Here is a 139,723-nt window from a genome sequence, read left to right as displayed (position 1 = left end):
AATCAATTCCATAGGTGCTTAGTGAGAATAACTGTGCTGTAGTGCATTTCTAACTTTCTTTAATCTGCATTGAAGAGTTGCTTTGTTATTCTTTTTACCAAGACATAGCATAAAGCAAAGTTTTCCATATATGTTTGAGTTTCAACCAAAATATCAGTTGATTTTGTTTTTCTTCCATATCTGAGTTTCGTAATTTCACATTTGTAGGAGTTGAAGGTCTTCGGATGTTTGAATGTTGATTTTTGTACTTTTATTTTATTGCTTCTGCCAATTTGCATTAAAAGCGTTTTTCTTATCAAGTGGAGTTTGAGAGAGATTCCAATGGCTGGAATCTTGTTATAGAGGCGAATGTTTGTCCGTTCTTATATTTAGTCCTTGTGTGTGTGTGTGTGTGTGTATGTGTTTTTTTCCCTCCGGAAAGCATTACTTTGTCTTTGCAATGCAGGGTTTTATTTCGTTCCTGAAGCCTTGAGTATAGAAGAACAATGCCAATGGATAAGGGAGAGCTTAACCACTTTTCCTCAGCCTCCGAACAGAACGAATCACAATGCGTTTTATGGGCCAGTACATGACTTGTTTGTTGCTGCAAAAGAAAAGAAAGTATTGGTTGAAGAAGCGAGTGTTCTGACTAGTTTGGAGTCTGAATGTAATCCTTCCGCCAGCAATGGAGATGTCCACAAATGGAAGTTTTGCGAAGAACATGAAGTGTCTTCACGGGGGAACACGTGCAAATCAATTTCGTCCTCTGTTCTTTTGCGGAAGTTACGTTGGAGCACCCTTGGCTTGCAATTTGACTGGTCCAAGGTATGTGCTGATCCTTCTTTTTGTTTAGTTTTCTGTGTTTTACCCTCTGCTCATCTACATTGCTATGAATATGACCCAAGTACTAGAAACGGATTTGCCATCCAAGAATCTGTCAGGAACTAGCATTTTAACTATCTGAGAATGTGCAGATGAAATTCTGTTCATAAGTTCATCTCTGTCAGAATTAGTCTGGTCAAAACCTTGCTACTCTAAAGGGTCCTTATTCAGTTCTGATCCTGCTTAAGTGCGGTTCAGAAGCATAGGCTCCACGGGTCACCTTTTATGAAGCAGGTGTCCAATGCTTGATGATAACTGTGTAAAAGTATGGGTATCTTGTTTAGGCTGAGCAATCACCAATGTGAATTTGTTTTTACTCATTTGATGTATCTTGTTATCCAGTATGGAAAATTATAGACCTATATCTTCTATGCAGAATTAACATATCTGGTGCATAAAGGTTGTAGCTCAGTTTAGCAAGTTATGCTTAAAACCAAAGTTTAACTGTATAGTGTATTTAATGTTTGTCAATTTGTTAAATATAATATTTAACTTCGAAGAAGGTATGCACTAAGTTTTATACATGTTTCATGATATAACATGCAGATTTCACTATGAGATGCCAACTTGTTCAAGTGGTAAAGTTAGTAATTTTTCAATGAATTTCTAAACCTATTTATGGTCATGATGTAGCGGAACTACAATGTCTCTCTCCCACATAACAAGATCCCTGATGACCTCTATCAACTGGCTAAAAGAATGGCTGCACCTGCAATGCCTAAGGGGGAAGAGTTCCATCCAGAAGCCGCAATAGTCAACTACTTTGGGATGGGTACTCTCTAAGACGAACTTCTTTTCACTGATTTTTAAAATTGATTGTATAATGATTTAAATTGCAACTTTTTTCTTTCTTTGGTGTTAAAATTGAAAAAAAAAAATTAAATAAATTTTCATCCCTTTTTTGTGCTCAGCTGATACACTTGGGGGCCACCTTGATGACATGGAAGCTGATTGGAGTAAACCTATCGTAAGCTTGAGGTATCTTTCAATTCCTCCTTTTCTTTTATTCTTTTTTTGCCCCACTTTTGTGATTTGCTCTTACAAAAATACAGACAAATGGAGCCAAGAACATGTTAGGACCTGATTCCATTTCTCTTGTTTCCTTAGTTTGGGCTGCAAAGCTATTTTCCTTTTGGGAGGAAAGTCTAGAGAGGATCCTCCATTAGCAATGTTCCTTCGGAGTGGTGATATTGTTCTTATGGCTGGAGAGGCAAGAGAATGCTTTCATGGTAAGTGTTAAATTGTTTGGAGTATATACGGATGATGTTTTCTTTTTTCTTTTTCTTTTCCTTTATCTCTTTTGAAATTCTTAACATCTACCGGTTTCCTTCAATTTAATGCATATTTTCAGGGGGATTGTTAATCAGTTTAGGATGCAGACAATCAGAACTTGATAATTATAAAGACTCCTTGTATTCTTCTAGTATAATCTATGCTACCTTAATGCCTTAGTTAAAGATTTAATTACATTAGTCAATGAACAGCCTTGATAGAAGCTGTTCATTACTGACAGGAAGCGGAGAGATTTAAGTAAATCATATTTCGTATGCAAAGCTCATTGGTTCATAATCTTTGTTATCTCATCTGTTAAAACGCACTCCAAGGATTTTAAATTGACACCTCCATCCTGTCTTTGTAGGGGGAGGTGTTATTTGAGTAAAGCTTATTTGTGCATTGAAAGTCCTCTTTCAAAATGCAGATTAATTCAGCTGTTCTCTGATACTTAATTCCCATAAATTTCTTTTTAATTGCCTCTTAGGACATATTTTTTGGTTTCTTTTGTTACAGGCGTGCCCAGAATCTTCACAGACAAAGAACATGCTGAAATTGTCCCGATTGAGTCACAATTTTCAGTTGAAGATGATATTTGTTTCTTAGAATATATCAGAACTTCAAGAATCAACATAAATATCAGACAAGTCTTTTGAGTTGGTTATTGTTTCTCCACCAAATTTTGTTCTTAAAAATTTAGAAATTTTAGAGTGACAACTGACACTTGAGGCGAAAAGATGTAGACAGGTTGTGTGCATAAGATGATCTGTTCATGAACCCGATTTTTCCGATTTTGGATGAAATGTTTCAAACTGAAGGCACCACAAGGAAAAATAATTAAAGAACTGGAGTTGTTTGGAGTGAAATGTTTCGAACCTTGCGGCCATGGTGAGTGGGGCTTGTTAGTAGCAGCCCTCAAGTTTATAGGTTCGTTAATTCTTTGTTTGGATTAGTTCTTGTCTCCAATTTTCATGGTTGCTTTTCGAGCTCCAAGACGATTGGGAAATGAAAGATCTCTTCATAAATCTCTTTCGTACTTTCCCTTAATAAAATTGCTGTTGGGATTAGTTCTTTTATCGGTAGGAAGGTAGTAACTGGTAAGTAAAACAGTTGTGGAGAGTGGGATTTGAACCCACGCCCTTTCGGACCAGAACCTTAATCTGGCGCCTTAGACCAACTCGGCCATCTCCACCCTTCGATGCTCGGAATCCTACGTTTGCTTGAAATAGTAATAGTTTGATAGTTCTATCTTCTTGTGATGTTACTCGTGCTTCTCGTAACGAGTCTGATTTTCAGTTTAACTTGCCGATCTTCATGTCACGTGCCATATGACTTAGCTTAGGCGGCTAGGAGAAAGAAAACTATGGAGAGCTTTCTAGTGAAGTAGGTGGCTTTGGCCCCATCTAGAGAGGCAGAGATGAAGATTCATGGGCCATGGCTAATATATTTGTTATTCAGGGATCACCAAGTCAAGTAGCAATTTTGTCAAATTAAATGTGCTAATAATTGCGTTGATTGGATTGCTTCAAACCAGTCAATTTTGGATGGTGTGAGTGAGCAGCAGATCTTCCTGTGAAAAGTTGAGGGAAGAAATGTCGTCAAAAAGCCATGCAATTCCATGTATTCAACCACTAAAAGCGATATTCCATTTGGAAAGAAGCACTACTTCTGGAGACACAACAAGATGATGATTTTCCAAGACCTTGATGATGAGTTTCTTTTTTTTTTTTTTTTTTTTTCAATTATTCTTTTTTCCTTAAAGCATCCAAGTTGAATTGTTCCATTAGAATATCATAGGGGTGTTTCCTATTGTCGATCTAATGGGACTAAATTGTCATCCCGAGACATCAAAGGGTGTATTTCCTACTGTTTGATTGCGTAATAATATTGATCAAATTATTTGGTAAAAAAAATTCTTTTAGAATTATTCTTACATGTATTCATGTGTATATGTGAGAGTTTCATGCTTTAAAATTAAAAAAATAATCCTCCAATCTAATTTCTTTTAACTAATTGAGTATGTCGTAAGGATATTTGAAATATATTAAGCTGTTCCCCCTTACTATATCTTCCTCTACTTTAGTTAAATATTATTATTTTATTTTTATTATTATTATTGGTAGATGAAAGAGATAAGAAAAATTAATATATAATTAGAGCATCCATATTGAGTTTTTCAAATAAAAGTTAAATTTAAAGAAAAAAATTCACTTTTTAAAATTTGAAAAGTCATTTTTAAAATGACCCAAATATTAAACTCTCTATATCTTCTTCTACTTTAGTTAAATATTATTATTATTATTTTAAAATTCCTTTTTTGTTCTTTTTTTTTTTTAAAAAAAAATAAAAATTATTTTTGTTCTCGGTAGATGAGAGAGAGAAGGAAAATGAATATATAAGATTAAAAAACTAAATAACTTTCACTTTTTTACATTTGGTATTTGGAGAGTTTTGTTGGTTAAAGTTAAATTTGAAATAAAATAGAGAGTTTTTTTTTATAAATTTATTTTTAAAAAAATTAAATTTAAAGAGCTTAATAAAAATGCTTGGTACTCAAAAGCCTAAAACCTAGCCAACGCATGGCAAACACACAAAAGAAACCCAATCCCACAAGCAAAGAAGCCAAATCATCATTCATCGCCAGACGCCAGCCAAAGTTGAGCCTTAGAAGAGAAGGGAACATCGCAAGAAAACAAGTCCACCGACACGTGACCAAAAGAAAAACATCATCCTCGCGCCGCTAAACTCCAAACTCTCCAGCTCCGTAACACAACCAAACACACACTCGTCGACGTGGTCCATCCTGTTGCCACTTTATTTCCCTCTCTTTAAAATACCCAAATTAATCAAAACTATTAAAACGACCATACAATTACCACCCAAAATAATCTCTCTCCCCGATCCTCTCGTCTCTTCCAACACCTCTGACCTCTCTGTGGTCCGATCGATCGAACATGGGTCCGATCGTGTTGACTCAGCTGGCGACGGGTCTGAGCGTGCTGGCCGGGGCGGTCCTCGTCAAGTCCGTCATGGACCAGAAGCCCATGGCCGGGCCGTTCCCGAGGTGCCCCAGTTGCAACGGGACGGGACGGGTCACTTGCCTCTGCTCCCGCTGGTCCGACGGCGATGTCGGGTGCCGGGCATGCGCCGGGTCGGGTCGCATGGGGTGTAGAAGCTGTGGGGGAACCGGTACCGGCCGGCCCTTACCAGCCCAACTCATCGTACGGCCTCCGAACCGTCCTTCTTAATTAGCCCGGTTTGTGCTCAGATTTGATTTCGTCTCGGGTAATATATGTTAACTAGTATATTTGTATATTTTAATTTTCCTTCTTTTTTTTTTTTTCTCAAATTAAGTCATGTAATATAATTGCCCATGAATCCATCATACTTTGAGAAAGAAAGAGAGACATGGGAGGATTATGAGGTTGTAACAGTAGTGACATTACTGTATTCAAATTCTTATAAAGTTGGATAAGCTTATAGTTTAGTTTCTGTTTATGATTGACAAATTGCTTGCTTAATGTAAGCTTGGCTCTCTTAATTAGTTTTTAAAAAACAAAATTGATAAAATTAGGTTGATTATGGTGCTGTGATGAGGTGGTGCTTACTTAGCAAACGCTATGGTTGAAATCTTGTTTGTGCAAACCCAATTATATGGACTCCTAGCTTCTTCTTTCTTTTCTTTTTTCTTTTTATTTTTTTTATTTTTTTTTATTTACTGGTTAGGATTGAAGAAGAAAATTCTTTGGATTGAAAAGAGAAAAAAAAAAATAATAATAATTATAGCCTTAGATTTTTTAGGATAATTTCATGTTAGATTCCGAAAATTTTAATTAATTAAGAAAAATAGTTCAGATATTGTCATTACAGCATTTAGAGTTATTTATTCTTTTAATTTATTATATCCCACGATGTGTCTTAGTGTTAAGATATAAATTTTTTAATTAAAGAAGTTAATAGGATTAGAATTTTTTTATCTCGAATATCCTAAAAAATTTAGAGGATTTCTATTCCTTCGAGACACTTCTCTTTTGCAAAGTTTTTTTTTTTTTTTTTTTTTTGAAACTGCTATGTTTGGTAGCTGAATTAAAACATCCATAGCAGCGTGGCAATAATTTTATATGTGAGGGAAAGAACATGAATAACACAAGCAAGTTATGGTTTTTTTTTTGCTAGTAGGATCGACGGCTGTGCCATGCCTGTCTTGTATTTGGTGTTGAAATTTTCCTGATGGGTATTCTTCCATCTTGTTTTTCACCAAGTTTTTCTTCAAGTTGGATTTTTTTTGTAATCTAGTTTATTAAACTGACATTTGTCTTTAGAGTATGTAATTTTCGTATGCATGTTTAATAAGTGAAAACTAGCCACGACCCGCTCTTGAGTATAATGGAAGGTCCTTACCTTGACTTGGAAGACTCATAGTCTTCAGTGTCCCCAGCTGACTAGGAAAGTTACCAATGAGAAAATCAAAGATGCAATCTTCTCGATGAAAGATAGGGGCCGGAAGGGTTCAATGCTTTTTTCTTTAAAAGAGCTTGACCTCCGGCCAGCTTTATTTATGTTCTTTTTATGTCCAAATTTAGTGTTTAAGAAAACGATTTTCTATACTTGGATCTCAAGCTTATTTACTAGATTGAATTTTTTTAATGTGTGCAATCTACCTTTTTGTGGTTGTATCTAACGCATGCCAGCTGGCAATCATGGATGTAGATCAACACGTAAGAATCACTTTGAGGTCAAATCAAAACCGGAACTTAAAAAATGCTAAAGAAAAAAAATAGTGAAGAGAATATCTTTTAGACGTTGTTTTGAACGGAGGACTATTTTGCATCACCTTCTTTATTAAGGCATTTTCAGCAGGCTTCCTATAAAATGGAGTCTGTATTGTATGTGTAGAAAATATGTTTAAAAAATTACAAAAAACGTTTAATAGTAGACTCTTTAAATGAGTCTTAACCATGAGGATCGCTACAGTGAAACTCAAAGTATAGGATTTTACTATTGCAATTCTTATGATTATTAAATTTTTTTTTAAAAAAAAAACGTTGCTCTCTCTTCTCTAGTCTCTCCTCTCTCCTCTCATATATATAATATAATTTAAAAAAAAACAAATATTTTAATAATATAAGAAATTATTAAGGGAAGTTATTGATGTGTATTTTGACATAAGAAAGCAAAAGTAGTTTTGATCTTTAAATGTAGGGAAAATAACGAGGAAGCTGCTGGGAATACTCTTAGGGTTGCTTATTTTCTTTTCTAATTTTTACATGTATTTTTAATCAAGCATATAATTTTCATGTATACGTGATGATTACATTCTCTACAATTACAAATACCCATCGATGTAATAATCTGAGTTACAAGAAATTTTGTCCACCAGTTTGACACTCATTATTTTATACTCTTCTCGTGACTATTTCATTTCCATCTCCAAGCCAAGAAGGATTTTGATTAATTCATATTTTCTGAGGTGCGTTATACCCATGAAACAATACATGCAGTTAAAAGATTGCATGTTAATATCAATGGTGCTATGTGTTTATTACTGCAGATTGACCCTGAATCCCATATATATATGTTAAGGTGCTCTAAATTTCGTATCAGATGTATGGGCAAATTTAATTACCACCTGAACTTAATTATATTCACGGCATCTCTCTAAGTTAAAAGAGGCATTTGTACATTGCAATGAACATTCTCTGGAAGACATAAACAAAGACACACGCATGTTCCATTGGTACAAACATTCCTTTTCTGAAAACACAAATCCTTTAAGCTGCCTCCTTTTCTTACTCCCACACTTGTAATCATAGTACTACACATCGATCATACATTGCTCCTCACTTTGGGGTGAAAGCCTGCAACGTACAAATTAAACCACACAAACAATTAGCACAACCAACTAAAACTCATGATCAATTAATTTGTTGCTTTAAAAGCTTTAAGGCCTAGCTGCACTTACAGCAAATACGGTGGCATGGCCAGGGTCAGCAAGGTGGGCAAAAAGGTTGTCGATGGGTCCGGTGCCGGTGTATATGTGTTGGAACCACGCACCCATGACGGCCAACATTGCGAGCCGCCCATTTTTGATCTCTTTTGTCCTCAACTCCTTGATCTTCTCAGGAGAACCACTTCCCCAGCCAAGTGGGTCGAACCATAACCCTCCAGGGTAGCCGACGTCTGTGCCTGTGAGCTTGTTGTTGGGGAAGATGGGGTCGGTGTTTACGGACCCTGGCTTGAGGATGTCAGCCCACCGTCTTCCCTCTGCCCAGCCGATTAAAATGAGCTCAATAATGAAGAGGGTGGTGGTGTCAGTGAAATATTCCAGCTCTCCAGCAGTGTACCATGAAGGGGTGTTGAGGATGCCAATCTTTGTTAGGAACTCTGGAATGAAAATACCCGCAGCGCCTAACATTGCCCATCTGCAGTGCACAATCTCTGATTGTACGTTCCATCTCAGGGTCTCAGGATCAGATCCTGTTTAACAATTAACAATATTCCAACATTTTAACAAGGAAACGAATCTTTAAACATGATTCAAATTAAGAACTCTTGCCTTTTTTAGGCCTCATATCCTAAAAGAGATTAAATTAGTAATTTAATTTAATTTCTTAATTTTAGATGCGAGAAATAATATTAGAAATTTAAAATCTTTCAATTTGAATCCATAAACATTTAATTACAGTCAATTTGAATTACTTCATCAAATTTTAAAAGTTAAAAGTGAGATAATATCATTTATACCCTAACTTTTTTATAAATTTCAAATTAAAAATTATAAAAAAAATAAAATTATAAAAAAATCACAAGGTGACCGAAGGTTGGGTAACCTTGTGACCTTTTTTTTTTCAAAAATTTTTTTCTATTATTTTTCAATAAAAAGAAAATTGAAGGATTATTTTGTCTTTTTAAGAGTTTTAATAGTAAAAATTGACGGAGGGGTAAATTGACTGCAATTAAAAGTTTAAGAATTTAAATTAAGAGGTTTTGAAGTTCGAAGCTCGTTAAATTCCATAGTAATTCACATATCTAAAGTGAAGTTACTCATAAATTAAATGATTAAATTCATCGATCCTTATAAGTTTACACTTTTGAAATAAGTGGTAATTTAAGAAGAATAAGATTTGATTTGGGTTGAACTTACCGAGACCGAGAGGATCGAAACCAAAGTCTCCAGGGAGGCTGCCATCAAGCCATGGAGGAGGGGTGCTGCCTGGGAACCAGAGTGGCCTATCAGGCTCAGCCACTGCGGCACACACCGAAAGTGAACGCCTTCCGCTGGCTGCTGTGTAGCTTCTCACTCTCAGTTTCCTCCCACTAAGGAAAGAAGCTTTTGTTGCACCCACTAAACATCCAGTCTTTTGGGAACTGCAATATACATATAATTACTTGCATCATTAATTAACTATTTCCTGCAGTCTAAGTGAAACTAATTAAGTTATGCAATCATTAGAGAACTTGCCTGGGGGAAGAGATGGCCACGGCTGCAATGGCAGAGGAAGCGAAAGCAGAAGCCATTGTAGCTTTTCAGACTAGATTTTCTTGGGTGAGCGTGTGATGATTGGTGTATGGAAAGCAAATACGTGCAAATCTGTTAATGTAAGCAGGGGCTTATCTTTAAGGATAGGAGAGTGTAGGTGCAATTGGATGCTGGGTTGCCATGTGGCATACAGAATCTGATATCATCCCCCTCTACCTCCAGTTCTCAGGCTTACCTGGAATAATCAAAACTTGGTGGTTCACAATCGAAGCCATGTGTGAAACATTGTCACCCCATGGGCCCGGGGGATCGTCAATACTCGTCCACGCACGATTCTCCCTCGCACGTGTTGAAATGTGTCTTCGTTTCTTGGGCTGAAGTTATTCACAGCCCAATCAAGTAAGCTCATTACGCGATGAACTTTTGGCCCAATATGGCCATTCAAGCCATCTATTTCAGCCGGGCTCTACGAAAGGCTGAGCTTTGCCTGGGCTATCTCTCTATTTATTAATAATCCCAAGGGTAGTTTTTTTTCCCCCAAGCAATAGGCCCGAAGGATCTGGCTCAACGGATTGCAAGTTTGCAACCAATTCAGGTAGTGGCTTGTCGGTCTAGAACAACTTCAAGTGAGGTCTAAAGAAGCTTGAGCAGGTGCACCTCGCATATACCATCTCTTTTGTCAAAATTGTCTAAATTGACTGCAATTCAAGCCCCAATAGTTTCTTTTTGCAGCCAATTCGGGTAATCCTAACTGAGAGGTTGGGTGTGACTTGTGAGGCTAGTTTGACTTGAGCAAATTTAGATGAAGCCCTAAAAAGCTTGGGCAGGCGAACCTCGCATATACCACTTTTTTTGTTGGAGTTGTCTAAATTGACGACAAATTAGGCCCCAATAGTTCCTTTTTGTAGCCAATTCAAGCAATCCTAACTAAAAGAGGTTGGTTGTGAAGTTTGTTTGTCTGGAGCAACTTTAGATGAAGCCTAAAGAAGTTTGAGCATATGAACCTCGCATATACAACATCTTTTGTTGGAGTTTATTAGAAATGGGTCTTGGGCTTAACTCAACTCAAAAACTATCCCAAGAGTTGAGGTTTCTCCTCACCCTTATAAATGGACAATCTCCTTAATACCCAGGCAATGTGGGACTTCCAACAGAGTTGTCAAATTGACTGCAAATTGGATCCCAATAGTTCATTTTTGAAACCATTTAAGGTAATTCTGACTAAAAGAGGTTGGGTGTGAGACTTGTTTGTCTCGAGCAACTTCAGATGAGCCCTAAAGATGCTTAGGCAGGTGAACCTCGCATATACCGCCTCTTCTATCGGATTTGTCTAAATTAACTGCAATTCGGGCCCCAATAGTTCCTTTTTGCAATCTCACTTACAAACAGGGTCGTGACTCGTAAGGTTAAAACAAGGTACAAGAAAACATTTTTCTTTTGTTTCATCGGAAACCATTCGAGCTTAAGATAAGCTTGTTTTCATGATGAAAGTGGAATTCGTCCTAGGTATCTGGTAGGTGATGCACACCAAGCCCAAAAAAATTCCAACAACTTTCAACTTTAACAAAATTACTAAAACGAACAATAAAAAATATATATATCCCAAACCTTACGAAGCGTATTGTATTATATTGTATGTAAATTAATGAGAATGCAAAAAATATCTACCTAGATGGCAACCTCATTCTTATCTTCATTCCTGAAGCAAAATTATAGCCTCCTGTTTTTTGTGGCCCACAGCGGCACATTCTCTGTCTTCTTCCATCAACTTGCTACTCCAACCTTGGTCAAGGGGATAAGAAGTTAAAAATGGAACAAAGAGTAGTTAGTCCACATTGAAGGTGGTCATGACTAAACAAAGATATATTATTTTTTATTTTATTTTTATTTTTTGTGCATATTAAATCGTTGTTATCATAAAAACTTAAAACTAATTGAAAATGCGTGAAATTTTTAATTAAAAATAATTATTATTATAGAGTTAGGAGGATTTCGGGATTTGAAGTCACAACCTGATCTACTCTTATATAATTTTAAATAACCGATTATCAAAAAATGTAAAATAATAGGAGATGTTAAATTTAATTATTTTATTAATATTTTTTAACCATTGCCAGACCAATAAGTTGATTTATCCTTTGGGGGTTGCAACAACAATTTTTCTTTGTGACTGAATCGACTTTTCTAATCTTATTATAAAAGAAAGGTCTGACATGTTGTTTTGTTAATTAATTGGATAATATTAAGTTAACAGTGACACCTATTTAAAATTAGAGGAAGGCTTAAGGATATATTTGTCAAATTAAAAACCCAAGGATTAAATTGCAATCACATGAAAATTTATGGACTAAATTTGATTTTTTTTCCTAATAAAAAATTGATTCATCCCACAAAAAAAAAAAAAAAAAAAAAAAAATCTAATTATCTACCTCCACATTGCCCATGTACCGGTGGACAAAAATTAGGTCTGAAGAAATTCTTTAACCCAATATATTAAATTTGACATTTATCCTTAGAACACGATATTCTAACGTGCCCATTAATGGAGTTGGAAGAAAAGCTTGTCTTATACCAAATAATATTACTAGCTAGCCAGCCATGGAATTTACAAACAGTTGGAAGAGATGCGGACATGATTGATCAGGTGTGATTTGAGACAACAAATCTAGTTTTGGTTAGAGTTAGACAAAAATGATCAAGACAATTTAGGCAGTAAAGCACCGACCAAGAAATTAGGATGGTGCAAATTAGGCCCTTTTTAAGGAATCAAATGGTTGCCAGCCGGCAACAATATGTCTAACGTAATTAGTGAATGTTTGAGGTCTACCAACAAAATCAACGCATGTTTGATACCTTAGAAAGAGAGCAATTGTTTTCCATGTTCTCCCCTTTTTTCCCTTAATTTCTTTGGATTCTTTATTATTATACTTTTTTCTCATGCAACCATGTGCTTGCTATTAGTGCTGTAATTATTACTTTATAGAAATTATGGTATATATAAAACTGTCTTCGAATTATGTGGTCTGAAAATGATAACATATATATCTATATATCTATATAGATATCTCAAATGGGGTCAATAATTTACCAAACATTTCCACCGTTGTGTCATTTTCATTCTTCCTTAGTTGCGAAGTCAACATGCGATCGAAGATGCAGTCCGTGGCATCATTGACTTGTGTTGGAGAAAGAAAGGGCACTCCTAGTGAGCTTTTTGTGAAAGTAGTAAATAATGCCACATTTGATTGTTATGATGACCAGTACAGCTCTGCCAAACCCTTCTAAAAAGCTGGGATTATTGTGTCCCAACTCGTCTTTCCTCGGCCCCAAATACTATCATGCTGTTTCTTTTCAGTTTATCTTCACTCCATTCATTATATTTTCACATGCTGGTGGGGTTGTATTGCTCATGGATTAGGGTTTCCAAGTTTAATTGAGGGGGAAAATCTAATACCAATCATGATCAAGTCTGCGGTTGGTGTGTAATTGTATGTACGCGGGATTGCTGGAATATTAATCTTCACTTTATGGGTGCAGTTTCTGATGCCCCTAATGAGACATCACCATCATATAAAGAGGACATCTAAAATGGAGATCAATCCACATGACTTCTATTGCCGTATTAATTTGATCGATCCCACATTACCATTTTTTCTTGCCGTAGGGTTTCATGAAAACCATTGTGTGTGGAAAATGGGAATGCCCGATCCACTTTAATTATGTGGGCCATTGGTGGTCATGAAACAATTAAGCACCAATTCAACTGGATAAGCAATGAAGAAAGAAGCCTCGCAGCAACCAAGTAATTAAACCTGTCAATCTAATTCCGTGCACAAGAATAGAATCAAGATAATAGTTTTTTCAAAGGCTAAAGTATGAACGAGGGGTCAACCCTAATTTTAAACTTAGTTTTTAAGCTTGAAAATCTCTTGATCTGACTCCTTAAGTGATTTTTAAAGCTTTATTATGCTGACTTCACTTTTATCTATAATTTATGGACTAGTTAATTATATGCCTTCTTGAACTACAATGGCCTTTTTCTTAAAGTTTTTATATATGGATGAGTAACTTCTTTCTTTCTTTTCTTTGTGTATTTTGTGTAATCATTTTTTGGAGGACATTTCCAATTATAAGTTCAACCTAAATATACTGTAAATGGGCACCTATTGTTTCATGATGAAGACTATCAAAAGCATGGGTGGGAATGTGGATGTTTCTAGAGACTCTCAGGTTAAATAGAACAAATTGCTTTACATTTTGGGCAATCATCTCCTTTGCTTACGGGCTAAGTTGCCATGCTCCAGCTAATTGAAAGTCAATAAGTCGGAATGTTATATCATTGACTAAGGTCTACTTCCTTAATAATACTTCACGTACCCATGTACTAACATACCATATATTCTTTGGCATGCTAAACTTGTCTGTAAAATTCAAGGCAATACCAAGGGTATTTAATTTAATTTTTTTTTTTTTTGAATATATTTATGAATCTTAATTGTCATATGATCGATATAATTTGGACTGGGGTTAAAGGATTATACCTCCATATTAACGTTATCTTGTTATAATTCATATCCCCTATTATTAATTAGGTTGTTTGAATTTTACAGAAATTTGGACAATCTAAAAGAGGAGCGTTGCGGGACCTATCTACCATGGGCAAGTGGGCTCAGCTAGCTAGCTACTCGGGCCAAGTGAACCCACAACTTCCTTCTCTTAGACTGTTAGACTTTCAATAAAATTTTAGTAGACCAATAATAAAAAATTGTCGTCCTTCGACAAAATGTATCGAGAAAAAAATCCAAAGTTGACATTGCAGTAATGGAATCTCCAAGTATATCCTTCAAATCCGAAGGCCTTGAAAAACTTACAATTGACATTCCATACCTAAACTTCCTACTCTAATATATAATATTTGAAGTCCAAATATAAATCTCTAGATCTCGTTAATTACCAAGAATTAGAGGTTAATATGATTGGAGGTTCAAATACCTAAACTTATCTCTGGAGGCGAGTGAAGTTGAATATATCTACGTCATGCCTTTTTAGCTGCTAATTGGTATTATAGCAAGCGGTTAGGATAGCAGCTAATGAAGTCAAACTCTTAATTATAATCATGATGATCACAAGATTGGATACAGCATGATATTCCATAACCTCTGCGTGCACTGGAATTATGTACTCATCATGGAGCACAAAACAATATGATGAATTTTGAATTTTTCTTTACTACTAACCTTAAAAAGCAACTATAAAATTACTTGTTTTATTAGACTATAAACACAATCTTAATGTTGCTCGCATGCACATGTGGATCAACAGTGGATCACGATGATATTCCTAAACCAACCTTCAAAATGTTTGGAATTTTGTCTCATAATAATTACTATGATACTTTAAGCCATAGTTTAGCTTCCAACGAGGCCAAAATATTATTATTTCTCATGCCCCACTTAGCAACTATTCTATGAATTCATATTCCTTTAGTATCCAAACAGATCAGGCTAAGCTACTGTATGTACTCTTCCCGCACAAAATTCATGACCAACATTGAGAGACAGTACGTCAAGAAGTAATTTGGAAATAATAACAACAGATTTTCTTAAAGACAAATACATGAAAAAATCCGAACACTTTTTTTAAACAAAAAAACAAATGTTATTTAACAAACACGAAGATGTTTGATTTTAATAACACCCCCTAAAGCTTCCTAATTATAAACTCAAAGGGGCATGACCTTTCAGATCATGAAGTGTAAATATACAAGAAAAAATAAATAATTTCCCAGAAAATCGGGAATCATATATATATATATATATATATATATATACACGATCGAAAACTTTATTAAGATTAGATGCCGACCAAGCATCACGATTTTGATTTTAATACCCACAATGATGCAAAGAAGCTTGCTATACCAACTAATCCAGGTCTGCCAATCTCGTCACAGGTACATCAACAATGTTATTATGTACGTACTCGCCATCGCAGTCAACTTAATAAAATATTAAGAATAATTATCATTATTACCATCTGGGGATGTTCTTAAGCCAATATTACATGTTTGCTTATAATACTTGTTTTATTTGTAAGTCAAAGGAAAAATATATAAGAGATGGTTAGATGAAATGGAGCCCTCAACATGACGCTCATGCTGGTTATGGGTCAAGGTGCATGCATATATTATTGAAGGACCACAATATGTATATATAGCGACATGAGGCATGTTTCACTCTTTTATAAACTATCATTATATTATATATATGTTATTCTTTATTTTATATATTTTTTTTCAAGTTTTAGGTTGGAAAGTTCCAATTTTCTTTTGTGGAAATGACGTCGCTTTATCCCAAAAATTAAGGGGTTTAAACTTTAATTTATAATTGAATTTATGGGGGAATTATAAGTACTTCTAGAAGCGGTTACATCAGAAGAAAATCAAATATTTGGAATAAATTTCAGAATCAAAACATGCAAGGAAAGCACTGATCAACTAATTAAAAACAATATATTCATATCGTATTCAATCTCAATCGATTAATTAGGAACCGACTTGCCCACAGCATGAATTATAGATGCCTTCAATCAGCCGATCGAATGATGCATTTCAATTAAAAGGGACGACGACATTGATGACATTAATCCTTTTCCTACTTCCAAGTGAAAATTGGGAGAAATTAAGAGAGAGCTTATTACTATTATTTGTTATTTATTTTTTTTCTATTATTATTATTGAAGAGAACTGATGAATAATGAAGCGAGGGCCTAGGAAAATGAATGTAGGGTGGGCATGCAGTCCGCAGTCGTGAGTGTTTGATTGACAGAAAATTGATCCAACCTTAATTTGGTTATGAACAAAGAAAAACGAATATGTGATTGGTTGAGCCTCTTTCTTGACTTTAGCCTCACATAAAAGAGATTGCATTATCGGAATCGGGGTTTGTTTATATTTTCTTGTCATAATGATTGCATAATTGGGTGCGGAAGGTCTTAACATTGTTTGACCCGTAACTCAATTTGCGATAATTTTCTCTGTTGCCCTTATTTGTCTTTATTATAGGGTACGTTGTAAATTAAATTGAATCGTTATGATTGTGCATTTTGATATGTATGTCTACTATAAAAATACTTATATATATACTCGAACTTGAATTATTTCAACTTGTAGATAAGCCATAAGATATTATATAAATAGATCATTTCATGATAATAATAATTAAAAAAAAAATTATATATGGTTTACTACAAATACAAGGTTAGTGAAGTTAATTTTATAAATTTGTAAATACAATAATTAAGTAGGTAATAATTCGAATGGATATAGAAGATCAAGAAAAAGTATAAACGGTAATTATGTATATTGGGCTTATACTATTAACAAAATTAAGCAATCGATACTCGGCTCGATTACAATCCTAGTCCCTTGGAATAAAACGACAAAACGATTTAATCCGTCAGAGTATGTACTGATGAAGAAGAAGATAATTACCAGACTGCGACAACAAAAGAAAACATGAAATTGAAGACAAATCAATCAAGATTGTGTCTTTTTTTCTTTTTCTTTTTTCATTATTTCTATATGATTTGAAGAGTGTGATGTGATACGTAGTGGAGATATAGATGAAGCCATAATCGGAGGAAGAATTTAGTAATTAGATGATTTAAGAGGCGGCTTTCATTAAGGTTAACTTCACTTACCATGCAAGTTAAGATTGTCGTAGAGCCGGCCGGCAGTAAGCAATCTTTGCTACACCACGTTGCTCACTTACTTTGAAGCTTTGAATAAAGTAGCTATAGTTCTACTTAAGACAGCAACGCCCCTCAAGTTACGCCACATCATGCAATAATATCATAAATCCACGTGATTAATTCTTTCTTCAAATGCTTCTTTATTTAACACTGTTTTTTTCTTCACAAATAATAGAATGGGAATATATAAATATATATTCGTTTTTATACTAAAGATAGCGAGAATTATTGGTTTGGATTTGTTATACACAGTTGGTCTACTTTTTAACATATTAGGTTCTTAAATTTTAAAGGTTCCAAGAATATTACTTAGTTTAAGAGAGATGGTTATTGTTCCGATTAACTTAAGCTGTCGAATTCATCCGTCTCTAACAACCCCTCTCTTTTAAGTTGCCAAATTTTATTGAAAAACAAAATAAAAAATTGGACACCATAACTTTTGAGAACCCAATTCAAAAACAAGAATTGTGTTTTTTTTTTTTAAAAAAAAAAAAGTGAAAATTCAGTCAAAAGGTAGAAAAAAAGAAGAAGAAGAAGAAGAAGAAATGATAGGCTCGGTGGGCTTAGGTGGTGAGAGGCCCCAAATTAGCTCTTGTCTGTTTGACTTTGAAAAGGTTAGTCTAATATTGTACACAGAACGGAGGTTGAAGAAGGTACAAACTCCTAACTTTTTTTTCTTTTTCTTTTTCAGCTTTGGGGAAAATAATGGGGCACCTCTCTATCTACTTTCCTAAATTCTACAAATATAATTTTATTAAATGGTGAATGGGGTTTAATCTAACGAGGAATTATATCATTATATCCTTTTTTTTAAAAAATAAAATAAATAAAAAGTAGCAGAGAAGGTAATGTTTGGATCGCTTGAAAATCACTCAAGAATTGGGCCAGCACGTGTGCACGCTCACTGGGATTCTACACGACATACGAGGGTGGAAGGGCCCCAAAACAAATGCCGAATGCGTTAAGCAACATCCCTTAGTTCCCTCTCCCTAATCTCATTTATAGTTCGTTACGCTAAATTCTCACAAATCCCAATCAATTAATCTCCTATATATTATTTGGAATACTTAGGAATGAGAATGACGGATTTTTACGCTACCTTTAGCTGCCATCAACCTTTTATTTATTCCTTTTACCATGTAATCATAATGAATGTAACTTTTTTTCACGATGCCCATGGGTGCATTGCAACGGACAATATCATGTGAGAGGGTAATTAATTAGTGTTGAGTATATGTGTTAGTGTAAGAGAATAGAGTTTTACGTTAAAAATATGTAAGAAGTATAGATGGTTGATATAGCATTGTTGGTTCAAACTCACAAGAAACTTTTGAGTTGTGTGGTATCTTAACATGCCATATTATTAGCTCACTAAAAATGACTCCTCAAAGTATTAAGCTCCCTACACTTAGGTTTCATCCTTTTTGAACAAGTATTTGAACAGCCTAAACAGGTAAGGTCTCCATTGCACGGGATCAAATTATATAGTTTGGTGAGGTGTTATATATTTTTTGAAAGCCCCTTTATTAGAATGCGGTATAAAACTCCATTTTACTGTCTTTAATATAACTTTGATACATCAAATAAAAATACAAAATGCAATGGAGATGAAAACATTGTATATTTAATTAAAATTAATCCCATGAACTTCTACATTTGTTTTAACCCAACGCCTATTACCCACCACCGAATCTCCCAACCACCTTCGAGCTCTTAACACCGAAGTCTCCAAAACCAATCAAGGCAGTAGCTTGATCAAGTGGTTTTATTGACGAAGTATTTTGTTAAGAGAAAAATAATTATTTGGTATAAAGAGTTATATTATTTTTTTGGCATTTCAAGTTGAAGTGTATACTTCTTATTAAATGGTACAAATACTCAATTTACACCACGACCTAATTGAAGTGATTTGTATACATTTTAACAAGTACGACAATATTTGTGCTTACAACAACTGGAAACTTAAATTGCATCTCTAAAGAAATTTATTGATAAGTCAGACCCCAATAAAGAAACCCATTGAGAAGTTTTTTTTTTTTTTTTTCCTAAGGCAGCAAATTCTTGGTTCCTTTTGAAGCAAATATATATATATATTTTCGGATTACAACCACTTCAAAAAAAGTGTTGAATATTACAAGAGTAATTAGCTAGGCCTCTCACGAGAATAGAAACGTGAAGAATCAGACAACAGTGGTTAAAGGGTGGCATGTCATCTCGTGGTATCATTGACTTATTTGGGTTTTTTAAATTGAGAATCGAAATATATCCGGCGTACTTACACATCTCCCGTGATCTTTAGTTAGGGTTAGTCGCCGACCATCATTATAACTAATATTTCATTTTGAAGGTTTTTTTTAAGATGCATGCATTTACAAGTCTCTGATTTCTTAATTAATTCAATGCTACCATTTTCATCTTAATCCTTCGAGTAACAACCAATAATAGTATGCCCTTTGCTCCAGTTATTTCATCACCATGACCAACTTAATTGTTTTACCATTCTAAGATTAAAATCATTATCCCCAAATTAGTTTGATTAATATATATACTATCAAATCAGTTGTTCGATTGCTCACTCAATCAATACAACATTTTTGCATGCGACATCATGTATTTGAGGTTTACTCAACATAAGTAGGTTACAAAATGGCCTTGCCTTAAAAGGTTCCACATCATAAAAAGAAAATAAATAAATAAACTTTTAGGTATTCAAAGAAAGTGGCTGGAACGATGGATGAGTGTAATCAAATAATGGGTCAGTGCTTTTTTAAGGAAAATTTAGAATATTAGACACAACACTGGTGCTTGCATCTGCTGGCAGAAAGATGTATATTAATATCATAATATATATGGATAATGCATGGACTGCGGGGGCACTTTTTTGCATTCAAATTTTACCAGAAAATAAAACCCACGTATTCTATTTATCTAATCATATCCAGAGGCTTGAGGTGAGAAATGAAAAATGTGTACGTTCCACCCACTTCACATCCTAACCTTATCTCCTCCTCTACCGTTTTCCATCTTATTTGTAATTTTAAATTCCTCTCTAATTTAGCTTCTCCTTTTGCGAATTATTTTATCATTTTCAAATACCCACTTCGTGGCACTAAATCATTGATTCCAAGAGCAGTAGAAAAAAATTGACTTGGCAGGAAGTCAGGGGGGAACAGACGGACAGTGATGATCATTCCAAAAGCTGTAGAGAGAAGATATATATAAATATTAATGACTATAGTAGCCTTGGTGAGATTGAAGTTCACTTACCATGCACGTAAAGGCAATTACTTGTACTTGTCCCAGGACTAGGAGGCATAAAGCAACCTACTCCTTGCTTGCACGGCCAAACAGTGAGACCGACGAGAATTGATAAACCTTAGTTGTCAAGAAAACCCCTATATCTATCTATATATGCTCACTGACAGTACAGCATCGATCAAACTGATTTTATTTCAGGAGATGTTTCTGTCATTTGAAAACTCCGTCACCCGTGGCCTTCCACAAAGAGAGGGTGACAAGGACTTGAGAGATTTATAAAATAAAATTATCTATTATAAAAGGCAAGTATTGAATATATACAACCTTCCCTTAGATTTCTTCAACTTTCCTTACTTATCTTAGAGTGGATTTAAAAAAAGCAGTATATATAACTTCCATGCATAATTATATTTTTATTGAAACATGAGTTAAATTGCACGTTAGAAAAGGTGATAAATATGGACGATTATTATAATATAATTGTAAAAAAAAATGATAAAAGAATTGTTGGTGCATATTTCTACTAACCATATTTCGAAACAGTCGACTAGAAGGAAGTGTAATGCGTTGTCCCACAAGCAGACACGATGGACAAAACGTTAGATTAGAATGAGTGTGAGGTGGCGTGCCAATCCACTTGGCTTGTGAGCTTCAAAGGAAGGAAGCTGTGAGAAAAAAAAGCAATGTTCACATTATGTAAAGACCGGTCAAACGTCTGTCAATCTGACTTCTGGGATTTTACCAAATCACGTGCAACCCAAGTGAATCACGTTTAGTTACATCGACGGCTCAGATGAGACATGCATGGCAAATCTGAGCGCCTGCAGATTAGGTCAGCTTGACGAATGAGGATCGATCATGTACATTGTACAGTACAGATCTGCACAAAATTAAAATCCCAGGGGCAGGGGCGGGGGCAGGGGCAGGGGCAGGGGGGTATCAGTCATTTCGTATCCGGGTTTTATTTTTGGTGAGGTAGGCTTCCAACACCAAAAAAGGTTTACTAAGAAATGTGGCCCGACCAACACACCATCAAAGGTTGACCGTAATCTGATCGTTGTACAAATAAGTGGGTCGTCATTTTTCATCATTTATCCAGTTTCCACTGTACCTTGCTGATGCGATTTAGAACAAACTTTAATCAGCCATAAAAGTTGAAGGAGGATTCTTTTCTATACAGTACAAGTTAAAAAAATAAAAATAAAGAATGGCTTGGACTGTACTCAAGAGTGGCATAGCCATAAGGCATCACGTGGTCATAGACGTTGCAGAGCCAATTTTTATTCACACCCTTTACGAGGGTCCCGTGGCAAATGAATGGCCAGTGCGTTAAGCAACATCCTCTGCATTGTCTCCCTCGAATTCTCTTCCAAGTCAGTGGTGGTAGTTTATAGAGTAAAGAGATCTTTTTCAGTTGCTTAAGTTAACGCCTTTTGAATCCCAATGAGGAATGAGCTTCATATTTCTCTACGTTAACCACTGCCTATATTAATGTCCCAAGTTTGAGTAATTTGTACTTTTTGACCGTTGTAATAATTAACCTCATCTCTTTAAATAAACCTTCACCTCATTTCATTCTCATGATATTTTAAGACATTAGGAAAAAACCCAAAATCCAAAATACTCATTAAAATTAGAGCTGATAATTTTTGAAGTAACTCACAAATCCAATACAAAATTAACGAATTTAGGTTTATGGGTATAATTCTTTTAATTAAATAGATCGGATTAAAGTTGACATATAAACACTTGTACATATACCTTGACACTACTGAACCCAATATACAACATTTAGAGTTAACGCCTTTTTACATGTTTGTGAATTCAACACGAAATTAACAGGTTAGGTTAATGGGTATGACCTGTTTAATTAAATAGGCCGAATTATGGTTAATCTATATAATCGTATATCTATACCCTCTAACACGACATGAACATGAAAAGGAAATACAAATTGCCAGCTTTAATCAAAACACAAAAGTGTTTTTATTGTTATATTACAATAAAATACTGTTTCAAACCAAAAATTAAAATACTTCGCAAAATACATTAATAAATTAAACATACCATTTGCTCATCAATATATAATACCAACCTTACCTTGAGGTACAAAAACCGAGTAACTAAAGGAAGAAGAATAGGCACGTAGCGCAATCTTGATGGACGAAGAGCTAGCCACAGAAAATGGATAATAAACCACATCACCAGCTGCTCTTGTGTTTCTTGAAGGTAAAGATAGCCGAATACAAGGGTGTGGTGCAGATGCTACCAAGCGTTTTCATTTTCGTCAACTGGTTTTGCGTGGTCCAGATCGAGAAGGGAAAAAGATTGGCATGAAATTGCTTTATAATCATCAAACCGAATTACCTCCATAATAATGACTCTCAAAACGCATGCATGAGGAAGAAAAAGAGTCAACTTAATAATTTATTACGAAGTTGACACTAGTATCCATTATTGAAAATATATAATACAGAATCAGAACAATATTTAACTGATAACTACTCCTAACATTTAATTCATAAATCTTTTTCAAATTCTTAATTGCTTTTTCAAATAATGAGTTTCCCTAATTAAGATATATATGGTGTTGTCTATTCATGCATCCCACCACCTACAATTTTTGAAAATAATATAGGTTGCTAAAGATCGATATGCCAGCAGCCTCCACGATCATAATTATCATTTCGCAAAAACTCTCCGAAAAAAAATTCTATATATTGCTGTGGTCCCAGAAAGTTTAAATGTAAATATATCCCACAAGATACGTAATTGACAAAATCCGACATTTCCTTTTCCTCTAGACTTCTAGCGTTCTCTTTCTTTTTCCTCACTGTGCCCCAATGAGACAATTAAATCTTCAAAACCTGCTTTCTAGTAAGCAACAAATTAAACTAACTGAAAAAGCAGCCCCACGCCCTAATATATGGTCCATTGATCAGCCGAACGTCCTTCACAAGGACCACAACAAGCCAACAACTAAGCCAATTATTATTTAATGGGAAAAATATACTTTGGTCCCTCAAATTAATTACCGGATCCACCACTTTTAAGTTTATTAATTATATGTTTTTTATTTATTAATTTAAATGTATGGTAAATGTTTTGATATAATATTAAATTTCTATTATTTTTATTGACCTCATCTCCATGATACTATAGTTTTTATCAAACTTGATTCTTTTTCACCTTTTAGTTTTGTTCGACTAATATTAAAAATTAAAAAAAGAAAAGGTTGCTTTGCATTATGCATTAATCGTAGAGTTGTACATGCACCCTTAAAAAGGCACGAGACAGAGATGGAGTTGTGATGGTGCGACACTTCATGTAGACTGCCACGAAATTTATCTTGCGTGGCATGTGTCAGAAGTGCCACCAGCTAGGCGATGAGAGGGATATTGAGCCACGTGTCTTTCATAGAAAAGAGCCGTGCATGGCCGAGAGGGAACAACTCACCTGTCTCTGAACCTCCCAACAAAAGTGGGACCCCCACGTAACAGCTCCCTTCAACAGATTCTGTCCTTATTTAGCAGAAAGGTATACTCTCGGTTTGGAGTTAATGGGAGCCTACCTTTTTAATCGCAACAAACCTCTCAACCGTATCTGAGCGTTTAAGCAAGCACCACTATTGCATACATAGCTTATCAACATCATAATCCTTTTCTTTTTCCTTCATTTTTATCACTAAAACTAAATGCCCCTTTTATTTTTAGACCACACAAATTTGGTAATTCTATCAGTTCTGTCGGTGTTAGTAGAGGCATTTTTGCCTACCAAACCGAATAAGTTAGTTAAGTTGATTAATTAACCGACTTCATACTTACAATAAATAATTTTGACTGTTTCGGTTAGTCAGTTAATAAGTGGTCAGTTAAGTCAACTACAAATTTTTATGTTAAGATTTATCAACTCCTTTATAACTACAGCATATATAAAGTACATATTTTATAAATGAAAAGAAAAAGTATATCCGATAAACACAAAATAAAAGGACAATCACAAATCAATTGGACAAAACAATAAAAAAATCTAATAAATAAAATTCAAATCTCACTTGAAAATTGGTTAAGTGATAGGACCCATTGTTTTACACAACTTTAACATTGAGACCCAAATTTTCAATTTTATAAATTTAAGACAGCTTGATTTTTTTTTTTTTTTTTTTTTTTTTTTTTAAATGTAAGAACTCCATTAGCTATTATGTCAATTTTTAGAGAGAAGGTTGCATATAACCCTGTGGTCTCAGGTGTAATTTCTAATTATTGGTATAACTTTACATTTATTGGTAAATATTTTACTATTAAATATTTTTTTATATCATTTTAATATTGAAAATTGGGAGTGCTCAATCTTAAAAGTGGTCTAACCATCTATTTAAGCCTAAGGGTGGTCATAACACCCTCAAACCTATTATTAGGTGGTTAGATTAATCCCATTTTAAAGGTGACCAAATTATCTCAATGTTGCTTTAGGATGTGGCTCCAACCACCCTTCAAGGCGAGACCATAATTTGAATAATCTCCTTAACTTTAAAATGAAAAATGAAAGAATAGTTTGCCACCTCAAAATTGTTTTAGAGAATTGTTGAACCACCTACAAAACAATTCACCGCTCTTAAGGCTGTGCACCCCAAACACATTAATTTTTTATATTCAAATTTTTAATAATAAATATAAAATATTAACATAATTACATTAATATTAAATAAATTAAAAAAAAAATTAAAAAGGGACACGTCAGACTATGGGGCTGCGCCAACAACTTTTCTTCGAAAAAAAAATGAATTAAAATATTTAAAAATAAATAGTAATATTAGTATAATAATTTAATTAGTATTAAATAAAAACAAACACATCAGACATTGGGGCTGCGCCAGCAACTTTTCATCCAAAAAATGATGGAATGGCTGATGGAAGTCCTTGATAGCTCAAACTCTTGTCTTAGAATTATATAAAATTGAAAAATGTGATCTAATGTCAAAATCCAGTAAAGCATAAGGGTCCCATCAATATTTCCCAAAATTTAACGAGTTAGGTAATTTTATTTCCAATTTCCTATTTCTTTTTTTTTTTCTCCCTTCCTTTTTTTGAGAAAACTTAAAAAATGTAGAAAGTTTAATTTCAACAAAATAATAATACTTCAAAAATGAATAAAGAGAAATTACTTTATGAGGACATATAATTCATTTTTTCTCTCTCTCTCTCTCTAAGCAGGTTGATATAGTTCAATTAGTTTGAGAAATTTAAATCCCAAAGATTAATACGATGGCTACTAAGCATTATTTAATAGTCATTACACTATTATAACCAACAATAATATCTTACATATTTTAATCAACTTCTACTTTATGTTTTTATTATGTAAATGGTTCATCTATTGACTCTTGAGTTCATGACAGCCATTGTCCAATATTATTTTCAACTTCATCTTTTTAGTATATAACTTAAAATAATAAATAAATCCTCCATTAAAACTTAAATTATTAAAATAAATCGTTCTATGTCGTGTCTTCTAATAAAAAAACCAAGCATTTGGTTCCCAATAATCATATTTAAATAATATTTAAATAAAATAGTGTAAGTGATAAGTTAAAATGCAGAGTCGGACATGTGTGCTTTAAAAAAAGTAAATAGCTAAAATAGATAAATATGGTATTTTGGCTAAAATTTAGCTAAATATTTGGGAGATGTACTTGCGTTTGCATTTCACGTGTGCCGGATTACCTTGTGATTTAATTAATTTTAATTTTAGGGTGTTACTTAAGTCTCAAACCTCGTCAAGATTACGAATGATCACAAAGCGAAATTTGGGTAATTGAGTAAATGGCATATCAATAAAACATAAAAAGAAAGGTGGGTTAGCCTTTTTCCCGACAAAAAAGAAAAAGAAAAAGAAACATGGATTTCTTCTTTATCCGATTGTGGAGAAGGTATCACAGTAACACAGCTCTCCACCTTTGCTTTCAAATCCAAATTACGCTTGTGATATCTACGGTAAAGCTGGCATCTCGCGCTACCAGCCCACCACGTGTCACTTTTTAGAGAAACCTGATCCAAATCCGAACCTCTACCTTGGAAATATCTAATGCGTGAGGAAGAAGAGTCCATGTCAAGCAACTTGCATGAAATCTAGACGTCCAATACCAAATCTTATGATTCTAACCCGCTCGACCACTTGCTACCTTCTTGTAATTACGTGAATCCTTTTCCAACTAATAAGAAAACGTTTTTTTGCCCTTTTGTTTTTTTCCATTTAAAATAAAATTTATAGCAAAAAAAAAAAACACAAAACTACTTTAACTTTTATATCAATACTAGAACAATTTTATTTTTATTTTTTAAAAAAATAATTTTAAAAAGCATTGACAAACAAAGTCATATTAATTCGTTCAAATTAAACAAATATATCCCACAATGATTTTACATTTTTTCTAATAAGCTTGGAATATGACCTTGATGTAGAAGTTCATGTGTCACTTTTTCATATTACCCAATAAACAATGAAATCTAATTGTTATTAATGTGACAATGATACGTACATGGACTGCTACGTTAATTTATAAGAAAATTATAATAAAAACATATATGATCCTCACAAGTTATGGGCTCCCTCTTGTTTTGGAAAGTTCTATTAATTAAGTATACTTTAGCTTTAGGCCAAAACTTTTATTTTGGCCCCTAGACCCTTAAAAAACAATCCAAAAACGTATCAAATTAGGTGAACATGTCTCCAATAAATTCAGTAGCATAAGTAACACAAATGAAAATTAATGAACTTAGTTGGTCATCAAAATTGATGAAGAAAATTGTTCTCAATGGATAACTCAATCGACCGGAAACCACGCCTCATGATGCGAAAATAACTAGTTTTAATCTCTTTCTCATTTTCCTTCCCATACGCGGACATGTAAAAAAAAATAAAAAAATAAAATAAAACTCTGCTTAGTCTTATTCTATGCTATAAATTGTACGAAAAGTTCGTATCTTTATTTATATTGTTTGTTTATAAATTTTATTCTCCAAAATATACCATAGCCGACAAAATAATGTGTTCGCATGTGAATTAAATATTCATTACAATTTACAGGTGTAATAACTCATTGTTATTAGTTTAAAAGTTATTGTTTTTATCGCAATTACAAAACGAGCATTTTCAGTTATGAATATTATTATAAACAGGCTTCATAATAGAATTAGATGATGTGGCAATACAAATTAACCCTTCATTCAACACTTGTAAAATAATAATAATAATAATAATAATAATAATTAATGGTTAAGCATTTCACTCATATGACTATCATATGAAAATTTATTAAAAAACATTATTTATCTTAATATATTTTTCATTCATACTCCGATTAGTCCATAAGAATTCATAATTCGGTCCCTTTTAATGTGCCTCAAAATGCCTTGTAAGATGAAGCTAGTTCATTCTCTAAACTTCCCATTTAGTCAAGCTAGTTCATTCTCCAAACTTCCCATTTAGTCAAGCTAGTTCATTCTCTAAACTTCCCATTTAGTCAAGCTAGTTCATTCTCTAAACTTCCCATTTAGTCAAGCCATTTGTTGTTATTATTATTTTAACGATTTTACTCCAATTATACGAGAGAGAGAGAGAGAGATTGGTGATGGTGGGGGAGGAATGTAAAGAGGATGATAATTATTGCGAAATCATCGAACCAATACCAAAAGCCATCCCATCAAGAGACAAAAGAATTGAAACACAATCGGGAGATAGATCCTCTTTTGAGATTGAAAGTTCAAGAGAAAAATACCACTGTGGGTGCCTCTTGTACGTCTTTGACCCCCTTACACAAATCACATATCAAACTTCTCTCTTTTAGTCAATAAACCAACCAGAAACATTTAAATCTAATTTATCATATTTGTAATTTAGGGAATAATTTTATAGGAATTTTGCACAAAACTTTATTTATGTGACCTCTAATGAAATAATCACACATATTTGAATAATAATGTGAAAACACTATATCTTTACCTTTTTTCACTCAACGATGACCAAAAAAAAAAAAAAAAAGGGGTAAAAAGAAAAAAAAATTATTATTGTTAACCTATTATCCAGCACGTCTCTTGAGAACAAAACATGACGTCACCGCTCATGCGCCTCCGCCCACCCTAACACCACCCTCTACCTCCGTTGAACGCCATCTCCAAGTGATGTCGTTACAAAATATAAGACATACAACAAATGAAACTCAAAAGTATTTGCTGCATTCAAAAAAAAAAAAAAAAAAAAAGGCTTTAATAAAAGTTGAATGAACAAAATTTATTTTAAAATTTTACTACTCTAGTTTAATGATTGAATTGAATATTAGATTCTAAAGTGCATGGCGTAAGAGCCAGGAAGGAACCTCTGACTAGATTCCTCTAACCAGATTCTTTCAGCATGGAAGCCTCAACCGGTGTCGTTACTTTACCAATGCAATAGCTGATTTTGTTAGAAGTGAGGTTGTGCAATTATTGAGGCTTTTTTTTTTTTTGTAAAAAAAAAAAAAAATCGCTGTGAGATATAGATGGCAAGAATTGACATTCGGTTTTCCAATATTGTATCGTTGTTGCCAGTCTTTTCTAACGAATAGTTTTCACTTTTGTCAATCCCTTCACGGACTATCTTAACACGTCCCCTCCTTCTATCCAAAGGATCAAAATAGAAGAAAATAATACTATTTACAGCCATTGTGTCCGAACAGTTTGTTCACAGCGTGTATTTTTTTTTTTTTTTTAATAAATCGATTCAATAAAGGAAAGAAAACAAGTAAAATATAAATAGTAATTAAAATGATAGAATTATCTTTAAAAGAAAATTGAAGAATTATATAAAGGTGAATTTGCTGAGTAAAGATATTCACCAACTGCCTGTTAAAAATGGGTAGGCAGTGGAGGTGATTGCCATTACTATTTTCCCAAGTAAGCACGCAATTTTGGTTGCGCAAAGTCTCGAACCAAATTCGGCTACGGTGATTGCGGGGGCCATCCATTTGCTTTAGCAGGTTGGCAACAAGAACACGGTCCCTAGACTCCCTACATGATGTAAAACCTGGGTCCCACTTTTATGTTTCAGTCCAAAAATGTTTCTTCTCTTCGAGAAGGAACCCTCGATACTTAGCTCCCCCCAAAAACAAAATTAAAAATTAAAAAAAAAAATAGAAAGGACCCCTTAGGAGACACGTGGGGCCCTCGTGGTACGACATGAGTGGTCGACATCACTTCTTGATATCCACGTCATTCCTCGACTTATCCCACCTTTCACTAGCTGCTGCACACACTGTTTCTCAAATTAAAATATTGAAAAAGCACTGATATCCTCACCCGTGGTGACCAGCCATACACAATAGTAAGCCGAATAAGAAGTGAGATGCACGACTCCACTAAGTTTTTTTTTTTTTTTTTTTTTTTTTTTTTTTTTTCAATTTAATCTATTAAACTTACATCTCATTAAAATATCTAATTTTTACTTACAAAAAAAAAAAAACGCTTTTTGTATTATAAAAATATAAAATTTAGAAGCAAATTTAAAAATTTGCAAAGGCTATGGACTCAAGGATCTAAATAGTTTCTCCCCTCTTAATGATACCTAGCTTTAGAACAAATTGAGAATGAGATATCATAAGACTTAAAAGGGACATATATTAATTTAATAAATTCATAAAATTTATTTTATTTTAATTTTTTAAAAAATTATGATTGAATAAATATTTTCCATATTACACAAATAGGATAATAATTTCTTCGTTGTGACTAGAGTATTTGGATGCAAAGAAACATGATAGTTCCATCAATATTAACAGATATAAATTAATTGTGTCTTTTGTTCTTGTTTAAAGCTTAATTGTAAATTTGAGATACAAATATAAAAAAAATAATAATTATAAAACAACACCGATGTGATATGTTGCTAGAATTACTCATAAACCCAAAAAGAAATCCTCGGTGACGTTTTCATCTGCACAGGAGAGTGAGTTGAGCATTGATTCTTTAAAAAATGTTTAATTCTGTCGAATGTTTTTGTTTAATTGTAATAAAAAGAAATATAAAAAAAAAAACCGGGAGATTGTACCATCACCCACGTCACTATTTGACGTGACGGGAATTGTTAATTTTACGGCGACGTGACAGCGGGTCGATGTTTTCACGTTCCTTACGCGACCCACAATCTTGCGCCCTCTAGAAATTCTAAGAAAAAAATTTCCAACGAGGGATAATTGAGTTTAACAGTGTTAATTGAATGATTTGGTCAAAATAAAAATTCAAAGAAGAGGGGCGAAAAATTTGACCTCTAAAATTGCCAATTAATTTGTCTAATCAATGAAGCTCCAACTCTTGTCCAAGTGATTAACAGGTAGGCTCCATTGCGAGGAGGATTCCCACGACGCGAGTATGATAACCTGAAAGTGGAAACCCACCAACATAAAATTGGCTTAGTTTTCAATTTCCATCAACTTCATAAGTAGTCTTGAAAAGCCAGAGATAATTTGGCTATGTTTGCCTGAGCCGCAAGTGGACCGTCACTATTTATCTTAAAATTAATTTAATATTTTTATTTTTTAAATTACATCAATAATTTTTAGTATTATTTAAATAAAAAAATTATTACAAAATAATTTTTTTTTATTCTTTTCTCAGATCAATCAAATTTATTACGGTTTCAATCAACACACTCTTTCAAATCCTTTGCCAAACACACCCAAATAATTATGCAATTGTCCTTAATACCTCAATGCATAAATATGTCCCGTCAATACAGTAAGATGATATTTTGGTCACCAATGATCTATTTGTTACCTTCTAAATCATAAAAATACCGATTTTGAAACCGTTTGAAATTACCTTTTAGATTTTAAAGTTTTTTTTTTTTTCTTAAAACGGTATTTTAAAAAATTAGACCAAAAAAAAAAAAAAAACTACAGCTATACTACACAATTCTCGTATGGGACTCTAATTTAGACCCTCCAACACAATTTGCACCAAAAATTTATATTTTGGAATAAATTGAGGTCGATACAATACAATTATACAATGTGAAGAAGAATGAAAAAAAGAAAAAGCTTGGATCAGAGAAATGATCAGTTTGTTAAAACTCAATTAATCTTTACGCTTGGTATGTGGGCCTTCACCCACACAATGATAACTTTTTACTGTGTAGAAAACGGCTATTCCAGTGGGGTCTCTAAGATCTACACTTGACTTGGAAAAATTGGCTTTGAGGTCCGGCGTGACCCTACCTTAACTTGTACGGCTACGGAGGATCACGTTGCTGATTTTTGCCGTAACGATTTAGCTTACATACAAGTTAGGCGTCTCCACTTCTATAATCTTTTAAACACGATTTCTATTCTCTTGTACAATTGACTTCTAAGTTTCATGCTTACTCATCTAAAAACAATAATAATAATAAGAAGAATAATGTTTGAAAAATCATATTTATCTTACCTAATAGTTTGATATTGTATATCAGTATAGAACAATAAAAATATAATAAAATCGTAATTTCAAGTATTACTTTAAAATTAATTCTGCAAAAACTGCAATAATTGTCTTGGCTGTATTTGTTAATATGTTTTGATTAAAAAAAAGAAAAATTAAAATTTGTTAAGAGTCGGAGCCGCATAATTTGAAAGGAATGCCGAGGCCGAAAGATTCAAATTTAGTAAATAGTGTATCAGATACAATTTGTTGAAAAAAAAAAAAATGTTGTAAAAGGGAAGAAAGGGTATATAAGGAAAAAAGGGGCAAAATATAAATAGGCAAGTAAAACAAAGAAGAGTAACTGAACATCTGTTCTTATTCATACGTTTGACCTTTAAGTGGTTGGGTCGTCGACGAGTGCCCAGAATTCGCTACCTGAGTTTGTTAAGAAGACGAACATTTCCCCACTCTCCACGAGACGTGCCATGGTCACGCACAAAACCAGTTAACCGTCTAAGACGAAGAGTGGCTTTCACGCGCTAGAAGGTGCCGTGTACGTTGATTTACCCTGAGGTGAAATTGAATATCGAAAATAACCTGAGTTAGTTGTTTTGCTTGCAACAAAATTAACTGCTTTTAAAACAAACCCAAACATTTTTAGAGAGAGAAAAGACACCCACCTGTACCCAACAGGCAACAAACATAAATACCGAGATGAGGCTCGCTCCTGTCTCTCTCTCTCTCTCTCACTCTCGCTGTAGCCTCTCATCAATCTGTTTCGCAAAAGAAAAAAGAGAGAGAGTATATGTGTACGTTCAAAAGCGTGAAGACAAGGGTGAGGGATTTTGCAGTACACAGAAGAGAGAGAGCAAAACACAAACCGACGACGAACTGGCGGATCTGGGTCAACGACGTTTGACCGAAATAAAAGAGAATTAAAGGGGGTAGAAGTGTAAATGAAGTACACCCACTCCTTTCTATCTCTTCCCCCTGAGGCCTGACGGGGTTTGTTATTGTATTCATTTCCTAATTAATTTCTTTATAAGCATTCGGCTTTGTCGTTGCGCTTGTTGTGTTCTCCTTGTAGGCCTTCCCTTTAGGCCTTCCCTTTAGGCTTTATATAACCTCTCACTCTGCCTTTTCCTCTCTTTACTTCTGAGAGAGATAACCAAGGACTAGCTATGAGAACCAGGAGGGGGCTTTGTTACCCTAGAGTCGTTGGAGGGGGAGGAGACGTTTATATGTCGTCGGAGAAGACAGTAGTAGTGAAGAGGAGGAGAGATTCCGCCGGGGACCACATGCCTTGCCGCAAGAGGAACAGAAAATCGCCGGAGGTTGCCGGAAAGTGCGACTTGTTCGACGCCTTGCCGGACGATCTTGTCATTTCTATTCTCTGCAAACTCAGCTCCTCCGCCGGATGCCCCTCAGATTTCATCAACGTTCTGATAACGTACGTGGCTCTTCGTCTTCTTCTTTCTTCATGTTTGATTTTCATTCGCCGGCAAGTGATAGATTCCGGTCTTTCAACCGGAATTACGATCGGAACCGTGGTCGTCAGTTTTATTGCAAAACTGACATCTTTTAGATAAAGATTGTTTTTTTTTTTTTTTGAAGTTACAGATTCCGATTTCGACGGTGTCGTTTTTGAATCTGACGTAACTGATTTGTATTCTGAAACAGGTGCAAGAGATTAAACGGCTTAGGTCTCCATTCGCTAGTCTTATCCAGAGCTTCTCAGAGAACGCTCGCCATTAGAGCGAAGAACTGGTCCGAGTCCGCTCACCGCTTCTTGAAACTCTGCGCCGATGCCGGAAACGTCGAAGCCTGCTACACTCTCGGCATGGTCAGTCTCGCTATATACATACCCATATATGAGAAATATCAAAGGAATAATCAATAATAAATAGTGTAATAGTAATCAAGTCAAAATTCTTATCCCATTTCACAAGCTATGAACATTCCGCGGATGATTGTTAATTAGTATTGAATGCGCTGCAGATTCGATTCTACTGTTTGCAAAACCGAGGGAGCGGAGCGTCGCTGATGGCCAAGGCGGCGATTAGTTCTCACGCGCAGGCGCTCTACTCGCTCGCCGTCATACAGTTCAACGGAAGCGGCGGCTCCAAGAACGACAAGGACCTCCGAGCCGGCGTGGCTCTGTGCGCGCGAGCCGCCTTCCTAGGGCACATCGACGCGCTGCGCGAGCTCGGCCACTGCCTCCAGGACGGCTACGGCGTGCGCCAGAACATCACGGAGGGGCGCCGATTCCTAGTCCAAGCCAACACCCGCGAGCTTGCCGCTGTGGTCGCCAACGCGGCGGCCGTGGGCGCCCCGACGCGCTCCTTGTTCACGTGGAACCCACACCCGCTCCCCCACCCTCATCCACGGAACGTGAACTGCGGGGGCTGTCCATTGCTGAGCGACTTCGGATGCAACGTGCCAGCGCCGGAGGCTCATCCGGCGAGCCGGTTCCTGGCGGAGTGGTTCGGGTCCCGTGCCGGGTCTCCGGGCCTGGTTCTGAGACTGTGTTCGCACGTGGGGTGCGGACGGCCTGAGACTAGGAGGCACGAGTTCCGTCGATGCTCGGTGTGTGGGACCGTGAACTACTGCTCACGCGCTTGCCAGGCGCTTGATTGGAAGATGCGCCACAAGGCGGACTGCACGCCCACTGAGCGGTGGGTGGATGATGACGGTGACGGGAACGGCCACGCTAATGGTGACGATGGTGAGGGCGATGGCGGAGTTAATGGGAACAACGATGACGTCATGGCTGAGAGTTAAGTTTAACGTTGACGGTGACGGAACGGTTACGGCAGATAATGTGGGTTAATACTCTTAATAGGATAAAGAACAACGGGAAAAGAAAAGAGGCCATTTTTGGGGGGATAATTATAAATTTAAGTTGTATGGCCGTTGGTTGGCACGGAGTTCTGCTCCCCCGTTTTTTTTGATGTATAGAGAGGGGTTTTTGGAGAAATAGTGGGGGCCTTTCTATTTTCTCTTTGCTTATCTGTTTTGTACCTTTTGTACTGTAGAGAAGTTTCAGCCTTAACTTAGTAAAAAAAAAAAAAAAAAAAGAGAAGGTTTTTAATTTCGGGAAAAAAAACTAAGCCTCCAATTTTCAAATTTTTATGTTATTTTGTGAAAAAAACCTTTTGTGTGATCATCTGTAAAACAAATTTAGGTAGAGGGATAGGATGGTATAACCAAACTGACAATATGAACATCATTTATGGCTTAAAAACTGGCTTTCCTTTCCTTTAGGGTAAAGATATGGGTTTTTTTATTTTTTATTTTTTATTTTTCTCGTGTCTTAAATGCTAAAGAAAGTCAAATTAAGGCATGGAAAAACAGTAGTACATATTAGTAATTAAAGAGAAATGGTTGATTTCAGTGAAAGACCCGCTTGGTGAGAGACAGGTAATGGATGGGGGGAGACATAAGGCATCATAGTAGGTAATTATCTCATTATTTTGCCGTTTTACTTTTGAAGCTTTTTTCATGGCCTTTTGGTGGTCAAAAGGGGTTGGACACGGTATGTGATTGACCATGAAGCACACACACAGAGCAAAAGGAAAAAAGAATAGTAAATGGAATAGTGGGGGAGGCATGGATTCTGCAAGTGGAGGATATGGTTGCTTGTAAAGTTTCATGCTTGGTCATACAACCAATAGAATAACAAGAAAAAGAGAGAGAGAGAGAGAGAGAGAGAGCATATTTATAAACATAAGGGCATTTCATTGGAATCATGATTTCTCTATTTTAAGTGAGGTAGGAAGGTTTTGTTTTTTTTTCGTTTTTTTTTTTTAAAAAAATTAAAAATAATAATAATAATAAATTTTACGTATTTAATAGTATATATATTGTATGTCATTTAAACATATATACCATTAAATACAATAAAATTTGATCCGGACCATAAATAGATCCTCTCCTCTTAACTAGATTTCATTTCGTGGTGGGTAGGCACAATGTATTTATGCTTCTTCTTTTTTTAGCATCATAATTGCTATTCGGTTGCTTTCAGAACTTTATACCGATGGTGGTCCAAGCCCAGCCCATTTATAACCAGGAGTTGGAATTCTTGCAGTGGTTGAAAACCCATCTACTTCATCTAATTTTCATTATAACTTTCGGCTTTTATTTCTTTTGGATGAAAAACTCACCGTTTTTGTTATTGGTTTCTTTTGTGGCTAGCATGCATATTTCGAGGTTTACTTCTGTTTGTCGAATATATATATATATATATATATATTAGAATGACCAAAGCCGGTTTGTTGAAAACATATTATAGAAAATGCAGTTAAATGCCAATAAAACCTCCATTTTTTTAATTAAAAAAAAAAAATAGAAGTTCATAATTTTTTACACGGTTGTTCCATTGGAGTGATTTTTTTATTTTTTTATTTTTTCGTTTAAATTTTGGAGATATATGCAATGGAAAAAGGGTTTGTCAAAAAAATGTTTTTGTTGTTGAATAGGTTGATTTTTTTTAGGACAAGTTGCTCTTTCAAATTGTATGCAAAGTCATGTCATACAGGCAATTTCATATGGCTAGTTCTGGAACCGGGCATTTGAAGGAATCAAAGGTGAAGGGTATATCCTAACCAATTGCTAATTCGCTGTAAGCAACTTCAGAACACATATTGCATTTCTAATACTGACCTACCTTAACTCTAACCAAACCGGTTGTTGCTTCCTGACATGCCTTCACGAACGCTTCTATTTATTTATTATTATTTTTTTTATTTGGTCTCTCAAAGAGAAAAATTAAGACAAATATTATTAAATGGGAATCCTATCATGTACACACTGTGCCCTTGCTTAATGCTTCTCTCTCTCTCTCTCTCTCTCTCTTTTCCCTGTCCCCCCTTCTGCAAACTATTTAAAGAAAAACACCTAACCAACCGTCTACTCCTATTGAATGAAAGTTATATTTCTTATATTACACATGACTAGTGTTGGGATATTACTCAAAATCATGGCAATATATCTCTCTTAATTATTTCACCAATTATATGGTGGCAGATCATTTTGTTGAGGAAATTCATCAAACAACTTATGGGCATTCGTCATTCTCCCACAAACACAAGTTACTCAATCACAAAATAAATGCAGATGCGTATCTTTTACGTACGTTGATAAATAAACCATGGCCAGGCCTCACAATCACAATCTCGCCCATGAATCCCTTGCGTAGTCCCAATGGCCAAATACGTGAATAAAAATTAAAAAAAAAATAAAAATAATAAAAATAAAAATTCTAAGGTGGTTGAGATTAAAGAAGCTTACGTGGTGTGTCCAACGGGATTCACAAGCGTTGCAATAGGATTCTCTCCGTCTTAAGTGAGGAGCCATTTTGTTATCAAAATTTTATTTTATTTTATCATGATGCCATGTGATGAATACAAGAACATATATTGACGTGTCATTATGTACACCATTAGATAAAATCAAATAAAATCGAAATGATTCTTTTTTATTTTACTTAAAATAAAAAGAATCCTTGTCGGGAAGGGTGCTAGCTAGGTGCTAACTACAAATTTGATAGGAATCAGTTAGTTAAGAAAAATTAAAAAAAAAAAAAAATGGATAAGTTTTCCTCCATAGAAATTTTTTTCAATCAAATATATTAAATTAACATATGTTAAAAAATTAACGTGAGAATCATATAGTTTATTAAAAATACATGTAAAAATTATATGTTTTTATTAAAAAATGCATGTAGAATTACATTAATTTTGGACACATCTATTTAATTAATAGAATGAAATGGGATCACCCTAGTATAAGATATAATGAGTTTAGATTTTATAAAGGTAATAAATAATTAGATGGTAAAATTTAAACTAATTAATTAAAAATAGGGATTAAAATTTAAAAAACTCAATCATAGAATTACCTTAAAATTTTTAAAATCCTTCGTCTTTTGGGCCGAATGCTTGAATTGCCGCAGATCATGGGATTGTGCCCAGGCAGTTAACTATCCCACTATCCCAACCTGGCTCAACTGCTAGGCCCATTGGGCCGTGGTTTCAGGTACATTTTCAGACTTCGCAAAGCGATTTATTTTAGCTTTAGCTGACCCTGGAGAACACACTGTTCCGCTTCGCGATTCTTAAAGCTTCAACCAGGTAAATATCAATTTCCCATCGTATTTTCCGAAACAATGTTGTTCGATTTCGATTTTGTTTTTCACTTTTTGTAAATTTCAGTTGATGAGGTCCTTTTTTTTATATTGTTTACTCGGTTTTCCATTTGGAAACCACCTGATCTGTTTGGTTGCTGATAAAATATAGGAAAAGAAAAGAAAATTCATTTTCTTGGCTCAAGGAAGTCGGACTTTCGACTCATCTGAACCTAAAAACCCTATTGACTTTGTTGAGATAAAGTTCCTATATTTCTGGGAAATCAGATAAACATCAAGTTTTATGTTACTTGATTGCATGTCTTTATTTTTTCTTCAATTTTCTGATCAGACAAACTGAGTCTTTGTTTGTTGTACTGTTGAATCGGTTTTCTAATGTAACCTGAATGCATAAAATAGGGGTTGTCAATAATTAATTAAAGCTAGGGCAAATCTCATTAAAAAATCAATGATTACGTTAGGGTTTTGATTCAAGGTGTTCAGGAAGAGAGATCAAAGATGGGATTTATAATGGAGTTTGCGGAGAATTTGGTTCTGAGGTTGATGGAGGACCCTAAGGAGAGGGACAGGAAATTCAGGGAGCACTTGTATGCAGTGAAGGATCGGTGCAACAAGACCAAGGAGATGTGGAGCTACCCTCTACGTCCTTATGGGTTCTGGACCTTCGAGCGCCACAATTCTCAGCTGAGGTGGGATGCCCAGATCAGCCAGGTGCCCGGTCGGAGGGACCCCTATGATGACCTTCTTCAGCATGTCCATGACACCCCCAAATGAACGAATAAGGTCGTATTCTCAGCTTTTATTGAATTTGCAGAGATCGATGACATTTATTTTGAAGATTATGATGTTGTGGTGTGGGATGTTTCTGATACCTTTAGTTTTTGTTGGAATGATTTAGTGTTTGTTTCTGCCTTCTGGTGGGATATCTCCATGTGCGATTTGTCTGAGAATAAAAAGTATAAAGGATTTCTAATGATTGGAGAGGAAATTGAATAGAGCAAATGAGTGTGTTTCTCTTATTCACGTGGCATGTGAATGGTTCAGCTTGGAAAATTTTGGAGTTGGAAAAATTTGTGTCTTTTGTTGATGCACATATTCTAGAAGGCTTTGTATTGGCATGAATTGAGCGACCAAAAGTATCGTACCGATATTGATGATAATATATATTCATGGCTTCAGAGATGAAATTGTTGGAGTTTTTGCCAAGGGCAAAACTAGCAAGCTGCTTCTGATGATACATTTTACCTAAGTGATGTCTTTCTGTCAGTGATTTCATGCCGATTTAACCTCCACACCGTAATTTTTCTTTGATAATAAAAAAGTGCAAGGAATGTAGAACTAATAAGGAAAATTTTTATCTACTTTTTTTTTATGTTGTATTATCATTGCACTGAAGAGATGATTTTGCTTTGTTTTGTATTGATAGGATAACTCCATTGCATAAGGAATAGACTGTCTATATGATACTTTTCCGATTGTTTAGATCATGTAGATCCATTACCAGCAGAGTCATGACTTATATTGCGTATGTCTTCATAGCATATTATGGTGGCAGTGTATGTAATTGTGGACTACTTCAGGTGATATAATCACCTTTTGAAGTTCCCTTTTACTCCTTAGAACGAAATCAAATGAAATTATTTTCAAAAGCACCGATTTAACCCATTCTTTAGTATTTGCAAAACCCCTGCATCTAATTTTTCTTATCATGTTACACACTTTTTTAATATAGGAGGGATTGGGAAAATATAATCACATCTACTTGAACTTGAATTTGCTAACAACTATCTGCTAAAAGTAATTATATTGTTTCCATCGAGTTTGCTAAACATAATACTGTTTCAGTTTCTTAAAGGAACATCAAACTGTGACATTCTGATCCCTAAAAAAGGTTGCACATGAGTTTTCTGCTTTCATTAAGTTGTACTAACAATACCTAATTTTTTTCCCACGGGAACTAGAATCCACTTTCAATTTTCGTTCAATATGACTCTCTGGTATGCTAATCATTTCTAATAATTGTTGATGAATCTGACATGGGGTCTTGGTCCATTGCAAGGTCAATGAGGACATCGTATCTGAAATGAGCAGGAAAATCAATTTATTTCATTTAAAATTGTTCTGTGGTTTATTCATTAATTTTGTTTATTGATGCAGAAATCTCATATGCCATCTGCGGAGTGAATTAAAGCTTTTCCTAATGGAAAGGAGAAACTTAAGCTTGTTATTCTGTCGAATGTTAGTACAATGTACGGTGCAGGAGCATCAGTTGGTTTGTAATGAGTTTGAATAAGTATCCGTGTAACTCTGGTGGTATAAAAGACACTGTTTTGCAATGCTTATTATCATACTGATTTGAGTTAATGTCTTTTAGCAATCTCATGGCAAAAATGATTCAAGAAGTTTTTGGTTGAATCCTAGTTGACTAAGTATATGCCCTAGCCACCGTTTCAACTTTCATTTAACTCCTTGTAGCATGTGACCATTGTCCTGTCCGTTACCTTTAATTTGGAGAAGCCTTTATCTTAAAGAGGAGTAAATGCCAATTTGCCTTTTGGGGGATTATTGGAACAACCTTTTACAAGAAGGTAAAGAATATTTTTGACAGAAGCGAAGGGAATCATGGAAACTTGCATTTAGAGTTTTGCGTGCAATAGAGGCGGCCAGTAGTAGGAAGAACCTGATAGGTGAAAAGGTGGAACCAATTAACAAATAATAGAATCGAACAGATATGGAAGAATCAGATTATGCACTACGAACATTCATCTGAACCACAGCCAATTACGCTGAAAATCATTCACTTTCACTCATACTTGGACAGGAGTTGAGTCTAGGAGTCATTTACAGTCGAAACAGACTACAAAGAGAACGCAAACAGATTTGATTTAGACAAAACGGAAACTCCATTAATCGGAATCAGAAGAATCTGATTTATGTCCAGCAGATGCTGCTGCTACTCCTTCCTTTCCACTCTCTCCCTTCTTGACTGCCTTGGATATCTCCTCAACAGGAACTAAAGGCAAATAGCTAAAGATGGGATAACCCTTCTGGGTCATGTCCTTCACCACGCGATTGTACTTCTCTGAGCAGTTGGCAGCTGCCGGCACTGCCTTCTCTGTCACCGTGTGGAAGGGTGGACATTGGCTCAGCCCAACCCACATCCGGACGCTTTGGGACACAAGGAACTGCTTATACTCTGAAGCAGCATAATGCACAGCAGCACGAGGTCCCCCAGTTTGAGCCTCATTTACAAGCTTCTGAGCCTTTTGAGATGCCTTCTGAACCAAACTATGAGCTTTGCTCACAACATGCTTTGCGAAAGGTGGAGCATGCTCATCAAACTTGTGCGAAGCTTCATCTACCTGTAGTAATCAAACAATTTATAAGTTCCACGAAATACTTCCATCAATGTTCATCAGAAAAATGAAAAATAAAAAACTAGATGAATGAGCACCAACGCTCGCAATTGATCAGTTTAGACTAAGAAGATTTCAATCATTACTCATTAGCATGTCCGGATCACATGCATGTTGATTTCAGTGACTTTTTCAAGTATTACGCTTTCAGCCCTTATACGATTGTGGCGGGATTTATTAACTTCTAAACAAATATGCAGACCCATTCTAACTATCTAATTAAAAATATTGGTTAGGATTTTAAGGACTGCGGCGTAGACTAAGAAATCTAGAGGATAATAATGAGTAAACAACTCCTACGTTGTAACCAAAGCAACTATAAAATCAAACAGTAGTCTAAGACACTCCAACAGAGTGAGGAAGCAAAAGAGCAGAGGAAAAACAAACATGGAGCAACGATACCATTATGATCAGTGATAGCATGAATGATCCGTTTTACGATTCCAAACTAATTGCATATTGGAACATTAGGAAAAATAATAGGATTTGCATCCCAAAATCTGAGAAGGCAAATCAAATCAACGAAATAACAAATAAAGAATCCATGAATGAAAATCGTCGATCCCGACAGAAGGAAAAGATCAAAATTCGAAGTTTCGGGACCTTATTGTCGAAGAAAACAAGGAGATCATCGGGCACGCCCTTGAGCTTCTGGTACACTGGGCCCACGACGGCGGTCACGGCGCCCTCCACGGTCTCCACGGCTGATCGCAGAGGCCCCGAGTTCTGCTTCGCGTAATCGTACAGACTCGAGGCGCACACCAGCGCGTGGATCGCCGCCAACCTCACGAACCCTAGGTGCTTCAGTTCCTGGTTCTTTCTTTCAGTCTCCATCTCCTGTTTGCAAACATCACCAATAACAATAACCTCTGGTTAAGGCAAAGAAATACAAATCCTTCAAACGAGTAAGGAATAGATTTAAGATTAAGAAAAGTATATTTTTAAGGGAAATTTTACAACGAAGAAAGAGCTCACCGTGGCCATTGCGAATCAAAGAACTATATTTTGCGTTTGGTTAAAAGCAGATTCTCGTGCTCAAGTCGTAACTGAAAAATATCAGACTTCTGGGGGCAGACGGTCGTATTTATAGTAACGGCGACGCAACAGCCTTTTGCTATGTGCGCGAGATCTGACGGTTGGTATGGGTTCTGATTGGGTTTTGAGTATGGGCCCTTGAGTCGAGTGAACAAAATTTGTTGGTTTTTAAGGGGGGTGGGGCCCAGATGGAAGAGTGTTCTAGGGCCAACTAGAGCCTAGAGGTTCCGGGAAGGACACGTGGTGCTTGCTGACACGTTGGACGGAATTCTCTAGGAACCTTCCTTTATGGACTTGTGGGTGTCTGGGCCCCATTGGCTGAGGGAAGAAGGGCCTCATAGCATCGCTCACCTCGTCGCTTCGGAAGACAAGTGAATTTACTGAGAATTTATTCTAAGGTTTAAATTTTGTTTTGTTTTATTATATTTACATTTGTATATCGTATTATTTAATTATAAAGTGACACATTAATTTTGTAAATGACTTTGTAGTAAAGAGGTAGCTCAATCGACTAAATCGTATTATTTTGTAATATTTTATATTTACAAATTATATTGTAGTTTTCAAGAGATAACTCAATTGTATGGGATCACATTTAATAAAGTAGACGTTACTAGTTCGAATTTCTCTCCCCTTCTTGTACATACATGTAAAAAAAAAAAAACAAAAAATTGTATTATTCCTAACACTACTCATACACTCTCAAATAAAAAAATAGTTATGACAAGACATTAAAAATCAATTACGGGATTAAGCAGGGGATGAGGTCAAATACATTAAGTAATCATAGTCCAGTTTTTCTTTTTCTTAAATTATCCTTTCCTTTCAGATACATTGTACATCCGACAACCTATTCCATCCCACTGAAGTTCATTAGGAAAATCTAATCTAATCCCGGCAGGATTATTATTATAATAATCTGATTTTAAAGACTAATCTGTGGGCTGCAACCTATTGCTCAAAATAAAGTTCAATAGATAAGATATAATTAATCATCATTTGCTTTACCTGGGGCCACATGTTTTGGCAGGAAAAGGAATCTTTTTTCAGTGTTTCTGTTCTTAAACACGGCTGTTTTTACTATTTTACTACGAGGCTGTAAGCTTAGGGGGCTTTGTCATGCTACAGTAACGCTGATCTGTCTAAGAATAGTACATGCGGGTAGGCTATGGGACCTTCGAGGAGCATCTCTACCTAACTGGAAAGTTTACCCCATGCACAAAACAACAATGCAGCATAATGTAGTCGTCTAGGTGAGCTATTTCTCACCTTTCCTGCCCAAACATCACCATCAGTACTCCATCAGGCATCAGCTACCAAAAATGCTAACATTTCATTTCCTTCACATAAATTTTGACCTTCTCAAACGCTAGGCTGTGAATCGGCATTGCTTAAAGCATTAGACTGTACCTTCTTCACAGCTAATTCTACCAACAACATTTAAGGCCTTTCCAGCTCCATTTTTTAAGAAGCATATGCATACTTCCATTGATGTTTCTTAAACTTGTTAGATACGTTATCTTCCTAACTGAACTCTGGCATTTTCTCAAGAATTTTGGGCGAGTATATATTCCTATAGTTGGTTAAGAACAAATTTTCTCTAAAATACCATTGCCCTATTGGCTGCTTCAATATGATGAAAAGGATCCTTGAATACCAAAAGTCACAGTACAAGAGATTGCATAATTGTGTAGACATTCATACCGCTCACCCACCATCATGCCAAGACAAATAGAAAGAAACGCTAATTTTTTCCTTGGGCCACCGCCCTACCGAGGAGATGTGTGAGCTGTCAAGCTCTGTGATATCTTATCGAAGGTCATAGAAAAAGTTACTTCTATAAATTCCACATATATAAGTGGAAAACAGCAAACTCAAGAAACTATTTAGAAAGGCAATATAGTAAGTAGCACCACATTTCCAAAGCTTTTCAGGCAGCCTGGGATTGAGATTTCTGGCGCTTCACATATTGAAGAATAGGCTCCCTAACCTGCAAAGGAGAAAAGTTACAGGTCCAATATTTTAGAAACATGGCTTTTTAGTAGCTGGGCATGGCGACAATAAACTTTTAGGGTAAGGATTAATTAACAGTATACCGTGCTTGTTTTTCTGGATCGCCTATCTTGACTAGACCTACTGCCGATAAGTGCATCCACCTCATCACAGCAATTTGTGTTTCCGTTTGCTCTGCCGTTCTCGTATCCTGGCACAAAACTCTCTCTTGAAGCAACTGGCTGCACAATTTCCAGAGTAAATTACTTATCAGGTGGCAGTGGGGAGCATTCCAATTGCAAGACATAATAATTGTTAACAGAAAAGAGTAGGTGCTTCATGTCTATATTGGTAATATTACCTGGGCCCTACTAGTGGGAGTGTTTCCATGCTCCTTTGTCTTTGAAATTGTATTGTTACTCCTGATTGGGCCATTCTGATTCACGTCAGATCTCACTCTCATGCGTGTAAGATCTGATCCAATCGAGCGCAGGGCACCACAAGTGGACATGTCATTGTAGTTGTTCTCTGTTATCAATGGAGCATATATTGTAGGTTAAGTGCTAATGTAAAGATAGAGGAAAAGTTGTAAAGCTGAACTTGAAGCCAACCAAAAAAAAAAAAAAAAAACTATAGTCAGGTACCTATTGTCTGGATCTCCCCATGGCCGGAATTGTTATGTGGTTCATTATTATCCATATCCTGTTCAATTCTTAGAGTCAAAGAATAGTACATTACATTTGAATAAGATGCAGCTATGCACACAAAGAAAATTTATAATACCATAGCCTCAGTGTTCAAGGCTTTCTTCATATCTTGGAGCTTTTTCTTAGTCCTTTCAGAATAGATCACTCGCTTACCTATGTTATAAAATAGATGAAAGAAAAGTAAATAGAACGAACCTAATCATGCAAAAATATGCCAAGCACAGAGTTTTCAATTGGGCTGCACAAACCTAGCCTTCGGTTGCCTTTGGCTTCAACAAAACCATCTTGAGCCAATTTAGTTATTATTTTGCGCACAGTTGATTGGTTAGCTTCTCCTTCGAGCTTGCTCTGAAGCTTTGCAACGGTAACATATTTCATTGTAAGAGCATGATTCAGAGCCTGAAATAGTGAACAATAAAGTCAGGAAATGCCATCAAGAACATAACCGCAATATCTACCATCCTTTCCCAACAATCTTATAACATAACAAACAGATTATAGTTATCTGAGATTCTTCTTTTTATTATTCAAACCGACCAGAGAACCTTGGGATGAATACAACTTATTTTGCAAAATGGCTACGACCAAAATACGAAGTTGATGGGCCGAATTCAACAGCTGGATTTAGTTCTTATTGTGGACACATGCATACAACATACAAATGTTAATCAGAAAGGGAACTGCTTTAACAATGTGGATGGGAGCTGACTCCCTAGACCACGAACAAAGGCAAACAGAATAAAACAAATCCCACCTTCATGTACAAGTGATCTTCGACCTGGGGACCTTTGCCACCAATAGGGATTCCTTGACCATCCTTTTCTTCTTTCACCATTGTGAATTCATAGTCAGAGTTCTAGCATGTAAAAATAAAATAAAGTATGAGCCAACCAGCAGATACAGATACAGCCTTCAATATTATTAAAGGGGGAAAAGAGATAAAAACAACCTTTTCCTTGTTAATGGTGTATCTGTCCCTTCCAGTTTTCGATAGAACACCCTCCTTAACCAGCTTATCCATGATTTCTGAAATAGTTATAGTCAGAAAGTAAGAAAATTGTTATTAATCTCAACATATGCATCACTGAATGCACTTTGCCTTTAACTTGGAACAAAGCCTCCATTTACCTTCGGTCAAAACCTGCATTTATAATAATACAAAACAATATCATTAATATTACATGAACTGGGAACTATAATAAACTTAAAAAAAAAAATGGAATTGAAATTTAATCGAAGTAGCTAAATGCACTGAAATTAACTCTGCCGCTAATTTGTACAAAAGAGTACAAAAAGTAGGGATCCTTACCACTGAGATGTCTGGGAAATTTGAGAGAACATCAGTAAGTTCAACTGAATCGAGGTGAACGCAGTTGATCCAGTCCTTTACCCGGGCCAATTGTTGTTCATTTTCCTCTGGATCTTGAGTATCATCTGCACATACAATAAATCGCTAGTCAGGAACAGCCACAGCCCGTGGTTGGTCCACAAAACCTCAATAATTAGAAAGAAAATAAAGAAAAAGGAATAGAGAAAAAGGGTTAAGTTTAAAGAAACAACATTAATGGATCTTTCATTAGTCTTCAAGTTTATCTCTGAATTTATCACTCTTGTTTCGTGTGAAATGTGTAGATGTAATGTTACCTTCATCAACCATGCCAATGTTATCTTCCTGTTTTTGATGTTTATCTGTCAAGAATAATATTGTTACTTCCAGTATCTACTCAAAACTTAAACCATCTGCAAGTTGGAAATAGGGGGGAGAAAAGGACACTAGAAAAAAGTTCCAATTGATTACCGACTGGTGCAACTATATATTGATCTTCTTCTGAATGGTTAACCTGAAAGAATAAAATTTATTAGCAAGGTTTTTTACTTAATTTCTGTATCAGTACATCAAAATCAAGTTGTCATCATCCAAGCTTGGTTTAATCTTAAAGAGAAATTAAAAAAGTAAAAGTGGAGTAATGTTGTCAGTTCACCTCACTGTCAGATTCGGAATAGTCATCCTTTTGAAGAGAATCAGCTCCCAAGCTCACTTCATCATCTTGAATATATTCATTTTCATCCTCACAAGGATCGAGCACACTCTTTACCTGTAAACATAATCATTTAAACAATACTGAATCCCAAATATGAACTACAGACCTGAATATCAAGTCAATCCTGCAACTTTCATCTCTTACCTTGAGAGCCAATACAAGATGCTTGCTATTCACGTTCCCAACCTCCATTTTCAAAGGATTTTTGGTCCATGGATGATGCGCTTCTTCTTCTGTGCAACCTCTGAAGAATGGAGGCTCATATTCCGCAGGCTGCAAGGGTAGATAATTTATATTTGTTTTTCGTGTTGAGTATCTCATCAAAGAGGGAAGAGACATGAAATCTAAAATGCTTTCTTGACTAGTGTTTTCAAAAGTAACAAAATATTCCTCACTCTCATTACAAAAACATACAACTGCACAAATGTCATAATTATGTCCAACACACTGGAAAACCATAAGAATTACAAAAGTATGGAAATTATATGCACACAAAGACAGAACTGCAAATTAGCTTCCTAATCTATATTTAGGAATAGCAATTACAAGTACGTGAAACTAAGTTCTAAGGAAACATTTAAAAGAACATACCGTTACGTCATCATAGTAGAGGAGTTTCATCAGAATCGTACGCTGAAACAAAAAAAAAAAAAAGTAAATGCATAAGTATCAGTACACCAGTATCCACAAAATCTCATAGAACCATAATCAATATGCAGAAAACGTAGGAAAATGTCACATGTCATGCAAGAATTAGCCTCATGAATTAATTACCTCTTCAGGCATCATATCCAGAGTTCTCATCAACTGAACCAGTGTTCGAACCATTTTACAAGCAGAACTCCTAAAAAAACCAACATGTCTAAAATCAACAGAATTCTTAACTTCAAAATTGCAAGCCAAACAACAGGAACGAAGAGAGACATAATCCAATATGTTTATCACCTCATTTGATTTGGAGTAACTTCAGTTGCGGAGTTAGACTTGAATGCTTCACCTTGTTTCTTGTTTCCAGTGCGATTGTAAGTCATTGAAACCTCCTGGCTATCAGAATTTGAGTAACTGAAAGAAACTGCAGCAGCAGATACATTCTATATATTAATCCTCAGAAAAATGTCACTATCTCACTACTTTTTAGCACAATACAGTCTTCCCAGTGACAAATCAGTGTTTCATTAATTGCTTAAACATATTTTTCAGGATATGATGAAGTTTGTCGAAAACTTACATGCGTATTCCTCAATCATTGGTCCGTCTACCGTCTCACAAATGCAGAACAAAAGCGTTTTCAGATACTTCTTCTGCAATGCATCGTATACACCTGCAAAGGCCGTATAGGTAAAATCAAATCAACTATAAATAAATAAAGAACAGAAAAGCTCTTTCAGATCAAGAGGCTCTGACTAGACGTGCCTTTTTCCATCCAATCAATCAGCCTGCGAGACTCTGCATCCATCGGCATGAGTTTTTTGATCTTCATCTCTGAAGATGACGTAATTATTCCAAAGAAAATCACCAACCGATATTTTGAATTTTGCCAAAATAACTCGAAACAAAAATAAAATCTCACTAAAACGAGCTTACCTAAAGCAGGGACAGACTTATCATTGAAGTACTTCTCTGGGAATATGCCTCTGATATAGCTAATATTGAATATAGCAATGCGGAGCAGGTTCCTCGTCTGTTTGATTGAACATAGAGCGATCAAAGTATTTGATAATTGGAGTCAATTTCTACACACTCTGTTTATTAATTCATTATCCTGGCCTCAAAGCTATAAGATCTAGCAAGCTGATAAAGGAAATGAGTCTCATTCATTTTGAGCCAAAATTTATTGGTGGAGACGTCTACATAATAAGTTTAACTGGCCGGAGTTAAGGATGCATTAGCAAACTATAACGAGCTTCACTTGTTAGATCTGATCCATACTTTCAAATACATATCGCCTATTCAAATTTTGTCAAGTTAAGCAAAAAAATTAACTCCAATTGCCAGAAGAAATGGATTATCGATTCCTTATGCGTTAACTAATGCAAGTATTGATCCCCGAAAATCAAAAAAAAAGTAAAACAACTCGAGTCGGATCATAAAAACAAATAAAATAACTCAGATGTATATTCAGAGAGAAATGGAAACTAGAAAAACAGCAACAAACTCAATTTTCATTCAATGCAATTGTTCGCAGTAATAAGCCAGAAAATAGAGCAAATAGTTATTCTAACATTGATTACCAGAAGAAGCGAGTCCTGCTCGGTGATTTCAGCTTCCTTCACTTTCTGTGCAACCACCTGAGGAAAAACGATGACGTTACAGTGAGCATTTGGCACTTCTAGAGTCGCGAAGAAGAAGAAGAAGAAGAAGATTAGGTAGAAAGCAATAGTTTAGAGAGCTTTCTCAGCTCACCATGGTTTCAACGGTTTCACAGAAGAATTGAGAATCGGAGCAAGAAAGAGAGAGAGAGAAGTACAGAGCGTTTTCTTTGAAAATTTGAATCGGCGTTACCGAATGAACAATGTGGCGGGAGGTGAAAGGAATTGAGTACTTTTATAGACCGTGGGCGCTTGCGGAAGGAGTTTGTTAAATTATGGACCCCACTTCCCTTGGTCACCTGCACTGGCACAAAGAGTTTGTTAGGCTTAAAAAGACCTGGCATTGTTTTTTTTTTCTTTTTCTATAAATAAATACTATACTTTATAATTATAAATTGTTTACTTTATAATTATAATTGTTTTTACAATTATAAAAATAATTTATGCTTTGAACGAAAAAAAAAAAACCCGCAAGTCTAATGCAAAGTGGCCCAAATGGACCAAACTCAAGTAAAAGTGAGTAAAACGGGCAGAATGAGATCCCACGAATTCTTTGTTCGAATTCCAAACAGAGGAGTACGAGCCCTAAAATCCGCACTCTCTCTCGTTTCATATTCAAATTTTCTGAAATTTGAACAAAAAATTTCAGGAGATTTTGGTGCAAACGAGCACGGGTGAAAAGCACATTATGGCTTCCCTTTTTTAAGAGCGGAAGTGAATCTGGCGTAGGGTAGTCACGGTAGTGACTAGTGATCAAGCGATCAGTAGGAACCTGGAAATCTCACAGGCACTCCGGGTATCACAACAAAATAAAATAAAGAATTTAGGGCTTCGCAATTGTTTGTAAATAATGGCAGGTTAAATCAGAGCAATAATTTTAGTAAAAGCCAAATAAAATATAACTAACTGTTGTCACTTTATTAAAATCTCATTAATTCCTTCCATCTTCAAATACCAACAAGTTTTCAATTACAACCATCTTCATCACCTTCCAACAAAATACATATATATAGTTTAATAGTTTGAGAACGCTTATTCCCAAAGCTAATTTATCCATGAAGCACTTCTGGGTGCCATATCCCTTGTGTATAAAACGCTTCCAACTGTTGATTAGAGCCCCGATCCGAACTCCTCTCTCTCTCTCTCTCATTGAAATCAGGACCAATTCAAACTGTAGAACTGGAATTCACATTGAAGGCTCATCTTTCAAAAGGATCTCTGATTGAGTTTAGAGGAGGACAAACAGCCGCCGCTATTTTCTCCCGAAGGTTGAATTTCTTTGCAATCAACGGCCGAACATCTTCAGCTCCAACCAAGCTCTCCAAAAATGGAATTACTGCAAGCAGTTCTTTATCCGAACGATCATCAAACCAGCTTTCAATGGGTATTCCATTGTCAACTTGGAATCCAAATGCCTAACAGAAAGCCAACGCACTTATTAAGAAAATCAAGATTTCCATCTATGGAGCATATTCTGTGTAGAGGATGAAAAATAAGTATGCCATGATATGCTGCATGATTGGCATGAATTCAATGTTATATTTTTCAGAACAAAAAAATAAAAAGAAGAGAAGAAAAAAGAATTATTCTAAGTCGAGGATATTCACAACTTGCAGAATTACCCTTAGAAGAAGTAAAAGAGGAAAGTACAACAGTACCTGTGGAGAGTTGTCAATTATGATAACACGTGCCAAATCACGACCAAGAACTGACAAATCTTTGAGGTAATTACCATCCACATAAACACAGGACTCGCGGTAAACACGATGACGAAATACCTTCCTCTTCGGATCGAGCACATTTAGTAGCTGCTCTGCATAAATACTTTGGCTAGCTGTAAATATAATAATCTCAAAAAGGCTGGAAACTCTCTCCATAAAATCTCTGAGATATGGACGACATCGAACATATACTGTATGCTCCTGGAGGTTAAAATTTACTGGAAAAGTGAAATCTGCATCGTCACAAGGTTCAAGTGTCGAGTGCACCAAAGTTTCTGCAAATCCAAGTCATTCTTATTATACAAGCATAGATTGCATAAGTTCAAGCAATACCCTCAACAAGCAAAGGAGGTTCAAGAACAAGGTAAATCACTAGTATTATTATATCTGATTTAAACAAGAAAGAACCCAATTTTTTTTTTTTGTTGATATTTGACACCCTGAAAAGTTCCCCGCAAGAGGGGGGAGGGGGGGAGAGAGGGTTGAAAGAAGGGTTGGTTGGCACTACTTCAATCTGATCAAATATCAAATGCTGAAAACATGGAGCAATTGCTTTTGCTTTGGGAACCACTCCCCAGCACATGCATCACAATTTGAAAAGGAGAAAACTGATTATTGATGTTCCATCCATCAATTGAATGATGGAAACAATACTATGATGAATGACAGAACCAAGAAAACTACAAATGTACACCACAGGACTCATCCATCACTGGAAAATAAATAATGAAACTGACAGATAATAGATAACTATTTGCATTTTCTTACCATCCAAGTCCAAAACAAGTGTAGTAGGTGGGCAACTCCGCGTTTGTTTCGGTAGTAGCATGGGGCGAAAAGTTGGGACAACTGATGACAAGTCTGGTAAGTTCTTTATGAAAAAATAAGGATCAAATTCATCAAATTCCTCATATTGATCATCCTCCGCATAAACATCAGTTGACATAGAATCTTGACCATGCTCATCAACACATTCAAGCTTAGAATTTTTCATGGCAAGATATATGGCTGAAACTTCAGATGAAAGATGTGCTCCCTCCAAATCCACATTACAACAAGATTCTACATCATTTCTACATACAGTATGCATCTGATCACCAAGGGTCTGTGAATTGAAATTTTCAGATGAATTTTTTGTATCTAATTCCATATCAACAGGGAATGTTATTGAAGTAACTGTATTCTCGGTGTAATTGTTCTCTTCCCCAACAATGGATTCAGAAGTTTCTTGACCAATATGAACATTCAATGCATCAACTTGGGAAAATTCTATTTCACGATCTTGATTTCGATCTCCACTCCTAAAGTATTTGACAAAATCAACTAGAAGATGGGGAAAAAAGTGAAGTTAATAATGTGGCAAAAAAATAGACAAGCACAATAATGCATTCTGAGATATCCATAGAAAGTATTCAAAAGAAACAAAGTTACATTTTTCTAAATTAAAGAATCAATTCTAATAACCTAACCTCCATTGGCGATTTCCTCCCCAGCATGTTTAGCCATGTGAAACGACGGAGAAAATATGGTTTCCATAATGGGATGAGCAGGTTCCTCATGGCAACTCTGCAGTATGTTTTGAGAAGTTTTACAAGAGAACCTTAGATATTTCGTGAAGCTATCGCACTAATCATCCTATGATGGTTTTATGGGATAGCATGTGCAAGAAAAACAGAGACATGAGCATGCAACACAAGGAATGACTGAATAATTACCTTAAAATCCACGGAAGCATCATTAATAGCATCATGCCCCAAACAAACATCAGAAGACTCATTACGCAACAACTCATACTTAGCATTCAAGTTTGCTGCCACAACAGGCTCCCGCTTCTTCTTGGGAAGAGAACCAACTGAAAGTTATTATGGGAAGATGAGAATTAAATTCACTTGATAAGGAAAGATTAAGAGAACAAACAAGAAAAGGTGCACGAAAAGGACAGATAACAACAGCTAGCGGTCATTCAAATCACTGTGTTTTATTGAACTTGACTAGAGGGGAAAAAAATCATGAAGATTCCATAATCTGTGTGTTATACTATATTTCACTAACTGAATATATTGAAATGTATGTTGTTAATATTGTGCAAGCACATGATGAAATATATTACAGGACATAAAGAGGACAACATATGTGTGATGCCTGTGATATATAGGTTTGTTTTTAATTTCATATAAGTACCTAAAATGATTATATGGGTTTTCATGATCTCATAGGAGCAGTGCTACAAGATGGTTCCATGCATGTATCCTATACAACATTTAGAGTTTGAATCATATCAACTGCCACCCCCACCTCATAAAAGTAAAGTGACATACTCTAATATGTGTGTTAAACTTATTAGCAAGGAACTGTTTAAAGTAGTAAACTGCAAATATAAGACTTGGTAAAACAAAAGACCGAAAGAAATTATGAATATAACCAGGATTAATATATGAGACAATCTATCTTAGAGCATTTCAATACCCAATGGATGACACGAAGATCACACAAAATGAACCTTTTGTGAAACTTGTGACCTCCAACTATTAAAACTCAGGAACAATGGTAAGGTTTCTATACAAACATACATGTGGAAAGTTTAATCAAATTTATCACACAAACAAGTAGAAGGTAACAATTTACCAAGTCTCTGCTTTCTAGCTGAAGATGTAATCAAGTCTTTAACTTTCTTTTCTACAGCTTGTACATTTTCAGATACCTTCTGCTGAGCTCTTGAAACTCTGGGACTGGCATGCTCCCGACCAGCAGTTCCTCTGGAATTTTTTGTCTTTGTTTGCATTTCTCAACTGGGAAGAATCCTCCAATTTTGAAATGGCTATCAACACCAAATTGGCTCCAGCAGAACAACTCAAAATACGGCTCTGATCAAACTCTCCTGTTACGTGACAATATCTATCAGACAACACCAGCCAAGGTTAGTGGAAAAGCAATTGACAATCTATGAGATTTAACAGAGTATCATTTCAGAAAAAAATGGGATAATAAAATAAAAAGAAAAACGCTTAGGGCTCTCCAGACACTCAGAATTGCAAACACAACCTTCTACATCTCCAAAGGTTTGGCAAGATCAACAACAGTAGGGAGGAAATATTAACAATCCACCACATCTAAATATTAATATTGATAACAGAATGCTACCAAAAGCATGCAATTATCACAATTTTTATGCAATAGCAAAATTATTAATAGAGAGCTATCAACACCATAGTATAATGCACATAATATTCCTATATGGCACAAATAATAGATTAAAAATAATAATAACAGAGAAAAGGAATTTTAAAAAAATAAAAAAAATAAAAAAAAGCTTGTAAATTTACTTTCATTAGCAGCATGAAATTACTAAAGCTCAAAGTTGTATGCTCTCTATGGCAGATTTTCAATATTCACTTGAAAATACTACACATGACTTCTTGACGTTCATATTCATTTAAAACTACTTCCAGCAGATATCCCTTCTATTAGTTGCACAATATGTATAACAGCATTTTTTTTTCTAATAAGATGCCCTCCATTCTGAAACGGGAAAGCTATTCAGTTCGACCAGAATTTCTCCAATCCATTCATAGATTCAGAAACACATGCTCTAAAACAGAACTTAGAGCTTTAAAATTAACTTCTAAGAATTCCTCCAACCAATACATCCAATCTTAACGGAAAATATGGATCTAAACGATTTCTCTACTGAGTTTCATATGCCTTCTTATCTGCATAGCATGCACATACCCATGAATTATAAACTAAAGCTTAAAGCTTAAACCCTAGACCCTCCACAGAACACTCTCAGAATCACAAGCTTGGAATTCAAAAAGCCCTAAACCGCTAGAAATCAACTAAAACCCACATGAATTCCCCAAACACAAAACGCCACATCAGCACCAAATTCAAGCATCCAATAAAACAACAAATCACAAATCGCAACCAGCTAGGCACTATAACCCAGCAAACCCTAAAATCAAAACAAAATTCAAGTAATAAATTAGAAGCTATGCTAAAATCAACTAAAAGTCGAGAACTAACCCGATACAGAGTCAAACGCGAGAAAGATCATAAAACCGAGATCGCGGTGACTTCACCTGTGATCAGAAATGAGAACGGTGAATTAGTTCAAAGAATGAGAAGAGTGAAACTTGAGGAGCAAAAACCCTAGATTTTGTTCACCAGTGTGAGCAGGAGCTCGGTTTTGGAGGTTTTTCCCTCCAAAGGTTGGGAAAATGAGAGGGAAAATGATGAGGGATCGAAAATTTAGTTTTGTCTGAACAAAGGGGTGTGAGGATAAACAAATATTTGCTGAGGAGTCTATGAGCAATTAAGTTCTCGCATCTACAAATAAATAGGGAACTCGCTTTCCCTATTAGGTACGTGTCCTCTTATGGCAAGGTTTATATTAGACGAGCGAGTCCATCAGTTTTAGTGTATCTGTGAGTGTTTCTCTTTTATCTCTTTTAATTTAAATTTGAAAGGGAGTCTTTTTGTGCAGGAGGAGGACTGCGTTTGTCTAATTTTATTTCTATAGGGGCCTCTGTTTCATGAAATTTTACTAGGTACCCTTTCTTCCATGATATTTAGAGAATAACCCCATTGCCAGCAGAGCACCAGGCACTAGCCAAGTGTTACTTATACAAGCTTGACTGTAACTAGCAATTCTGCCCTGCGCCCGCTGCAGACAACTGTGGCCTGTTTACAATAACGGAAAAGTAGCGGACAAAATTGTATTGTGTTGTGGGGGCATATATGAATTATTTACATTTCTGCAGTGCCTCGTGGAAGAGAATCTTTTTTGAAAATTTGAAATTTGACCTTCCGCCCCGTGAGGTCGGGCCTCCTCAAATCAAAATCAAAATATAATATTATTCTGGTGGGCGTGGGAAACAGTTTGAGCTATGTCTATTCAACGCGCCTCCACGTGTGACGTGCTAGTGAGAGGGTTCAGGCCGGACCAATCTTTAGAAATGGAGCTCCAGGACCGGCCCACCAAACCAAGTTATATTTCATACTGGGGCCCTTCCCAATTCCTCATTGTGAGCAATGCCCTGGGGTTTAGATATTTGTATTGCAAAAGGAACCCAACCTAAATGAATGGGCCTGAAATCAAAAGTCCAAACCAATCCAAATATGATTCGGGTCCGCCCATGATCAGCTATTTAAGAACCACTCAAGAGCAGTGAAAGGTTGCTGGTTGGTAGGTAGGTAAGTAGGGACGTGGGGGCAATTTCTTAATCAGAGTTTGTAAAAGCAGGAATTTATGAGTCTTTATCGTCCTTGAAGTCTGCGAAATTCAACCAAATCCTGAAGTTTTTAAATGCTACTCACTTAATTCAGTAGTTGGAAGTGTTTTTAGTGTATGGCATTACTTTCATTATTCAATTATATTGCAATAAAAAAATATTAGAGGGGTAGTTAGGTTTGCCATTGAAGACATTTAAGACACAACAAAGATACCCCTCCCATCTATAAATAAAAAATAAAAAATAAAAAATAAAATAATAATAATAAAAAGATACCCCTCCCGTTTATTATAATTTTGAGGCAAAACAAAAAAAAAAAAAAAAACTTTTTTTTTTTTTTTTAGGATTTACCCAATAAAAAAAATATATTTTTAAAAAAATTAAAATCTTTTGAGGAACACCCCTAAACTATAACCTATTTTCGTCCTATTATAAGTAATAACTGACATTTTTGACTGCTTGGATTGGAGCAAAAGGATGCCACTAATCTACTTCCTATGAATGTATGCACAAGGAGATAAAGAAATAGCTTTTGGATGAATGCAATATAAATATAGTAACAAAGTTTAAATCTAATCTAAAATGATCAAAAAGCAGACAATGGTGATGCCTATAGTTCTAGAAGAATCATAAACAAATTTGACCTTTTCTATAACCACACAAGGCAATGACAAACAGCAAAAAAATTTGGTGAAGAGTTTCATGCGGTAAAGGCAACAACCATCCTTAAGTGATTGTTACAATAGAAAGCTAAATAGGAGCTGTTGAGTCGGATAGAAGTGATATGTGTTAGTGAGGTTTGTTGATTGTGCCCTCCCTTGTTTTTTCCTTGCCAATAAAACAAGCCCAAGAAGGGATTACCTGGTTTTGTTGTTGGTTTGTGGTTGGATGGGCTAACTGGCCTGGCTTCCAGCCCAAAAGCAACCCAGGGTCCACGCTCCAAATCCATTGTTGTTCCCATCCCATGTGTAGCATGGTCAGAGATGCTACAACTTTCAGTACACTTTTTTTTATAAATTGATATTGCAATTTATTATTGTAGGTAGTAGCTAATTTGTTAAAGCACTCATAAGGCTTAGCTATTTCTTACCTTTATCTAAAATAGATAAGCAAAATACTAAAAAACCTATACATTGGACTATGCATCTCAAATATAAAATATATTTTTTTGCATTTGTAAACAGTGCACCGCTACATGTAGCGGGCACGGTTCACGCATAAATCTCATTAATATACTATTTCTCTCTTCAAATCTCTTTTTTTCCAAAATTCTCCTACTATTTCTCTTCCACGTCTATCTTTTCTCAAAATTTTCTCATACTATTTCTCTCTCCATATCTCTTTTTTTCCAAAAATTGAAAAATAAGATTTTTAGGAAAACTACAATCCTTGTAAAAAATAATAATAAAATTTATACGACATAGATAATCGGATGTATGATGTTTTTTAAAACTCATTAGTTAAACTAGATAAAAGTGGGTTTTGATTAACCATTTTGCATAAAAATATACATAAACTAATGTGAATGCTCTTAATCATACAATTCTAATCATCTTATCAATTATGAATTGTCAAGTCAGTTTGTAAGAATGTTGTAGTAAAAACTGTAATAACCCAAACATTTTTCAATGAAAAAATATACATAATAATAATAATCTATTTGGAATGAGTGTTGTTATGGATACTACAAATTCCTTACAAACCGTTGTATCAATTAACGTGGTTCTTATTTAGTCACGAAATAATTAATCTTACCTTTAAATTTGGTTGCTTAACTTTTGTTACCAATGTGGCATGAGGTGACACTCTGGTGGAGTACTACATGAGTTTGTAAGAAGTTGTAATTAAAACTATATTACTCTAAATTTTTGTTTTCATTAGTATATAGTTGAGTAAAATATCAATGAGTTAATTGCACAAATTAAAAATTACAGAGTTTTTTTTTTGGCCATTTCGTAAGCTTCACTTCACCTATCAGATACTTAACTTAAGGGGAAAAAGAAAAGAAAAGCAAAATCAAATGGATTTTTATTTTTAGAACCTGAAAGTAAGTTTTTATTTTATTTTATTTATTTATTATTATTATTATTATTTGGACATAAGATTACTAAGACGTGTTCGCTGGCGGTTCTTGGGCTGTACTTGAAGCCATGTTTGGTTGGACGTGGACCTATTGCTCATCGCCGGTTTTAACATTTTGTTCTACTCCGGACCCCACGATCGCCCAATGCTTCCCACGTGCGAGCAGCTAAAACCTTAAAAACGCGCGTCACGGTTAGCACCACTCGCACAGCTATAAGTATTACGAAACGGCTCAAGTTCAGGGCCGTCACCGTCGTAGTTTCCAAACCCTAGGACTTTACTCAGAGTTGCAGACTAATCTTTAACCTGCCCAAACCATGGAGTTTTCTCAGGACGACTTCGATCGGCTCCTCCTGTTCGAGCACACTCGCAAAACTGCCGAAACCAACTACGCCAAGAACCCCCTTGACGCCGAGGTTCGTGTCTTCTTCTGTCTCTGTTATTCTGAATGTTTTATTGATCACATTTACAGTATTCTAAATACAGTTGTTGTTGTTGGTATTCTAAATACAGTTGTTGTTGTTGCTAGTTTAAGTTTTAGTGATGTGAACTATGAAATTGTTTGTTTGGCCACCGTGAATCTCTCTGCAGAATTTAACAAAGTGGGGAGGAGCATTGCTTGAGTTATCACAATTCCAAAATGTTTCTGATTCAAAGAGGATGATTAATGGTATATTTTTGAACATTCACAATTGAGCTGGATTCTGTGTTGCAAAGAATTTTTGAACTTTATTTTTGATGGACTTGAAATTTGGATTTTATAGATGCCATTACGAAGTTGGAGGAGGCTTTGGTAATCAATCCATTGAAACATGATGCTCTATGGTGCCTGGGAAATGCCCACACCTCTCAAGCGTTTCTCACTCCTGAACTTGACGAGGCAAAGGGTTCTTTTGATAAGGCGCATGACTGTTTCCAAAAGGCTGTAGATGAGGCAAATCTTCAATTTCTGAGGTTTTAAATTGTATTTCATTTCTGAAGTCGAAGAATCTCACAGAGGCCTGATATTGGAGTTTGTTTTTGTAGGATCCTACTAATGACCTCTATCGCAAGTCCTTAGAAGTTACCGCTAAGGTATGTCTTTTTGAGATTTAACTATGATTCATTTGAACCTTACTATCTATGACAGTGCATTATAATACAGTCATGTGTATCGCATGAACATTGCCTGGACCAATGAGGATGTATTTGTTTATGTGCTTGCTTGGTAAATACTAGTTATCTGCTTTGAGTCTAGTGCTTACTTAGCTGTTGGTTGGGAGTTTGAAGCTTGGAGAACATTTCTGCATGTAAGTTTATACAACTTGAATGTTAACTTTGTGTCATTTGTTTTTAGGGTGGTGGGTTGGGACAAACATAATTGGGGTGGGGTGGGGTTGGGTTTGCAATGAGATCTTCAAATCAAGTAGCTTTGTGGTGGTAAAGGGGCAATAAATATATACTATGTAGTATATGTTCGTCTTTTTACATGTACACTAGCAATACCAGCTATCATGCATGCATGCGAACACAAATACACGTAATCTCTTTTACTAGTGACTTAACTAAGTATGTAGAGGAAGGAGTTGATATGTAAGTAAGCAGGTTACAAGAGCCTGCACTACGTTGGGCTTGGGTTATGAGGATTGTTTTGGTTGGGCATGGGTGGATGAAGTGGGATATTGCCAACAACATTGGACTTTAGGTGCTTTTATTAGGTGTCGTATTTTGGGGAAATCCTTGATAGTGAGATATTTCCGAAGGTAATAAATATGTTTTGTTGCTTCCAGTGAGAATCCTTGCTGCATATAGTCTAAGTTAGATAATTGCACTCCAGCACCAATTGATTTGCTTATTCTATGGGTTTCAATATGATTAATTTGAAGGCTTTTCATGTCATTAATTTGATTCCATCATTTACTGTTTCTTCTTAGGCGCCAGAGTTGCACATGGAGATCCACAAGCATGGGCTTGGTCAACAGGCTCTGGGCGGGGGAGCTTCTGCTTCTTCTAATGATAAGGTTTGATCATCAAATGATTACTTTATTGTTATTATTTTACTTGATAATATTTTAAAGGAATAACGGTTTATGTAGGAGGCTTTCATAAGCTGTAATAAAGTACCTGTTAACTTGTTCTGAATTCTTTGCGTTTCTATCGTAGGTGAAGAAGTTAGCTATACTTTGTTTTTCAGGGTTTAACAAATCCTTGACCAATGTCATCCGTTTTTCATTTTAAATGTTTTATTAACATCACATTTCTCTTAACTTGAAAAGTCTATTGGTTTTTTGTTTTGATGATTGTGTTTGAATATATAGCGCCACTGAATTGCTAGTATGGTTTGGACAAACAAATAATATGAAGATTGAGATGCCCCCTGTCAGTTGCTCTGTTTGTTTTTTCATTGTTGTCATGGTCCCAGATATATATGGTACAATATGGTTGTAGTGTCTCGTACTTCTTCTATAATACCTGTTCTATGTGAAATGTGATATATGTACCTTCCTGGTTTGTAAGAAAGTCTCAGATTAATAATTCGCTTTGAATTTTGTAACAGATCCTAATTGGATTGTTAAGCTGGTTGTAGTTATGTCTGCTCTGATTTGGGGGCGTCCCTTGTCTTAATTGCTTTGGTCAGCTTCATAAAATCATCTTCATTCATTTTGTGTTGCATCGGTCATGACTTGCTCTTACCTATATTTTATCAGTCCCATGCTTTGTTTCTCATGAATAGACTATCTTAACAAACTCCTCCTCGTCTTTTCACCTATTGGAAATATATGCAGCTTCTCATTCTACAAAGATACTCATGTGCTTTTAATCCAGAAGTAATGAGGCCGTAATGTACATGTGAATTTTATTGGCTGGCAAATTTTGTAATCTAAAATCCTTGCCAGATCTATTGTCTTGGATAGCATTCGGACCGTTAACTTAATTCAGTTGTGACCTGACTTGAGACAACATGGACTTCCTGGTTGGAGCTACTGTCCTGTCATGTTTGCATCGTTTATTTGTATATCACTTATGATCTATGAGCATAGGTTGGTCTTCTATGTTATTGTTATGTGGAGTGTCTTTTTGATTTCAATAGTCTGTACCCCCCTCTTTTCTCTGGTTTGAAACTGTTCAGCATTATTCAGATTCAATTCACATTTGAAACAAACACTAGCTGTTAGGCAAGATCTGGATACGGGGGATGCTGGCTATTTGTGTAAATGTCTGGACTTATTATCTTGTATACACGCACCTATGCATGCACACACACATTTCAGCTTGTTTCTGTCTTGGAAAAATGATAGAAGTAAAACTATATACACACGTGTGTGTATATGATAAATCTATAGATAAAGGCGGGACGCACTTGTATTTCTGTACGTTAGGAAGTAATCTAAGGTAAACAATAGTGTGATTTTCCAAATTGCTCTGGATATGCATGGACATGGATATTGCTGTTGCAGTATTTGCCATTATACCAGCCAGTGGTGGCAGAAGTTTTTATGTCAAGTTTTTATAGGCGTGCAGTTATGATTGTTGGACTTGCTATTAAATCATTCTTATTTTCCAGGGTTCCAAGAAGAAGAAGAAGAGTAGTGATCTCAAATATGACATATTTGGATGGATTATCCTAGCAGTTGGAATTGTTGCATGGGTGGGAATGGCGAAATCCCACATCCCTTCACCTCCCCCAAGATAAGCCTTTTATTTGCCCCACATACTCGAGGCAACCTTTTACTGTCGTTGCTTTGCTGGAAAGTTCAAATTTGGGCTGCTGATGGATTCACTAGTCTGGAGATGTAGTAAATTCGGTATTACATGTAGTATGCTATCCACGTGCCGATTTTGACTAATAATGTCTCTCTCTTGCTGATTTGGTTGGGCAAGATTGTTATTTATCTTGTGAATTTTTTTGGCTATTTAGCCTTTGTTGGTTGGATTTGCAGTTGTAGCTAGTATCTAAAGTTAATCCTTTTTTTCCCCTTAATACATGCACTCTTGGAGAAGTGAGATTAGCAAGTCATGTTCTTGGTTTCGAAAGTTTTATTTTTATTTTTCCTCTCTTCTTAGATCTTAATGACATGACATGTGGACGTGATGATTTATTCTTTTTTATAGGCAAAATGCAATTTTGTCGGGAAACAAAAAAAAAAATCAGCAGATAACAAACTAAAGCCGCTTAAAACTAGGAGCTTCTAAAGGGCCTTGGAGCCAGGTCCAACTTATCTGTGAATGGTATGACAGCCCAAAGACTCGGTTTCAAATTTGGTTAACCAATCCAGGAATAAGCTATCTCAATCTCTCACACCCACTGTTTCGATTCAATACTGTAGAAATCAAATGTACTTGCCCCGACTTCAACTCATAGATCTTTGGTTTCCCAAATCTTCTCCATCTAACCTATACAAAGTTCTTCATTGAATTGCTGTTTAGCTAATTCTCCTTTGAATATCACTCATTCTAAATTGTAATGCCAACCTTTAATCGTACGTTTGGGATTCATTTCTCACTTGGCACTTACATTATTCTTTCCCTATGGAGATCTATGCTCCCTTTCCGTGGACTGTAGGCGATGAAAATTAGGCCTTCAAACTCGTTTCCCTTCACACAGTCTTTTCCCGTTTTCCTTGATTATAAATTTCAGCCTTAAATTAGTACTTAATGGTTTAGTAATCGATTTTTCAAGATGATATAAGTTACAGGGAAATGAGGTCAGCCTTCTTTTCTGCTTTTTACCATTTTGACTTTAAAATCCGAACTTTCATTCGAATAGATTCGAGACCCGAGTTTTGACACTTCAAAAATTTGAGAACTTTGTTAGCTGGGCTGATAATTTTTTTATGGAAGTTGTAGGTGCGACCCAAATGCCACGTCAATATAGGGAAAGCCTGGAAGAAGTTGCTGATGTGTAAATAATGTGGCCCAAAATACCGCATCTGTGTAGGAAAAGCCTTGGGTCTCCCTCTCCCATGGCCCTTGGAGAAGACCCATCAAAGGCCGTGGGTCGGCATCTCCTACGATTAGGAGTGTTAAGTGAGCGAAGCCCTCTTGAGTGAGCTCGGGCTCGGTTCGTATAAACTCGGCTCATGCTCGACTCGATTATTAAATAAAGCATTTCGTGAACATAAATACTGGCTCATATTAAACGAAGCAAGCTCGGCTCGACTTAGTTAGGCTCGTATAAAGCTCAAATTAGTAGTTATTTACATAATTGCTCATATTAATATTAAAAATTGATGATTTTTTATTTTTATTTTTATTTTTCTAATAGCATCCTTTTATTATAAAATAAAATTATGCATATCCTTTCTCTTCGAAATCAAATGCCTTACTGTATTGACTCAGGCTCTAAGCAAATGCTCATAGGCAAACTGGCTTCTTAAGCCGTTTAAGAGTACTTGAAGTTTAAATTTATAATTAAAAAAAATATAAGAGTTAGCTTGCGAGTTAGCTCGGCTCGGCTTGACTTATTATGAGTTTGAGTTCGGGCTCGATTTTTTGGCTCGTTCTTGAGTTCGGATCAAGCTCGAGTTCGAGAAAAATTTAAACGAGCCGAACTCAAACAAGAGAAATTCGCTAAAGTTCGGCTCGTTTACACCGCTGCGCTTTGATGGCTATGGCCTATTTCTACACTGACATTGCATTTTGGGCAACTTTTGTCAGCTTTTCTTACATTGATTTAATATTTTTGGGCTGCATCAACTTCTGTAAAAAAAATTAATGGTCAAGTTAGTGGAGGCTTCAAGTGTTAAACGTGCTAAAAGCTTGAGTATTACATCTACCAAATTGAAAGTTTGGGTCTTAAAAGTCAAAATGGCAAAAAACATAGTGATTGATGTGTCGGTAGAAAATTTAGATTTTGAGATGATTCCGTTTTAGAAATCTATCTTCACTCCTTAAAATTTTTCTTAAAGGTTATGTATATTATGCTTTTATTGACTTGATATGTTTACAATGTATTAGTCCTTATTTATTAAGAAATGATAAGCATAGAAACGTAATCAAATTCTAGAGATTTAGTTATAATACACAACTATAATAAATAGTTGAATAAAGAAATTAAATGAAACCCAATATTCTAACACTGGGAAATTTCCCTAAGTTGAATTGTTCATATGGTTGTGGCAGGATGGTGGAATTTTTTCTTAACATAATCTGGTTTTGGCTAGGCCAGCTGCAGGAGCCCACTTCTTTAGTCTTGAGGTTTTTCAAGCCTAGCTACTCGGAAGAATTTTGTTTAGGATTATCTTGCCAAGGAAGGATGCGTCAGAAAACATATATTGTTGGAATATTAAACTGGAACCCTAGAACCAGGCTTGCCAAGCTAGCTGCATGCTTGAGGCCCACCACTTTCTTTGAAAGGAATATGGTGGTGGGTAAGCTGTCAAATTTGTGGTGGCAACCCTGCTTTTAGTGGAAAGAAATCTCACAAACAAGGAATTCTAAATGAATGTACAGTGGTTGGTGTGTCATATGTGGATGTCGGGAAGTAGTATGATAATGTTAAAGTATCAAAAAGCGATCGAGCAAGGGATTCCCACTCTAAATTTGATTTTTCTTCGAGAGAAATCTCCTGGAAGGGTCTGTGCTAGTGCTAGAGAAATATTTTCCTGCAGCCAAAGACTCCCTGCTTTTTTTCATTTCCTTTTAATAATCTTTTCTTCCCATTTCTGTTGGTGGAATCCCTATTCATGGTTTTTGTCTATATGAGGCCGCCATTATGTTGTTGTTTCCTTGAATAGTTTTTTGGCTGCTCCATTAACATGGAACTTAGTGGTGTGTTTTATTATATTCCCTGCAACCTTGCTTTGTGCAAAGTTGAGTCCTTGAGTGATCCTAAAATAAACTGGCTGGTTAGATTCTGTGGGAAGAGAAGCATCCACGCCTCTTCTTTTACTTTTTGGATGAGAGCGACAAGCAATTCATTTAATAAATGCAATGCACTATTGGATTGCTTCAAGTTTCTAACTTTGTTGTCTACATTGAGTTTCGGTTCAGGTTCCGGTTGGGGTTGAGGTGGTAGGTGTTTGCCAATTAGAGAGTTTTTATTTGTTGAGTTGGTAAAGCGAGAATTGGGATTGGTTTCAATTTGTTGACCAAATTCAAGTCAATGTTGTGCGACACAGTTAATTACAAAGAATTCCAATATGTAAAATTTGTGGAATTGTTTGCTAAAGATGATTAATCCAATTGCTGTAATTTATGGCTGGATCTAAGGCTAATAGACGTGTTATTTTGTGTACAACTTTTAGAGGAAATGTAGCCAGTAGACGATCTATGTAGATAATAGGTGGTGGTGCTTCCATAGTGCTTGGAACAGTATTGGATTAGTACAAAATATTAGGAAGATCTTTGCACAACTTTTTGGCATTAAAAGAAACTGATGTTTGTGGTGGATTCTGAGGTGAATCTTGCCAGAAAATGAGCTATGAACATTAAGCTCATCCGCACGCACAGTAAGTTGGAGTGAGTATTAATTAGCGCATTCAAGATGTTTGAGCAAATGAAATGGTCTCATTGGTTTCCCCAACTGCTGCAATCTTTTTTTCCATTCCACTTTCTTCCGTGGAAAGTAGAGCACGGGGAATGTTCGGGAACCCGTGGAATTGGAATCCACTGCTCTTTCTTTCTTTCTTTTCTTTTTTCATTCCATTGTTTATTATGACTTGGCTCAATATTTGTTTCGATTACTCTATATGCGATTGCGTCATCTCCTGCCTCATTAGTTACTATATGCCATTGCGTCATTCTACGGAGATTAATGTTATAAATTATATTTTTATTCAAATATTATCTCATTTATTGATTTGACGGTGTCAATTAGTATTTGAGTAATACAATAAATTATCTCATAATGTTGTTACGTCAGTCCTCAATCAACTCTTGAATATACTAAAAATTACACATTTATGGTTGTTTTTTTGTTTTTAACAAGGGTAGATCCAATAACTGGTTGGCCTGATCACATCAATTAAGTGAAATAGTAGTAAAATGTGTAATTTTTAAGTTTCTTGAACATTACACATAATGTTAGAAACTACATTTTTATCTCACACATGTCAATTACAATGAACTCTTGAATTTTTTGTTTTTTAACAATGATTGATCTAAAGGTTGGTTGAGAGTTTTGAGACTGCCACGTCAATATTGTAATATGATTGGAGGATAAAAAATTGTGATTTATGACATTATTCAAACACTAATTATAAAGAAATGTTAAAAATCACACCCCTATCGCGATAGGCTGACATGACAATATTTATTAGCCGTTAATTTTGTTTTTTTAAACAAAGAATTATATATATATATATATATATATATATATGCTATTTTGTAAGAAGGTGGTTGCTTGAAATGTTATCGGTAGAGAGAGTAGAGACAGTATTGGTTGCGCAACAAATGTCGTCTCTATTCTAACGATCACATTTCAACAGCTGTGGAAACAAACTCCTACTTTTGTTGAAGTAAAAAACAGCAGTGGAATTTCAATTCTACTCTCTCATCTTGTGGAAACCATCTTTAACTCTTCTCCATGTTATTGTTGTTTCTATCAGTAATCTAAATTGAGTAAATTCCCCCTTATTCGTCTCCCGTGTTCGGCTTGTTTTTGCTTTGCTTTTGTATTAGGCTAAAAATATTTATCGAGTACGGGAGCCCATCAATGGAGTTCGGAATTGGGCCAGTTCAGAATATTACATACTGTACGGGAGCCCAAATCTTAATTTAATGCCTAATTTTAATATATAAATGCTACAGACACTTATTATTTATGATTCTTAAACGTTTCTTAGGTCTCACTAAAAATTATCAGTAAATTTAAAATTTAATAATAATTAATTAAAAAATTAATGGTATTTTTTTTTTTTGACATGTCTACATAAGAAGGGTAAGAGGATTCGAATTAATGATTTCTGCTTCATAAAGCGTGATCCTTAACTGATTGAGCTACCATTTAAAGACAATTAATAGTGATTTTGAATATCACATTAAGGAGTGTGAAATTGAGAATATGTGTAATATTTTTCATTTTTAAAATAGAGATAATTTAAACAGAAATTAATATGATCCACTCCATTATAAGAAATTTCATAATCAAAATTCTACTTTGTATACTAAAAACCCAACAAAATAAAAGTTTGACAACTGATAATTGCCCTTATCCGTTTGGACAGAGGTGAAAAACGTCACTTTCCAAGTTAAAATCAGAGAGATTATGAGAGATTTGAAATTTAAGTCACCATTGACACAAACGCTACGCGTCAACTGGGCAGTTAATGAGTATAAAGCTTGGTGCATTATATTAGATTATGTCCACTCCTGAATAAAGAGAAAAAAAAAAAAAATTATGTCCACTCCAGCCTCCAGGTGTCACGTTATTAGAAAGTGAATGGTCCAGGATGGATGAGGATCCGAAATTTTGCAGCGTTTAAGAGAAGGGTTGGGCTGCCATCTATTTATTTGGAATTCATCAGCCCATCAATCTCCTTTCTATGCAGTTAAGAATTGAGATATGTTGTCAATCATCTTTTAATTATTTATTTGTTTTAAATTTAATAAATTCATTATTGATTTGTAAATTCATATAAATTCTATAAAAATTTAATGATAAATTCAACCATTGAATATAGAAAAATAGTTGAAAGACAGTTGAAAGAATTTTTATCATTTTTCCTTGAAAATTTGGACAATCTAATAAATAAATAAAAATCTAAATTTTCATAACACAAGGCGATATGGTGTTTGCTAAGAAAGTATCATCTTCTAATTGGCTTTGTTGGATAATAATTTTTTTCTTTTTAAAATAAAAATATTAACAAATTACTCGGAACATATAACACTCAAAATTATTTTTACATTTATATCCCATTATAAATCTTTTGAGACAAGCGGAGCAAGACATAAGTTTTTTTATAAGAATGGTATGTTTACTTCTCTCTTTTTTTTCTTCTTTTGAATTGAAATTAATAGATATATATGATCGATAATCAATTACGATATTAATGATGTACAAAATCTCACCTCCTCCTCCTACCTACAGAGATGGGGATTGAATATATATATATATATATATAGTACCATAATGTAACCATGGTTAGTAAACTAACCACACAATAACCAGAATCACTTTCCACGTACTATATATTCAAATCACCCACATGCAATCTTCCCACGACAGACGTCTACCCACATTTCCATTTGCTTTCTCATAGGATCTTTGTAGTTCCTCAATTATTATCTGCATCTTCTTTCAGTTTTGGACCAAATATGAAGCCCCTCATGCTAGCCAACCTCACCCTTTTATTCCTTTGCTTTGGAGCCACTCACCAAACTCCATGGCCTCTCAATCTCCTTTTCCCATTTTTGTTTTTCCTAGTTATCATTCTCAACTATTGGCTTGTCCCGGGAGGCTTTGCATGGAGAAACCACCATCAAAAACTACGTGGCCCATCTGGTTGGCCCATACTGGGCAACTTACCCGACCAAATGGCTGCTCTTGCTCATCGCAGACTAGCCGCCATGGCTGCTTCACGTGGCGCCACTCGCCTCATGGCATTTAGCCTAGGAGCCACTCGTGCAATCATTAGCAGCCATCCTGAGACCGCTAAGGAAATCCTATGTGGGTCTTCTTTTTCAGACCGACCAATTAAAGCATCAGCTCGTTTACTGATGTTTGAGCGAGCCATTGGCTTCGCTCCCTCCGGCACTTATTGGCGCCATCTTCGTAGGATTGCCGCAAATTACATGTTCTCCCCCAGGAGAATTTCCAGCCTAGAGCCACTGCGGCAAAGTGTGGCTAATCAAATGTTGGGGGGAGTGTGGAAGGAGATGGAGGAGAGAGGGGTTGTGGAGTTGAGAGGCATATTTCAAAGGGGTTCTCTGAGTAACATACTAGAGAGTGTGTTTGGGAGTAGTTGCGGCTTGAATTTAGAAGGAGAAGAATTAGGTGGTATGGTAAGAGAAGGGTATGAACTTATTGCAAAATTTAATTGGGAAGACCATTTGCCTCTAAGGTTTTTGGACTTTTATGGGGTGAAGAGAAGGTGTCATAGATTGGCTGGAGAGGTTCATAATGTTGTGGGGCAGATGGTAAAAGAAAGAAAAAGGGGTGGAGAGTTGAGTGATGGTAATGATTTTCTTACTGCTCTCCTATCTCTGCCTATGGAGGATCAGCTAAGTGATTCGGACATGGTTGCTGTCTTGTGGGTAAGTACTCTCTCTCTCTCTCTCGCACACACAATTTAACTCCCCACAACTTACACATACATATATAACAACTAAGTGAATTCTTTGACAATGAAAACATTTAAGACTTGATCGTAGGGCAAATGGAATCGAGACTTATTATCTAACTAAGCAAGTGCTCAAAATGCGAAACTTACTTGTTAAGACAAGTGAATTTTATTAGGGCACCCTCAATTTGGACAATCAAGCCTTTGGTTACGGCCATAGAGCTTGCTACCAATGGAAGGAGTATTAAGCAAAAAAAAATTAAGAGTAATATATATCTATGAAGGTTCTTACTCGTTAATGATGCTTTACTAGATGAGGATTTCGAAAGAATCAATTAATTATATTTATTTATTATCCTCGATCACGATGGCTAAGCATCTGATCTTTTAATTTACAGCTGGTTTGACAAACCTTTTTTGAGGTTGAATGGTTGTTTTGTTTGAGATATTTTCTCGCAGCTTTCATCCTACAAAGCCTTTATACCAACCTTTGTCTGTTGACTCATATATATACTCTATCTATATCGAACATCTATCTATGCTTTTTTAGATTCGGGCACAATCAGTTATGACATGACGCCAATACTTGGCACGCACTCTTCATATGATTGGAAGTTGACCAAAAGTGTTCAAATGAAGGGGAGCACCTGTTAGATTCTCTTCTCTCTAACTCCATATATATGTGTCACATGTCATCTCTTTTATGTCATTTCACCTTCTTTAATCTTTTTTTCTTTTTTCTTTTTTGGCTTTTTAGTCTGATTTACATTTAATTTATTAGCAATTCATGATAAAAACCGGACATCTTCAGATCGAGTTATATGGAACGGATTCTAGCTAACTCCGTACATAACTCTGTATAGTAGGGTTGTTCTTCTATTACATTGCAATTGCAAATTTGCAATATTAATACAGTTCATATGAAGTGTTTCCATGTAATAGGTAGAAATAATCTTATCGCATGAAATCTCGTCCATATCTATCATTTATGCCATTAAATTTGATTTGCGCCGCCCATTAACAATATGATGAACATTTAAAACCTCTTTTAGGTGCATTAATTGTAATAGAGACTAAAAACGAATATTTTAACATGCTAAGATATTTTAAGCTTTCCACTTATATAATCTTTTTCTATGACACCATTCAGGAGATGATATTTCGTGGGACGGACACCGTTGCCGTACTTCTAGAATGGATAATGGCCAGGATGGTTTTGCACCAAGACATTCAAGAAAAAGCCCAACAAGAGCTTGACACGTGCGTGGGCAATCGCGGGCACGTGCAAGACTCCGACCTACCAAACCTCCCTTATCTCCAAGCCATAGTCAAGGAAGTACTTCGTATGCACCCTCCTGGCCCATTACTCTCGTGGGCACGTCTTGCTGTCCATGATGTTCATGTGGGAAAGGTCCTTGTGCCAGCTGGCACAACAGCACTAGTGAACATGTGGGCCATCACCCATGACCCATCCATCTGGAAGGACCCATGGACATTCAGGCCCGAGCGTTTCATTGAAGAGGACGTGTCCATCATGGGCTCGGATCTAAGGCTCGCACCATTTGGGTCGGGCCGTAGGGCGTGCCCTGGCAAGGCACTAGGGTTAGCCACAGTGCACCTGTGGCTCGGACGGCTTCTTCACCAATTCAAGTGGCTTCCGATGGATACTGTAGATCTTTCGGAATGTTTAAGGCTCTCGCTCGAAATGAAGACACCGCTGACATGTCGCGTGGTTCACCGATCCAGCATTATGAGCTTATGAAGCTAGTTAATGTAATTTCAACTTTGTATTTTATTTTTATTTTTCAAAAATGGTGTGGTTCTAGAACTATGAAAAAAAAAAAGAAAAAAAAAAGGGAGAACATGTATAATTAAAGATATGTAAGTCCGTTGTTTGCTTAGGGAGGAAGTGGGCTCCTAAACATTGTAAACTGTTATATTTACTATTTAGCTACTTATATATTGGTGTTGGTTGAGTTTGAGTTTATGCAATGTCTATGGTTTGCCCGAACAAAGACAAGCATGCATTTCTTTGTTTAAACCAAAACAATTGTTAGATTTTCATATATAAATTCAATATTTGTCATTAACACAGTGCTTAAGGCTCTCTTTTCATACTAGGCAACTTATATTGAAGTCGTTAGTTGACATATTAATGCACAAGTTGTATCTTTAATACACTTAAAAATAGAACGTAAGAAGCCAGCAACTAAATTAGTTCTGATGAATAGCTATCAAATGTGATTATAACGGTCTTAAATTAGTGAATTTTTTTATTATTTTATTAATTATGGACCGTCAGAGATGTGGTATATACCCAAGCATTTTCTTCTCATGAATTCCTCTCCCCCCATTAAACTAATTTCTTCTGACTTTGTATTCCACACCTTGGCATGGAGAAGTATTTTTATAATTGAATTTATAACAAACTCCTTTATATTTACAATTACTTAACCATTTTGATTCATATACAAATAAATAAAATATAGGTGACTAGGAATCGGGAGAAGGAGCTAGATTACACCAAATTAAATCGTTTTCCAAATGTATCGTGGGGATAAAGTCTGAGGCTTTGGGAGCAAAGCAAACAAAAGTAGAGCACCCGGTAACCAGTTTTGCTAGCTAAGACCCACCACTAACACAGGTTTTATGCTTTAATAGCATGACTAGATATGCTGGGGTTTTCTTTTTTTTTTTAATCATTATATTTTGCGGTTAAAATTGCTCCAAGTAATGGGCTTCACCTTCACCCATCTTTTTTGTTTGTCATTTTACTTCTGCAGTGATATTTGTCGTGCTATATATATGGGCACTTAAAAACATGTAACCTCACAATCTCACGTCTTCTTCTTTCTTTTCATATGTTAAAATATATAAGTCACGTTTTGTAGGTAGAAATAGATCCAAAAAAGGGGGAACAGTTATTCTTTGGGAAAACTTTACTTTAACTTCCTGAACTTTCATGCGATTTGACAAACTCTCTGAACTTTCAAATATTTCAATTTGGACTCTTAAACTTTCAATTGCTCTCAATGTGGACCTCAATGTCAATTTTAACCATTAAAAATACTAGAAAAAGACCAAAATATCCTTGATTTTCGTTTTTTTTTTTTAAATAAAAAAAAGTTTTGGAATTAAGGGTAAAGTTGAAATTTTATATAAAAGTAAAGGGTATAAACATCGATCATGTAATGTTTAAAATCTGACGGAGGGGTCTACATTAAGAGCAATTGAAAGTTCAGAGGTTCAAAGTGAGAGATTTAAAAGTTTGGGGGGATTTTTGTCAAATCGTATGAAAGTTCAAAGGGTTAAACCGAAGTTAAGATTAGCCTTCAATTTTTGTTTTAAACTGAAAGTTTAAGGGGTCCAAAGTGAAATTTTTGTTTTAGGATATTTTTCATATTAGCCTTGATATATTTTTGTTTTAGGATTTGATTATCTTTCCTAACCTAGCTCATGCACCTATCATATTTTTCCTATATATAAATAAACCAGGTAATACAAATGTATATTCAAGTTATTCAATAAAAATGTAATCCTATGGAGCTCTTTTTAGTAGTAGACAAAGGCTTTTGAGACCAAACCACCCTAAAAATGTGTATTATCTTTCTATCTTGCTAGCTTATACTAGTATCTTACATTTTATTATAATTTTCAACATTATAAATTGTCAATTACTAAGTTATATGTCAAGACGATTTTTATTTTTTGCTAATCAAAGCTTTTCTGAGGTTACTTTTTTTTGAACATGACAGGAGGTTTAGATCCGTCTAAACAAATCAACATAAACGCAACATGTTTTCTCTTTTGTTTAACAAAGGGAGATTGGAAGCCCCACGAAGACTTGATTATAAATGATTAGATTCTAAATACGAGAGCTTTATATATATATATATGATGGTTGAAAATTGAAATATGCTGTTTTGGACCTCAAACTCGTACATATTAAGGGTAAAGATATTTAACGCATGCCCCAAAAGTTTTGGCTTTTATAGATCCAAATCGATCTATAACCTCTTTTTTTTCTTTTTTTGTTTTTTCCTTTTTAAAGATTGGAAGGCATACTCCTTTAAGCCTTTAATTTTGCATGCAGACACACACTTCCAATAACATGTTAATTATGCTCCACAAATCTAAAGTCCGATTGATTTGGGACCCCCCAGTATCTCCCAAAGTAAAATGTCTTTCCAGCATGTTGTTCTCATTCTGCGGTCCATTCATAATTACAAATGTGACATAAAATAACAATGTTGTTTTTTACATGTCGGCTTTTAGAATTCCAAGATTTTTTTCCGTCTTCTTTATGAGATAAAACCACTTTATAATCAAGATTTTATTTTATTATCTTTAATGGTGTACCATATATACCTTTAAATATTTATCTTGACCAGAAAATAGTTCATCCTTATTTCAATTCGGATTTGGCATAGGTGCTAAGTTTTTTTTTTTTTTTTTTACAACACCGAAGTTGTAGTTTTTTCAATGAAGAGAAATTTGCTACAAACTGGTTTTTAGCTATTTTATATAAACTCATTTAATAAAGTGACATGTGCCCCTTAACATGTGAGAAGCATATGTATTTTTTTAATAAGTATGAGACACATGTCACTTTATTAAATGAGTTTGTATAAAAACTCATATAATAAAGTGAAATGTTTCATATTTATTAAAAAAAAAAACATGTGTTTCTCACATATTAAAGAACGCATATCATTTTATTAGGTGAATTTATATGAAATAATTACAAACCAGTTTGTAATAAAAAACTAATAGTCTATCTTTAATTCCAAATTTTCAACAAGAAAGAAAAAGAAAATTAAAGCAAATTTAAATCATTAAAAAAACTATGGAAGTCACTTCTATTGAGCGGTGGTTCTTAAACAAAACCGATCATGAGCATGCCAACTCATCAACTCATCATTGGACGGGTTTTGGAGGTTGGGCAAATAAATCGACACGTATATATGGTCAATTTGGGCTTAACCATTCATTTTGCTTAGGCTCCTCATAAAGAAAATCCAACCGAGCCTCGCGCACTCAGTTTGAAATATAGTTTTGGACCTTTGGTTAATGCCTGTCATCGAGCCAACATGGGCTTGGGCCTACATGGTCTTGCATCAGGGTCGTGGCTCGGCGTTCAATCAAGTGCAAGGGATGCTTTGTGTGTTTGGTTTGAAAAAGTTTTGTATTTCTTTAAGTGTTTTGTGTGTTATTTGTAAATATTTTTGTTTTGAAAGAAAATCAGAACAAAAATTTTGACAACCCAATATTTAAAATTTTTGGATTAAGGTGAAATTTGTAACATACCATATTCAAGCCTCATACCCACTTGTACTAGTGACATTTTTTTCCAATTTCTCGACCCCGTGTTTTTTTAAATTTTTAATTTTTTGGCATGCCCACACAAAGAAAGAGAAAGGGAGAATTTAAACTAGTGACATCCGCTTTATAAGATATGATTTTTTTGATAAAAAAAAGGTCACCATTTAGGTTTTTCTTTGTAGTGAGTACTTACCATTCTATATAAATTAGAACCCTTGCTTTACTATTGGAAACCAGAATTTCTTGCTTAATAATCTCTTATTTGGCTCAAACATTACGACCAAATATTACTTGCGGGTGGCAAAAGTTCACCTCTGCCGCCTCCTGCATCACAATCGAATCAGATTGATGAAGCCTAAACAAAAAGAAGAAATTTAATGAAGAGACATTCAAAATCACCCTTTGTCACTCTATTATTTCAAGGACTAAGCGTCTGAGCCCATATAAATAGTATTATAAACAAGGATCCGGCTTAGGTCCAGTAAAAATAACAAAAAACAATGGACGGTCCAGATTTAACTATACTATTTTTATGCCAAATGATGTTGGAACAAACGTTTAAGCAAAACATACATGATACACCAAACACCGTTTCAAGGGTATGAACTCTCGGTCTCACCGGGACTCTTCTCGGAAGACTTCCTCCGCCATAGCCATCTCCACCGGTCCATTTTGAATCCCAGAAAAGCAGCACCTCGGCAGCCCGTCACAGAGATTTCATCAACAATTTCATAAATCACCCGCCATAAGTGCTACGTTGAAAACAACAATATCAGAGCCAACAAAGTCTAGACCTCTGCGCTTGAAATTGAACAATTTCAAATCTTGGAACGAGCATATCATCCATACTATAAACCCAGTCGTGTCTCGCAAGTGGGTCTGGTTTGCACAGGAAATTCATAGCTCCTGAGCATTGTAAGCGAACCAAAAGAAGATGAAACTATACAGTTCAACCAAAAAAAAAAGTTGGCTATATTTGGGTAATTGTCGGCTTTGTAGAAGTTCCCCCATTCATAGTCTGTTGACCAAACCCATGCTTGTGGATCTCCATGAGCAGAGCAACTCTGGCGTCTAAGAGAAAATAGTAAACGATGGAATCAAATTAATAACATGAAAAGCCATAAAGTTATTCATATAAAAAACGATAAAAATCAGCAAAAAGATTGGTTCTACAGTGCAACGATGTAACTTAGACCATATGCAGCAAGGATTATCACTAGAAGCAACAAAACATTATTATTATCATCTCTGGAAATCTCACTATCAAGGATTTCCCCTGAATACGACACCTAATAAAAGCACCCGAAGTCCAATGTTGATGGGCAATATCCCACTTCATCCACCCATGCCCAACGCAGTACAGGCTGCTCTAATCTGCTTGCTTACATATCAAATCCTTCCTTTACATACTTATTTAAGTCACCAGTAAAAGCGATTACCTATAATTTTGTTCTAGTGCATGCATGGTAGCTGGTATTGCTTGTTCGTACTGAAAGTGGAAAACATACTACATAGCATACATTCTCGCGACTTCACTACCAGAAAGCTACTTGCTTTGAAGATCTCATTGCAAATGCAAACCCACCCCAATTATGTTGCTCCCAACCCACAATCCCAAAAACAAATGACAGAAAGTTAACATTCAATTGTACAAACTAACATGCAGAAATGTTCTCAAAGCATCAAACTTACAACTAACAGCTACGTAAGCACTATACTCAAAGCAGATAACTAGTATTAGCAGGCAAGCACATAAACCAATACATACTCTTTGTTCCAGGCAATGTTCACGCGATGCACATCACTGTATTATATGCACAATCATAACAGTAACATTCAAATGAATCATAGTTAAAGCTCAAAACATATACCTTAGCAGTAACTTCTAAGGACTAACAATAGAGCTCGTTAGTTGGATCCTACAAAAACAAACTCCACTATCAAGCCTCTATGAGATTCTAGGACTTCAAAAATAGAATACAATTTAAAACCTCAGGAATTGAAGATTTACCTCATCTACCACATTTTGGAAACAGTGATGCGCCCTATCAAAAGAACCCTTTGCCTCATCAACTTCAGGAGTGAGAAATGCTTGAGAGGTGTGGGCATTTCCCAGGCACCATAGAGCATCATGTTTATTGGATTGAAAAGCAAAGCCTCTTCCAACTTCAAAATGGCTTCTATAAATTCAAATTTCAAGTCCATCAAATATGAAGTTCAAAAATTCTTTGGAACACAGATTCCAGTTCAATTGTGAATGTTCAAAAATATAGCATAGTCACATAGGCATCCTCTTTGAATCGGAAACATTTGGAATTGCAATAACTCATGCAATGTTCCTCCCCACTTGGTTTCCACAGGGAGCTTCACGTATCCAGACAAACAATTTCATAATTGATATCACTAAAACTTAAAGTAACAATAACAGCGACAGTAATAATATAAAGTAGATTCTTTCGTCTATTTTTTCATGAGTTCTTTAACAGGATTGACATGAAATTTCAATAATATCCTCATTTTTTTTAAAAAAAAAAAAAAGGAAGAAAGATGACAGGCTTCGGGACTCTGCACTATAACTTCAAAATCCCTATTTCTTTTGCCATGCCTGATATCCGAAGAAAATAACAGTTTCCCTTTATCTATGCAACTTGTGATTCCGAGAAGAAACCATAAACTCAAAACACCACTTCATTAAAGCTAACTTGGAATAACAAAGCAGAGAAACTCCACTTCACAGGGAAAGCTGCAGTGCGCGACTCTCGATGGGTGCCCCTATCAGCTGCATCTATCATATAACGTCAAATAGAAGCTGATGCAAGAAAAGTCTGGATTCGCTGCAACAGCTCAGCCTTCACAGAATCAGGAACAGAAGCTGCAAAAACACAATTAAAGCAGTAATATTGCAAGGCCACTCAGCATAAAAAAGCATCCAACTTTAGCAACAACTATAAAATAGCATATGTTAATGTATGCAGTAGTGTACATAAAGGCATCAATCTAATGTAGTGACTGACACAAGTGAACCACAACCCATAGAGTCATAAAACTAAGTGAGGTTTCAGTTTCTTTTTGGGCTCTTACACAATTACAAAATTGAAGTTAGCTCGTTAAAGCATAAATGGAATCAACTAAGTTTAAACATATCAAGCACGATTGGACATAATCAAACATTCACTGCATATATGGAAAATACTCAAAAATATTGTAGCCAAGAGATCAACCTTATATTTGAAACGTAGTGGACAACTATGGCAAAATTATTTCCATAAGACATGTAAGATACTCAGCAACCTGTTAGTCCCTGAAGGTGCTGAGACTCAAAGCACAAAAAGTCGTTGTGACATCCAAATGACATCTAATAGTTGCATGCCAAGTCATGCCAAAGAATTCTTCCAACTGTATTTGAGCTTTCTAACAATAATTTTGCCAATTAAGAGCTTCTATAATGTACATCTACCTCCTGTACAAGATTCAAAGAAATCCTATTCTTTACCCACTCGATGTATTGGGAAGAGGTTGTTATTGATGGTGGATAACAGATGACTATAGTATCCAAATTGACAAGGCTATAAGATGACTTAAATTACAAGTTGGAACTATTAAAAATCGCTTCATAGTCCAAATAGACTATGATGAGCAGTACTGACACAGAATAGGAGCTCCCAAGTGGTTCTAAGTGCATTATCTCTTGTGTAACTAATAATTTGATAAATCTTCTCTCATAAATCATAAAACCTAGGTTAATTTACAAGACAATAGAAACAGCAACCTTGTTTGCAATTTCAATACTTTGCCAGCACACTAATTCTATAACAAACTTTCTTGCATCAACATTTGTTAATCACACGCTTAATTTTACAAATCTCCTTGCAGCCTGTTTCTTCAACCCACTAGCTTCACTGGCGATTCATATTTTACTTGGATGCAAATACAGTGTCGAAAACTAATCTTACAAGCCATTCACAACATGAGGATCTAATTTACACGAATCATTAGTGGAACTAATATATCATTTTAAAAGTGGGAACACAAAAATTTCAAGAAGGAAAACATTAACACATACATTTCATATACATAAATTTCTGAAGAAAAAAAAAAAAGGAAATAAACCCACCTCTTCCCTTGGGCGTAATAACTTGCACAAGGTCATCTACAGTAACATTATTCCTTCCCTTCTTCCTTGCAAACGCCCTGAGCAAACAAATTGTATAACATGTTTTTCTTACAGGAAGACGCAAAACGAGCACATGCAGTGGGTGGTATTGCACAACAGAAGTAAATCCAAGCATACATAAATGGAAACCATGCTCAAACGCAGAATTCAAAACCAAGGAAAATCTAAGCTATATAATTAGGTGGAAAAGACAATATGTTTTACAGTATATGATAAAATATCACTTGTGTGTGCCAAAAGCTTAATCTGATAAGAAACACTGAATTTGACCACTCGAATGTTACTAAAAATGAAAGAGGAACCTGCAAAGAGATTTCATTTCATCCCTCCAACCACATTCTATGAGCCTCTCCCTCAAAAGCTCCTTCAGTCGCTCTTTTTCGCCGCTCTCGATCAGCTGCGCGGGTGTAACCAAAACAGAGTTCAGACAGATCATCGATCAAACCATTTCCGAAAACCCACACTAAAAATTGTAAGAAAAAGCGTAGAGAAAGAACCTTGATGTTGATGATTTCTTGAAGAGTGGGCTGATGATCTTGATCTTCCTCCGCAACAGGCGTTGGTGGGCGATTAATCGAATTTCTCCTTTTGCACCGCAGATAAAGTAAAAAAAAAAAATTACATGAAAAGGAAAATCAGAGCAGCTCGTGAAAATTTGATCAAGTACGGACTTACATTCTAATCAAATGTGGAACTGATGAAGCTGAATCCGATGCTCTGCGCTTGCACCTAGTGGTTTAATTATGAAACGATGAGCGTTGATGATTTAAGTCGGCGGAGGCGTGACATTGGACGATCGAATAAGACAGATTTTATTTTTGTTTTTATTTATTTATTTATTTTGTGTCAGACAAATACTTCACAAAAAAAAAAACTCAGAGTACAATACACCATGAAACAACCCACGCTTCCTTTTCTGTTGTCGATGCTTACCCAAAAACTCAAAAGACAATGCACTCCCAAATTTACAAGTGTTTTTCTATAAACCTGTCTTTATTTTATTTTATTTTTTACTTTTAGTTTTTGTCAGGTGTATAAACCTGTCATCTATTCTTAACTCGTTGTAAGAATATTTTAACCAAGTAAATGCGTAATTTTTTCAATAATAAGAGCTAAATTATTATTTAATTAAGTTAAGGATGAATGGCCTTGAGGCACACCCTCCTTTGTGTCTGGATGGACGATGACGAGGCATGGATTCACTTCCCTTTGGTAGTGGTGGAAAAGGATTGGGGCCTTGTTGATTAATTATAGGCTAAATTATTTTTATAGCAACGGCTACTCCGGTTTGGTAATCTTGTTTATTTGGTTGCAATTGAATGTTTTTAATCTTGTTCGTGACTGGTCTTTGAAATTGTCTAATGCAAATACAAATTTGATGTGTTCAATAATGAGAAAAGGCCAAGATAGAAAATTGAGATCATTTGTGCAATTGTGCCAAATCAAGGTTCAATGTTGTAACTCAATATTATGTAGTTTAGGTATGACCAGCAAAAGCATGAAAACTAGTGGCATAAATCCGGCCGATTATAATTGGCCACCAACCGGTAATCGGCCCTATCGGTCCTGTTACTTGTTTTTTCATTTATATACACCCGGTTATTTTATATATATATGTAAAATGGTGTGTTTACTTTAGGTAAAAAAAACCACAACAAAGCCTAGCTTATTGGGCCCACAAAATTATAATTGTTTTTTAAAAAATGGTTAAATTAAGCCCAAAAAATAGGTTCAATACCTAAAATAAGCTAAAAATATCCAATTATTTAAAAGACTCGGTTACTAGTTTAAATAACCGGCTACGTAACATGTGGTTATTACATAACTAGGTAACCGGTAACCGGTTACTGGTTTCGATTTTTAAAATTGATCAATCGGATTTACACCCCTAGTGGAAACGCTAATTTCTCTTTCCATTTAAAGAAAAAAATTACGGCATTCCAGACAAATTTCAATGAAATTGTTTTTAGGTAAACAAATTTGCAGTGCCCCTTTTCAATGAAACTATTTCTTTGCACTTTCAGGTCCCAGGTGTTTTTTCTACATCGTTCTCTGTGGGTTCTATAGGTCCTCCTCGCCATTTCCTTATTCTGTCTTCAGCAATAGAAGCCTGTATTTCACACCAATTGTATAAATCCCTCTATGATTAACATGTGTTCAGTGTTTACCATAATTTGTGTGATTTAATATTATCATTTTAACTATAAATGGTGGAGATGACTCACTTTTATTTTACCACTGTCTCATTCTGCTGATGTGGCAATACCAATTATTTTTTATTTTTTATTTTTTAAATAATTAATCTAATAGCAGTGGATTGATACTGTCAAATATGCAAGGTGAAATAGTGATCAAATAATTCATTTGTGCGGGGGAATGTTGTTAAAGTTTACCTCTTTGCTCCAATTGGTCCTATAAACGATGAAGAAAAGAACACACGTCTGTACGATTGTTCCTGCCATCATTCCGTACCAAATCCCCTGAAAATTAACAATGCCAATATAACTAAGAAGTTCAAGCATTTGAAGCAATGAGGTCCCACTTAAATATTGTTTCTCATGTTTGTGGTGATTTTCTTTTGGATAATTTACCTTCACAATTACTAAATGTTTCTCTTCTAGGAGTTAAGCGCTTGAACAAGGAGAGAAGGCAATCATTCTACTTGTTGATAAATTACTAGTTATTTCAATATGGAATAGTAGATTTATTCATTTAATAAATATTATAGTATCATTTAAAAAATAAATGTCATGAATTCAAATTCTAACACTATAATTTACTCGTAATTTCAATTAAATATGTTGGTCCTCGCTTATTAAGAAATAATTTGAGTCTACACTTTAATGGTAGAATATTAATTAATAGTAGTCACTCAAAAGAGCTTGAACCATAACATATAATCTTAATCTCACCAAGGACATAGTAAGAGGTATGGATGCACTCTCCCTCACATAACCACATGGGAGTACGCCCCTTATCATTAAGCCAATCCTCGGTGTGATTGTTGTTTCATTTTCTTTTTTCCCTTCAAAAGAAAAATGAAACAAAAGAAAATAGAATAGAGGGAGAGAAAGGCTCACCTTCACACCCATATCAAGCTTGTAACCCATTATGAGACCCAAAGGGACCCCAAGTAGATAGTAACACGCAATGTTCACATATGCAACAATAGCCTGCCATCCTGCCCCAATGGCCACCCCTGCAAAATTTTATTCATCCAATGATTCAAATTTGTTGCCTTCACGCTTAAAAATCTATATGTACATGTATTGAAGTTATAAGTACCAGAGAGAACAGGTTGAACATTGTTAATAATAATGCATAGAACCAGTATTGGAGTGAGCTCTTTAACTAAGGCTTCCACGTCTGTATCACTTGAAAACAAAGAGGGATACTTGTTTCGTGCGATTATCAAAATAAGTGAGATGACAAGGCCAATCAAAAATGAAGATGCTATTGCCACTCCTAGTGAGAATTTTGCTGTTCTTGGATGAGCTGCTCCCAACTCATTTGACACTCTCACGCTGCACAAATTTTTGTTTTCTTTAGACTGGAATTAGCAAAAAACACTCTGTTTTTTTATTCAAAGTAAAAGAACATATCTTGATAGGAGGTCAGTGTGTTTATGCCACAAACCTTATGGCGGCATTCATCCCAAGAGCGACCATGATCGTCCAGCCCAATAAGTTCATGCTGCAACATCAACAGCAATAGCAAAGAATGGTCCGTCACAAATAAATTAGTTTCAAAACTCAATGATGATAACTATCTTAATTTAGACTTGGTTTACATGTAAAATTCAAGGTCCACTTGAGTTTGCAGGTTTTAAAACGTTAGCCTTTAATCGCAATTTAACATTTAAAATTGTGTTTTTTTTTTATAAAAAAAAAACACATACCCTTTATTTACTATTTGAAAATGAGACATTTTCAGAGATTTTGTTTAAAAATGCCCTATTGGCCTAAAAAATCTCAAGGTCAAATGGACTCTCTGTTCCATACATATAGTATTATATATTCTATATATTGGTTGTTTTCTGCATTTTGTTTTCACCATTATATATTGTCTATTTATCAGATATGTTATAATATAAATTAAATAATTAAATTCATTTTTCTTATTAGTTTAACCTTTATGATAAATGATAATTTAACATGGTATTAATCTATATTAGAATTACTAGAGGTCATGTGAATTCAGTCTTTGTCATTTATCTCACATTTCTATAAAATATTTTAGGTAATAAGCCTCACTTATTAAGAGAGAGTTTGCAACTTTCTTAATCTTAAAATTTAAATTTTTGTTTTTTTTTATGACAAAATTATCATACGTATCATGCTGCATGCATGTAACCTCGTGCATTTTGTCTCATCCTCTAACATGTGCTCTGTCGTGTGCTTATATGTGCTTTTCGTGTTCCCCATGATTATCTGTGCTTAGATAGATAGATAATTCTTACATCTAGTATTATAATTTATAACGACTGTCAAGATTAGAATATATATTTCACAGAAGAGAGAGGTTCTGCCCTTACAATCCATCCATATATATAGGAACAAATACAATATTTTTAAATATGGACACTCCACCATATGAAAGCTCATAGGGACACTTGTCACATTTCCTTCTATTTCTAACAAAGATATATTATCAAATTAAAAGGTTTAAATTCGAATTTTGTGTCGATAATTTTGTAATTCATCTCACATATCAGTTAAATATTTTACCTATAGGAAATTCTTGACATCGTTCATGGAGCCTATAGCGACCAAGGTGATCATGATTCAATGGACGTGAGAATAGTTTCGATGATAATTTGGAAGTGATAACCTTTTATATTCTTTAATTAAAATTTTCCAATTAAATAAATATATAAATCCGCATCTTGATCTTAGCCAAAAGGTCATCCACAAGGACCACAACAATTGTCTCAATATGTTTTTATGTTTTTGTTTTTGGTAAGACTCAATATGCTTTAGAATGGTAGATGATGCCCATTGCCCGGGCTGAAATTCAATAATTAATTATAATTTATTTGGATTATTGCGTAAAAAGTTAGTTGTGAAACCCGATAACATCATTGGATGAACTTTAGTTTGGAAAAAAAAAAAAACCCACAAATCAACGGAAGACATAGACAGGGAAATCAAGAAAGAGACTCGATCATTTGACATTTGCTTCCTACAATCGTTGAAATTGTGCACCGCCGGTTATTATGAAAGGCCGGTGATGACAGCGACACTGATAATAACAGCCTTGAATAAAACCTTCACCTTCCGGCCTCCAATAACTATTTTTAACTAAATTTTGTTTTTAATTTTAGCTACTTAATTTTTTTTTAATAACACCTCATATCTCATTTTTTAAAAACTTTTATACTTTATTAAAATGATTTTTTTACCAACATTATATTCATGAAACAGGGGCCTGCCTTACTGGAGTGGAGGATTTCTCCTTTATTACGAGACATTTTCTCTTATTTGGCTACTAACTCGAATTGGTCGGTAGCTAAGTGGTATCATATATGTTTTAAATTCTATTAAATTTAAATTGGTCGGTAGCTAAGTGGAAAACCCATCCTCTTCGTTTCAGGTGAATCTATTTAGTGCAATTAGAATGGCATATATGTCTAAAACATTTTACCCAAAAAATAAATGAACAATATTATCCTCTTAAATGCACTAAATAAATATTCTTCATTATGGATACAATCTTTTTCCAGCTAAAGTGAGCCTACTTTACGGAACAAGATCATTTTCATTTCAAATGAACTGAGTAATATCTAATTAATTATAGTGGAGAGGTATTATCCAATTTATTTAAAATAGAGAAGATATTAATTCCTGCCTTACAGGCAAGGTCGGAACTATAAATTTTAGTTTGAGAGGACAAAAATAATTTTTAAGGCCTACTTTATATTTTTTTTTTTCAAAAAAAAAAAAAAATTGGAACTACCTTAACCATCGGGGTAGGCCCCCAAGGTAGTTCTGCCCTACTTAAAGGAGTGGAGGATAACTTGTTGCAATAAATGTTTCATTAAATGTTACTACATATGTCTTAAATGCTTCTTTTTTTTTTTTTTAAGCAAATGATAATGCATTCTAAAGGCATGTACGAAATGAGAAATAGTGTTTTAAAACTATATTTACCAGAAAAAAAACTCACCATATGGACAGGGCATCTACTGAAACTTCGGCATTCTTTAGATATCCAGCAAAGAGGATCAACACCATGAAATACCAAACTTCCAAGCTGCAGAATATGACCAACACGCTCGTGAATCGTGATTACCGAAACCGATGACAACGGAGGGGAAAGAAAAGAAAAGAAAAAACAGAAACAATGTCGGAGTCTGACCAGAGCATGACTGCGGAGGCGAGAGATAACCTAACGAATCCCCAGATATTCTGAAACGCTTTCCAAGAGAAGCCAGACCAAGCGCGACCACAACTCCCTCTGAAGATATAGACCAGCTGTGCCAGCACAATGAACCACCACGATGTGTTGAGCACCACCGCTGCACCCACCAGACCCCACCCTAGCTTCAACATCAACAGCCAGCTGAAGAAAGTGTGCAGAACCAGAACCACGGCCGCAATCGCAGCCATCACCATGATCCTGCTCTGCGACTGCAGGAACTTGGCGATCGGGAAGTTCATGGCGTAAGCGAAAAGCTGCGGAATCATCCAAATTGCGAACACTCCCGCTGCTTCCGATATGGCTTCCGTCTGCCCAATCAGTTTCAATATTGGCTCCGCGAAGATGTATAACGGGCTTATAATCAGAGCCGTGGTCAACAGAATCACCCAAGACCTTTGCATGTAGATTCCAAGCATGTCCAGCTGTCCCGCTCCGTACGCTTGCCCGCACAGCGTCTCCAGCGCGCTCCCCATTCCAAGCTGATTCAATTAATTCAATTATTCACTTTAATCACTTAAGCTAAGCATTATTAATTCTACAACAGTCAACATATATATGTATGTACCATTAGGCCGAAGGAAAAGCCGGCGATCACGGAGTTTTCGACGGAGACGGCGGCGAGGGCAAGAGTACCAACGTGGCCAGCGAAGACTTGGGTAATGGCGCCGAGGGAGTATCTGCATATGGAGGTGAAGATGGCCGGGCCGGCGAGGTACCATAGCTTCTTTGATTCAATGAGGAAGTATTTGGAGAAATCGCCAGCCCCCTTGATAGGAGGGATGTCAGCAGCACCGGGGACGAAGGTGGCAGCGGAGGAAGTGTTTGCTGCTACAGGGGCGTACTGTAGCTGGTCTTGGTCTTCGCTTTGGTTCCCTCTAGAGGAGAGAAGTGGCTGCTCACCATGATCCTCCATAACAGAGAGACAGAGAGAAACAGAGAGCTAGAGATTTTCAGTAGGCGGCCGACACTCTCTGGTCCTCTAATCACAAACACTCAAGATTATTAAAATAAAAGTATTTATTTTGTAATGTGTATTCCAAACCATTTATGACCTTTTTTTTTTTTTTTTTTTTTTTTGTGCATCTGTATTCTCAATTAAAGGATTTTTCGTTACTTTTGAATTGTGCTATTTTAGATTAAAATAATTTGTAGTTTCATTATATTCCAATAAAGTGTGGCTCAATCAGACTTGAAGGAGCGCCTATGGTTCTTATCGTCTATGTTCTTCATGTGCAACTTCCAACGAATAAATACTACTATGGTCACGTCTAAGTAAAATAGTCACAATTAATTTTTCCGGCATACTTTATATATATATATATAATCTAATTCTCGTGGCACTTTAAAAAGAAAAAAAAAAAAAATTTGTCATTGTGATCATCTAGCCTGAAGTCCATTTCTTTTCCATCTTCATAATTTTTTCCCATTTCAATTCATAATTTTCCAAACTGACAAATCTAATGTTAAATGCTCTTTTGCCCATTGGCCATTGTCATGGATAATTTTGGTGTATATCATCTCTAAAAGTTAGGTCCACCTGGCCACCCTTATCATTGTTGGCCTAATAATTCTCATCTTTTTTTTTTTAAAAAAAAAAATTTATTATTATTGTGGGTCCTACAAATTTAATTATAATTTTAAGAACAATATAAATGAAGATGAATGGAGAGATGTGGTCCATGTGGTCCTTCAAATACAATTATGAATTTTATTTTTTATTTTTAAATATTGATGTAAATAAATAAGAGATGAAAAAATAAGATCAATTGTAATTTGTAAGAGTAGCATCTGCCAAAGTGAAAACTTTTCTTTGCGTCTTATACTCTTATTGCTCTTTGTGTCGCACAGTTTTCAGCGTCATACCAATATCTCCTATGTTTATTAATTCGAAGCTTTAGATTCTCCAACCTCAAAGTATTCTATTAAATAACATAGCCAGAGAGGAAGGTACCCGGCAGGCCAATGGATATCTCCCGTTGAAATCAAGTGGAGAGGAGAGGAGAGTGGCTATGTGAGAATTAAAATGTTCTAATAAATTTTGAGTTTCTAATCTATTTATTTATAAGTGATTTTTTTGCTTGCGCAATAATATTAGTACTACGTACATGGTCAAACCTAAAATATTGTTATTCATCACATTTTTTATACAACTGGAACAACAATTAGTACAAATATATTAGGAAAAATGGTACACATATTTCGAAGTGTCCGCTTTCAAGTATTCACTATTTAATGTGGCAGTAGAAACCATTGAATAATATATGTATTTTCATTTATTATTTTATGTAATAGTATTTTTTATTGTCACGTCAAAAAATAAACACTTGAGAATGAACACTTTATAAATATGTGTAACACTACTCATAAATTAATTGAGAAATTTATTTTCTTGACTCTATCCATGACATCTTAACATTATATGCTCAACCCATTCAAAACAAAGAAAGGCAATATTAATTTATTTTCTTGACTCTGTTGAGAGTAATTTATTTATTTTTTTTAAAAAAAATAAATAAAAAAATAAATCGGTAAAGGAAAGTTGTGCAATAAATCCAAAAGCTAAAGGATTTTGTAATGAGGTGACAAGCTTTAAGAATGGGTAAGGACCCATGGCTAAACAATTTAACTAGTAGGGGGTGCCATTAGCAAAAATAAAAAATAAATAAAAATAACCATAAAACTTTTTTTTTTTACCTTAATTTTTTTTTTTGGGGGGGGCTTTGCCCCTGCGGGTCACTCCCTTCCTCGGTCATTGGTGACAACAAGAAGAAGAAGAAATTATAGAATACCTTACTAGTAGGAGTGATTTCATCATTTCAGGACCAAGAGTGAAAGCTTTTTGTAATGTAATGATCTCCACTTCTCCAGTGTCCGGACATTTGTTCCCTACAGAAATCAAGCGCAGATGGATGTCAAGCATAAAATGTTTGCATACCTGTCAATAATGGGAGGACCAAAGTTATTTGGTAATCCTACATACCATTTTTTTTATTCTCCAATGTCTATGTTGTATGTCTTCCAACAAAAAAAAAATCAATTTTTATAGAAGACTACCTCATACCAGGATCAAAACATTAAAAGTAAATAAAATAATAGTATATAAAATTAGGAAAATGATAAAAGCACAACTTAAACTCAATTTTAGCCAAACTTTTCTCTTAAATGTTAAAAAAAAAAAATTGCATGTAGAGGAAAGAGAGAGCCTTAAATCGGAGAGAGAAAGAAAAATTTAGTCTAGAAGTTGGATCAAAGTTAGGTTTAAGTTGTAACTGTATTACAGCTCATAAAATTATTCAGACGTTTTAATATCGTTTCTTTCGCAATTATGGGAGATTGAGAATAGGATTCTCTTAGAGGCTAGCATATCTTTTTAAATTTTTTGTTTCTTTCTAAATTTTATTTTGTTTAAAATAAATTATATTTTATCCTCCAAACTAATTGTCCGCACACTTCCATTCTACATGTACACACTCCGTGTTATCTACTAGTTTTCCTTCCTGTTGTGCAGACATCTTAAAAAAAAGAAAATAGTTTTCCTTTCTGGCGGGAAAGCACTTCCTGTGGCGGGTAAATCACAATATGACGGAAGCACCCTCGTATATGTTTCAGAAACGTAGTTGACAATTGAGGTAGTGCAAGGGTATACTTGACCAACACGACCTAAGAAAAAAAAGGAGTGAAATCTCCAGTCTCCCGCCAATTCGAAACCCTAAAATTGTTTGCCTCACTTTCCAATCGACGCTTGCGTTTCATCCAATGGCGGAGGAAGAAAACACAGAGACGATCCGACCTGAATTCCCGACCGGCCGGGTCAAGAGGATAATGAAGCTTGACAGGGACATCAACAAAGTGAACTCGGAAGCCCTATTCCTCGTATCGTGCTCCGCCGAGCTCTTCCTCCGATTTCTCGCGGAGAAATCCTCAGAGGTCGTGATCCAGAAGAACCGGAAGACCGTGAAGCTCGAACACATGAGAATTGCCGTACAGAGGCACCGACCGACGAGCGATTTTCTCCTCGACTCGCTTCCTCTGCCTTCTCAGCCCTCGGATCGCCCGGCAACCGATCACAACCGTTCTCGCCCCGTTGCGGAGAAACCAGTCCCAGCTGGCACTCGGCGTATCGACGATTTCTTCAACAAGCCAACGGATAAAATTCCGGTTCAGATTGACAATGACGAGGCGTAGGTTCGTTTTCCTTCGGTAGCGGTGCAAAAGGATTGGGGCCTCGTTGATTAATTGTAGCAACGGTTACTCTGGTTTGGTAATCTTGTTTATCTAGTTGTAATTCAATGTTTTTAATCTTGATTGTGACTAGTCTTTGAAAATTTCTAATGCGAATTGGATGCTTATATACAAGTGATTTATTCGAGAATGAGAAAAAAAAAAAACTGAGATAGAAAATTGAGATAATTGTGCACAGTATAATAGTAGAGTGCTAATCACTGAAATGGTGGCTGGGGCCTAAGGAAGAACCGCTCACCTTTGTCTCATTCCCTGTTGGCGGATATTGAACATGCCAAGCTTCCTTTATAAGGAAACAGACTAACATAGTTTCCCTCTATTCCCATTGTTGCACTTGGTTTTATGCTTCTCTCCAGTTGATGTGGTATGCAGTTGTTAAAAAACCTATATCTCGCATCATATAAATTTTGCTTGTTTGTTTAATTGTTGTCATCCTTTTTCTTGTATTTCTCAAATCACTTTTCTCCTTTTATTTATTGATTCGATTACAATTTTCTTATTTTGGTCCTTACTTAATGTTCGTGATTATGGATGTTAGATTCAATTTGTTGATTTTTACATCATATCTCAGGAGGGAAAATGGAAGACATGTTTGCAAGGGTCTTAGGAAAAAAGCCTTTCTTAAATTTTATTTCAGAGGAAATAGTAAAAAGATAACTATCAAATATTTTTATTTTGAAGTTTATTGTCTTTGAAAGCCCGCTTGTTTGTTAATAGCCCCTATGGATTTTATTATAATTTGTTGGCACGAATATGCTACCTATGAAAACCAGTAGCTACTAATAGAGATTCTTTAAATTTTCATTACTTCATTAGTAGTTTTAATTTTGGTTTCTATCAACATATTTGTGCTTAAAACATCTTATGTTCTAGAAATATTAAATCTAAGAGGGTTGGCAATATTACTTTTTATAGACTGGAAGTATTAATCAGTATTAAACGTTTCTCTTGTGACCTGGTTGTTGAGTTGATGTCAAAGTTGTTACTCATGACCTGTTTTTTAAGATTCAATCTATCCTTGATAAGCTGCACTTTACAAGGGACTGGCAAAAATGTTCATATTCTGTGTTCTGAACTGCCATTTTTTTTTTCCTGAGCTTTTGAATTGTCTTTGAAATTCAGAGGAGTGAGGTCTGTCGACCATGTGGATGCAGAAGTTGAGCATGTGAATTATGAATGTATTTGTTGTGTCTTGATATTTCAGGAGTTTTTCAAATGGGGGGACTGCTTAAGGCCAAGAAAACAAAATGAGATGGATATACCATTTTAGTTGATAGATTGTCTTCTCTATTAAGGGATTTAGAAGTTGACATAGCTTTAGAAATAACACCAATTTTATTTGATACATCTAACTGCAAAATGTACATCTGTGAGAGTGAGAAAACAACCCAAAATTTTATTTCATTTGCCATTGGATCTCTTGAGGTCCTAGACAGGGCAACTAATGCAGAAATACATAATATGTAGCTATTTCTATCCGAAGTGAAAACCTGAATTTATCTGTATTCAGGATTTATTATATTTGTCCAGACAAGAAACTTTGTCAAATCTCTTCTGCCTCATCATGCATGAAGATCAGCCGTTTGATTCAAAATTCAAGGAGATACTGGGCCTGAAAATGTTGACACCACTGAAGCTGTTTCATCTCTGAGATGAGAACCTAGGCTCAGTCGAGCAAACATCTTTTCACCTTGTGCCTTCCCTCCTTCCTTTATGAAGGATATGCCTTGTGTTGCCGAATTAATGCTATTTGATCCCAAGTGTTGAATACCCAGAGAAAGCCTTCTGTTTAAAGGCATAGCATTGCTAAGTCCTCCATTCAAGCTCCTGTTTGAAGGACGCCTGTTGCTGGTACCCGGCCTGGTTGTAAACAAATTTTCTTGCTCAACTATTACTTGGCTCTGTACCTTCTTCTTTTCCTATGTGAAAGTGACCATATAAGAGAGTAGGTAAGGATATACTGGTTATTGTGAAATGTCAGTAACATGCTTGTCTTTATAATGTTTAGCAGGAGAATTTCACTAGAGAAAGAAGAATGTAATGTATGCTTGTTAGAATATATGAATACAATTAGCAAAATGAACAAAAACATGAACTTGCTATTGCATTGTCACATTACACTAACCCTTTGTCTTAGCTTCTCCTCCTCCTTTTCCAGCCTTGACATGTTATACTCTTCCAACATAGCCAGGAGGGGTACCTAGAAAGCAGAAGATGTCATTTTCAATGTAATAGTTTAAGTTACTTACCAATTGAGTCTGTAGAGATGCATAATACCAAATGGACACCAAAAATTGTGACATTTGGGGAATTTCAAAGGGTCAGACACTAAAAGGACCCAGGAGTTAGATTCCACTGATTTGATGAATTCTATACTCAAATTCTTTTTAAGGTTTTCGGTATGACTTAAATTTGTTATGTTTCTTGACAAACTTCATTTAGTTTACTTTTAAAAAGAGTTTGCAGTTTGAAATTTCTGTATAACAAGTGAAATTTATGATGGGCAATTGTTTATCTTTGAAGCGGCAAGATTGCATCTTTTCCTTGATCTCGAAAAGCCTCTTTTTTTTATTGGTTAATTTTAGTTTGTATTAAGCACTCGTCACTGTTAGTTATGTAATCAGTATTGGAGATAGCACGAAGGGAAGAAAAACGTGGTTTGTTTGTTTTTCTTTTATATAAGTCGAAATAAATGTTGGTTGTTGGTGTTTTCTATTTGCATCTGGGGTACCATATATGGAGCAATGATTTACAAGATTGATTTGTAGATATGAAGGCCAAAATAGGAATGTATTAATTCAGTCTATAGTTAGAATGAAAACAATGAGCATGTTTGAGCATGGTTGTATAGGCATCTAGAGAAATGGGGTGCGCTATTGACTGGAAGATGGAAAAAAAGTTCAGGGTCAGCCAGAGAAAATCTCCAAAAAATGTAAGTCCGCTTTAATGTGGATGGAAAAATCATATTATAATAGAGCCTCTGAATCTTTCTAATTATGTTGGATTTCTATTTGATTCGAAGTATTTACCATTCCTGAACTTCTAATTGATTATTAATTGTACTATAGCTGAAGATCTCTGCTCTGTGGTTTCAATAAAATTGAAAATGATGATTCTTATTTATATTTTCAGCCCCATATACATGCTAATGTCATGCAATCATAGGAAAGAATATCTTATCAGAATATAGCACAAGCAAGAGAATATCTACCTCATCATACAAGAAAACTTTCTTTCTTTCTTCTTCCCAGCTCTTAGACTTTGCTAATAGCAAATCTACCAAAGCTGCAGTTGAGCCATTGTTGAAAAAAATACAGTCAAATACATTTTTCAGAACTGCCATATGATTTGAATTTCATGTAATAACCTATAATCTTTCGGATTCAAGGTAAAGTTTCATAGCCTGTCCAAAAGGTATAGATTTCTACTTTTAGTTCATTGATATTTTCTAATTTACCTCATCTACTTATTGCATAGAACATTGTTTCAGCAATATCTGCATAATTTAGCTATGCACCCTTTTAAAATTTTTGAGATGGTTAGGTCAATGCATTCAGTCCTTCGAAAACTAACTGCTTCCCATTGGATATGATAATATAACATAAATAAGCCCTTCTTAATATCACCTGGGATTTTGTTGGCTGTTATTCTGGCACGTTCTGCACGTCTCAGGTTCTTGTGAGCACCTCTGCTGACTGAGTATCGATTCTCATCCTGAAAGCATACCGGGATTAAGGAACGTGTAATCGACATGGTAGAAGGTTGGAGGCAACTAATCAGATAAACCAATGTATATGATAACAATTACCCTGTTATATTCTTCCAACCAGCGCTCCTCATCACGTGCCATCATCCATCTTTCCACCTTCTCCATTATAGCCTTTCTGCTAGAAGCTTCTTCTTTTGCCCTTGTTATCTGTTCATCCATGCTCATGAGGAGATCGGCATGGTCAATCTCCCCTTTTGTACATTCAAGTCAGTTTGTGGGATACTTTAATTTCAAGCAAGAACAACACAACAGATCTAGAAAACAAATACATGTTTTTGAATCACACCAGAGTTTAAGAGGTTTATTATATTGTCCATCTCTGATTGCGAAGGAATCTCCATGTGTGATTTATTGCATATCTCCTCCAGCTCGTTCTGTTTCTTGAGGAATAGCTCTTTCATCTTGCTTGCTTTCAGCTGATCCAGTCTCTTGACTTCAGCTTCAGCCTTGAAACAATTTGCAATATTATTATGTCTAATTGTTTCTGGTACTTTTTCGTGTCATAAACATTTTATACTGACCTGCTGGATTATGATTGGAGTAAGGGTCCCTGGATCCGATACTTCTTCAGATGAGACTGATAATAAATCAGTAACATGAGAAAACAATTGACGATCACTGGAGGGTGTGTCCATAAGATTCCACAAGTTTGTCAATGCTTTACCAAGCTGGCATATCTGCAAAAAAATTTGAATCATGCTGAAACTTTATCTATCAGCACACCGCAACTTAAAATTAAAAAATATATGTATAGAAAAGGAAACAAATGGTTCAAGCAGAAGGAGCTTAGCACCACTGATGTTGAATTTATGTAAATTCGCCGTGAATAATGTCTGTTCATCATAATGTTTCCAGTTGCATGTCATTCTGTACATATCTGACTACTTACTGAGATGTGGTTTCTAAACAACTATGTTTTGCTGCAAGGCAGGTGGCAGCTCCTGTAGATAATTTATGCTCAAATAAATACTAGCACAACAGCATAGGTAAGTATTACCTTCTCAAGCCGCTTTTGCTTTTCTTCCTCCAGAGACTCCACTGTGCTATTGAGTTTAGCCAAAATACTGTCACTTATATTTTTTGACATTCCAGACAATTCGTTTAGGCTGGGGTGAACCTTGGTGATGATCATCGAGGAATCCATCCCCAGTATTGCAGACAAGTTGTGGACTTTGTCTATGTATTTTTCCACTCTTTGGAGCCTTTCATTCTTCAAAGTAAATAAAAGAGTAAAAATAATTGGAAACTAATCGATCTAAAGAATGATGTGATCATTGTCCACAAAACAATTTCTTAACTACTCTTTAGGTACCTTCTCATTATGGAGTCTTTGTAGGTCAACCTGATACTCTTCGAGTTTCTTTAATGAAAGATCATTCTCGTTCACTATGGCCATTGATGAATCATTGTACTCTGGTTGACCTGCTATTTCTGCAGAAATTTTCTGAATCTGTCCTTGGACAGATCGGAATTTTTTCATCCTATCGTCTTTCCTCAACCGCATCTCCCGCAAAGCTGGGGTGATTGAGTCTAGCTGCTCTTTCAGTGTTCCAGTCATTTTTTCTGGCTGTTTAGACAAGATTTAGTGTCAGTCCACGTGAGTCTATGTGAATTGAGAGTTGCTTGTATCAAGAGCAGTAGCTTCTTAGTAGATGAATATACCACTCTCATCGTAATAGTCACAAATTGATAGGCTCACCTAAAGAAGCATATCCCTGGCTGGAAGTCAGCCATGACAAAATGATCACCCCATCTTATTGGGTCTTTCCTTAAGATGGCAAGGAAACTTGTGGCCAATCGCCCACCGTGACTAATTCAATGAAATTCTGAATTCTTTCTGAATTATGTGAGACTTTTTAATTAGAAGCCTGCTAGTTGTTTCTTAAATGTATTTACTAATTTGCATAGCTTCTCTCCAAAAGTTACATGGCTGAAGGATTACAGAATTGAGCTTAAATGCTGACTTGTTTTCACATGCGTACTTGAATTCTATATTATATGCATGCTATGATACGTGTGTTTACAGTAGCTTATAACTGCGAAGGGTTTGACAAGTGCAGTACCCGTCCAGGGAGAGATCGTTCACCAAGGGACAGAAGAAGATGGGTAAATTCAGCCTCGGCTTCTGCCAACTCCTGGTGCAGGCGAGCTCTTGATACATTTGCGCTATCGACTTTTTTCCTGTAAACTTCTAGACACTCCTGTTCTAAATCTAGCATAACCTTCTCTCGTTCGAATTGATCTTCTCCAACTTCATTCCATATCATCTGTTCAGGTTAATTATAAAAGAACACGGGATGAGAAACATTCATAGCCATTACTTTGTATACAAATAAAAGATTTTAAAAAATTAAAATAAAAAAATAAAAACAAGGAGTTATTGCCTGCAATTCCTGAAGTAAATATCCACACGAAGTTTCTAGCAATGCAGAGCTTCTCATTCTAACTGGCGTCTGGAATGAACCTACCTGATACTCCATTTGATATGGGTGGAGCTCAGATACTCTAAACTACTGATGCTGGAAGTTCATTGATAATTCACTTAGGTTGAGGGAAAGTGGAGAAAGAATGATGGTGGGGTGGGAGCTTTGGGTGTGAGTTTTTGCTTAAAAGACAAGGGTGACAGTGGTAGGTAGTGTTGAGGCTTTGGGTTCAAGAATCAGTCACTTCTTTTAATCCTCCAGGTTGTCTTTCCCTCTCCTATTATTTGAATTTGAAAAAATGTGAGAGAAAAGGTCTCTCTTCTTTCATTTTTAGTCTCTTTCGTTGATGTTTCTATTATCATACTTTAGCAGAACTTGATTCCTAAGCAATCTATGCCCAGAATGTAGACAGCTCAATTCATGCTTTTTTGCAGTTAATATATATTACACTCAAGGATGGGCCACTGAGAATCTGGACCATGCGATGCGATGTGCCCAACAAGATCATTGATTGTAAGATTTTTCACTTAAATATGTTTTGATTGGATGTGATTTACTGTCGTTGTTTTAGATTAGCAATAAATGTAAAAGTTGATAAGCCGACAAAATTGATAGGTGACACACTTCTTTCTTAATTTCTAGGTAGAAAAAAGGTTTACTGATTTATTGTTTTTAGTTTTGACGGTTTGTCGGTTTGATTTGGCATCATCCTGACGTGATTAAGGACTTAAATACTCTTATCATTCTCAACAAATTAAGCACTACACCTTGTTTACCTAGTGATGCACATAAATTACTCAATATAACCCCGACAAATTGATAGGTGAAAACCTTCTTTCCATATAGGTAGAAAAAAGTTTGCTGATTTATCGATATTAGTTTTGAGATCGGTTTCATTAGGCATCATTATTACGTGGTTTAGGACTTAACACTGTTCATCATTTTCAACAAAACACTACACCTCCTTGACCATCTTCCCAATATACTATTTTACAAATACTGAGCAGTGCCGAAAGAAATTTGGCCATACTATTGGGGAGAGAGAGAGAGAATTGGATACCAAGAGTGTGACTGTCCTATTGGTGACATAAAGATGGAACTCTGTCGAGAGAAAAGGAAAAGTTAGATCTAGTGGTTGTGGGCTTTGGTTTTACACTATGCAAACGACGATTGTAATCCAAGAATAAAGTGTAACGATCAATGGGGTCCCTCAATTTTGAGTCTCATCCAAATAAAAATTATAGTAGCCAAGCATTTTCCTTTTTCAATATGAACCCACCTTTTAAAGCTGCTGTAAGAGTTCGTTCGGCAAATTTTTAAAATTTTAATTTTTTTTTTTTTTTTTAAGTGTAAATATATTCGTATATTTTATTAGTGATTTGATTTGTGTTTTGAGCTATTTGTTAATATTTTTATTTTTATAAAAAGCAAAAAGCTTGGATAAAAAGCATTGCCAAACAGACTTAATTTGGGAACTACGCTCTCTACTCCACAATGATTTTACACTCTCTATAGGGGCTTTTTTTTTTTTTGAAATTCAAAGTGTCATGCCCAAAAAAAAAAAAATCAAAAAATCAAAAAAAAAAAAAAATTCAAAAATCAAAATCAAAATCATAGCATTTATAATCAGTAACAAAACTCTTAACATTAACAAATTATAATCATATTTGACTATATGATTAAACAAATATGATAAAATTATTAGCCCCATTCTACTAAATCATTAGCTCCTCAGGATAAAATAGTCTATCCAATCAACAACGGATTTGGGTGTGCATTTTGCTTCTAAAACCAAGCAGCAAAATATTGTAGCATGCTCATAAACTGACCTCCTTAATTATTGATCGAACATTCGTAGTGTGATAACCATATGTGAGATTATTCACAATTAGAAAATATATATATATGGGATTATTCAAACTCATTATTTATTCTATGCAATTATTTCTCACTACCTTACTAATGTAAGGAGGATTTCAAATTTGCTAATTTCCCTAATAGAGGCGCCTGCAAAGGGTGAGGCCATCGGGAATTGAATTAAGGGTTGATTCGATACGAGGATCATTTGCTAGAAAGCTCTTCAACTCTATGAAATATTTTCTGCCTTTCCTTATCTCTTTGTCTGGCACATTGTTTTCGGCGGCTGCCACCCACACCATAAGGTATTATCGTATGCAATTATTCCACCAATCTTAACCAGGTTCAAAAGTTGCTCAGGATATTTGATGTAGTCTTCTTTATTAGCATCCATAAATGCAAAATCAAATACTCCTTCTTTGCCTTGCATTTTTTTGGAAATTGAGGTTAAATATTTGAAAATTTTGTAGGTTTACCCTTTCTTTTTCCTTTCATGAATAGAAAAAACTTAACAAATAATACAAACTTGGCAGATGTTAGCAGTGTTTAGTTTGTTGATTTATCAATATAGGTTAAATTACTCTTTAAAGTTCAAAGTAATGCTAGAAATCATACATTGGATTGTGACAACGCCAATTAACTTTTGGATTACCTTTAATTTTTTTTTTGGGAAGGGGGAGGGGGGAGGGGGGGCAAATCCAAGAGTTGATTGGCATTGCCACGTCAAATAGTGAAAATATAGTTTCTAGCATTATTTATTTTCAAATACCAATCAATCCATATCCCACAAGAAGTATAAGTTTATACTACTAACATCTAACAAATTTGTATTCTTAGTAAAGTTTTTTCTATTAATTAAAAGGAAAAAAAAGAGTAATGATACATACCACATTAACATCCCACAAATATCTTACAAAGTATATGTAACAAAGTGTAATAACCATTGGATATGTGTTTAATTAAACAACGGTTTATCCGATATCTAATAGATCTTGTCATGTAGCATTACTCCTTAGACTAAAGAGTCACTTTATCTATCAAACTATTGTAGTAGACCTTTGATGGATTATAGTCATAGAACATAAAATAGTAATAACTTGAGATTGAATCAGTGAATGGCTTCTCTCAGCCTTATGTGAGAGTTTGTCAAATTAAAACACCACTACATGCATCATGCATTACCACATAAACTTACATCGGCAATTAGATCATTTAGAATTGATGAGACATCTGACTCGATGAACTTAATCTTTTGCTCCACTCCAGCCTTCTGAATAAATGACAATCCAACCTCATATGCTTCCCTATTTGGATCAACTACTATTATCTGCAAAATTGCAAACCTTAACAATCTTATCTAGCCCCTAGCATCAAATGCTCTCTTTTTTTTAGGAAGAACTCTTTCTAGCAAGGCCATTTCGTGTACCCATTAAATGCTATATATTTAATATGCAAGAGAAGTGCCATGGCATCAGCCGATAGTGCTAGAGCAGTACAAAGAAGAGAGTAACCAGTAAATACTCCAAGCTCTAATGTCTTCTTCGCATTCATGATCTTTAGAAGCATGGAGAGGAGTAGACCTTCATCTACGGCCACATTCATCATGCTCCTGCCACATTATGTGAACACAATATTTCATAAGTAATAACTATAGTAATGACCCGTAGCAAATATACATTAATGCTCAATTTTTTTTTTTTTTTTTTATTTTAATTCTTGAGAAAATTAATGCTTAATTTGAGTGTTCACGTTAAAGCAATTAGATAAGTCCCTCTTCTTTTTTTTTTTTTTTTTGAAGAATAATTTTGGAATTTCATTCAGGCTCTAAATGAGCAAAAATCAAGAAGAGGGAAAGGATTCCTCTCTCCTTACAATACCATAGATACAAGCAGGTATGGAAGACCACCTAATCGTGTCTATGACATGGTTTCTAGCTCCAACAGCTAGTGCATGGGCCGCCGCATTTGCCTCCCGTTTGGCATGAGTAAAGCACACTTGGTTCAGGGCTTGGAGTAAAGCACACGTTGTCCCTCTTCTAAGATATAGTTTAGGGACAACGTGGAATAATATATTTTTGGATGCCCTTAAAAAATGAAACAACAAAATATATTTATTTGGACTATGTGAAGGAAAGTAGAATACCTCAAATCAAAGTTAGGACAGTTTTCTCTTAATTTATGTGTTTCTCACATGTACGTAAAAATCACATTCTCTATTAAAAATACATGTAAAACTCATATTTTAGACACATATTAGTTTAATATATAAGAAGTGCTACACATTTTCTCATCATTCTTCTCCCATTCTCTCACTTTTCAAAATCACCAATGAATTTGTGAGGTCCATGTGTAGGACTCATATGATCCCACAAAGCTAATAATGATTTTAAAAAGTGAGAGGATGAGAGAAGCAATAGAAAAGGAAAATAAGCATTTTTCTTAATACATTTAGTTGAAGGAAATTTCTTCAACACAATTAGGAAAAAAAAATTGTTCACCAATATTGAATACTAGCTCCTAATGGGTCGTTTGGAATATTTGTTGATGGATGGATCATGACCTGCGAATCGAAAAAAAAAAAGCGATAGGATTTTCTCCAACTGTTTTTCATAAACTTTAATATGCTAATACACTTGATTTCCAAGATTACGGGAAGATCAAAGTTTGTACATTAGTCTAGGGTAACAGCCATATATCTAAGTTTCCCGTTAAGAAGACGACAACTTCCTCAATTGTGAATAAGATGGTAAACTAGAAAGAAAGCGAAAAAAAAAAAAAAAAAGTTTACGTGGCGTATTTAAATTCAACAGTCTAAGAAAAAAAATAATAAAGAAGCCAACAATAGCAATTTTTCTTGTAATTTCTAGGCAAGTGGCTTAGGCAGGAAATGTTTTTCCAGGATGTTCATACTTACACATGTAGTCTTGAGATTGAATTAGTGAATTCTGTCTTCGGTAACATGGAAAAATAACACCAAAATAATAATAAATCGAATGGCTTCGATTCTAAGATTGGTTTAGTTTATAATAATTTAAGGCATGTAGCAGGGAAACTAACCTTTTGAAGGGCTGAGCTTTTGAGGATGGTCCTCTCCTCCTGTGCAATTCTCTTGGCTGAAAAAGTTTCCATTTGTGTTGCTTCAATAAGCGAAGAGTAAGAAGAACCTACGTTACTACATTTTTTTGCAAGTGCATATGACTTTATTATATAACCAGAATTTGATGCCAAGGTTTGGTTTGAGGGTTAACTTCATATACCGATTAAATTTGACGAATTTAATGGTATATATATTGCCATGTTGTTTAAAATATGAAATATCATGGTAATATGTACGTCTTGGAAAAACTTTCTATCAATTTAAATATAGGTCGAGTTCCATTAATGAAATACTGAGTTGTCTTCCCATCATAGAAGTAAAAAACTGGGAAAAGGATCCTCTCCATTTCAAAATCCCTCCATTTCCTCCATTTAGTGCATTTTGAAGGGTAATGTTGTCCAAAAGTTTTAATAATGGTAATGCATTAAATGCAATACCCTTCAAAATGCACTAAATGGAGGAAATGGAGGGATTTTAAAATGGAGAGGATCCTGTTCCGTAAAAACTGCTGGTTTTGAATGATGCCATCAACTACCCATTTCTTACAATATAGATAGAAATTATTGTTTTTTGGGTCATTGAAACAATCAAATTAATTTTCTGTCTTCTTAAAATCAACAACTATCAAGAAACGTCGATTAGTTTTTCAAAATATAGAAAATATGTAAATGTAGATTTAATTTAATTAAGTATTGTTTTAAATCTCTTAATTAGAATTTTGAATACAGTAGAATTTTAAATTTTCCAAACGCCTTTTACAGCGATCCCGAAACAATCTGGCCAAAATTTCGGGATCCTTCGGTGGGAAATAAGACGGTGTCGTTTAACCGCCTCGCTAATCGCTATTTTTGTGCTTCTAGTCTTGGGTGGGCAAAACTCGCCCAAATCCATCCCGCCCCGACCATCTGCACTGCCCAGGTTTTTCTCAATAAAATTGCGAGTTTTGTTTTGATATCCAGAAGGGGCAGGTCGAACCGCAGGCAATAGATTTTAAAATACCCCGGGTACCCGCCCTGCCCTGCCCTGTGTACCCAAAAAAAAAAACTTTTAAAATCCTTGATTCTTAATTTCGTTCCTCACACAGTATCTCTCTTTCAGTCTTTCTTTCCTAACGCAGTCACGCTGTTTCTTCACTCAACCTGGCGGCGCCTCATTCTCCAGCCTCCACGAACCACGGCTCCACCTCCAGTGCTCCACGGCTGACCGCGTCCAGGTTCCTCTCTCTCTCAATCTCCTTCATTCTCTTTCTCTGAAGATGTGCTTTGTTTTGAACAAGCTTACTTCAATTTGATGGGGGGAATGATTTGACCTTACGATTGTATCCAAATCTGCTTGTAGATGGTTAAAAGCTTCTAACCTGTACCCTTTAGAAGGAGTTGGATGCTTTTATGTTAATCGTTCTTTTCTTCCTTTTCTTGCTTTTGCCTTTTTCTTTTTTCTCTCTCGAAGGGGTTGCTCTCACTTTTGCAGAAGAAAGACACAGAAAAACCGCCTCGCACCGCCCCGCCCCGCACAATCCGAGACCCGGAGGATACTGTTCATTACAGCCGGGTCTCGGGTGGAATTTAAAATACCCGCTAGGTGCGGGTTGGGTATAAAAAAACCCTCCAAACCCGCCCCCGGGCCGGGTCGCCCACCCCTACTTCTAGAATTAGGACTAGGGTTTTTCAATCTGAAGCGTTCACTCATGGAAAACTTCAAGGAAGGAAAAGTCGGGCTGCTTCACCAGATCCTCCCTCCGCGCCTCGAAGACGCCGGCCTCGAGGACTGCGCCCTTCCGCCGGACTCCATCAAGGAAGCATTCCTGAAGGCCGCCACGGCCGTGAAGTCACGCGGCGCCTCCATCTTCACCGCCTCGGATGACGAAGAAACCGAAGGCGAGTGCGTCCAGGACCCGTGGCCCACCGCCAAGGGTGCCTCAGACGCGTTGGTCGGAGCGTCGACGGAGCACGACGATCCTTGGCCCTTTGCCACGGAGAAGGGAAGCGGAGTTCCGGGGGTAGGTGGCGATGACGTGGTGGTCGGTGGCGAGGCTAACGCGAAGGAGAGAGGGGATGAGGTGGTGGTGGTGGGAGTGGATGTGAGAGAGGGTGGGAGAACTTGTGTGCAAGGATTACAGGGTTTGGAGATTGGAGAGGAGGCCAAGAATGGTGGTGGCGACGATGATGAGAAAGAAGGTAAAAAAGAAGAAGCCTACTTTAACCGAGGGTTTTATTTGAGATAAATTACTGCCATGGTTATCTAATTAATTAAGGTTGTTTTAGTTTTTTTCTTTTACATGTCTACATATGAGAATGGGGAAGGGGATTCAAGCTATCGCTTGGGTTCCTACTATGGTTTTGGTTTTGGCTTTGGGTTTTTTGTTTTTTGTTTTTAATGTTATGTTGATGTTCTGTTAGAACATTGTATGTTATATAGTTATGGCTTATGGTCGAAAAAATACGATGCTTAGAATAAAAATAAAGAAAGATAGAGAAAGAATAGTATATTAAAAAAAGAAAAAAATTAAACAATATAAGTAATTATTTAAAATTTATTAATTAAAATAGATAAATTGGGTTTTAGTTCTATTTTGTGCTATAAAACAAAATAAAATCTAGACTATAAAATAAATGCTCTTTATTTCACTTTAAAATGAAGAGATTAAAGGTTACGCCAATTTGTGTGACTAGAAGTGATGATATGTAATTGTTTTCTTGGGATGTGCACCAATTCATCACATAAAATTAAAAAAATAAATTTTTTTAAAGCAACCAATTAAACCCCAGAGAGCGAAATCTTGTAATATTTACAAGCAGCCAAGGGTATGAAAATAATGAAAGTGTTCACATAAAGATCGATCGAGTTGGGTTTCGAATAAAAGTACAAAATTGCCCTCCATCAATTCGAAAATTCTTTGGCAGTTACATGCAAACAATTGAGAGTGATGATGAATCAATTGGAAGCTGCCTTTGAATCAAATATTAAGGCTATGAATTACAGAATTAGCTTACCGGAAGGAAACGAGAGATTGTACATCGAACATGACATCCCAGAAGGGAGGAGAATGTTGAATTCCAATTTTATGTTCCAAATAACAAACAGAGGTATTAATTGGTCCTATTTACTCCGCCCAAGTTGATGAATTGAGATGATTTGATCTTTGTTCTTATGATAAATGGTAGATAATCCATAGTTGTAAAAGATGTAAACTATAAAAGCAATCCTGGTGGACACTAAAAAAATGGTACTCGGGTGAAACAAGCCATATGTTTAACTTATACAATTTATTTATAAGTTAAAAATTTTATAAATAAATTATACAAGTCAATTTTAAGTTTAACTTAATTTTGGGTTGACAATTTAACTAATAACCCGTGAACCGGACACGTAGTTTTAGGGTTAGGGTTTATGTTAAACGGGTTCGTGTCATAAATGAGTTACCCTTTATGACCCATTTAATAAAAATTGGCATGTTCGGGTTGGCATAACTATTTTGTGAGCCCTACCTCAAGGTGTTCTTTGTATGGGCTTAAATTTGTGATTGTCAGGCCTCGGGTGTCACCACTTAGTGCACCCACACATTCAACTGTTTTTTATTTTTTTATTTTTTATTTAAGTTTTGAAAAAATTAGAAATATTATGGACTTTTTAGTAATTTTAATTTAATTACAATTATGAAATATGCGTTGCTACAAAATTAAAAAATATGAATAATTATTTCATTTCAACCTTCTATATTCTCAATAATAACTTCTTTTTTCTTTTTGTTTTTTTTTTGTTTTTTGTTTTTTTTTTTTTTTTCAAACGGAATACATATTCTACAAATCAAACGAGGCCTTAATGTTTAAATTTGTGTGATGCTAAACTAAAATGTTCTAGTATTTTTGTTTGTTTGGCAAACCCTGTAAAACTTGGTCTATCAAAAAAACATTTTCGATCAACTATAAAATAACACATTCTTTAGTTTCTTAATATTAAAATAAAAGGACAAAATTGTAGTAAGGTGGACTTTATACTTATATGTACCCAAAAAAAAAAAAAAAATCACATGGGTCTTAAAATTTTCGTAAGGGAAATTTCATCCTAACTGATTTTTTTTTACGATTTCAATTTACTTCTTACATTTTTAAAAGGACTAATTAATTATAAACTGGATTGTATGTTCCAACTCAGGTTTTTATGTTTTTTTTTTTAATTATTATTATTTTTTCACATAGATCTTTACCGTTCACGCAAGATGTAAGCATTACACGGTTAAGAGTGTCACATAATATTAAAAGTTTGTTTGAGATTGCGATTTTAATTTTTTTTTTTTTAAATGCATTTTCAAATTTGCACATGCGTTGAGTAAAACATGTTAAAAACTAAAAATTACTTTTTTTCTATTATTGAATGTTTCGGATAATATTAGCATATAATTACGATTTCATTGACAAATTACCAATAAGGATATTTGTTTATAATAATAAAATAACTAACATTGTTTATAAGCCTCTATTTTAACACATTTGCAAACAAAAGTATGACTTATAATTAATTAACTTTGAGTTTTTTACATAAGCAATGGTATCTTGCCATATTACTTGTTTCTATATGCCTTTTTGTTTTGTTTTTTTCTTGAGACAAATTTCAAACAGATATATAATAATTAAAGAAGAGAGGTATGTGGGTATTTTTGAAATATTTTTCATTTCCGCTTCAAAATTTGGTAATTATTACGCCAAATATTTGTTATGCGAAATCGTGATTTTGTTTTAAATTCGCGCACTTTTAAATAAGCACCTCCTAACCTGCTTATAGAAATTGTGAATTTTTTTCTTCTTCCAATTTTAGATTATGCGTTTTTTAAATCACAATGCCAAACGCTTTGCGTTTTACAATTTCTTTTAGAACTGTAAATTATTCATACAAAATCGTAATTCTAAATGCACCCTTAAACAAAAAGAAATCCACGTGAAGCCTCTGAACAACTTACCATTTGACAATAAAAAAAAAAAAACAATTAAAAAGAAAAAGAACACTTATTAAATTAATGGGTTAATTACCCTCTTAGTACCTAAGTTTGCACATTTTTATTTTTTCCTACATGTCGTTCAAATCTCATCACAAAGGGTACTTGACTTACGCGAAAAGATCAACTTAGTGCCTCTAATAGGTTCCGTTAGCCCAAATTAACAAAATACCACGTGTCGTCATATAAAAATGTCACATGTCCTAAAAATAAAAATAATTAAAAAACTAAGCCCAAAAAAAATATATATATATATGGGTTGGCAGACCCACCCCATAATTTTTCAAATATTATTTTAATTTATTTTTTTATTTGTTAGGACACATGACATTTTATGTGATAACATGTGTGATGGAACCTAACAGAAGTACTAAGTTGATATTTTTTTGTAAGTTATGTACCATTTGTGATATGATTTAATTATTGGGGGAAAAAAAATATATATAAACCTAAATTAATTAATCGGCTGGACCACGCCTAATGAAGCGGAGGTAACTAGTTCAAATCTCCTCCTCTCTTGTGCAGACATGTTAAAAAAATAAAAATAAAAATAAAAAATAAAAAAAATAACCTAAACGTGTCCCTCACTGGCTCACTTGGCGGTTGTCTCTCTCCAGCCGACCGGAGATTTCCCTCCGGACTCCGAACTGTCCACTTTTTCTTTACCACGGTAGAGCCTCACTCTATTGGTTTGCTGCGAGAATTGCCTGGTAAAATTTCTTCTTTTCTTCATATAACATCAACTTTTTGTATTGTATTGTCGTTACTTTTCTTTTCATTGGTTTCAAATTTGTTTGGGACATCAGTTTGTTTGCTGATGTTTCGAGATATGTTAAGCGTTTCTGCTTTGGTTGCTAATCTCTTTGCAGACCACAACAAGAAAGATCCGAACTTTTGTTGCTAAAGTTATAAAAAATAAATAAATAAAAAAATTGTGGGAAGTCTAGGAGAATAAATTTTTTGAAATTGGCCTCCAGTTATATGGTATTTTCCCTTAGTTCTGATTTAAGTGTATAAATTTCTTTGCTGGTATTTGATTATGTGGTTGCAAGATGTTTTGATTCTCAATTCATTACCTAAGCTGTGCAAGCAGGATTCTCTGTCTCTCAGATGTTTATGAGGTGTAGGCTGTAGCTGATTGACATATAAAAAAGGTTGAGAATTTGTTGGTTTGAGTGTTCAGGCGATCATTAGAATTTTGCCATCGTTGGAATTGTTCATATATACGTTTTATAGACTAGCATATTCCTCCTCCTTCGTATTCAATTCTTTAAAACTTACACCGGGTCTTTGTGGTGTAGTAATATGAGTGGCCTTGGATTTCAACTCTTTCGCTTCTCCATTAGAAGGAGTCGGACTGGAGCTTCTACAGCCGGTTGGAATACTGTTTTAAGATATATTTGTTGTGACCCATCAATGGGGCGGCGCTCGGAAGAATTAGGCCTTTCTCCATTTCGGCTACTTGGTCCTCCAGAAGTCCCTCCTTCCACATTTACTGCGAATTCATATCCAGATTATACTCAAGACCCTGTCCGTGATAGAATCAAGAACTGGAGGGATTGGGACCGCAAACCGAGCAAGCAGTTTCAATTGTTTTGTGAAAGGTTTATATATAAGCAAAGCCTTTACACTCTCTGCAGGAAAGAAAGTTCAACACCTTTTCTGCAACACCACTTGGAGTTGTCCTGGAGTCACTGTCCCCAAACCACTCTCAAACTCATTTGCCTCTTGAGGAGGACCGGTCTTTTTAGTAAACGAAGCAGAGAGGATTTCTACACAGCAGCTATATGGCTCCACCGATACCACTCTGAAACATTAGCATACAACGTGGGGGCATTTTCCAAATTTGGGTGTTTAAAAGACTTGCTGGAAATTCTCTACCGGATTCTCAATGGGCTACAAGTTCGGCACATCCAAATTATGAGGAGGGATAAGGTTATGAAGGAGCGACAGAAAGCAAAGATGATAGTGCAAAGACAGCTACTCCATAGAATTAGGCTGAAGAAAATGAATTATGAGGAAATACAGATGAGGACGAGAAAGCTACAAAAGAGATTGGTGGCAGAGATAATGAAGCCTAAAGTAGTGCAGGAAAGGAGCGTCACACATTCGAGAAATGAGAAAAGAATTATGATGGCAAAGAAGGCCATTGAGAGGTACAACCATGATCCAAAATACCGTTACTTACACATCCAGATTGCCAATCTTTTTGCAAAGCTACTTAAGGCTGACCTCGAGTACTTGATTTCTGGGCAGATGACAAAAATCAGCATGGCTTCAAAATGGTGCCCTTCTCTTGACTCATCTTATGATCGATCAACTTTATTTTGTGAGAGTGTTGCGAGGAAGCTTTTTCCATATGATTCTTGTCCTGAATACAGAGAGCTTGATGAGGTCCATTATGCTTACAGGATCCGAAATCGATTACAGAAAGAAGTCTTGGTCCCTCTGCGCAGAGCCCTAGGCTTGCCAGAAATTTACATGAGTGCCCGTCAGTGGAACCTGCTTCAGTATGATCGGATTGCATCTAATGCCATGAAAACTTACAAGAGATTGTTCTATAAACACGATCGCGATGGGATTTTGCAGCACCTGCAAAAAGTGCCAAAAACAAGTACCAAAGGGTTGTACCCTCATGAGATACTAAGGCTCTTAGGTTGTGATAGTGGTCATGAAGTTGCTGACCTGCAATGGAAAAGAATGATTGATACCTACTTTAGCAAAGGAAAGTTTGTAAACTGCATTTCAGTAGTTGATACTGCCCTATTTCGCAGGGGAATTGATTGTACGGAAAGATTTTGCCTAGCATTTCCACTGATGACATCTGAACTCTGTGCAAGCCCATGGAGGGGAAAGGTCTTGACATACAGTAACAATCCTGCGTTTGTGAACATTGACGGAGATGATCTTGGATCAAGGATAAGTTTTTTGAGTTCTCTACCAATGGGTAAATGCCCGAAGCTCGTACAGTTGTTGGATAAAATTTTGGAAACTGCAATAGATTTGAAATTGAGTAAGGAGAATATGATTGAAAGGATTTTCGTTTTTGATCATTGGGGTAATTGTTTTAGCGGTTGGGTAGAGATTTATGAGAGAATGCGTGAAAAGTACGAAAGGAATGGGTATGTGATGCCAAAGTTTGTTCATTGGAATCACCACGATCGAGCCACACGGACGCATGAAGACTATTTCTCGGTTAAGGGTGACTTAACAGAAATAATAGCAACAGAGTCAAGTTTTATAAATTTCTTGGAGAGCAACGGGACCTTGAGTCCAATGGTTGTGATGGAATCGAAGATATGCAGTGAAGATTACTTGAAACTTGTGGTGCGTGATTAAGTTTTTGTTATTTTCTTTATGATAAACCTTCATCCTAAGGTATTATGGGTACGTTAGTGTGAGCAGGTAATAGTTTGTATTGTTAAAGGTTTAGTCTCGCATAAGTCATAACCATCATTGTTTACGTGCATTTATTCTCATTTGAGTGGACTACATAAAAATATTGAAGGAAATAAAGTTTTGTCTGACCATTTATCATTTGATTTTTACGTCCTGTTTTTTTCTTAGTTCATAATTTAAAGAACATTTCTGATGAACTAGCTAACTATTTTTCAGCAAAAATACAATTAGAAAGCTACTTTTTAAAAGCGCCTCACAATGAACTCTTTAAACATGTTTTAAATCACTCCAATATTCATGGGTAGGTTTTATTCTTATGAAAAATAGCCTTATGGGACATCCATTTTGGAGGACAACAACAATTTCAAATCCAATAGCCTGCCAAATTTTTCAAAAATGACTGATCATCATATAATATAGCAAGAAGCAAATAAATAAAAAAAAAACTAAAATGTGAGCTTAAAAATAATGCTGATAGCCCTCTAGGATCATCTGAAAGCTGTTCCTGGTTCTCGACATTTTTTGCTTGAAAATACAGCTCACCAGACAAGTACGAATCCTCTTAAGCAAAAGATTGATCATCATCCTCACCTTTTCATTCACTTGGGTAATCGATTTCAAGAGCTAGAAACCAGGCTTCATCCTCAATAGGTCCCCTTTCACCTTAGTTGGTACAACTTCAGTACATGTACACTTGAAACAAAATTTTGCCAACTTTGTCTTGGTTAATTCCTTGGCCTCCTCACAAGTGTCTCGAAACCTTATCATCCCAATCCCAATTGGCAACATGAAAGGACATATGACTGAAAGATACAACATGTAGTTGGACAGGTTCTTGCTCGATTCTTTGGCAACCAAGTTTTTCCCACCATCTGAGTGATTGCAGAGATCAGTCGTAATGTGCTAGATAAGAATGGTTTGGTCGAATTCTACCTGCCCAGTGCTCCAACCGGACATTGAGGAGTACTCAGTGCTACGTAAAGACGCGATATATTTGTCATACGCTTTGTTGACCTCCGTCTTTTCTTTGTCATACTCTGCTTTTTCTTTATCGACCTCTGCTTTTCCTCTGTTTTTTCTTTGTCATCATATTCTGCTTTTCCTTCGTTGAAAAACTTTTGCAAAATAGTCTCTGTATATCAACCGAAATGAAGTGTGAAAACGAAGTGTATCAACACTGGGAAGAATCAGTAATGTAAAATGATAGCGGCAAAACTTATGCAAAATAGTCCTCTGTAATTGCCATTCTCAACGGGAAGCATAACGCATTACACCAGTGGAAGTTCACAATCAGATATTAATAGTCTCAAGACTCACTCTCAACACCAAGCACATCCATTATATGGCCTTGGATTCATAGAAGCTAGTCTGCAGCTTATACTAATGTTAGCAATTTAGGTTATGCAGCAGCTGACAGTTTCCAAATTTCATAAGCAGAGAAGTAATATTTAATTATGTTTTCATTCATTGATTTGCCTTATGGCATCTGCGTCTTTTTTTGCAAAAAAGAGCCCATTGACCCACAAATTGACTTGTACTATAAAAAAAAAAAATCCTTAAATATTAAATCATAATCAGTTAACTTTTTTTTTAAAAAAAAAAAAAAAAAAACATATAAAAAAAAAAAAATTTAGCACAACATATAAAAAAATAAATAAAATAAATAAAAAAACTTCAATTGTGGTTATAAGTAACACATTGTTCAATCAAATGTCAATCACTTAATTTGATAATTGATAATCATATGATTTAATGATCAATTGATCATGTGATATATATTATAATTTATAGCATATATAGACTTATAAGTTTATAACATACATTATAACTAAGTCTTTAGGTACTTAATTGTTGTATTAGTATGAATTTATATACTTATGACTTATGCCGTATTATATATGTATAATTTGTTATTATATGATTTTAAATTAGAATGATAATATATTAATACTTCAATTGTGGTTATAAGTAACATATTGTTTAATGAATCCAATATCAATTACTTAATTTGATATTATACGAATCACATTATCATTGTACATTAGTAATATGATTAAATTGAATAAAGTATTTGAATTGTCATTGAATCATATGATTAAGTATTGATTTTATACATTTATATTATTCAATATACATAATTGCATATATGTATAATGTATAATTATAATTTATAACATATATGAACTTATAAGTTTATAACTGACTTATTACTTATGTCATATTATATATGTATAATTTGTTATTATATAATCAAATAATTTTATGATCAATTGATCAAGTGATATAATCATATAAATTATAGTGATAATATATTCATACTCATATTGTGATTTAATGATTAAGTGATTATGTTATAAATACAAATATTATTGTAATTATAATTAAAAAATATATATTATATAAAAAGGCGGTTAGCGATTAGCGATTAGTAAACCCTATTTGAAGAAAATTTTCTTCAACCTACTCTAATAAGTGACAAGTGTCATCTCTCATATATATATATATATATATATATATATATTTTGTTAATATTTTAATAGTCGTTTATTATAATTTCACTAATGTTGGAAACCAAACATTAATTTTTAGATATCCAAATATGCTTTTAATATTTTAAAAGTCATTTCTTACAATTTCACTAATTTTGGAAACCAAACATTAATTTTTTAGAAATCCAAATATGCTTTTTAATATTTTAAAAGTCATTTATTACAATTTCACTAATTTTGGACACCAAACATTAATTTTAAGAAATCCAAATATGCTTTTTAATATTTTAAAGTCATTTATTACAATTTCACTAATTTTGAAACCAAACATTAACTTTTTTAAGAAATCCAAATATGCTTTTTAATATTTTAAAAGTCATTTATTACAATTTCACTAATTTTGGAAACCAAATATTAATTTTTTAGAAATCAAAATATGCTTTTTAATATTTTAAAAGTCATTTATTACAATTTCACTAATTTTGGAAACCAAACATTGATTTTTAGAAATCCAAATATGTTTTTTTAATATTTTAAAAGTCATTTATTACAATTTCACTAATTTTGGAAACCAAACATTAATTTTTTAGAAATCCAAATATGCTTTTTAATATTTTAAAAGTCATTTATTACAATTTCACTAATTTTGGACACCAAACATTAATTTTAAGAAATCCAAATATGCTTTTTAATATTTTAAAAGTCATTTATTACAATTTCACTAATTTTGGAAACCAAATATTAATTTTTTAGAAATCAAAATATGCTTTTTAATATTTTAAAAGTCATTTATTACAATTTCACTAATTTTGGAAACCAAACATTGATTTTTAGAAATCCAAATATGTTTTTTTAATATTTTAAAAGTCATTTATTACAATTTCACTAATTTTGGAAACCAAACATTAATTTTTTAGAAATCCAAATATGCTTTTTAATATTTTAAAAGTCATTTATTACAATTTCACTAATTTTGGAAACCAAATATTAATTTTTTAGAAATCCAAATATGCTTTTTAATATTTTAAAAGTCATTTATTACAATTTACTAATTTTGGAAACCAAACATTAATTTTTTAGAAATCCAAATATGTTTTTTAATATTTTAAAAGTCATTTCTTACAATCTCACTAATTTTGGAAACTAAACATTAATTTTTTAGAAATCCAAATATACTTTTTAATATTTTAATAGTCATTTATTATAATTTCACTAATTTTGGAAACCAAACATTAATTTTTAGAAATCAAAATATGTTTTTTAATATTTTAAAAGTCATTTATTACAATCTCACTTTTTGGAAACCAAACATTATTTTTTTAGAAATCCAAATATGCTTTTTAATATTTTAAAAGTCATTTATTACTATTTCACTAATTTTGGAAACCAAACATTAATTTTTAGAAATCCAAATATGCTTTTTAATATTTTAATAGTCATTTATTACAATTTCACTAATTTTGGAAACTAAACATTAATTTTTTAGAAATCCAAATATGCTTTTTAATATTTTAAAAGTCATTTATTACAATTTCACTAATTTTGGAAACCAAACATTAATTTTTAGAGATCCAAAAATGCTTTTTAATACTTTAATAGTCATTTATTACAATTTCACTAGTTTTGGAAACTAAACTTTAATTTTTTAGAAAACTAAATATGGTTGGCAGAAAGGTACAACGATATGTACTTTGTGATGGCTGCAAAGTCCATCGCTGAGTTGGTACAAGATCAAAAAAGATTTGTAGAGGAACATCTGAAAATCAGATTAGATACTGATATGGTGAAGTACACATCCCTTGCGCATGCAATATTGATAACATCGAGTTAGAAATATAAATTTGTGCCTCGTAAGTCAAATTCGGCTGCAAACTTTCTTGCAAACAATGCAAGAAATCTAAAATTAAATGGTTAGCCAAATCCAAAAAAGTATCAAGATTTGTAAGACGTCCATATCACGAAGCATACGATATATATATATATATATATATATGAGAAATTCTATGTAAGTTAGTTTGAAAGGCGTCTTGATTTCTGATATAGGGCTTTTCCGCGTAATTTCTAGAAGTTTTTGAGATCTCGAGATCTCAAGATTTAATATCCCAATATCTTATGATCTCGATTTCTCAAACCAGCTTGGAAAAAATTTCTATCATTTTTTTTTAATATTTTAATAGTAATTTATTACAATTTCCTAACAAGTTTATTCTAACACTTGGTGATTAAAAAAAAAAAATTATGTTAGTTATTGAACTGATATATAACGTAGCATTTTATTATTTAGGGGATCCAAGTACAGTAAGTTAGCAGATTCAGAAGAATCGATGTTCCAGGTAAAATTAAATATTTTTTAAGTTCCTAATGTTTTGTTATATTTTATTTACCAAGTACTTCCATATTTTGTAGATAGAAAGGGGTATAAATTGTTTTGTGTCAAAGTACTTCACCGGACAAGGATTCACTAGTAAAAAAAAATGCATACGGTTTGACAGTACGTCAATCGAAGGTAAATAACTTCAAAACACAACACTATTGATTTAATCTTTTACATATAAAATTTAACTTTCAAAACACAACACTATTGATTTAATCTTTTACATCGAAAATTAATTAGATTTCTTTCCGATAAATACAGTCCCTAAAATAATAGCATACAACTCTACCAAATCAAATCAGTTTTTCCACCCATAGTGATGCGTCCATCAAGCCTAACGACGATTTGGCTAGATTCGGTATAATTACTAGAGATGGGGATGGCCTTCCAATAGGACTTAGGTTAAGTTGTGAGAGGACAAGTACTAATAGCAGTCTAGCTATTGAAGCGATAGGGATAATGAAAAGCCTGAAAATATGCTTTGCAGAAGGGTACAAGGATATGTGCTTTGTGATAGATGCAAAGTACGTCATTGAGTTAATACAAGATGCAAAGAAATCAGCGGATGAACATAAGAGATTTGAGGAGGAACATTCGGAGATCAAATTGGATGTTGATACGGTGAGGTAGACATACCATGCGTATCCAATATCAACAACATTTGGTTGGAAATATATGCATGTAACTCGAGAGTTAAATTCGCCTGCAGACTTTCTTGCAACCGTACAAGAATTCTACGATTAAAAGGTTGGCCAAATCCAAAGAAGTGTCAAGATTTGCCTGACATCCATATCACGGAGCATGATATATATATATGAGAAATTCTATGCCAGTTGGGTTGACAGGCATCTTGATTGATAATATGGGGCTTTCTCGAGAACTACAAAGAGGGTGACGGAGATGATGGATGTTCTAGTAATTATGCCATTAATAGACCATCAATCATTCTACTGCCCACCAAATATGGAAGTACCGGTCAAGTGGAAAACAGGTTTAAATCAATATCAATATTTAGTTTTGATGTTCACAGAGTTAGTACTACACTAATAATTATTCTCATTGTTTTGTTTTGTTTTGTTTTGTTTTATTTTTTTGTTTTTTTGTTTTATTTTTTTGTTTTTTTCTGTTTTTCATTAGTTTTGTTCGAACGCATTACAAAAGAGGAGCTAAAGTGTTTTATCATTGAAATATGGAAGGGGGAAAAAAAATAGTGGAACAGGTTATAGGTAATCTATGATTTAGCATGAGATATATATTTTAGTCAATTTGAATGATTTAACTTATTTTCAATTTTAATCCAGTACCCGTCAAATACAATAGGCTCTCGGTGCAATACTCAGAGAGCAGGTAAGCATTTCAAATATTTTGATTATTTTCAATTTCTCATATATATATATATATATATATATATATATGAGAAATTCTATGTAAGTTAGTTTGAAAGGTATCTTGATTGATGATATAGGGCTTTTCCGCATAATTTCTAGAAGTTCTTGAGATCTCGAGATCTCAAGATTTAATATCTCAAGATCTCGATTTCTCAAACCAGCTTGGAAGAAATTTCTATCATTTTTTTAATATTTTAATAGTAATTTATTACAATTTCCTTACAAGTTTATTCTAACACTTGGTGATTAAAAAAAAAAATTATGTTAGTTATTGAACTGATATATAACATCGCATTTTATTATTTAGGGGACCCAGGTTCTTTTGCAATTAAAAATTCTTTTGTATTTTATTATTTAGAGAGAGAACATGGCAAAAAATTCTTTTGCAGTCGCAACTACCAGTTTCTGATCCTCAACTTTTGGAGATAATTCTAAACTTAATGGCCAACGACCATCTTCATTTATCAGTATTTCCTTAAACCCACGAGGAACACAATTTTCCAAATAAATGTGGTCTTTACTGATTCTTATCACAACCGTCAAGCCATGTCAACTTTTCAATAAATGCAGTGGGAGTACACTACGGCAAGAAACTCGAAAAGCAGGACGGCTACGGCAAAAAACTCAAAAAGCAGGACGGCAAGAATTTCAAAAAGCGGGACCTCTCTGATGCTGATGTGAGGTAATTATTTTTAATTTGAAACCATTTAAAGTAAATTATAATGAATTGACTATAATTTAATGACAATTTTTTACATTACTAGATTTAATCAACTGTTATTCAATTTGGAAGCATTCTGCAACATACCCTTCCCATTACCGATTTGGCCCACACCGGTATGTTTCTTGTTTAAAATAATTTTCTGTTTGTGTGAAGATTAATAAGTTCTCTTACTTTTTCATTGTTTCATTAAATATCAGGAGGAGCTCACATTAAGGTTAGTCGTTCAATTGTACAATTACTCCTAGAAAGAGTGGTCTAAGCTACGGCCTAAAGCGAAGGTTGAGCTTCTAGCAAGCTGCTTGGAGGTGGGAAGGTGGGGTTTTAGTGATGGCAAATTTGATGTTAGTGTAATCAGAAGCTGCAATTGGGTGACGGAGAGGGTGAATCACGAGGAATTTAAAGAAGGTAATAGTAATTTTTTTTGGTTGGTCATAAAATTTTTTTATCAACTTATAATTTATAAAATCTGTTTTCAGATCTAGAGAAGATTGATGAAATAAACCTTGGGAACTAGTTGAAAAAAGACAAAGATCATGACATGGCAATTACGGTAGGTTAGAAGCTACTCTATTCTATTTATTGTATTAGAAATTTTATGAAATTTTAACCTGAAAGCATATGGTCATTATGCAGATTGGAGAACCTCTGAATATCTAAAGAGAAGAAATTTCACTGAAAGCATTTGGTCATTTTCTTCTAAAGAGATAAGAAATTTCACTGATATCTATTTTGTGTGTAAATATATCTGCATCTTTGAGAAAGAGAGAGAGACCGGCTCCCTTGAAACAACTGTTATACAACTTGAAACTTGTATTTGCCTCTTGATGACAGTTTTTGCCTCACTCGACCCTGTTTAAAACATGAAAACATGATGTTAGAAGAATATTTTTTTAATTTGTTTAGTTCTTGATAAGCTGTCAAGCAACACATCAGAAATTTATACTTCATGAATGATCTATATTACTTTGAAATGGGCACACTACGTTTTGAAGAACATGACAAAACTCAGGAACTTGTTTACATTAGCAGCTTAATTGATGCAAACTTTTGGAGTAAAATGAATCCATCATGCAATAAGATGATCAAGTTGTTAAAAAAATCTCTCTACATTAAGGATCAGATTGTTGTAATATTTGTTACAAACATTCATTTTAAGTCATTTGGAAATGTTTTATCATTTGATAATATCTTCTTAAAGGTTTTTATGAGAAATAAAAATCATCTTTAACCATTTTGATTTATAACCGTTTGTATTTATTACTTGGTTATAAGATATAACTTTTATGACCGTTAGTGTTTATTACTTGGTTATGAAATATAACTTTTATGACCGTTTGTATTTATTACTTGGTTATGAGTTATTAAATAAAAATTAGTTTTAATTGATTTTTACCGTTTTGACTGTTAGTCTTTAACAAATTTTATTGTAGTTTGACCATTTTGTTATTAACAAATGTTTTACCGTTTTTGGTGTTATGACCATTTGGACATTATAAAAAGAAAAGAAAACATCCACAATCCCATGGTAGAGTGAGCTTGCAACAAGAAAGAAAGAAAGGCAAACTCATTTTCTTTATAAAAGAGTTTTGTCCTATTTTAGAAGATCAATTGCATAGAATTCTATTCTATTCAATTTCTATTTTCTCTTTGCGGTTTTTTTTTAAGAAGATCAAAGGGTTGTTCTACTAGTCTTCGTTATTGGAAGTGCGTCCTTAACGAAGGTAGACGCTATAGTCTAATCCTGGGAGGTTGCGTGTCAAAGGATCCGATCGCACCGAGTTATACACTCCGGGAGGCACGAATCAACCTTTAAGGACAACGCTCTTGCGTGATTCTATAGCACATTGTGAGATCTTTCCATACTCTACTTTTCATCTCTTGTATTTTATTTATTTTATTGTTAATTTTTAGATTGCAATGATTTTATATTAATGAGAATTTGTGCACCATCCAAAATTATTTCCAACACAGATATCTCATCAAGCCTAGGGACTGAAGATTAAAGTAAGAAAGCAAAATTAGAACATATGCTATTTCTTTTTTCTTTTTTCTTTGTGGGATTCAGATGCAACCTGTAATAACCATAATATGAACCTATTATCTCGAGACAAGCTTAAAGATGTTCTCTAAACAGGCCGCTGCCTCAATCATTGGACTTGCAACCTAGTTAATTGCTAAAAAACTTATTGCCAATAAATTAAGACATATTCATTAAGAATGTTTCAGCAGATGACCCTTGTTCTTAACTCCACCATGAAAACAAACTTAATATGGATGTTAAAGAGATTCATGGCAGCATAATTCAGGACTGTAAGCTAGGTTTGTTTCTATTCAGTTTGCAGGATAGCCAAACTACTTGCTATGGCATTACAAACCCCATCCCGACATTAGCATAAATTCCAAATCTTTTCCAATGTAATCCATTGAATTGAAGTATACTATCTACAATATAACACTTGAAAGAAGTCCGTAACACATCAAACATGATATACTACTAAACTACTATACCCTCTTCCTGTCTATGACCCTGTAATACCAGAAAATGCTCCTCTAAAATAGTCCATACTACTATAAATCAATCACACCAGCAAGCACTATTCCAAGATTCTACCACGTTAATCATTAAATTTTCCACCCAAGGTTTTCTAAGTTGTGGAACACTTCAACTTCTACCCAGTGCCTCCATAAAAAGTTGAGAGGAAAACCATGATAGCATATATCACAATTACAATGCTAAACTACTCTTATAAATCTTCATTTCTTGTTTACAACATTGATCTTTCAGTTTCAGGTCGAATCATATATCAGGTTTCTTACAAAGAGATAATGCAGCATCACATTGTCCTCCTAAATTAACTTCTTATGAGAAAAATGACCCTCATCTAGATACAAAAAAGCATGGAAGTTCCCAACTAAACTCAAACCCACCATGCTGATCCAGCGTAATCCCACGCCACTATGGCACATTTTATTTTGTTCTCACAGACAATAGTTAGCCGTCTCCAAATACTGTCATGCATATGCCACCTAGATTTTGCACACAGTTTCAATATTGTTAGAGATTCCAATCTACCTCTATTAAATGAACTGAGATTTCTAGTAATTAATTTTGGACAATATATTATGAGAAGGTCTATATAAAACCCACAAGCCCAAACAAATATGGGCTTTTTGTAGATCCCTCCTGAGTGATCCAAATTTTAGTAAAATTCAACCTAATTGTACAAAAAGAATCCCAAAATCCACTCTCCCCAATTATGTATATAAAACTAATCTTTCAGACATCCTTGAGCGAGGGCTGTTTGGGTAGTTATGGAGCACTGTAATGATTAATTTTATGGGCTTTCATTTTATTTTGAGCAAATGGGCTTTCTTATTATGTAAGTTTGTTATAGTGTCCATATTTACAATGTCTTATTTATGTTGGAAATCAAGATATTCCTTTCGCTTTCGAGGTTAGTTTAATGAGCTTTTGTTATGGAACAGTAATGCAAAAATAACCCAATTTTTCTCTTTAGCAGTTAAGATTGTTCTTGTTTGATTTCTTTATCTAATAACTGTATTTAATTAAAACTTAATAATAATCAATCATAAGTCTACTTTAATTTAAAAAAATCACATTTATTTTTAAAAGAATACAAGAAAAAATTTTAGCATTACTTTTTGAGGTTTTCTATAAAAATAGAATTTTACGTTAACACGTAGAAGTGGGTGCCCAAGTCGTCGTATTTTCAGTAGTCGGCTGTCGGGCCTTTTAGCAGGCCCTACCATATAGAACCCAAAACTGTTTTGGACTTCTTGTAACCACGAAGAGATACGTGCTCACGGCCTTTCGACTACAAGTACAGACGCAATTCCCATTTCTCTCCCGTGCTTCTGGGACGATGTGCTAAAGAGTGGAAGAAGGAGATAAAATTGAAATGGGCTGAACGCAAATTTCAGAATGTCCAATGGGCTTGGATGTTGTTCTTAAAGAGAACCATATGCTTGATCCATGTGCATACCTATCTATTACAAAAAGGGCAAAAGCCCTCACCATCACAAAATATTTTTCCCATCCATTTCACGGCGCCTAATAAATATTAGGAAAAATTACAGTTTATCCCTTTAAAGTTGACAGCATTTTTCAATTCGAATATCAAAGTTTTAATTTTTACAATTCACCCCCATAAAGTTTCAATTTTTTTGCAATTCGACCAATATTATTCCAAAATTCTCATATTGCCCATGATTTTTATTTTTTATTTTTAATGCAAAAAAAATTTGAAGTTGCAAAAATGGCCAGATGGCCAAAAGCCATCCCGAATTTTATTTTTAATTATTTTTTATAAAAAATAAAAAAATAAAAATTATGGGCAATATAGGAAGTTTTGGATATAATTGGTCAAATTGCAAAAATTTGAAACTTTGAGGGGGTGAATTGCAAAAATTGAAACTTTGATATTCGAATTGAAAAACGCTGTGAACTTTAAGGAGGTAAACTATAATTTTCCCTAAAGATTAAAGACACATACTTGCAGTAGTAGTGCACGCAGGCAAAACATGTCTTTGTGCTTGAGTCTGAGAAGGGTTTCCCAATCCTTCAACGCCCTAATACGCGACCGTTCCTTGGCCAATCGTCACTTCACCACTCAATCTTGCAGCCGCCGAGTCCTGTTCTTTGTCCAGAATTTGGGGAATGGATACTTCTACTCCGCAAAAATCCAAAAGGATGGCACCCTAGGCCGGTAGGCCCTGCCACTATGCTTCCCTCAGTCCCTTCCGAAATAATTCCCAAAATCTTCTCTTCAGAAAGTTATGTAACCAACGACAAGATCTTGTTTCGCTTGGGCTGGAAATTACACATCTATAGGCCCGTTACCGGTGAGTACTCCACTCTTGCCGATCTTCCTCCTCTTCCTCCCGCTTTGCATTATGAGTATTTCAATAATGTCTACTACTTTGGGTTTGATACTTTGTCCAACGAGCACGAGCACAAGGTTCTCTTAGTTCAAAGCGTCTATCACGGAAAAGCCTTATGGAAAAGGCTTTTCTGGGTTTTCACGCGAGGCAGCGGATCATGAAGTCAGATACCAAAAATAGTTAGTTTTAGGGGCGACAGTAATCAAGTTGTTGCAAATGGCGCAATTCATTTTAATTATAATTCTTATGGTAGACGGCCAGAGAAATATATATTGGCTTTTGATATGGTGGATATGGTGGAGGGCCAAATTAATTAGAAAGATACCGTATCCTTCTGAAGATTCGTTCCATGGATATCTAACTCAATTTGGTGGACGTTTGGCTTTGAGTTTGAGGGGGATATTATGACAGGGAGGAGAAGTATGACAAGTTGAAGTTATGGATATTGGAGGACTACAATAATCACAAGTGGGTTAAGCAAACAATTCATATGCCTTTTGGTTGGATGAGGTTTAACCATGTTCTTGCCTTAAACCTTAAAACCGGCGAGATGTTGCTACAACCAAAGGTTTCAGATCGGGGTTCATTAGATCGTAGTCGATACTTTCTCTATTACAATATGAAGATGGGAACTTTTAGGCGGGTTGAAGTCAACGGATTGCCCCGTTGGATCGAGTTATCGGATGACAATGACAATACTCCTTATCGTCAAGTTGTCGTCAAGATTAATTTCGATGACGAGATGGAGGCAGAGGATAGGGCCAATTCAGCACCATGGACATCCTCATTCCTCTGAGTGCAAAACTGCTGCTTTTGTTGTTAAATGATTTTTTTTTAAAAAAAAAAAAAAAAAAATTTATCTCAAAATATTCTCCAATAAATATTATCATAATAAGCAATTTTCTTGGGACTATTGATAATCGAATATCCATGTTACTTTGAAGGTACTTTTTTTTCTAATACTTTGTTTTAATGCATTTGTAAACGGGGTAATCCGGTTAAAAAATAAATAAAATTACTCCATTTGAGCGAGGACGACGATCATTATCTTTTTCATGTCGTCGACGTTAATTTCGATGATGAGATGGAGCTGAAAAGTCAAGCAGCACGTGTTGATAATGACAAAAGGGATGAGGCTAATTCAGGCTATTCAGCACACTCATCATCTTGAGTGCAACCGCTGATTCTGTTGTAAACTGAATTTATTTATTTTTATTTTTATTTTTATTTTTATAAAAATCTTGAAAAATTCTCCTATAATATTATCTTTTTATTTTAGGTATTGTTACGTAATAATTGCAAGGTTGCAATCTTTTTTCTTAGAATAAATTGCAAAAAAAGATGCACATGCCATAAGGCAAATCAATGAATGAAAACATAATTAATTATGGACTTGAGTACTCCTCAATGTCCGGTTGGAGCACTGGACAGGTAGAATTCGACCAAATCATTCTTATCTAGCACACTGCAATTGATCTCTTCTATCACTCAGATGGTGGAAAAAACCTGGCTGCCAAAGAATCGAGCAAGAACCTGTCGAACGTGTTGTATCCTTTAGTCATGTGTCCTTTCATGTTGTCAACTAAGGAATCATCCAAGAAAAAAGGTTTATTATCAAAAGACAAAGTTGGCAAAATTTTGTTTGAAGTGTGTACTGAAGTTGTACCAACTAAGGTGAAAGCGGACGGGAACAAATCCGTGCTATTCGATGAATGTATGCTTGCAAATCAATTGTAGAAAATGGTGGAGAGAAAGAGGAGTCAGAAAACGATCGGTCGTTAAAGGACCTATTGAGGATGAGACATGGTTTTTAAATAAATTTAATTACTTAATCATTACTATAACATTTTCCTTCACATGTGAGCTCAAACTCCATTTTAATAGATAAGACCCAACATGTGAAATATTTAATTTGAATGAAGATCATTTAACAGAATTAAAGTTCAAACTCAAGACCTTTGACTTTGATAGCTCTTGAAATTGAATACCCAAGTGAATAAAAAAGATACATGGCATGGCAATGTTCCAGATCCACGGGAGAGAGCTGTTGGGGAGAGCTCCAACCAAAGATGAGGATGATGATCAATCTTTTGTTTAGGAGGATTCGTACTTCTCTGGTAAGCAAAAAATATCAAGAACCAAAAACAGCTTTCGGATGATCATAGAGGGTTTGTCAGCATTATTTTTAAGCTCATATTTTTTAGTTAATTTGCTTCTTGCTGAATTATATGATGATCAGTCATTTTTCAAAATTTTGGCAGGCTATTAGACTTGAAATTGTTGCTGTCCTCCAAAATGGATGTCCCATAAGGATGTTTTTCATAAGAATAAAGCCCACCCATGATGAAAGAATATTGGAGTAAAAAAATGTTTAAAGAGTCCATTTTGAGGGGCTTTAAAAAAGTAGCTTTCTAATTGTATTTTAGCTGAAAAATAGTTATTTCACCAGAAATTCTCTTTAAATTAACTAAGAAAAAAATGGACGTAAAAATCAAATCATAAATGGCCAGCCTTCAATATTTTTATGTAGTCCACTCAACTAAAAATAAATGCACGTAAAGAGATCTTCTAACAATAATGGGTATGTGAGACTAAACCATTAACAGTACTACCTATTACCTGCTCACACTAACTTAACCATAATTCCTTAAGCTAAAGGTTTATCATAAAGAAAATAACAAAAACTTAATCACGCACCACAAATTTTAAGTAATCTTCACTGCATATCTTCGATTCCATCACAACCATTGGACTCAAGGTCCCGTTGCTCTCCAAGAAATTTCTAAAACTTGACTCTGTTGCTATTATTTCTGTTAAGTCACCCTTAACCGAGAAATAGTCTTCATGCGTCAGTGTGGGTCGATCGTGGTGATTCCAATGAACAAACTTTGGCATCACATACCCATTCCTTTCGTACTTTTCACGCATTCTCTCATAAATCTCCACCCAACCGCCAAAACCATTACAAAAATGATCAAAAAAGAAAATCCTTTCAATCATATTCTCCTTACTCAATTTCAAATCTATTGCAGTTTCCAAAATTTTATCCAACAACTGTTCGAGCTTCGGGCATTTACACATTGGTAGAGAACTCAAAAAACTTATCCTTGATGCAAGATCATCACCTTCAATGTTCACAAACGCAGGATTGTTACTGTATGTCAAGACCTTTCCCCTCCATGGACTTGCACAGAGTTCAGATGTCATCAGTAAAAATGCTAGGCAAAATCTTTCTGTACAATCAATTCCCCTGCAAAATAGGGTAGCATCAACTACTGAAATGCAGTTTACAAATTTTCCTTTGCTAAAGTAGGTATCTATCATTCTTTTCCATTGCAGGTCAGCAACTTCATGACCACAATCACAACCTAAGAGCCCTAATATCTCATGAGGGTACAATTCTTTGGTACTTGTTTTTGAGAGTTTAGGGAACTGCACATTTTGCAGGTGGTGCAAAATCCCATCGCGATCGTGTTTATAGAACAATCTCTCGTAAATTTTCATGGCATTAGATGCAATCCGATCATATTGAAGCAAGTTCCACTGGCGGGCACTCATGTAAATTTCTGGCAAGCCTAGGGCTCGGCGTAGCGGGACCAAGACTTCTTTCTGTAATCGATTTCGAATTCTATAAGCATAATGGGCCTCATCAAGCTCTCTGTATTCAGGACAAGAATCATATGGAAAAAGCTTCCTTGCAACACTCTCACAAAATAAAGTTGAACGATCATAAGATGAGTCAAGAGAAGGGCACCATTTTGAAGCCAGACTGATTTTTGCCATTTGGCCAGAAATCAAGTACTCGAGGTCAGCCTTAAGTAGCTTCGCAAAAAGATTGGCAATCTGGTTGTGTAAGTAACGGTATTTTGGATCATGGTTGCACCTCTCAATGGCCTTCTTTGCCATCGTAATTCTTTTCTCATTTCTCGAATGTGTGACGCTCCTTTCCTGCACTACTTTAGGCTTCATTATCTTTGCCACCAATCTCTTTTGTTGCTTTCTAGTCCTTATCTGTATTTCCTTAGAATTCATTTTCTTCAGCCTAATTATATGGAGTAGCTGTCTTTGCACTATCATCTTTGCTCTCTGTCGCTCCTTCATAACCTTATACCTCCTCACAATTTGGATGAGCCGAACTCGTAGCCCATTGAGAATCCGGTAGAGAATTTCCAGCAAGTCTTTTAAACACCCAAATTTGGAAAATGCCCCCACGTTGTATGCTAATGTTTCAGAGTGGTATCGGTGGAGCCATATATATAGCTGCTGTGTAGAAATCCTCTCTGCATTGTTTACTAAAAAGACCGGTCCTCCTCAAGAGGCAAATGAGTTTGAGAGTGGTTTGGGCACAGTGACTCCAGGACAACTCCAAATAGTATTGCAGAAGATCTGGTGATTTATCTTTCTTGCAGAAAGTATAAAACCTTTGCTTATATATAAAGTTTCTCCAAAAAAATAGACACGGACTTCCTTCTTCTGGACCCCCGGGGCCGTACGGCTCACTCAGGTTGGGGATAGGACCCAGTGGTCGTACCGCTCACTCCAGTTGTTGATTCTGTCACGGATAGGGTCTTGAGTATGATCATCTAGATATGAATTCACAGTAAATGTGGAAGGAGGGACTTCTGAAGGCCCAAGTAGCCGAAATGGAGAAAGGCCAAATTCTTCCGAGCTTGCACGATTAACACCCCGCCCCATTGATGGGTCACAACAAATATATCTTAAACCAATATTCCAACCGGCTGTAGAAGCTCCAGTTCGACTCCTTCTAATGGACAAGCGAAAGAGTTGAAATCCAAGGCCACTCATATTACTACACCACAAAGACCCGGTGTAAGTTTTAAAGAATTGGATACGAAGGAGAAGGAAAATGCTAGTCTATAAAAAGTATGAACAATTCCAACGATGCAAAATTCTGAATGAATAACTTTAGAGAGAAAGAGGAAGGGATCCAAAATACCAGGTGGAATTCACTACAGGCTTGATTCTTGAATCTCCAAAAAGAACCAAATCTCAGATTCAGGGGTTATAACCAAAAGCCGACCACAACCACCAAAACAAAAAAAAAAAAAAAACAGACCGAGGAAAATAACAAGAATGAATCCCTTCCCATACTAAACATCCTTCTCCGGCTAAGTAATATGGGAGAATTTATAATGATCGCATGAACAATCAAACCAACAAATTCTCAACCTTTTATACATGTCAATCAGCTACACCTCGTACCTGGCAATTCTCGCAGCAAACAATAGAGTGTGGCTCTACAGTGGGAAAGAAAAAGTGGACAGTTCGGAGTCCGGAGGGAGATCTCCGGGCGGCTGCTAAAAAGATGTTCTAAAGGAGGAGAGACAACCGCCAAGGAACGTACGCGTTTAGGTTAATTAATTGTTTTTCTTTAACGGTAAGTTGTTTTTTAATTGTAGTAGGATCCGAAATTGGAATTTTGTAAGAATAATTTATAACCTTAAAGAAATTGCAAAACGTTAAAAACATATAATCTAAAATTGGAAACAAATCCACGATTTTTATAAGCAACTATACTTATTTGAAAATGTACAAATTTAAAGTAAAATAACGATTTCATACTTATTTGAAAATGTGTGAATTTACAGAAAAATCACGATTTTAAATAACAAATATTTGGTGCAATAATTACCAAATTTTGAGTGGTTGTGAACAAAAATTCCAAAAATACCTACATAAAATATGTTAAAAACTTCTCTTCTTTGTTATATGCCTGTTTGAAATCTGTCTCAAGAAATTAAAAAAAAAAATACAAAAAGAACATAAAAAAAAATACAAAAACATAAATGCATATAAAAACAAGTAATATGGCAAGATAATAAGATACCATTGCTTAGGTATAAAACTCAAAGTTAATGTCAAATTTTAAGTCATTGTTTATGAAAGTGTTTTTTTTTTAACATGTTCACACAAGAGGAGAGAAATGTGATTCGAATTAATGACCTCTGCTTCATGAAGCATGATCCCTAACCAATTGAGCTACCCATTAGAGTCTATTGTTTCCAAAAGTGTTAAAAATATAGGCTTATAGACAATTTTAGTTATTTTATGGTTATAAACAAATGTCCTTATTGGTAATTTGTCCATAAAACTGCAATTATATGCTAATATTATCCAAACATTCAATTGATAGAAAAAAAAAAAAAAGTAAATTTTAACATGTTTTAAGCCCATACGATTTTTTTTTTTGGTGCACATAAGTATAAATTCCACCTTACTTAAATTTTGTCCTATTTTTAATGGAGATTTCTTAAGAAACTAAAGAATGTTGTATTTTATAGTTGTAATTTTTGATTGACCAAACAACCAAAAATACTAGAACATTTTTGTTTAGTATTACACAAATTTAAATATTAAGACTTCGATTAGTTTGTGAAATGTGTATTCCGTTTGAAAAAAAAAATTATATATATATATATATATATATATATATAGTTATTGTTGACAGTACAGGATGTTGAAATTGAAAAATTATTCACATTATTTAATTTTGTAATAACACATATTTCATAATTGTGATATGTAATTTTTAATTTTTTTAAAACTCAAATAAAAGAAAAAAGAAAAAACGGTTGAATCTTTCCCCCGAGGCCTGTTGTGAAGTAACCTCACAAATTTAAGCCCATACGAACAACACTCCTTGAGGCCCATTCGATCCGAAGCAGACCAGACTCACAGAACAGCTTGGTCACCCTGACAACGGAACGCGCCGTTTCAACCCTTGAAAGGCTTGAATAAACCATCTTCGTCTTGACTCACGACCCTCGGATTCTCTACCGTCTTCAACGGAACAAAACAAAACCCAGAGCGAAGCGATCGAGTCAAGCTTGAGTGTGAGAACAAACCGAGTTCACCCTGAATCCAATCCCATGGCGTCCACAATTCTCAGGCGAACAAGCTGCTCCGCCGTGAAGCCAATGGCGACCGGAGGTCTCCAAATCGCAGCGGCGCCGTTCAGGGCCTTCGCGGCGAAGGTGGAGGCGGGGACTGACATAGTCGCGGCCGCGCCTGATGTTTCTCTCCAGAAGGCTCGGAGCTGGGACGAGGGCGTGTCCTCCAACTTCGCCACCACTCCTCTCAAAGACATTTTCAGGGTTTGTTTGTGAATTTCCATTTCTCATTTCGTTTCTACTTTGCAGAACTAAAATTGACTTCTTTTTTTTTTTTTTTTTTTTTTTTTACCTTATATCAATTTCAGGACAAGAGAGTGGTCATCTTTGGACTCCCTGTAAGTCACTCTTTATATTTACAAGTGTGTTTGTTTAGCTTGTTTTTGGCTCAACACCCATTAAGCCAATTTTGTTTTGAAAAACAATGAATGCTAGTGATGGTATAATTTTTGTTAGCAGTTGGTTTAGGTACATTTTGATATCCGTATAAAAGGAGATTTATTGCTGTAAATGATATGTGTAAGAGGCACATCGCAATGGATTCTTATGTAAGAAAGGATGAGTAGCCTGATGGGTCGAATTTCTTTGTGTCTTGTTCGAATTGGTGTGTTTGATATCTTGAACATTTGATCTTGAGGACTGTAGGAATTTATTCACAAAATCAGAAAACATATGGGGGCAACATATGGCTTGATCATTGTTGGAATTTGTTGTATTTGTTAGGAATTTCTGTTATTATTCGACAAGAACAGAAATTTTGAAGCCTCATGGTGCGGGATTAATTTCAATATAACGATGATAGTCATTAGAATCAAACATTTATATATTCTCGCTACTTCATTGCCTTAAAATTTGAACCTCTGCTACTTTGTCCAACAAAAAAAATTATGATTTATTGCGTTAGTCAGGAAGCTATTTATTAGCCGAAGTCATTTGTAAAGGGCAAAGTGATCAAAATTAGTTTCTCAATTATCATAAAGTAATTCTATTAACTAAGGCTTTAAACTTCATACAACGGTAAATCAAACATAGCTCTCGTGATTAAGTTTATTCCTTGTTTTCTTTTCAACATTTATTTGTAATGGCTCGTGCAACGACTATTTAGTTTTTATTTTATTTTTTTATTTTTGTGAAATAACCAACTACGTCTTCCTTGGAGTCTGAGAAGTATTCTTGGGAGGCAGGAGTTGCTAATTTTGGATTTTGACGAAATGGAATTGTGTGAAAAATTATTTTATTCTTATTATTTTATGTCTAAGATAGAGATGAACCCTCATCAATGCTATTCTTGGGACGCTGGAGTTGCTAATTTTGTATTTATCATATTACAGGGTGCATACACAGGAGTTTGTTCACAGCAGCATGTGCCTAGTTACAAGAATAGCATTGATAAATTTAGGGCTCAAAAGGTTGATTCTGTAATTTGTGTCGCCGTTAATGATCCATATGTCTTGAATGCCTGGGGAGAGAAACTTCAAGTAAAAGATGCTGTAAGTTTACCTTGAAGTCCCTTGCTTGTTTCCGCTAGGTGTTTTTATACTTTCCTACTCTCTTTGTTGTTGTTGTTTTAAATACTTGAGAGTTTGAATGGCTTTATCTGGTGAATTTCTTAATCTTCAGGTTTTTATTTTTATTTATTTTTTACATATCCACATAAGGGGAGAGAATGGAGAAGGGGATTTGAACTAATGACCTTTGTTTCATGAGGCGTAGTGCCCAGCCGATTGAGCTACCCCTTGAGAGCAATCTCCAGCTTTCTTATTGAATGGGGATGATCCATTGATGTAATTGTTGATATGCTATTTGCAAGGCTTACCTTAGCTTCGGTGACCACATGACTTATGAACCACCAAATCTCCTAACTTATATCTAATTGTAGTTAATGTTTTCTCCTTGTGCAAAGCAGTGCTATCACCTTACTAATATGGCTTGAGGTTAATTGGCTCGGAGAACACATGAATTTTCAGTTTCTTTTCACAAACTGTGGTCCGCAGTCTGTCTTATAGAATATTGCAGTTGCTGCTACTCTGTTAAGATGGTGATATTTTGGTTTACTTTTTCATTTGATGCAATAATAACTAACTGTGCCGATGTGCCTTAAAGCAACATCACTTATTTTTCATAATGTTTGATTTTATAGATTGAATTTTATGGGGACTTTGATGGAAGCTTCCACAAGAGCTTGGGATTAGAGAAAGATCTATCTGCTGCTTTGCTTGGACCTCGTTCTCATAGGTATAACTATTGTATCATTATTTTGTTGTTGGAATTGAGTGGACTTAGAGATCTAAGGTGTCATTCTAGCTGGTTCTGGAGGCTTAGACCTTGTTAAATCCATGGACCATGTAGAGGTTGCATAACTTGTACATAATTGATTGTTTCTTTGTTAGTCACTAAATATAATTCAAGCTAGGCAAGAATGATTTCTGGGTATTACACTATAGTTTGTCAAGCTTTTCAGATGATGCTGTTGTTCTGGTGCAGATGGTCCGCATTTGTGGTTGATGGAAAGGTTAAGGTTCTTAATGTAGAGGAAAATCCCTCGGATTTTAAAGTTTCTGGCGCAGAGCACATCTTGAAGCAGATATGAAGTTGCTATTGTTTTGTATGCGGCCCAGATGACTACTCAAATCCATTGTAAAATTATATATCTGTAACTTCAATGATACACGCTGAGGACTGGTGAATGTAGCTCATAATTCTCTTACGTTTCTAATGTTATTTCCAGAGTTATCTTGGATGTATTTTCTGCTTGCTTTTATTCTTGTTCATCGGATATGAGGTGGGTTCTCCTGCATAAGTTTTTATCTGCAAAACAAGATTTGTTTTACCACTTACTGTAAGTAGTTTTAAGCTTGCAGCATATTAATGATAAATGGTGTGACATTTGTTTGATATTATATTGAATGTTGCACTGATGATGGTGGGTTCTAACTTCTACCTGTGTTTTATTCAAGGAGTGCCCCTTTTCATTGTCTTTCTAGTTGTGTTCAGTCGTGACATGTCCCACCAATTGTACCACCATGCCTGCCATGTGCCTCTCGATTGTGTTCTTATAACAAGTGTCAAGTCAATCTTGGCAAATATGAAATGCACCGCTGTCCCTTCCATGAAGCTGCAAACCCGGGATTGAGATTCGGGTACTGCACTGCATCCAATATAAAGAGATGCTCCTCATTGCGGAAATCTTAACAAGAAATTCCAAAAGAGAGAAAAGCCCCAATACTGAGAGCTAGGTACACAAATTGTTGAAGATTTTCGTCCCTATTTATTCTCTTTATATATCCCCCATTTGAGCGTTCATTCCCTTGGAAATCTGTAAACTAATGTTGTTATTTCCTTAATGACAGGGCACATCTATTTCATTTTGAATGACAACGCGCGTCATCATGCTCTCAAAAAGCTTATGATCATTATAACTACCACCTACGTATATGATGAAAGAACATAGGAATTTAGGAGTACCCACACCCGGCTTTCTACTTATGTTCCCCAAATTTGAGCAATGTTTACTATCAAAATGTTAAAAAATAAATGAAAAATTATACTATTCTCTATCCTCCCAATTTCTTTATTCCCCTCCAAACGAAAGTGAATGAAAATAGAGAATGCGCATGATTGTTTCTAGCGCTGCTTGACTTGTTCGAAACTTTTCTGCCTCTCCATCTCATCATCGAACGTAACGCCGGCGACATAAATACGGCGATGGTCATATTCCCCCCTCGCTGTATTCTTGAGAAGAACTGTTGAGTTGTATGAATTCGGCCCAATTCCGCGCACTGAGGATGTCTTCTTGAGTAAAGTACCAATGGGGCAATCCGGTGAGTTCGGCCCCCCTGAAAGACCCTGTCTTCGTATTATAAGAGAGTAAGCATTCGTTCTCTTGTAATCCATCATTCCTGAATCCTGGCGGTAGACACGAGCATAGGAACATGTCGCCAGTGTTATAGTTGAAGGCAAGAACGTCCTTATACCTCATCCAATCAAAAGGAAAATGAATATTTTTATGAACCCACTTTTGATTATTGCAGTCCTCCAATACCCAAATCTGCAACTTGTCGTACTGCATGTCATCGGACCCAAGTTCCTTCTGCAATTCAAAGTCTTGTACCCACCACATTCAATTGCAGGGAAGAAAGGATCAGGATAAAAGCATTGCTCCATCGGTGGGGTGCGAAGCGCAAAGAAAAGGACTCGGCCGGTGGGAGATTTAGTGGTGAAGGGACGATGAGCCAAGGAAAGGTGTCGTAGTAGGGTGTTGAAGGATTGGGAAACCCTTCTCAGACCCAACAAGAGAGACATGCTTAGCCTGCGTAGGACAAGTCTGTGTAGTCAAGCGGCGTGGAAAGGATGGAAAAAGATTTTGGGATTGTTATTGTTAGGGCTTTTGCGTTTTATAGATATGTTACATGTGTGTGCACGCTGGTGTGCCACGTTCTCCCAAACCAAAATAAATGTAAGGGTTAATTATTATTTTTTTAGTGCTTAAGTTTTTTTTTTTTTTTTAATATTAATTTAATATATCTATCACACGTGTCATTACGTACAAATGCCACATGTCCTAATAAATAAATAAAACTTACAAATAAAAAAAAAAAAAATTAAAAATTAATGGGGTGACCCGGCCACCCCATTTTGGCCATTATGGCTCAGCTTCCGGAGGTGGCCGAGTCATCCCAAGACCTTTGGGGATGGTTACGGCTACCCCATAATTTTTAATTATTAGTTTAATTTTTAAATTTTTTTAGGAGGCATGACAAGTGTATGTGTGACGACATGCAACATTTCGTTAATTTCCATGCGTCTCCCCACCATCACTACTGTTGACGAAACCGTGCATCGCCTCCGGCCGTAACGGTTCGCCCCCAAGAGGAGTATAAAGGATTTTATTACGTATTTTTTGTTCTTTTCCCAATCTCTGCAACAATCTTTTCTCTCAATTTTTTCGCAAAAAATTCCCGTCTCTCCCTCGTCTCTTTTCTCCAAATTTCCCCTAATCCACGAAACTCAATATCCACAATCTTCATCCAAAAGCCAATACAAACACCAAATTTTCATTCTTTAGATTTTCTTTGTCCGATAAATTTCGCTTCCTTTTAGTACTGTCGAATTGTTTGTGTACTTGTTTAATTAATTGTATGGAAAACTTCTAATTAGCAGAATCTGAAAGTTCGAAGAGTTGGAAGCCTGGGTGACAATTACAAGAAGCGAGAGGCAGACAAATAGAATCTACGATCCTGTAAGGCATGAATGCCTGAAGGTTAGCTAGTAATCCAAAATTGTTTTACCTTGGTACATATACAAAATTGTTTTTCCTGCAACCTTAATCACGTTTCATTTGATTATTGGATATTAGGGAACAGAATTCTCTCCAGTCCATTATAGACTGGAGAATATCCAGTTTATGATTATAATTTCTTCTCATAAATCTTATGGCTAAAAATAAGACACATATCTCACTAATAAAAATAATAATAAAATATAATTTTTAATTAAAAATAATAATAATAAATTAAGAAAAAAGAAGGGGGTGGCTAGCCACCATAAGGGGTGGGCCGGCCACCCCTATTTTGGGTAGGGGATGGCTTGAGCCACCCCCAATGGCCGGCCAAGGGGTGGTTCGGCCACCCCATCTTGCAGAAGGGGGCTGGTTGAACCACCCCTAAGAGCCTTGGGGGTGGCTCGGCCACCCCCTTTGGGCCAAGTTAATAAAAAAAAAAAAAATTAAAAAAATAAAAGGGTTGGCCCTTGGGGTTGGTCCCCTTTGGGTTCAGCCACCCCCCTTTTGCAAGATGGGGGTGGCCGAACCACCCCCATAGTTTATGCAGGTGGTTTTGATACCCCCTGGCCGGCCATTGGGGGTGGCTACCCAAAATGGGGGTGGCCGGCCACCCCTTGTGGTAGACAGCCACCTCCTTTTTTTCTTTTTTATTAATTTGTTTTTTGATTTAAAATAATATTTTATTGTTATTTTTATTAGTGGGATATGTGTCCCATTTGTAGCTATAAAATTTTTGAGAAGAAATTCTAGCTATGAACTGAATATTCTCTAGCCCATAATGGACTGAAAATAATCCTGTTCAGAATATTAGGTGAAAAGTTAACATTAACCCCACCCTCGTGCTAGGATCATAAGCGATGGATAACCTTCAATGAAGCAATGTTAACTACCAATATGCCCTGAATCTATTCTTGAAAAATAGTATATATGGAAATCTAGAGGAAGATTTTTCTAATCAACTAAAAATGTTTTTTTATTTGATCACAATTTTCCGTGCTACTAAATACCGAAAAATAGGAAAATCAATTTCTAAAAAAAAAAAAAACGTTACTTAGAAACAAACGAGTTAATCATGCACCACAAGTTTCAAGTAATCTTCATTGCCTATCTTCGATTCCATCTCAGCCATTAAACTCATGGTCTCGCTGCATTCCAAGAAATTTCTAAATTTTGCCTCTGATGTTGTTATTATGGTTATGTCACTTTCAAGCTGTTCGACCCAATTCCCGTAATGTTGATTAGACCAATACACAATCTTTGGCATCACGTAACCATTCCTTTCATACTTTTCACGCATTCTCCCATAATTCTCCTCCCAACCGGAAAAACTATTAATATAGGGATTAGAGACATATTGATCAAAGAAAAAAATCCTTGCAATCATATTCTCCTTACCCAACTTCAAATCTTTTGCAGTTTCCAAAATTTTATCCATTAACTGAATGAGATTCGGGCATTCACACAATATTGGTAGAGATCTCAAAAAATTTATCCTTGATCCAAGATCATCTCCTTCAATGTTCACAAACTCATGATTAGTGTTAGTTAACATTAATCAGAGTTACAACAATTCAGAGAAATCAATGTCTTTCAAATTTGAAATATAGCAGGCATATATACCACAATTAAGTGAATTAACCAAATATATTCATTCATATTGACAATTATGGGAAAAATCAAATTTACTTCTTAGGTTTTTCATTGCGATTTTACTTTAGCCTTTAGGTTTTCAATTTCAACAATTAGGTGCCTAGGTTGTTTCTCTATGGCATACCATTAAATTAATTAATTGGATGGTAAGTAAGTTAATGGAGGGACCTATTTGAAAAGGAAAAGCTAAGGATCTATTGCTGAAATTGTTGAAAATTCAAAAATTAAATTGAAATCACATGATTAAATTTTATTTTATTTTCCATACATTATTAAACAAAAAACAAACCAATATAGAAAAAAAAAAACGAATGCACACAACTTTCATCATATATTATTATGGCATGATAAGTAGCCCATTCCCAGTCCTATGGGCTGTGACGCCCTCAGGGTTCAATGCCGAGGCTCAGAAATCAAGGCAAGGCTCTATCACTCTCTTTTCCAATATCAATCATTTCATTTTTTTCTTTTTCTTTTTCTCTTTTGTTTCAGCATTTGTTCAACTTTCTCCGTTAGTCTACAAACATTGTAACCATGCATGTTTGGTGCCTTCAAAACAATATTCGTTCAAGGATTTGTTCTCTATTCTAGATTATCTTCTAATATCAAATAAAAATCATAATCATTACCCTTTTGGTATTTTGGTAATATACCCGAGAGAAACAGGATTAACTCCATCTATCTATATCATCACTACTGTTACAATACAATAAAATTGTCCAAGCATATCTATTTGTACTAAGTCACTACAAAGAAAACAACCACATATCACCTAAAAAAACAAATTCCAATATAAACTTTGATTGAATTTCACAAGGACACATGACTAAAGGATACAACATGTTCGACAGGTTCTTGCTCGATTTGTTGGCAGCCAGGTTTTTCCCACCATCTAAGTGATAGAAGAGATAAATTGCAGTGTGCTAGATAAGAATGATTTGGTTGACTTCTACCTGTCCAGTGCTCCAACCGGACATTGAGGAGTACTCAAGTCCATAATTAATTATGTTTTCATTCATTGATTTGCCTTATGGCATCTGCATCTTTTTTTGCAATTTATTATAAGAAAAAAGATTGCAACCTTGCAATTATTACGTAACAATACCTAAAATAAAATAATAATATTCTAGGAGAATATTTCGAGATTTTTATAAAAATAAATAAATTCAGTTTACAACAGAAGCAGCGGTTGCACTCAGAGGATGAGTGTGCTGAATTAGCCTCATCCCTTTTGTCATCATCTACACTTGCTGCTTGACTTTTCAACTCCATCTCATCATCGAAATTAACATTGACAACGTGAAAAAGAGAATGATCGCCATCCTCACTCAAATGGAGTAATTTTTTTTTTTTGGTAACCGGATTACCCCGTTTACAAATGCATTAAAACAAAGTATTAGAACAAAAAGTACCTTCAAAGTAACATGGATATTCGATTATCAATAGTCCCAAGAAAATTGCTTATTATGATAATATTTATTGGAGAATATTTTGAGATAAATTTTTTTTTTAAAAAAAAAAAAAATCATTTAACAACAAAAGCAGCAGTTTTGCACTCAGAGGAATGAGGATGTCCATGGTGCTGAGTTGGCCCTATCCTCTGCCTCCATCTCGTCATCGAAATTAATCTTGACGACAACTCGAGGAGAAGGACCATTGTCATTGACCTGGATCCAATCCGATAACTCGATCCAACGGGGCAATCCGTTGACTTCAACCCGCCTAAAAGTTCCCGTCTTCATATTGTAATAGAGAAAGTATCGACTACGATCTAATGAACCCCGATCTGAAACTTTTGATTGTAGCAACATCTCGCCGGTTTTAAGGTTTAAGGCAAGAACATAGTTAAACCTCATCCAACCAAAAGGCATATGAATTGTTTGCTTAACCCACTTGTGATTATTGTAGTCCTCCAATATCCATAACTTCAACTTGTCGTACTCCTCCTCGCTGTCATAATATCCCCTCAAAGCCAAACGTCCACCAAATTGAGTTAGATATCCATGGAACGAATCATCAGGAGGATACGGTATCTTTCTAAGTTGCCCCTCCACCATATCCACCATATCAAAAGCCAATATATATTTCTCTGGCCGTCTACCATAAGAATTATAATTAAAATGAATTGCGCCATTTGCAACAACTTGATCACTGTCACCCCTAAAACCAACTATTTTTGGTATCTGACTCCATGATCCGCTGCCTCGCGTGAAAACCCAGAAAAGCCTTTTCCATAAGGCTTCTCCGTAATAGACGCTTTGAACTAAGAGAACCTTGTGCTCGTGCTCGTGCTCGTTGGACAAAGCATCAAACCCAAAGTAGTAGACACTATTGAAATACTTATAATGCAAAGCGGGATGACGAGGAGGAAGATCGGCAAGAGTGGAGTACTCACCGGTATCGGGCCTATAGATGTGTAATTTCCAGCCCAAAAGAAACAAGATCTTGTCGTTGGTTACATAACTTTCTGAAGACAAGATTTCGGGAAGTATTTCGGAAGGGACTGAGGGAAGCATAGTGGCAGGGCCTAGGGTGCCATCCTTTTGGATTTTTGCGGAGTAGAAGTATCCATTCCCCAAATTCCGGACAAAGAACAGGACTCGGCGGCTGCAAGATTGAGTGGTGAAGTGACGATGGGCCAAGGAACGGTGGCGTATTAGGGCGTTGAAGGATTGGGAAACCCTTCTCAGACCCAAGCAGAGAGACATGTTTTGCCTCAAGTATGTGTCTTTATTAGGCGGCGTGGAATGGATGGGAAAAATATTTTGTGATGGTTAGGGCTTTTGCCCTTTTTATAATAGATAGATATGTACATGGATCAAGCATATGGTTCTCTTCAAGAACAACATCCAAGCCCATTGGACATTCTGAAATTTGCGTTCAGCCCATTTCAATTTTATCTCCTTCCTCCACTCTTTGGCACATCATCCCAGACGAACGGGAGAGAAATGGGAATTGCGTCTGTACTTGTAGCCGAAAGGCAGTGAGCATGTATGTATCTCTTCGTGGCTACAAGAAGTCCAAAACAGTTTTGGGTTCTATATGGCAGGGCCTGCTAAAAGGCCCGACAGCCGACTACTGAAAATACGACGACTTGGGCACCCACTTCTACGTGTGAACGTAAAATTATATTTTTAAAGAAAACCTCAAAAAGTAATGCTACAACTTTTTTTTGTGTTCTTCTAAAAATAATGTAATTTTTTAAAATCATAAATAGACTTATGATTGATTATTATTAAGTTTTAACCAAATACAATTATTAGATAAGAAAATCAAACAAGAACAATCTTAACCGCTAAAGAGAAAAATTGGATTATTTTTGGGTTACCATTCCATAACAAAAGCTCATTAAGCTAACCTCGAAAGCAAAAGGAATATCTCGATTTCCAACATAAATAAGACATTGTAAATATGGACACTATGACAAACTTACATAATAAGAAAGCCCATTTGCTCAAAATAAAATGAAAGCCCATAACATTAACCATTACAGTGTTCCATAACTACACAAAACAGCCCTCGCTCAAGGATGTCTGAAAGATTAGTTTTATATACATAATTGTGGCCTTGTGGGAGAGTGGATTTTGGGATTCTTTTTGTACAATTAGGTTGAATTTTACTAAAATTTTGATCATTCAAGAGGGATCTACAGCAACACGTGCAACCCATTTGTTCGAATAGGTGACTGGAAAACCCATATTTGTTTGGGCATGTAGGTTTTATATAGATATATTGTCCAAAATTAATTACTAGAAATCTCAGTTCATTTAATAGAGGGAGATTGGTGGAGCCTATTTGTTCCAAGCTTGTGGAATATGCATCATAAATTGTGTGAAACAGATAAAATTAACGATCATCTCATTAGAAGTTGTCTTAGAGCTTGTTTGAAATTGCATTCATCTAATTAAAAGTTGTTTTAAAGCTTGTTTGAGATTGCATTAGAGAGTTTAAAAAGTACTTTTAGTACTTAAAAACTTGTACCAAACAAAAACTAGTATGTTTGGTAAAAAAATTTAAAAATACTTATTTGACTTTTTTAATCTAAAAATGGTTGAAACGCACTTTTGACAATAGCTTAAAAATGAAGCTTTTGTTAAAAAATATTTTTTAACTTAAAAACTATATTTTTCAAAAACAATCCAAAACATACTCTTAATGGTAATAAAATCCGATAGCATAAATGTAGGGAATCCTCAATGAAAGTAGTCAAGCAACTTGTTACCCTAGTTTTAGATATTGATATGGCTAGCCTTGTAGTTGCAATTGTTAATTTTTTAACTGAAAAGGACATCATAGCTTTGCCAGACCTTTATTTATTTTGGATTAGGATCTTTTACAAGATTCTAAAGTTACGGAATTCATGCCATTTC

General features: G+C 35.1%; 18 protein-coding genes, 1 non-coding gene and 1 pseudogene across 23 annotated transcripts in view; 9 read left to right on the top strand and 11 right to left on the bottom strand.

Annotated features, from left to right (window-relative positions):
* Window positions 1–2,792, top strand: part of LOC132177762 (alpha-ketoglutarate-dependent dioxygenase alkB) — a 3,429-nt gene extending 637 nt beyond the window's left edge. Inside the window, exons 3-7 of the mRNA XM_059590208.1 lie at window positions 446–804; window positions 1,495–1,633; window positions 1,773–1,839; window positions 1,969–2,090; window positions 2,650–2,792. Coding sequence (XP_059446191.1) covers window positions 446–804; window positions 1,495–1,633; window positions 1,773–1,839; window positions 1,969–2,090; window positions 2,650–2,789 — 827 coding nt within the window. The 3' untranslated portion in view covers window positions 2,790–2,792. The remainder of the gene's footprint in view (window positions 1–445; window positions 805–1,494; window positions 1,634–1,772; window positions 1,840–1,968; window positions 2,091–2,649) is intronic.
* Window positions 2,793–3,244: 452 nt separating this feature from the next.
* Window positions 3,245–3,325, bottom strand: TRNAL-AAG (transfer RNA leucine (anticodon AAG)). Its single transcript has one exon. It is a non-coding gene; the product is annotated as a tRNA-Leu (tRNA).
* A 1,636-nt stretch (window positions 3,326–4,961) lies between these two features.
* LOC132179530 (uncharacterized) lies at window positions 4,962–5,620 on the top strand. The gene has a single exon (XM_059592263.1). It carries the CDS (start codon window positions 5,088–5,090, stop codon window positions 5,379–5,381), a length of 294 nt encoding a protein of 97 aa, XP_059448246.1. The 5' UTR covers window positions 4,962–5,087; the 3' UTR covers window positions 5,382–5,620.
* Window positions 5,621–7,740: 2,120 nt separating this feature from the next.
* LOC132177710 (chlorophyll a-b binding protein, chloroplastic) lies at window positions 7,741–9,716 on the bottom strand. The gene is made up of 4 exons (XM_059590143.1): window positions 9,596–9,716; window positions 9,278–9,501; window positions 8,096–8,610; window positions 7,741–7,991 (listed from the first exon to the last, which is right to left on the bottom strand). Exons 1-4 carry the CDS (start codon window positions 9,649–9,651, stop codon window positions 7,974–7,976), a joined length of 813 nt encoding a protein of 270 aa, XP_059446126.1. The 5' UTR covers window positions 9,652–9,716; the 3' UTR covers window positions 7,741–7,973.
* Window positions 9,717–32,808: 23,092 nt separating this feature from the next.
* Window positions 32,809–35,050, top strand: LOC132177782 (F-box protein At1g67340). The gene is made up of 3 exons (XM_059590236.1): window positions 32,809–33,502; window positions 33,733–33,895; window positions 34,051–35,050. The coding sequence occupies exons 1-3, from the start codon at window positions 33,234–33,236 to the stop codon at window positions 34,831–34,833; spliced, it is 1,215 nt and encodes a 404-aa protein (XP_059446219.1). The 5' UTR covers window positions 32,809–33,233; the 3' UTR covers window positions 34,834–35,050.
* A 5,868-nt stretch (window positions 35,051–40,918) lies between these two features.
* On the bottom strand, window positions 40,919–42,697 carry LOC132177783 (REF/SRPP-like protein At1g67360). The gene is made up of 3 exons (XM_059590237.1): window positions 42,592–42,697; window positions 42,220–42,453; window positions 40,919–41,562 (listed from the first exon to the last, which is right to left on the bottom strand). The coding sequence occupies exons 1-3, from the start codon at window positions 42,598–42,600 to the stop codon at window positions 41,107–41,109; spliced, it is 699 nt and encodes a 232-aa protein (XP_059446220.1). The 5' UTR covers window positions 42,601–42,697; the 3' UTR covers window positions 40,919–41,106.
* Window positions 42,698–44,247: 1,550 nt separating this feature from the next.
* LOC132179231 (meiosis-specific protein ASY1) lies at window positions 44,248–49,884 on the bottom strand. Of its 2 annotated transcripts, none has more exons than XM_059591900.1 (22): window positions 49,796–49,884; window positions 49,624–49,680; window positions 48,977–49,073; window positions 48,806–48,874; window positions 48,621–48,713; window positions 48,338–48,464; window positions 48,167–48,236; window positions 47,984–48,025; window positions 47,537–47,665; window positions 47,333–47,446; window positions 47,149–47,191; window positions 46,995–47,039; window positions 46,660–46,784; window positions 46,479–46,491; window positions 46,300–46,376; window positions 46,105–46,206; window positions 45,599–45,749; window positions 45,427–45,503; window positions 45,288–45,345; window positions 45,005–45,171; window positions 44,748–44,885; window positions 44,248–44,641 (listed from the first exon to the last, which is right to left on the bottom strand). In XM_059591900.1, exons 1-22 carry the CDS (start codon window positions 49,796–49,798, stop codon window positions 44,582–44,584), a joined length of 1,857 nt encoding a protein of 618 aa, XP_059447883.1. In that variant the 5' UTR covers window positions 49,799–49,884; the 3' UTR covers window positions 44,248–44,581. The 2 variants fall into 2 exon arrangements, with proteins under 2 accessions (XP_059447883.1, XP_059447884.1); XM_059591901.1 differs by having other exon boundaries at window positions 44,748–44,881.
* Window positions 49,885–50,598: 714 nt separating this feature from the next.
* LOC132177781 (uncharacterized) lies at window positions 50,599–55,734 on the bottom strand. 2 transcript variants are annotated; one of them, XM_059590235.1, is made up of 8 exons: window positions 55,587–55,734; window positions 55,446–55,501; window positions 54,048–54,300; window positions 53,138–53,274; window positions 52,892–52,988; window positions 52,191–52,745; window positions 51,360–51,697; window positions 50,599–51,116 (listed from the first exon to the last, which is right to left on the bottom strand). In XM_059590235.1, exons 3-8 carry the CDS (start codon window positions 54,202–54,204, stop codon window positions 50,901–50,903), a joined length of 1,500 nt encoding a protein of 499 aa, XP_059446218.1. In that variant the 5' UTR covers window positions 54,205–54,300; window positions 55,446–55,501; window positions 55,587–55,734; the 3' UTR covers window positions 50,599–50,900. The 2 variants fall into 2 exon arrangements, with proteins under 2 accessions (XP_059446218.1, XP_059446217.1); XM_059590234.1 differs by having other exon boundaries at window positions 54,048–54,317; window positions 55,587–55,733.
* A 3,201-nt stretch (window positions 55,735–58,935) lies between these two features.
* Window positions 58,936–62,715, top strand: LOC132177784 (mitochondrial import receptor subunit TOM20). The gene is made up of 6 exons (XM_059590238.1): window positions 58,936–59,151; window positions 59,327–59,405; window positions 59,500–59,669; window positions 59,762–59,809; window positions 60,649–60,735; window positions 62,280–62,715. The coding sequence occupies exons 1-6, from the start codon at window positions 59,053–59,055 to the stop codon at window positions 62,406–62,408; spliced, it is 612 nt and encodes a 203-aa protein (XP_059446221.1). The 5' UTR covers window positions 58,936–59,052; the 3' UTR covers window positions 62,409–62,715.
* A 6,179-nt stretch (window positions 62,716–68,894) lies between these two features.
* On the top strand, window positions 68,895–71,915 carry LOC132179520 (cytochrome P450 78A5-like). Its single transcript, XM_059592256.1, has 2 exons — window positions 68,895–69,913; window positions 71,090–71,915. The coding sequence occupies exons 1-2, from the start codon at window positions 68,975–68,977 to the stop codon at window positions 71,699–71,701; spliced, it is 1,551 nt and encodes a 516-aa protein (XP_059448239.1). The 5' UTR covers window positions 68,895–68,974; the 3' UTR covers window positions 71,702–71,915.
* A 3,732-nt stretch (window positions 71,916–75,647) lies between these two features.
* LOC132177520 (transcription and mRNA export factor ENY2-like) lies at window positions 75,648–80,270 on the bottom strand. Of its 2 annotated transcripts, XM_059589882.1 has the most exons (7): window positions 80,111–80,270; window positions 79,933–80,020; window positions 79,738–79,832; window positions 79,376–79,452; window positions 77,273–78,133; window positions 77,133–77,180; window positions 75,648–76,332 (listed from the first exon to the last, which is right to left on the bottom strand). In XM_059589882.1, coding segments are annotated over exons 1-5 (336 nt in total). In that variant the 5' UTR covers window positions 80,113–80,270; the 3' UTR covers window positions 75,648–76,332; window positions 77,133–77,180; window positions 77,273–78,059. The 2 variants fall into 2 exon arrangements, with proteins under 2 accessions (XP_059445865.1, XP_059445866.1); XM_059589883.1 differs by lacking the exon at window positions 77,133–77,180.
* A 1,032-nt stretch (window positions 80,271–81,302) lies between these two features.
* Window positions 81,303–86,844, bottom strand: LOC132177518 (protein DETOXIFICATION 29-like). The gene is made up of 8 exons (XM_059589881.1): window positions 86,421–86,844; window positions 85,793–86,334; window positions 85,601–85,687; window positions 83,072–83,128; window positions 82,721–82,959; window positions 82,516–82,634; window positions 81,829–81,915; window positions 81,303–81,545 (listed from the first exon to the last, which is right to left on the bottom strand). Exons 1-8 carry the CDS (start codon window positions 86,766–86,768, stop codon window positions 81,456–81,458), a joined length of 1,569 nt encoding a protein of 522 aa, XP_059445864.1. The 5' UTR covers window positions 86,769–86,844; the 3' UTR covers window positions 81,303–81,455.
* A 2,652-nt stretch (window positions 86,845–89,496) lies between these two features.
* LOC132179715 (DNA polymerase epsilon subunit C) lies at window positions 89,497–90,220 on the top strand. The gene has a single exon (XM_059592478.1). The coding sequence runs from the start codon at window positions 89,612–89,614 to the stop codon at window positions 90,038–90,040; it is 429 nt and encodes a 142-aa protein (XP_059448461.1). The 5' UTR covers window positions 89,497–89,611; the 3' UTR covers window positions 90,041–90,220.
* A 1,247-nt stretch (window positions 90,221–91,467) lies between these two features.
* LOC132179072 (65-kDa microtubule-associated protein 8) lies at window positions 91,468–96,758 on the bottom strand. The gene is made up of 11 exons (XM_059591701.1): window positions 96,251–96,758; window positions 95,930–96,133; window positions 95,179–95,433; window positions 94,864–95,076; window positions 94,388–94,543; window positions 94,153–94,312; window positions 93,906–94,057; window positions 93,724–93,811; window positions 93,309–93,382; window positions 92,223–92,297; window positions 91,468–92,016 (listed from the first exon to the last, which is right to left on the bottom strand). The coding sequence occupies exons 1-11, from the start codon at window positions 96,344–96,346 to the stop codon at window positions 91,693–91,695; spliced, it is 1,797 nt and encodes a 598-aa protein (XP_059447684.1). The 5' UTR covers window positions 96,347–96,758; the 3' UTR covers window positions 91,468–91,692.
* A 1,525-nt stretch (window positions 96,759–98,283) lies between these two features.
* Window positions 98,284–99,751, bottom strand: LOC132180028 (flavonoid 3',5'-methyltransferase-like; annotated as a pseudogene).
* A 2,541-nt stretch (window positions 99,752–102,292) lies between these two features.
* On the top strand, window positions 102,293–103,517 carry LOC132179214 (uncharacterized). Of its 2 annotated transcripts, none has more exons than XM_059591883.1 (2): window positions 102,293–102,455; window positions 102,713–103,517. In XM_059591883.1, exon 2 carries the CDS (start codon window positions 102,930–102,932, stop codon window positions 103,464–103,466), a length of 537 nt encoding a protein of 178 aa, XP_059447866.1. In that variant the 5' UTR covers window positions 102,293–102,455; window positions 102,713–102,929; the 3' UTR covers window positions 103,467–103,517. The 2 variants fall into 2 exon arrangements, with proteins under 2 accessions (XP_059447866.1, XP_059447867.1); XM_059591884.1 differs by having other exon boundaries at window positions 102,581–103,517.
* Window positions 103,518–107,540: 4,023 nt separating this feature from the next.
* On the top strand, window positions 107,541–109,574 carry LOC132178486 (uncharacterized). Its single transcript, XM_059590914.1, has one exon. It carries the CDS (start codon window positions 107,541–107,543, stop codon window positions 109,572–109,574), a length of 2,034 nt encoding a protein of 677 aa, XP_059446897.1.
* A 14,422-nt stretch (window positions 109,575–123,996) lies between these two features.
* LOC132179286 (uncharacterized) lies at window positions 123,997–126,502 on the bottom strand. Its single transcript, XM_059591990.1, has 2 exons — window positions 126,469–126,502; window positions 123,997–126,321 (listed from the first exon to the last, which is right to left on the bottom strand). The coding sequence occupies exon 2, from the start codon at window positions 125,610–125,612 to the stop codon at window positions 124,197–124,199; it is 1,416 nt and encodes a 471-aa protein (XP_059447973.1). The 5' UTR covers window positions 125,613–126,321; window positions 126,469–126,502; the 3' UTR covers window positions 123,997–124,196.
* Window positions 126,503–128,243: 1,741 nt separating this feature from the next.
* LOC132179921 (peroxiredoxin-2F, mitochondrial) lies at window positions 128,244–131,166 on the top strand. The gene is made up of 5 exons (XM_059592729.1): window positions 128,244–128,626; window positions 128,731–128,760; window positions 129,754–129,912; window positions 130,563–130,657; window positions 130,907–131,166. Exons 1-5 carry the CDS (start codon window positions 128,402–128,404, stop codon window positions 131,010–131,012), a joined length of 615 nt encoding a protein of 204 aa, XP_059448712.1. The 5' UTR covers window positions 128,244–128,401; the 3' UTR covers window positions 131,013–131,166.
* Window positions 131,167–136,909: 5,743 nt separating this feature from the next.
* Window positions 136,910–138,061, bottom strand: LOC132178485 (F-box/LRR-repeat protein At2g40920-like). The gene has a single exon (XM_059590913.1). The coding sequence runs from the start codon at window positions 138,059–138,061 to the stop codon at window positions 136,910–136,912; it is 1,152 nt and encodes a 383-aa protein (XP_059446896.1).
* Window positions 138,062–139,723: the final 1,662 nt, after the last annotated feature.

The sequence above is a fragment of the Corylus avellana genome, chromosome ca4, assembly GCF_901000735.1.
Source record: "Corylus avellana chromosome ca4, CavTom2PMs-1.0".
NCBI classification, from domain to species: domain Eukaryota; kingdom Viridiplantae; phylum Streptophyta; class Magnoliopsida; order Fagales; family Betulaceae; genus Corylus; species Corylus avellana.
Note: the sequence above shows the minus strand (reverse complement) of the source record. Positions and strands in the feature narration are given on the sequence as shown.

Bases quoted from the DNA above. Each gene is read 5' to 3' on its own strand.
- LOC132177520 (XM_059589882.1), bottom strand. The intron at 79,833-79,932 runs GTTCTTTCTCTA...ACACCCGCGCAG, and splicing joins AAGAAATCATCAACATCAAG to CTGATCGAGAGCGGCGAAAA. The intron at 79,453-79,737 runs GTTCCTCTTTCA...TTGTTTGCTCAG, and splicing joins GAAATGAAATCTCTTTGCAG to GGCGTTTGCAAGGAAGAAGG.
- LOC132179520 (XM_059592256.1), top strand. From the start codon at position 68,975: ATGAAGCCCCTCATGCTAGCCAACCTCACCCTTTTATTCCTTTGCTTT. The intron at 69,914-71,089 runs GTAAGTACTCTC...GACACCATTCAG, and splicing joins ACATGGTTGCTGTCTTGTGG to GAGATGATATTTCGTGGGAC.
- LOC132177781 (XM_059590235.1), bottom strand. From the start codon at position 54,204: ATGCAAACAAAGACAAAAAATTCCAGAGGAACTGCTGGTCGGGAGCAT. The intron at 53,275-54,047 runs GTAAATTGTTAC...AATAACTTTCAG, and splicing joins AGCTAGAAAGCAGAGACTTG to TTGGTTCTCTTCCCAAGAAG. The intron at 51,117-51,359 runs GTACTGTTGTAC...GCTTTCTGTTAG, and splicing joins TAATTGACAACTCTCCACAG to GCATTTGGATTCCAAGTTGA.
- LOC132177710 (XM_059590143.1), bottom strand. From the start codon at position 9,651: ATGGCTTCTGCTTTCGCTTCCTCTGCCATTGCAGCCGTGGCCATCTCT. The intron at 9,502-9,595 runs GCAAGTTCTCTA...TGTATATTGCAG, and splicing joins GTGGCCATCTCTTCCCCCAG to TTCCCAAAAGACTGGATGTT. The intron at 8,611-9,277 runs GTAAGTTCAACC...ATTGTTAAACAG, and splicing joins TTTCGATCCTCTCGGTCTCG to GATCTGATCCTGAGACCCTG.
- LOC132177782 (XM_059590236.1), top strand. From the start codon at position 33,234: ATGAGAACCAGGAGGGGGCTTTGTTACCCTAGAGTCGTTGGAGGGGGA. The intron at 33,503-33,732 runs GTACGTGGCTCT...ATTCTGAAACAG, and splicing joins TTCATCAACGTTCTGATAAC to GTGCAAGAGATTAAACGGCT. The intron at 33,896-34,050 runs GTCAGTCTCGCT...AATGCGCTGCAG, and splicing joins CCTGCTACACTCTCGGCATG to ATTCGATTCTACTGTTTGCA.
- LOC132179214 (XM_059591883.1), top strand. From the start codon at position 102,930: ATGGAAAACTTCAAGGAAGGAAAAGTCGGGCTGCTTCACCAGATCCTC.
- LOC132179530 (XM_059592263.1), top strand. From the start codon at position 5,088: ATGGGTCCGATCGTGTTGACTCAGCTGGCGACGGGTCTGAGCGTGCTG.
- LOC132178486 (XM_059590914.1), top strand. From the start codon at position 107,541: ATGAGTGGCCTTGGATTTCAACTCTTTCGCTTCTCCATTAGAAGGAGT.
- LOC132179231 (XM_059591900.1), bottom strand. The intron at 45,504-45,598 runs GTTTGTGCAGCC...TTTATAACATAG, and splicing joins CAAAGGCAACCGAAGGCTAG to GTAAGCGAGTGATCTATTCT. The intron at 45,346-45,426 runs GTATTATAAATT...AGAATTGAACAG, and splicing joins CCTTGAACACTGAGGCTATG to GATATGGATAATAATGAACC.
- LOC132179286 (XM_059591990.1), bottom strand. From the start codon at position 125,612: ATGAAGGAGCGACAGAGAGCAAAGATGATAGTGCAAAGACAGCTACTC.
- LOC132179715 (XM_059592478.1), top strand. From the start codon at position 89,612: ATGGCGGAGGAAGAAAACACAGAGACGATCCGACCTGAATTCCCGACC.
- LOC132178485 (XM_059590913.1), bottom strand. From the start codon at position 138,061: ATGTCTCTCTGCTTGGGTCTGAGAAGGGTTTCCCAATCCTTCAACGCC.
- LOC132177783 (XM_059590237.1), bottom strand. The intron at 41,563-42,219 runs GTCCCGAAACTT...TGATTACTACAG, and splicing joins TTGTTTTCTTCGACAATAAG to GTAGATGAAGCTTCGCACAA.
- LOC132179921 (XM_059592729.1), top strand. From the start codon at position 128,402: ATGGCGTCCACAATTCTCAGGCGAACAAGCTGCTCCGCCGTGAAGCCA. The intron at 128,627-128,730 runs GTTTGTTTGTGA...TATCAATTTCAG, and splicing joins CTCTCAAAGACATTTTCAGG to GACAAGAGAGTGGTCATCTT. The intron at 128,761-129,753 runs GTAAGTCACTCT...ATCATATTACAG, and splicing joins TGGTCATCTTTGGACTCCCT to GGTGCATACACAGGAGTTTG.
- LOC132179072 (XM_059591701.1), bottom strand. From the start codon at position 96,346: ATGGAGTATCAGGTAGGTTCATTCCAGACGCCAGTTAGAATGAGAAGC. The intron at 96,134-96,250 runs GCAATAACTCCT...TAACCTGAACAG, and splicing joins ATTTACTTCAGGAATTGCAG to ATGATATGGAATGAAGTTGG. The intron at 94,058-94,152 runs GTGTGATTCAAA...AATGTACAAAAG, and splicing joins AATAAACCTCTTAAACTCTG to GGGAGATTGACCATGCCGAT.
- LOC132177784 (XM_059590238.1), top strand. From the start codon at position 59,053: ATGGAGTTTTCTCAGGACGACTTCGATCGGCTCCTCCTGTTCGAGCAC. The intron at 59,152-59,326 runs GTTCGTGTCTTC...ATCTCTCTGCAG, and splicing joins AGAACCCCCTTGACGCCGAG to AATTTAACAAAGTGGGGAGG. The intron at 59,670-59,761 runs GCAAATCTTCAA...TTGTTTTTGTAG, and splicing joins TCCAAAAGGCTGTAGATGAG to GATCCTACTAATGACCTCTA.
- LOC132177518 (XM_059589881.1), bottom strand. From the start codon at position 86,768: ATGGAGGATCATGGTGAGCAGCCACTTCTCTCCTCTAGAGGGAACCAA. The intron at 83,129-85,600 runs GTGAGTTTTTTT...TTGATGTTGCAG, and splicing joins GTAGATGCCCTGTCCATATG to CATGAACTTATTGGGCTGGA. The intron at 82,635-82,720 runs GTACTTATAACT...AAAATTTTGCAG, and splicing joins TGTTCAACCTGTTCTCTCTG to GGGTGGCCATTGGGGCAGGA.